Below are 144,179 nucleotides of genomic sequence, written 5' to 3' on the forward strand. Positions count from 1 at the left end.
TCTCAGAGGTGAAGATCCCAGATTCTTGGTGTTTTCAGCAAAAAACTGAATGAAGACACACTCACAAATGTTTTCAGCTTTCTAGGGTTTAGAGAGTGTGGGAGTGATAATGGGCTTATCTCAGGGAAAGGAGGGATCATGAGCTGTCAGATTTTTGGAAAGGATCTGCGAATGTCCAAGGTTATCGTAGTACTTGTTTTACATATGAGATGCAACATATGCGCATGAAGCCCTTGCTGCTGTGCAAGGGTTAGACTAAGGACACAAAAGGATTTCACTATGCAGATGCCTCAGTTTGCTTAGAAGTGGCCCTGAGGTTTTCTACTCATAGGGTGAAGTCCTAACCACAAACTGATCACATTTGACACCAAAGGAGGAGTGGTCATGGAGGTACTAGGGAAAAGATAGGACTGCTGGGTGTCTCCTAGGGAATGACTAGGTGAGGGGGTTGGTTTCAGCATTCTCTTCCTCTAACTAGCCTGCCTCAGCACCATCTTACTTAAGTGGCAGGCCCTACCCCAGTCATGTCATCTATAAAGTGTATCAGTGTACAAGCTTTCCCCTCCCTCCTCTACCCCTGACCTCTGCCCCAAGATTATTATAACTATGAGAACCAATTAGCAGATACTAGATAAAAGGGTGATACGCTGGTATGGTAAATACCACTAGTATTTTCATGAGTACATCAGGAGAAACCATGCAAAACGGGAAAAGACATGACAAGCGCTTCTTGTAATGAGCTTAAAAGCTGCATGCCATGATCCTATATTTCCTACATTGCATTACATGATCCTACATTTCAACATTACCCACTGTGTAGACAAGGCTGGGCATAGGTGGCTCATCCTGTAATTCTAGTAATCCTGAGATCTGAGGATTGTGGTTGGAAGCCAGGAAGAAAAGTTTGGAAGACTCCATCTTCAAAATAACTAGCAAAGTGCTGGACTGAAAGTGTGGCTCAAGTGGCATACCACCAGCCAAGCCAAGAGCAAGAGTGAAAGGCCCTGAATTCAAACCCTCATATCCATTCCTGCTCTCCCCTAAATACTATTATAGTTGGGAATCAAATAACTTCTGTAATAGATGTTAATCCATTCTGGAGCATGTAGCTTCGGTACCATGTACATCTCCACCTCACTTCTAAAAAAGTCATTAATTAAAAGAATCATTACATATTACAGTGATAAATATCAAGTGTTGCTTCACCTAAACAAAACTAAAACTGCTTTTTTTTTCAGAGCAGTGCTTCATTTTCTGTGTTTTGTCTAGTATTATGGTATAGTCACCACCTCTCACCCTTTCTTCCCTCCTCCCTTTTAAAAAACAAGGGCATCAGCTTTTCAGATATAGATGAAAATTTATTCATACATAAACAATCATACTCCAGGAATTCTTTTGTAAAAAAAATTCTATATGTGACATTTCAAATGAACATTGAGCTATTGTGATCCTTTGCTAGGACTATTCTAGATATATACTAATTATTACAAATGAGGGAAACCATGAGCCTATGTTTTTTGGGTTTGGCTTACTTCATTTAATATGATTTTTTCCAAGTCTTTCCATTTCCTTATGTAAAATGATGGTAACTGAAATGAACGCCAAGATATGGAAACAAGAGGGTTTTTTTTTTAAAGTATACTATTTGCAGTTATTTCTTTTTTCTTTTGGTTTATTCCAGTTATGATTTCAGTACCTTTTGTCTTGTATGTTTATCTGATTTGGCAAAGGGAAGTGGAATTACAGAAACATGGGACAAAGGATAAACCAATGCAAAAGCAATACTTACTAGACACTATGTTGGAACTGAATGTGATAGCTTGGGGAGGAGAGGAGTCAGGGGAGGGAGGGAAGGGAAGGAAAGTGGGAGAAAAGGAGGGAGGGGGGTAACACTGTTCAAAAAGAAATGCACTTGTTACTTTACTTATGTAACTGTGACCCCTTTACAATAAAGAGATATAGTAAAAAGAAAAAATAAATGAAATGAACAGATTAAAAGGACTTTCTAATTTTATATGACTGTCATAGTTAAACACTTCTTTCAGTGTAAGGATTGAACCCAGGGCTTTGTACATGCTAGGCAAGCATTTTATTTCTGAGCTATATCCTCAGTCCCAATTGAATAACTTTTTACCACTTGAGGCATAGATCTACTTCTGGCTTCTTTGGTGATTAACTGAGTTAAGAATTTCATGGACAGGGGCTGGGAAGGTGGCTCAGTGGTAGAGCGCTTGCCTTGCAAGTATGAGGCCCTGGGTTTGATTCCTCAGCACCCACATAAGCAAAAAGAAAAAAGACCGAAGTGGCACTGTGGCTCAAGTGATAGAGCGCTAGCCTTGAGCTGACTCAGAGCTGAGGGACAGCGCCCAGGCCCAGAGTTCAGGCCCCACAACTGGATCCCCCCCCCGCCCAAAAAAAAAGAATTTCATGGACTTTCCTGCCCAGGATGGCTGTGAACCATGTTCCTCTCAGTTCAATAGGAGGATAAAACAAATCAAAAGAAGAAGAAGAACAACAGCAACAAAACCCCATAGGCCCCTCTCCTACTGCAGCATTAGGTTTTATAACTTCAGACTGAAATCTCACAGTAGTAATAAAAGCTAACGTGAAAAAGTTTCATGTTACCTTCCCTTTTCCTCTACATGCCAAACCAACAACCCTGCTCACCAGCAATGTTTACTATTTGGAATATCTAAATCTATCTATGATGACAATTTAGACCAATTAGACAAATGATAAAATTCCAGGTACAGTGAGCTGAAATGTCACCTTTAATGGTATGGTGGAAAAGTTTCTGCTCTGCTTTATGAATTTCAAAGTGGGGAAGGAGTATTATGATCTTAAAACAACTTGCCAAGAAATGTAGGAAATCAAAAAGTTCTTATTAGAAATGTCAACATATGGCCAGCAGACATGGTTCAAGTAGGCCTTCTGCAGCTAAGGAGGGGAGGAAGGAGGAAAGAGAGAGGAAGTCTACCTCTCCAGTCTATGTACAAACAAAGCTACTTTATTCTTTTACTGTCAATACTGGGTTTGGGTTAGTCCTCCACAGGACTGAAACCTCTGGAAGCAGTTTCATACTCTGTTGAAATGTCCTGAGGATGACAAGAAAGAATATGAGCTCTAGGGTTCCAGTAAAGAAATGGCTCCTGAAAATCTTTAAGATCACAGTCATGTTAAAGACCAGAGGAAATACAGTAGACAGAATAGCACAGAAATATTCTTTTCCCCTTCACATGAAAAGGTAAAGCAACATTCAGTAACCAACTATGACATTTTTACTTAAAAATCACCTAATTTTATAACATATTAGAAAGTTTCATAAGGATAAAGAACTAGAATAGAACATATTCTTTCCTTTCATAGGGGAAATAAAATCACAAAGTTAAATGAATGGATGGGGTTTGAACTCAGGGCCTCAGGCTTGTGAGTAAGTTCTCTACCAGTTGAGCCATGCTTCTAGTCCATTCAGGTTTTAGTTTGTTTTTGGGGTACAGCTTCAGAATAACCTAGCCTCTAACCTTAATCTTCCTGTCTCAGCTTCTCAAGTAGCTAGATTACAGATGTGAGGCACCTGTAAATCCTGTGTTTGGAATGGATACACTGATAAAACATTTTCTGTTCATAAATTATTAACCATTAAAAATGACGCCCACAGTCAAAAGGTAGGTCTGTTCAATTCTGCTTAGAAAAGCTTTTACAATTTGCTTAGGAGAATAATGTGTGTGTGTGTGTGTGTGTGTGTGTGTGTGTGTATACACACACACACACACACACACACACACACACACATGCATGAATGTGCTGGTACCACTGGGCTTCAAGCTCACTTAGCTTTTTTGCTAAGTGGCAATCTACCACTTGAGACAAGGTTCCAATGTGGCATTTTGCTGGCTAACTGAAGACATAATCTCTTTAAGACTTCTCTGCCTGAGCTGGCTTAGAAGTGCAATCCTCTAGGTCTCAGCCTCTTGGGTCATTAGGATGATAGGTATGATCTGCCGATGTCTAATTCATGCTTTTTAACAGCAACATTCCTTTAGCAGGCATTGTTTACACTGATATGGTTTATATGTATGTGTATGTACAATACTTTTAGCATTAAAAGGATTAAAAGGAGCATAATCTGTATCATAATTTCAACAGTTTATTCAATTTTTATAAAGTGGTACTCAGAATCTTTTTGTTAAAACATTGTACTTTGTCAAACTAGAACACAAAACTAGCAGAACAAGTAGGATTAATCAGCAGAAACTATAATTTACAGAGTTTACATTTAGAGTTGATTTAACTACTAAGAAGTTTCTGTTGAACATTTTAAGAGCAATGCTTAAAGCATTGTGATAATAGATAGTCCATTTCCTTATTTAGTGACTATTAGTTTGTTGGATTTAAAAAAAAATCTATCCATGATGACATATGTAATTCCAATAAATTAGCTACAGACCTACAGACTTAAATATATCAGTGGGCAGAGTAAGATCATCTCAAAGTAAAGTTCTACATCCCAGATAACTTTGGTGCGATCATGAAGATTGAGTCTCAAACTTCATATCAAGAATACTGTAAACGGCCTGTCTGTCCCTCAGACTGCAATACCTACAAACACTTATCACTGTAATTGGACAAATCAAAATACTTTTCTTAGCAGGGTGCCGGTGGCTACTCAGGAGGCTGAGATCTGAGGATCGTGGTTCAAAGCCAGCACAGGCAGGAAAGTCCGTGAGACTCTATCTCCAATAAACCACCAGAAAACCAGAAATGGTGCTGTGGCTCAAGTGGTAGAGTGCTAGCCTTAAGCTGAAGAGCTGAGGGGCAGCACCCAGGCCCAGAGTTCAAGCCCCATGACCAACAAAACAACAACAACAACAAAAAACTTTTCTCTTAGCATATGAGATGACCTAAAGAGTCCTCTTTCTAACTTAAAAACAAACAAAACTCCAGACAAAAATACAAAGCCCCTGAGTATCAAAGCATGCAAGTTTGGTGACAGAAAGTGGACAAAACTCTATACTCTCTATACTTTGGAGGGGGAAAAATACAAATAATTTAAAACTCACAGGACCTACTGCAAGATCTGACACACTCACTCACTTTGGGACACATTAGGTACATTTGATGCAAAGATCTAGGCTAACATACTGGTGGATAGCCTCCAGATCTCTAAGAGAGAGGAAGAGGGTGAGAAAGAGAGAGAGGGAGAGAGGGAGGGAAAATGCAGGGGAGGTGAAGAACTCTCAATTGTATGAAGAAATGTCTGTGTTTTCTCAGAGGCCAAGGCACATAAAGATATTGACTTTGTTTCACATAACCCTAAAAGATACAAAGGTAAATTTGTCTGTGCATTTGTATTTGTTTTTAAAAAGGTTATTCTCTAATATTAAGATACATAGAACAAAAGTATAAAAGTGGGTAGAAAGAATAGTCTTCAACTTGTCCTCATTGCACAGATAAATTCCTCTCAGGTAAGAATAAGAGAATTCAATATTTACAATTTTTCCTATAAAGGTTTGAAAACAAATTAGTAGGATAGAAGAAACTGGAGTTGCTGAAAAAAGGAAATATAGGCACCTACATTAATTTGAATGTCATAGCCCACTATGTTTTGACAATTTATTTGATAAATTAACATTTAAATATTAAATAAACAAATCGTTTATATAAATTATATTATCAAGATGGTTATAATACCAGGAGGACAGACTAGTATTAAGTATTTCAATGTGAGAATTGATATACCCATGCTAAAAACTGGGTGTTTTAAGCTAGCCTTGGTGGTTTATACCTGTAATACCAACCTTCAGCTAGTAGAGGCAAGAGTATTGCTTGAGGACAGCCCAGGGCTACATAGTAAGAATCTTTCTTCAAACATGGTCTCAAAGGGCTGGGAAGGTGGCTTAGTGGTATTGTGCTTGCCTAGCATGCATGTAGTCCTGGGTTCAGTTCCTCAATACCACATAAAAAAATGGTAGAGTGCTAACCTTGAGCAAGAGAAGCTCAGGGACAGTACCCAGGCCCTGAGTTCAAGCCCCAGGACTGGCAAAAAAAAAAAAAAAATCACAATCTCAAAACATTTGAAGTGATACTGATGTTGTATATGTAGAAATGTTAATAAATATTTCAGAAATGTCCATAGCACAGACTCAAAAATAAAAAGAATAGGCGAATTCAGTAAGTTGGAAAACACTTCTAGCTTTATGTTTTCTTTTAAAAATCACATATAAATACTGATTTAGGTTTCATATAGTTACAAACTATAAGGATTTGAAGAAGAAACCATGGCTCTTGGGTAATTCCTTATCACAAATTCTTGTTGGATTGAGCTATGGATGATGGGTATAATGGTTTCAACTAAACTTATAGCAGGCCTTTCAAAGCAAGAGACATTTTCCAATTACGATCTTGTTCAACATGAAACTTAATAGCTAGCCTCCAATTTTCATTGTTGACTCATGCTTCATGGCACTCTGCATTGACCTTTCTCTTTAGATTTTGTTTTTTGGGGCTGGTTGTTGGGCTTGAACTCAGGGCATAGGCACTGTGCCTGAGCTTTTTGTTCCTCAAAGCTGGAGCTCTATCATTAGAGCCATAGCTCCATTTCCGCTCTTTTGGTAGTTAGAGAGAAGAGTCTGACAAATGTTCTTGCCCAGGCTGGCTTCCAACCACAATCCTTAGAGCTCAGCCTCCTGAACAGCTATGATATGATTATACGTGTGAGCCACCAGTGCCTGGCATCTTTAGCATTTTTAACAACTCCTTCACACGTTATTATGAAGGTAAGATTATTTTTCAAGGAACTCACATTTTCAATCCAATAAGGCTGACTTTTCAACAATCACAACTTACTTCTAAAGAAAATAAGATTTAATTTACTTTATTATAAAAGGAAATACATTTTAGCACATAATTATTGTAGACAACAGGATATTCAGAAAGGTTTAAATTGATAAGTAAGAACATGTACTTCACTGAAATATACTTACTTATAAAAACATATTGCCTTTGCCATGTGAAAACCTGCTGTTTAGTTCTCTAGATTTCTTTATTAGGGCTTTTTTCTGAGCTTCATCAAACCGATTGACCTTAAGATCCTTATCCCGGTCAAATGGTATTCTCTCTTGGGGCTTGTTTTTATCTTCAGCAGCCTTATTTTTTAATTTTTTATGATGAAGGTCCATAAGAGATTCTGATCTTTTGGATTCCTAGAGGTAGGAGAGCAGGGAAAAAAAATAAATAAAAAAATAAATACCTTAGCTTGTATACATTATGTAGAGAACATGATCACAAAGTAGAGCAATTATACGGCAGCAGTGTTCACTAAGGAGGGCTGTTTACAAACCCAACAGGTTTTCCCAAACCCCAAAAGGTATCTAGCAGAGACAAATTTACTTCCACAGAAATGGAAGGTATTTATTATCTACATGTCATGCAGTAAAATTAGAGTAAGATGGAGGGGGAACAAATTAATTATGTATTTAAATATTAACAAAGAGGATAAACCAAAACATGGTTATGAAAGGATTCCACTAACTTCCTGAATGCTGGTCCCTGAAGTGTACATGGGTAGATAGGGATCTCAAACAAAAGTACTTGAAGATCCCTGGTCTCTATCTCTGAGCTGCTGAAAGAACTTCAGATTCCTGAGTTCCTCCACAGACTGGGAGAATTAACTTCCCCAGCATCTGGGACTCTCAGAAACTGGTGCTTTTATCAACAAGGTTCTAATGAGGTGATCCATCAGAGGGAATATGTACTGAGGAGGTCATGCTTTCTTGTAGTTTGTCTAAATGCAAAAAAGCTACACTATACAAACTTGGTGGCTTATCATCAAATTTCCACATGCTAATGAGGTAACTCCTTAATGAAGTTGTTATAAGGAGGTAAATTTACCGAAGGATATTATATATGTGCATGGAAATATCACAATGAAACCCCTCTGTACAATTAATATATGCTAATCAAAATAAGACAGAAGGCCTTAACTCAACTAAAGAGGTAATTATTAATAAGGAAGAATGACAAGCTAAAAAGATGAAAGGAGAGGGCATGTAGATGTTAGAAAGAACTAAAGAAAATAAAGAAGAAAGTCTGTTAATACTGGTATGGACACATGAGAAAGGATGGAGTGGTAAGGACCCCATTTACCTAAAGTAAAGTAGGGGAAATGGGGAAATGATTTATATTGATGAGCAAAACTGTATAAAATGGAACAAAATACAAATAAAATGAAGAAAAATAAGAGTTATGTACTGATTTGTTTGATGTACTGATTCCTTATAATAATAAGATAAACAATAGAGACAAATGAACACACAAAACTACAATTGAAACAATTCAACTCATAAATGTACACAGCTTGATCATTCTGGGCAAGTGTTTTACCACTGAACTATACTCCCAGACCATAAATTTTTATTTTTTAATCAGTTGTTAAAGGTATATAGTTGGCCTGGTTTTGATGTGATTTTTCAGTGTGACACACAGAACCAAACTAGTGCTCAACTATTAAAAAATTACTTTAAAAACATAGAAAAACTGCTGTACTATTCACAATAGCAAAGTTGTGGAAACAGCCCACATGTCCTACAACAAATGAATGGATCCAAAAAAATGTGGTACCTATACAAAATGGAATTTTACACAGCCATTAGAAAGAATAGTATTTTTCCATTTGCAGGGAAATGGATGGACCTGGAACAAATCATGTTAAGTGAGGTAAGCCAAGCTCAGAGAGACAAATGGCACATATGTGGAAGCTAGATCTAAAGTACATGGGAACATAATAATTTTATACAGGTCTCTAGACAGTCACACAGTGAGACCAAAGGGGGATAATGCTTAGGAGAGGAACAGAAAGGCAGAATGCCTATATGTGTCTGATTATACAAAATAATATTTATTGAAATGAACAGGAAATGGAAATAAGAGGTGTTTTTTTTTTTGCTATTTTTGTTTCCTTTTCTTTTTGTTCTGTTTGTTTATATGTCTTTAGGAGGGTAAATGGAGGGACAAAGAGTGAAAAATATGCAGCAATGGTACTTACTGGATACTATTTTGAAAATGAGCTATATAACTTGTAGGTGGGGATGTTAGGGAAAGACTGGGAGAGAGAGAGGGAAGGGCTGACATTTTCCAAAAAGAAATGTACTCTAGGGCTGGGAAGTTGGCTCAGTGGTAGAGTGCTTGCCTCACATGCATGAGGCCCTGGGTTCGATTCCTTAGCACCACATAAAGCAGAAAAAAGCCAGAAGTAGTGCTGCGGCCCAAGTGGTAGAGTGCTAGCCTTGAGCTGAAGAGCTGAGGGACAGTGTCCAGGCCTAGAGTTCAGCCCCCACGACCGACAAAAAAAAAGAAAAAAGAAATGTACTCCACCTGATTTATATAACCATAACCCCTCTGTGTATCACCTTTATAAGATCAATTTTTAAAAAAAAACTAGAAAAACAGTACTCTGAAAATCCTCAGTACAAGTTGAAAGTCAATTAATGTAGAGATAACTTTGCTTTAAAAAAAATCTAGCTGATTTTTCACAGTTAATCATTTAACAACGATGAGGGCTGACATAGCTGAGTAGGGCATGTGATTAGCATATATGGGTTCAATCTCGAGTACCAAAAACAAAACCAGAAAAAGTTTGTGCTTTCTAACCATTTATAGAATGTTGAAGGGGCTGGGAAGGTAGCTCAGTGGTAGAGTGCTTGCCTTGCATGCATGAGGCCCTGGGTTCGATTCCTTGGCATCCCATAAGAAAAAAGAAAAAAGCCAGAAGTGGCTTGAGTGGTAGAGTGCTAGCCTTGAGCTGAAGAGCTGAGGGACAGCGTCCAGGTCCAGAGTTCAGGCCCCACGACTGGACCAAAAAAAAAAAACCCAAAACGTCGAAGAGTTTATTTTGAATGGGATGGTTTTCTCAATAGCTCTTGTAAACTCATCATTCTGGATGATGCTTTTTGTTTTGTTTTCATGTTTTAAATTTCAGTTTATAAAAAGGTAGGACTATAAAGTATTCTAGTTTTAAGACTATAGTAATATTTTGAAAAGGTCGATTTCTTAATAAGTAACCAGAATATCAGCATGAGATTAAAACCTTAGTTTTTGGATGGATTTTAACCTAAACTGCAGGCCATTTCATGTCACCCTAAGTACTTCAAACACATTCACTAACTACTGTTCAAGTATTTGCTTCTACATTTTTTTCTAAGATAAACTTAAAATGTAATGAAACTTGCAAAAAATTAAGTACATATTGTTTTATAATTCAAAATCGAATCAAGATTTAGTATATTTCCATCACTCCAGAAAGTTCCCTACGCCACTTCCTAGTCAAATCCCATATTCCTACTCCAACAACCTCCATTATGTTATTTTATGCCTTGTATTATTCATTCTGCATATTATAGAGCTTCAGATAAACAGAATCACGAACATGTGTTTGTCTGTGTAAGACTAATCACTCAGCATAATGACTTTGATTCATCCACATTTGGCATTTATTTTAATTTGTTGTATTTTACAGCTCGATTTTTCTTTTGTCAATGGATCCTGGACTGTAGTAACAGCTATTATGAATAAGCTTCTGTGAACATTTTTGTGTCTTTTTTAAGACTACTATGAATAAAGCATTGTGTCTTTTTGAGACTAATATGAATAAGGCATTCGTTGAGTGGATATATTTTCATTCATCTTAAGTAAATACCCCGGGGTACATTTACTTAGAGTAAATACTATAGAGTCATAGTGTAGATGTGTTTGTTTTTTTAAGAAAGTCAGGTTGGAAAATGAGCTAGCTTGTTAATTTTAAGCCATTCTTCTAACATAACTCATTATTGTTTTATAAACTGTGGCTCGAGGTACTACTATATATTGCATATGATAGGATTTGAGATGTAATTTTGTTTTCATTCAGGTCTAGGTATTTTCTAACTTTCATTACCATTTCTTCTTTGACACAAAGCTTAAAATTTCCCATTATATACAGCTTTAAAAATTATCCCGGGGCTGGGAAGGTGGCTCAGTGGTAGAGTGCTTGCCTTGCAAGTATGAGGCCCTGGGTTCGATTCCTCAGCACCATATAAGCAAAAAGAAAAAAGCTGGAAGTGGCGCTGTGGCTCAAGTGATAGAGCGCTAGCCTTGAGCTGAAGAGCTGAGGGACAGCACCCAGGCCCAGAGTTCAGGCCCCACTACCGGACCCCCCCCCCCGCAAAAAAAAAAAAAAAAAAAAGAAGGGAAGGCAATTGCCAGGTTGATTTTGTAGCATAGTCTTCACACATTTTGTGGTTCAACCAGTTGTCTTTCACACTAAATTATCCTGAATGTTAAAATCTTTATGGCCAATGACCCCAACAGTGATGTGTTCAGTTGTGCTAAAACTTCAATCACTTAGGGGTTGGGAAGGTGGCTCAGTGGTAGACTGCTTGCCTTGCATGCACAAGGCCCTGGGTTCAACTCCTCAGCATCACATAAGCAGAAAAAGCCAGGAGTGGTGCTGTGGCTCAAGTGGTGGAGTGCTAGCCTTGAGCTGAGGAGCCCAGGCCAAGTTCAGGCCCCACAATGGACAAAAATACAAAACAAAACTTCAATCACTGGGCTGACAGTTTTCATAAAAGTCCCTGGAGGGTTGATTTTTTTGGTCAGTTTCCAAAAATGCTTTATATATGATTGATTGTTCACAATTCAGGCTAATATATACCCAACAAATCAATTTTTATATAACTTTTGATTTACATTTATTATTTGAGCTGGAACACTTGTTAAGTTTTGTTTTGTTTTGTTTTTGCCAGTCATGGGGCCTGAACTCTGGGCCTGGGCACTGTCCCTCAGCTCTTCAGCTCAAGGCTAGCGCTCTACCACTGGAGCCACAGCACCACTTCCAGCTTTTTCTGCTTATATGGTGCTGAAGAATCGAACCCAGGGCCTCATGCATGCAAGGCAAGCACTCTACCACTAAGCCACCTTCCCAGCCCAGTTTTTTAAGAGTAAGATGGATTATAACTTAAAAAAAAAAAAAGTGAGCCAGGTGCTAGTGGCTCACACCTGTAAACCTAGCTACTCAGGAGGCTGAGATCTGAGGATTAAGGTTTGAAGCCAGTCTAGGCAGGAAAGTCTGTGAAATTCTTATCTCCAATTAACTACTGGAAAACTGGAAGTGGCACTAAGCCTCAAAGTAGTAGAGCGCTGCTTGAGTGAAAAAGTTCAGGACAGTGCTTAGGCCCTGAGTTTAAGCCTCCATGACTGACAAAAAAAAAAAGGTAAGTGCCAAGTGAATACTGACCTTAGTTCGCCATACATTTATTTTTTAAACTCAAAGTCTCGTATTTATTATAAGAAAGAGTAATATAGTTGGGCATTAGTGGCTCAAACCTATACAGTAATCCTAGCTATTCAGGAGGCTGAAATCTGAGGCTCACTATTCTTTTTTTTTTTTGTCGGTCGTGGAGCTTGAACTCTGGGCCTGGGCACTGTCCCTCAGCTCTTCAGCTCAAGGCGAGCGCTCTACCACTTGAGCTACAGCGCCACTTCCGGTTTTCTGGTGGTTTATTGGAGATAGGAGTCTCACAGTCTCTCCTGCCCGGGCTGGCTTTGAACCGCGATCCTCAGATCTCAGCCTCCTGAGTAGCTAGGATTACAGGCGTGAGCCACCAGCGCCCGGCTGAGGCTCACTATTCTAAGCCAGCTCAGGGAAGGAAAGTCTGTGAGACTCTTATCTCCAATTAACCACCAAGAAGTCAGAAGTGAAGTTGTGGCTCAAATGGCAGAGCACTAGCCTTAAGCTAAAAAGCCCAGGGACAATGCCCAGGCCCTAAGTTTAAGCGCCTAAAGACCAGCACCAAAAAAAAAAAAAAAAAAGGGAACAGTAATACAGGGGCAAAAACAATCAGAGTACATTATACATATCTACTGAAATATCACAATAAAATGCCTTTGTGAAATTAATTTATGTCAATTTACAAAATGGGAATCTGTAGAGACAGACAAGAAAGATCGGTTGTTGCTTATGGCTGGAAGGAGATGCTGTGTGACAGAGGGCTGTGATGAGGGTACACTGTTTCTTTTTGAGGTGCAAAAAACGTCCTAAAATTGACTATGGTAAGAAAACCAATGAATTGTATGTACTATAAGAGTGAATTAGATCTTAATAAAGGTGTTTTAAAAAGTTCTTACATTGTACGAAGACACTTGCTCAGCCAACCTCTTATCTCTTGCTGATGGTATGTGGTCTTCATCCTTCTTACCCAATGACTTCCTTGATTCTTGTGTTTCCTGAAGAACAAACACAGATAATGTATTACCCAAGATAAAAAGAAATCTTATAACCTCATCTAGGCTAGTAAATTCCTTCCAGTTAGAGATTTTTACATATTTGAAGAGGCCAATTCATGAGTAGCCTATTTTGCAAACAAAATTTCTAATCAACCAACTAACTGGAAGAAATTACCTATTTACTAATCTAGAGTGAGTTTTGACTAAAAATAACAAGATGTAGGAAAATGAGGCTTAAAAAAAATCTATCATCTGTTTTCTTTCTCTTTTTGTCAGCTTTGGGGCTTGAACTCTGGGCCTAGATGCTGTCCCAGAGCTCTTCAGCTCAAGGCCAGCACTCTACTACTTGAGCCACAGTGCCACTTCCAGTTTTCTTGTAGTTAATTAGAGATAAGAGTTTCATGGACTTTCCTGCCCAGGCTGGCTTTGAAGCACAATCCTCAGATCTCCACCTCCTAGTAGCTAGGATTACAGGTGTGAGCCACCAGCATCCAGCTATTGATCATCTGTTTTCAAAAACAGTAAAAAGAGCTGGGGCAGGTGGCTTATGTCTATAATCCTAGCTATTTTGAGGTAGAAATTGGGAGGATCTTGGTTTGAAGCTAGCCTGGGCAAAAAGTTCATGAGACCTCGTCTCAACTAATAAAAAAAGCTGGCTATAGTGGTACATACCTGTCGCGTAATTATATAAGAGGCTAAGATAAAAAGGATAGTTAGTGGTAGAGGCAAAAAAAGGAGACCCTATTTCAAACATTGCCAGAGCAAAAGGGGCAAGAAGTATCATTGAAGCTATAGAGAGAGCTGGTATGGTGGCACATTTCTAAAATCCCATCTACTCAGGAGGAAGAGACAGAAACATCTTCATTTAAGGCCAGCTGGGTTAAAACTAGCAAGATCCGATCTCACAAACAAGTCTTGTATGGTGCATGCCTGTAATCCCAGGGAAGTTGAGACAAGAGAATCATAGTCTGAGGAAGGCTGGGCAAAAGTACAAGGTGCTATCTGAAAACAAATGGAAAGCAAAGGAAATGGCTCCAACTGTACAGCACTTTCCTAGCAAGTATGAGGCTCTGAGTTCAGTCTCAAAAAAATCAGCTAAGAAATGCTTCTAATAGTAACCTTTTAATGTGTGTGGCTCATGTATACATTTTATCTCCCCCATGTACATTCAATTACTGTTCTGAGACTTTTTTTGAATCTAAGGATCAAAGGGAATTTGTAATGTTGTCAAATGTACAAGCAAATGATAAAGTGTAGAGATTTCAATGAATCAGGGAACCTGTGATTTCAACCCCAGGATAACCACAAAAATACTAGCAACATAAAAATAACCCTCCCACTTCATAACCACCTCTTTACAAGAGAAAGCTCCTCAGAAAAGCTATTTCACCTTTCTACCATCACCAAACATGCCTGACACAAGTACTGATCTCATAATTACAGGAAGAGAATAATGATCCTGAGAATTCTAGGAGTAAGGATCACAGTAAATAGCAGATGAAGTAAGTATGGGACTATTTAGATCAAAATTAAGCATTTAAGTCTTACATGGGACATTTCATGGGAATTACACCCTTAGGTAGTGTCAATTTAAGGGGCAGTGCCAAGGACACTTGAGTTTTTTATTTTCATTTTTATAACAAACAGGAAGACTTCAGAAGAGGCAGAAAAAAACAATTTTTATACTGTAGCATTTTGATAAGGATGCTTCTTACCTATGTTGGCAGTCACATGGACTTTGGCACAACTGATTCCAGTCATTCTGGGAGATTCTCTAGGTTGGAATTTGCTAGTTAATCTGAAATTTTGGTTTTCTTTTCAAGATATTTTAAAAGATACATTTTCAGACAGACAGTATATGGAATATAAAAACTAGGAAGTTTGGATTTATTAAAGTCAAAAATGGGATTTTTGTGACAGCCCCAGAAAAAAAGTGCTTCTACTATAAGACAAGGTAAACTAACCCGTGACTTAGAGCTGAAGCTTTATGAGAGACTATTGATTGGAAAATGTAAGTAACAGTATGACTTTCCTGTCTCATAATTACTCTTTGGAGGAAAATGTGTATTTTTCCTTTAGAATCCTAACTCCCCAAAGGAGAATATTTTAATACTTTGGCCTTAGCAAAACTGAGCCGACACAGATAAAATTCATAAGTAGACCAATATACAAACAAATAAAATCTCCCACCTTAGCTTTCCTTTCCCTGTCTGCTGGAGTATCTGTCCAGATAGATCGATCTCCAGACTTGTCATCAGCTCTTCTCTTAAAAGTTCTTGGCCCAAGACCAAAATCTTTCATTTCTGGAGGAAGCTCAGTCATCCATGATTCTCTTGTAATTGGTTTAGATGAATCCTTTAACAGAAAGAAAGCACCATGGACAGTATATCTAGAGAATATTGTATAATTATGTTTTTCAAAATGAGATTTTAAATTTGCTTAAAAACTTCAATAGAATAGACTGTTTTTATGATATACATTTGCAGTATATATTAGGAAATACTTCACCCAATTTGTTCTTTTGTCTATCTTTTGCCATACAGAATATTTTTAGTAGACAATGTCACCAATTTTTCTCTTTGTAGTTTCTGTGGTATAAAGATCCTAAATTTCGGGGCTGGGAAGTTGGCTAAGTGGTAGAGCGCTTGCCTTGCATGCCTGAGGCCCTGGGTTCGATTCCCAGCACCACATAAGCAAAAAGAAAAAAGCCGGAAGTGGCGCTGTGGCTCAAGTGGTAGAGCACTAGCCTTGAGCTGAAGAGCTGAGGGACAGTGCCCAGGCCCAGAGTTCAGGCCCCACGACCGGACCCAAAAAAAAAAAAAAAAAAAAAAGATCCTAAATTTCGGGCTGGGAAGGTGGCTCAGTGGTAGAGCGCTTGCCTTGCATGCTCGAGGCCCTGGGTTCGATTCCTCAGCACCACATAAGCAAAAAGAAAAAAGCCGGAAGTGGTGCTGTGGCTCAAGCGGTAGAGCGCTAGCCTTGAGCTGAAGAGCTGAGGGACAGCGCCCAGGCCCAGAGTTCAGGCCCCACGACCGGACCCCAGAAAAAAAAAAAAAAAAAAAAGATCCTAAATTTCAACATGTATACATGTATAAAAAGACACAGACATACATATACATATAATATTAAGATTACAAGTGGTATATATTAGTTTTTAAAATTTAGAATTTTGATCTATGAAGTTTATTTCTTAAAAGTTTTTATAAACTTACATCATCTCCTTTCGTTAATTTTTCTTTCATTCTCTGGGCCCTTTTTTCAAATTCTGCTGTTACACTGTAGTTAACTGGTCCTTTTGCAGGCATTGGTCCAACAATATCTTCATTTTCATCTTCACTGCTCTCTGTGTCCTTTTAAAAGAGATCACCAGGTATAGAAATAGATCCTACATTACTCAAACTGAAGTGGATTACCCACAGACAACAGAACAAAAAGCCAAACAATTTATTGGCTCATCCCTAAACCATGATGAGCTTTTCCTTTTCAAGTGTATCGTGCAGAAATGACAAACCCATGGCAAGTAGGCTATTCTATCACCCCTCCTATTTATGGGAGACTCCATTCAATTATATTAACTTTCCTCTTGGTATTTACAGATACAGACTCAGAATTATCAAAAGTATTCCTTTTTATTTTTTAACCAATTATCAGTGATGACACAGGCAAAATCAAATTTTACTGCTGGTACATAAAGAGTGCTTTGGAAGATGTCAGCAAGCAAGGCATATTTTTCAGCCTTCATGAAACAGAAGTACTGTGTAATAACACAAAACACTGACCTACATCGAAGTGGTCCAGAGTACCTCACTTACCCCAAAGGTAAAATAGCATTGTTATCATGGAGTTCAGCTTGTTCTTATTAAATATGATAAGCATTTTCTCTTTGTGGGTCTGTTACATGCTATATACAGTAGGCTTGGGAGGCTCTCCTTGTCCTCCCAGAGATTTCTTGTGATGGATAACAATAATCTGATCATCCTTCACACTGTCAGATGATTTTTTTTTTCTTCTAACTAGTCAGATCAGGAGAGAGAGAGGGTGTGTGTGTGTGTGTGTGTGTGTGTGTGTGTGTGTGTGTGTGTGTGTGTGTGTGTGTGTGTGTGTGTGTGTGTGTGTGTGTGTGTGTGTGTGTGTGTGTGTGTGTGTGTGTGTGTGTGTGTGTGTGTGTGTGTGTGTGTGTGTGTGTGTGTGTGTGTGTGTGTGTCCTGGGGCAGATCAGGAGAGAGGGGTGTGTGTGTGTGTGTGTGTGTGTGTGTGTGTGTGTGTGTGTGTGTGTCCTGGGGCTTGAGCTCAGTGTGTGTGTGTGTGTGTGTGTGTGTGTGTGTGTGTCCTGGGGCTTGAGGCTTGAGCTCAGGGTGTGTGTGTGTGTGTGTCCTGGGGCTTGAGGCTTGAGCTCAGGACTGCTCATTGTCCCTGAGCTTATTTGCTCAAAGCTAGTGACTTGAGCCACCATACCACTTCTGGTTTTTTAGAGGTTAACTGGAGATAATAGTCTGATGGAACTTTCCTGCCCTGGCTAGCTTCAAGTTGAGATTCTCAGATTTCAGACTCCTAAGTAGCTAGGATTCTAGGAGTGAGCCACTGGTGCCCAGCATATTGCTTTCATTCCCCACAAATCACCCAAGTGTAGTTTACTTTCAATGAGTTTTCTTCTCTCTGAACCTTGATTGTTTTTACAACAACAATTCAGCAATTATTTATTCTCTAAATCCTCCCCACACATTTAGTATGTATGAACTTTGGCATTAAAATGCCATACTTATTCCTTAGAAAACTTTTTGAGTAAACCTAAGCTTAAATAAGCATATGAAGAAAAGATACACAACTTGCCTGAAGTTAGAATCTAAGAATTAATATTCCATGACTAAAGGCAGGACTTTTTTTTTTTTTTTTTTTTTTTTTTTTTGCCAGTCCTGGAGCTTGAACAAGGCCTATGCACTATCCCTGAGCTTCTTTTACTCAAGGCTAGCACTCTACCACTTGAACCACAGTGCCACTTCTGGATTTTTCTGGTTATATGGTACTGAGGAATGGAACCCAGGGCTTCATACATGCTAGGCAAGCACTCTACCACTAAGCCACATTCCCAGTCCAGGATTCTTTACTGAGTGGCAGCAGTTCCTCTGTTCTTTTCTTAAACTATTAGTGATTTAACTTTAAGTGTTTATAGCTTAGCTCTACTATAGGAAATTTCTTGATATCACAGACATTATCTTTATTTTTAATTCCACACATACCTGAGGAAATAAAGTGGGCAACTATAAAAGATGTAATGGATATATTATTGTTTAAGATGGTGGGATAAGCTAATAGTATGATTACTTCTATCTGATAAAAGACAGCTTTATGAAAGTTCATGTCTTGATAGAAACTTTCAGAAATAAAGAGAAACATAAATTAAATGGAAGAATGGAGATGCAATAGGAAAAATGGACATAATACAGAAAACTCAAGTCCAAATCTACACTAATCTAATTCAGAAAAACAAGATATTATGCATCCTTCTAGGACATAAAGGACTGTAAATTTAGACTTAAAGACCTCATTTGTAATTATTAACATTATAATTAACTAATACAATGGTATTAGCCCTGTAATTGCAGACATGTTAGCTAACCTTTTTGTTTTTTTGGTACTAAGGTTTGAACTCATGGTCTCCTAACTTGCTAGGCTGGTGCTCTATTACTTAAGCCATGCTTTTTGCTTATTGTTTTTTTGCTTTTTGTTGGTCATGGGGCTTGAACTCTGAGCCTGGGCTTTGTCCCTCAGCTCAAGTGGTAGGCTAGAGCTTTACCACTTGATCCACAGTGCCTTTTCTGATTTTTTAGTGGTTTATTGGAAATAAGAGTCTCATGGACTTTCCTGCCCCGGCTGGCTTTGAATCACTATCCTCAGATCTCCACCTCCTGAGTGGCTAGGATTATAGGCATGAGATGAACCACTGGCGCCTGGCATGCTTATTGTTTTTGAAATAGGGTCTAGTAAACTTTTTTTGCCTGGGTGGATCTTCAATCTTGAACCTTCCCTACTCCAGAGAATGCTCTGGAGTGTCTAGGATTATATGATGAACCATGTGTGCCCTGCTAAACATTTAAAAAAAAAAAAATCACAGTGGAAACTGAACTCAGTGTCTCACATTTACAAGGCAGGCACTCTACCATTTCAGCCATGCCTTCAGCCCCCTATTTAACCTCTCTAAACCTTGGTTTTCATGGTTTCAGATGGGGCTGATAATAAATACTCCCCACCAACAACTTAAGAGAATCTAGCATTTTGTTCTTCCTCTTTTGTAACTCCTGGGAAAAATGTTGATAATTCTGTCGATCACTCTGGTCTCAGTCTTACTGCCCATCTAACTAGCTTGGGCATGGACATAAAATTTTGGTCAAACAAATGTGAATGAAGATCTGTAGAAAACCTTCTTGTAATTTGATGACAGATTAATTTTTGTGAGTATGTGTCTGGCACCTTGCTGGTTTCTTAGAAACTTCTCAGAGGAAATAACTCTGAAGTTCAGTCTTTATAACTGCACCTTATTTCCATTCACAATCTCATTTTAACTGTTAACTCTTCAGCGGAGATGAGCGGGAATTCACTTGTAGGAAGAGGTGTTTGCTAAATAAAAATTGGCTTTGATAAATAGACACTGTGTAAACCTGGGTAAGTTACCCACTATTTTTAGTCTTTCACTTATTATCTGTAAGCTACAGATAGTATCTATTTCATGAGTCTGGGGCAGAGGTTAAGATCCACACGTGGAGAAAAAACATTACAAATGATACACATTTCAGCTAGGAGAAAACGAGCCTTCATATATTACTATAAAAATCATTTATTTTATTAAAAAAATCACTTCTTCACAAGTTTATTTGTTATCTGTAGGTAACAGATCTGGTTAGAGAGAGCTAACTTCAAGCTGAAGAACAAACTCCATAGTTTTCTCTCCTCCAGGTCAAATCACAATGATTCCTTAAATTTTTCATCATGTTCTACTTTCCTAATGCTTTAAAACTCTCTTTTCCAAGATAAATAGCACCAACAGAACCTCAGATTTGTGGATAGCTTTTGAGTTCACCTACCTATGTTATGATCTTAAACCAATCTGAATATAATTGAGTCTTACATTACTCAATCTAATCCTGAGGTTCTGAGTTATTTATCTCTTATTTGTTAAATGAAAATGTTCCAAACCTTGGAATTGAAATATGTTGATGCTTGTCCTTGGTCCTCTCTGCCTTTGTCACTTTTCTGAGTAGATTTAATGAAACCAGGTGGCAATGCAGGACCTATTATAGGCCTGAAAAATAAAATGGACCTTTGTCATTCTCCCTGACGAAAAAGCTGTTTTCAGAATAACAGTTCACAAAAATAATAAAGTTAGATAATAACCCATGTTCAAAATAAGCATTTTAATTAATACATTATTTTTACTATGTGTTTATAAAACTTACTGCAATCTTTTGATACTGGTGTATGCATGCTTTCTAAAAGCATTATACTCGGTAAAAAAGAAGGATAATATTATTTCATAATGGCTTTATAATGTACTTTTAACTAGTAGAGGTCTTTTTCTGTTTCGTACCTTGGCTCTTTTTTTAGTTTTGATGTTCATGTCCACTAAAAAGTACCTTAAGAGCATTATAATTACAGTCAGAACTACTTAAGTTTAAACTGGATTTTTCTGAGGACACACAAGAGCATGTGCACACAACAGATGCCAGTAATCTGTGCCAGGACAGGATACAGATCTACACCCTGGCCTCACTAATAATCCAGCAACAGCATGGAAGTATAGAAGAATTTAACTCCCTACTTCACTGAGTTCTATGGATAGAAAAAAAGATGCTGTGCTAATCACATTTCAATCAGGCCCTTTTCTATTTCCTAAACACAGCCCAGGTCAGTATAACACACTCCACTTTGGGAAAATTTTATACACACAAACTATAAGTGACTGAGCTGGAGCTTGAGTCCTGGCCTCCTAGTCTTTCGATCTGCTCACTGCCACATGCTGAAGAGACTGTTATCAGGTCAAAAGAGAGAATGTCTGAATTCTGGACCTTACTATATGTAGTGAAAAAATAAAAGAGAAAACATATTTTCTATTCTCTTTTATACTTTTTAGCTTCTTCATCCTTGCTTTTATGACAATATTTTTCCTACAGTTGTCACTGGGTGTATGTCACCAGTCCAGATGACAAGTCCCAAGCCAAGTTTTCCAGGTTCTCATATGTTCAAGTTAGAGAATCATCAGAAATTCTGGTTTCTGTTTTGGTTCATGAATTCTCTCTAAGCTTAACAATTTTGCATATGAAAGACAGGGAAGTTTGGTGTTGTTAGAAAGGTTCAATTAACTAAAGGAAGCATACTTGTTTTATACATTTTTATTTCTGAGTACAATTTTCTAGTTCTTTGGAGGTTTTGAGGTTTGAACTCAGGGCCTCATACTTGCTAGGCAAATCCTCTACTGCTAAGCCATGCCTCTACTCTATCTTTGAGATAGGGTCTTGCTTCCTTCCCAGGTTGTGCCTGTATTGCAATCTGCTTATGTTTCATTTGGTAGCTAGGATGACAGGTGCATGCCAGCATGTCCAGCTTCTTCCACTGACACTGTCTCATAGACTTTTCTGCCCAGGGCTGGCATGAAATTGTGATCTCCCTGATCTCAGCCTGTACAAAGCTAGGATGACAGGTACACACCACTGCATCCAACTCTGGGCTGAAAAGAAGTCTCTTGAGTTTTTCTGTTGGGGTCAGTCTCAAACAATAATCCTTCCATTTTTAGCCTCCCAAGTAGCTAGGGTTACTGACATGAGCCACCAGGACCCTGCTCTTAGTACATTTTTCATAACAGCTACACATACAATTATAGTTTATTTTTCTGGCCTGAGGGAATCTGTGGAGATAAAACTAACAGTATACAAAAATCTTAAAATATAGTAAACATAACTACAGCATGATTATGACTATATTAGAGGCTTCTGACCCTCAATATATGCAGCTGGTTATTTATTTCACATATAGATTTTTATCATTTTGTTAAAATGTAATTCTTAAGAAACTGCTTTAAATCTAAATATAGTTAAATATCCTTTATTAAAAATGTTGGGAAACAGAAGTGTTCCACATTTCAGATTTTGGAATATATACATATAAATGAGATATCTCAGGATCCAGGTCTAACCTTAAAACCCATGTTTCATACACATCGTATACATATAGCCTAAAAGTACAATACTAAACATTTTTTTATGTATGAAACAAGGTTTGAATACACTGAGCCATCAGACCTGTGGTATCAAGTTGGTACTCAAATGTGCTGGATTTTGTAGAATTTTGGATTTTAGACTTTTAGATGAAAGATTCTACACCTATAATGTCTGTACATGCTTGCCTGTATTACTTTATCTTTTTGAAAGGGAGGAAGGGTGCTGTCCCATCCAGCCTCCCACCACTTTTGTGAGAGTGAAACTAAGAGATATGGAAGTTTTCTATAATCTATGTCATAAATGTGCAAATAATCATCACTTTTATTATTATTAAAAAAACAACTACTTTCCCCTATGAACGACTTTTCAATGCTATGGAAATATGTATATTAAAAAAACAATTTGACAACTCTTTCATGAATTAATAGACACTGGTGGCAATATTTTAAAAACACTGGCCTGAAACATCATACATTAATTATCACCTTGGTGGAGAATCATCCTGCCTTTTAAATCCAGGAGGAAGGGCTGGTCCAAAAAATCCTTCCTCATCATCATCGTCATCATCATCCTGGTTTCTCCTTTGTTTTCTGGAAACATAACAGTGTAACTTTATGTTGAGAAACTTTTCTCAAAGAGAGAGAGAGAGAGAGAGAGAGAGAAGTTTGACCTTAAGGCCTCAAACTTGTTCTACTTGCTTGCTTGGCTGGTATTCTACCACACTACCCATGCTACTTTTGGATGGCTATTTTGGAGATAATGTGTCATAGACTATTCTGCCCTGGCAGGCCTCAAATTATGATCTTTCAGATCTCAACCTCCTGAGTAGTTAGGATTAAAGGTGAGCCACTGATTCCTGGTGGAAATTTTTAATTTCTAAAGAAATAAATAACTAATAAATTGCACATCTAGTATTTAAATAGAAAAGCCTCTTAAAAAGAGTCTACGGCTGGAATGTTTAGAATATTTACTCATTTGAATAATACCTTAAGGAAACAACTCCAGGAATGTAATATAAGAATGTAATATAAGAATTTTGCTAGGATGAGGATATAACTAAGAGATTACTTTCCTACCATGTATAATCCTCACCATCATAAAAAATTACTGAATTTCTAGATATCTCGACAGCTATATATCACTACAATAAACTCCTCTGTTTATGATCAAATTATATATGAGATTATTTTTTCCCATGTTGTAGAAATCCAAATCCATATTCCTTTACAAGCTATGTGTTCTAGCCAACTTATATTTTTGATTTATCATATAACTTAAAAGACTTACTTTGCAGTTGGCCCACTGTCGTCGTCTTCAGATTCTTGATTTCTTTCTTCAGATAAAGAACTGCTGTCCTCATCACTGTCTGATGAATCTGAACTACTGCTTTTATAATTAGGGGGCAGAGCTGGTCCTGCAACTGAAGATTTGTTGCATGTAACATAAGCAGCCACAACTGTTTCACTGAACCCTCCTCACTAAGTTTTCATTTTCTTTTCTGAAAGTCACAGCTGGCTATGGATAGTTTTTTATGGACTTTCATAAGATTTGGTCCTGTTTCATGCACAGTGGTTTTATCCTTTCCAACTCCAGGAATGTAATCACTTTATCTTATAATCCTCTCCCCCTTTTTGTACTGATACTAGGGCCTGGTTCTACCCCTTAGGTATTTTACTAAGGCTGGTGCTCTATCACTTGAGCCATAGCTCTACTTCTAGCCTTTTGGTGATTAGTTGATAAGAGTCTCAAGGACTAACTTGCCTGGGCTGAGTTTGAACAGAGATCCTTAGATCTCAACCTTCTGAGTAGCTAGGATTACAAGTGTGAGCCACCAGCACCTGGCGTTATACCATCTTTTTAATAAAATTTTTAAAAAACTTCGTTAATGCCCACACTTAAAACCATAAAAAAATATAATTTCTCTGGTAACATCAAATTATTGTACCTATCAAAATTGTACCACCAATATTAAGCAAAATATAGACCAAACAACTACAGTTCTTATACATACTAAGAACTTGGCTAAATAGACAGGACTTCAAACCCTGGGGTATCTAACATAAAACATGTATTATAATGCAAAGAATCATTATTATTATTATTTTTTGCCAGTCCTGGGGCTTGAACTCTGGGCCTGGGCACTGTCCCCAAGCCTCTCTGTGTTCAAGGATAGCACTCTACCATTTGAGCCACAGCACCACTTCTGACTTTTTCTGAGTTGTTTATTGGAGACAATAGTCTCATGGACTTTTCTGCATGGGTTGGCTTCAAACTATGATCCTCAGATCTCAGCTACCTGAATAGCTAGGATTACAGGCATGAGCCACACATCCAAAAATAGAAACTACTAAAATGCCGGTCAACAGTAAAATGAGTAAATGAATTGCAGAATTGGTCACCCAATGGAATTTACCCACACTTTTCTTCAACCTTAAGTTGAATAGAAATTTCTTTGCTAAAATAAAAAGAAGACCTTTTAAAATGGCTCTATCAGAAATGAAAGCTGGAAGGAAACCTGTAGTAAAAACACCATATCGAGGTAAAAAAGCAATATTGGATTCATAAATGTTTGGGATCTCCCCTTGGGATCCTCCCTCCCCCCATACAGTCCTGGGGCTTGAACTCAGGGCATGGACTCTAGCCCTGAATATTTTTTTGCTCAAGGCTAGCGCTTTACCATTTGAGGCACAGTTCTACCTCTGGCTTTTGGGTAGTTAAGTGGAGATAAGAGTCTCATGGACTTTCCTGCCCAAGCTGGCTTTGTAATCTTGATCCTCAGATCTCAGGCTCTGAAGTAGCTAGGACTACAGGTGAGAGTCACTGGCACGCAGTGGGATATTCTTTTCTTTCTTTTTTTTTGGTCGGTCATTGTGGGGCTGAACTCTGGGCCTGGGCATTGTCTCTCAGCTCTTCAGCTCAAGGCTAGGGCCCTACAACTTGAACCACAGCGCCACTTCTGGTTTTTTGTAGTGCTGAGGAATCAAACCCCAGGGCCTCATGCAAGAGAGGCAAGCGCTCTACCACTGAGCCAACTTAATGTCACTCCTAGTATAAAAGTGAGAACAAACTTGCTGGAAGCACCCGAGAGTGCCCGTTATACTTCAAGAAACAAGACCATAAGGAAATAGTGAAGATGCAAACATCAACAAATTATTTAGATACAGTGGATTACAGAGAGAAAAACGCTGAGGATAAAGAGGAAGGCACAAAAACGTTTGGGAGAGTTTAGAATGGTGACATTAAGTTTCAGGATTGGTTGGAGTTTGTAGATTGGTTTACCTAAGAATCCAATCAGAGACCAAAGGGAGCTTAGCGTTGGTGAAGTGTGCGGACACTTTTGCTTTGGTGCTAGGCGGTGCGTCAGGCTAGGAAGGCAGGCCTAGGGCTGGAGGACATGGGGTTTTCTGCACTGATCTAGTAGGCGAGAGGCAACCTGGGACAGAGAAGAGGGAAATGGCTTCGTTCTATTTTGAGCTTCACCAATAAGGGTGTGATCTGTGACTCTTCCCCAGCTTCAAGGTCCCAATTTGTATCATGAGGATAACACCGTTTTCCTTATAAAGTTGCTTGGGAGGATTAGATGACTGAATACGTTTTGATCAATTAGCAGGGTATCCAGCTTCTGTTCAGTGCTGTGGTGTTGCTGTTGTTGTTTTTCCCTCAAGCTGAAGCAGTTCCCGAGGAGCCTCTCCCCCCGCCCCCCCCCCCCCCGCCCGCTACGGCCAGGGAAGGAGAGTTGGCTCCGGTCGGGGTGCACTGGAACCCCACTCCGCCGCCCTCGGATGCCCAGACTGCCTCCAGGCACAGGGTCGGGCTGAACACGCGGCCGCTTACCGGGGCTCGGGTCTCGCTCCTCGTCCTCCGAGGTCCCGCTGGCCTTGAAGCCAGGGGGCAGCGCTGGTCCGATCAGGTCCCTCGCCATCCGCGGCGGCGGACAAGCTTCGGGCACACAAGTTTAGCCGCGCACGTCAAATCCTGCTAAAAGGCAGTCCGCTAACGCTGCGAATGTCGGAAGTTTTTCCGGCGCCGACCGATGACGCTGCAGCCTGTGGTTGGTGGAGACGGTGTAATTAGCATAGCGGAGGTGACGTTTCAAGTCTGTTCCACCGCCGCACGCTGGGATCCCAGGCTCGGGGGTGGCATGGCCGAGCCTGCTAGCGGTTTCGTGCCGTCAACCGGGTGGCTTCCAGCCCCGGAGATGAACCCTACCGTGGGGCCGCTGAGAAACACCGCCTCGCCACAGGGCAGCTGGGCGCTCTGGGCGATGCTGCCGCCACCGCCACCTCCCTTGTCGCCACCCGTGGACGGGTCGAAGCCTTCCTCGGAGGAGGCGCAGCTCGCCGGGGAGATGCAGCCTCTCTCCGGGGCGCCGCCCCCCTTTGACGCCCACATTCTTCCCGGGGCTCAGCCTCCCTTCGACGCCAAGTACCCCCTGGACTCTCAGCCTCAACTCAGCGGCCAGCCTTCCTGGGATTTCCGGGCTTCGACATCCTGGTACTGGAGACAGTCTCCCGATGGTTTTCCCTGGCATCAGAACGCACACAACTTTCCAGGTAGGCCGGTATCCCTCTGATCGTTCTTCCCTTTACCTTTTCTCTCTTTTCTCTCTCTCCCCTGCCTCTCAACTCTGTGCTTTATTCTTGATGTTTGGTAATGTCTTAAAATATGTCCGACTGGAGTTCATTCCGTTTGGCTATTATTTTTAAATTTCAGCTATGTTCCGGAAACGTCAAATAAAATGCTTTTTTAAAAAAAAATGCCAGTCTTGGGGCTTCAACTCAAGGCCTGGGCGCTGTCCCTTAGCTTCTTTTGCTTAAGGCCGCTGCCTTGCCACTTGAGCCACAGCTCCACATCGCGCTTTTTCTTTTAGGTTGGTTAATTGGCTGGTTTGCAACCTCGATCCTCAGCCTCTGAAGCTAGGATTGCAGGCGTGAACCTTATCCTTGTGAATAATCCTTATCTTTATGGAACTTAACATCTTCCGAGAGTGGGAAGACAATTAGGCAAATAAAAGTATGTGTTTGAAGGTGCATGTTGGACATAGTAGGGCATGTAATCCTAGCTGTACTTCTTGCACACTCTAGGCTGAGACAGGAGTTCAACGGCATTGTAGGGGTACATAGGAAGATCCTGCCTTAGAACAAAACGAAAAAAAAAAAACAAGACCAAAAAAGGATGGTAATGAATTCTGTGAAGAGATAAAGGAAAAACGAGTGCAATTTTGAATATTATTGTCACTTACAAGGAAAGTGACATTTGAGTATAGACTTCAAGAGGTGAGAGATTAGAACTGTAAGCAGGGAAACAGGCCAAAAGAAGTTCCAGTGAAAAGGCTGTAAGTCAGAATAGAAATTAGAGTGGCTAGATCAATACTGGCCCTGGGGTCCAGCGCAGAAGATTGAGTGAGAGGACAGATTGGTAGGTAGTTCCTTGTAGATGATGGGACTTTGATTTGTATTGTGATTTGCGTAGTCCAGGGGAGTTCTACCCATTTGATTCATGTTTTTAGTAGGGGTGGAAAACCTTTTAATTCCTCACCCCTCTCAGGCCCACGAAATCACTTGATATGTGAAGGGGCAGGCACATTTCCTTGTAGATGACTGCCAGAGAGCTGTCTGCCTGTATTGATCATTTAGTATGGCTTGTAATGATGTAAATATTCAAGTGGATTTGGGCAGCAAAAAGGCTTTCCCACCCCTGTAAAAAGATTACTCTGGCAGCTGATGGAACTTGAAGGAAAGTGGGACCAGTTAGGATGCTATTGGAATTGTTAGTGAGAGATACTAGTGACTTAAAATCAAGAGTGTATGTGTAGGGTGACACAGTCAAAAAGCCTGGGATGTGAGGTGTGAGATAAAGAGGAGACATGGGTAACAAAGGTTGTTTTTTGTTGTTGTTGTTGTTGTTAGTTTTTTGAAGGATAGAGTTGTAGATAGGGAAGAATGTGAATGGAGCAGATTTGGAAGACCAAGATTGAGTTTGGAATATGTTTAGATCAAGTAGAGATTCTGAATAGCCTGTTAGCCATTTGTTAGCTATACTTTCAGATGGAAATTTGTTAGTAGAGTTGTAAATTTGGGTCTGCAGGCATTTAGATTGTACTTTAAGCCATGAAACTTTTGGGATATATATTTATCCAACTATATGAGATCCAGTTTCCATTCAGTTGAATCCACACAACTAGTACTTACTGCTGGATGTTAGGAATGCTAATTTGACTAAATCAGATGAGATAGATTCTCTAAGTCATAGTACAGTGTGATGGATAATAAAGGCATTTCAAAAGCAATTTAGAGTTTAGAGGAGGTTGGCAAAAGATTTTGAAGGTAGTGTCTTAAGAGTAGTGTAGAATTTGAGAAGGGATACTTACATAGCTAGAGATAAGTTTTGGAGACTGCAGAGTTCTAGTGTGACTGAAGCAATGTATGTGGAAGATGTGGGGGAAAGGCGGGGTAAGCTAGAGATAAGTTTTGGAGACTGCAGAGTTCTAGTGTGACTGAAGCAATGTATGTGGAAGATGTGGGGGAAAGGCGGGGTAAGAACTGAAATGTCGTAAGAGAACTCTAGGAGCCATTTGTAGATACTGGCTCTGGGCTATGACAGGACTGCAGAATTATTTTTGTGGTGTAGGTATGCAGGATCTGTTGGAAGGGTTTAGGGATTCAAGACAATTCAGGAGAGTGGCACGGGAATGTAAGATGAAAGATTAGGGTTTCTGAGCAGGATAATAGCTATAACAATAGAAAGACGCGGTGGGATTTGAGATGTATTTTACTTGGTTCTCTTTTCCTAGTATGAAAGGAAGGATCGGGATTAGAGGATTTACTGATAACATTCCTACCAGTTGAAATAGCTGAAATAATCTAATTAGGTTATATTGTTCATTCTTTTACGTAAGCATCAGTGGTCACAAAGTCTCACTTGTATTACTTTATTTGAAAAATGCTTAATGTAGTAATTGATGCTAGGTTTTTTGTTTTGTTTTTGTTGGTCATGGGGCTTGAACTCAGACCTGGGCACTGCCCATGAACTCTTGCTCAAGGCTAGTGCTCTACCACTTGAATCATAGCACTACTTCTGGTTCTCCAGTAGTTAATTGGTAATGAGAGTCTCGTGGACTTTTCTGCCCAGGCTGACTTCAAACAACGAACTATGGTCAGCACTCAGATCTCAGCCTCCTGAGTAGGTAGGATCATGGGTGTGAATCACCAGTGCTAGTTTGTTTGTTTGTTTGTTTTTTAACCATTCTTCCTAAAGGGGGTAGTGTACCAATGCGTTTACTCCAGTATCTATGCTATGTCAGAGTAAATACAATTTTATATTATTGTAAATTGCAACCTTTAATGGATTTCTCTTTGTTTTCTAGTTAAAAATTCTTATTTTCCACGAAAATATGGTACCAAATTTACGGACTTCAATTTTCCTCCTAATAAAAAACAGAAAAAAAAGGTATTTGTAAACTATTGTTAAACATGAACTTTGGTTCTCATATTATTGTGTCATATTTTTTAAGTGTCTTTGTTAGTGAGATATTGGAACTCTACTATAGTTGGATTTAAAATAAATTTTTTGTTATTATAAAGGTGATATACAGCGGAGTTACAGTTACATCAGTATAATAAGATTTTTTAAGGGTCTTAGCTAGAAAAGAAAAACTTAAGGACTGGGAAGGTGGCTCAGTGGTAGAGCGCTTGCCTTGCATACATGAGGCCCTGGGTTCGATTCCTCAGCACCACATAAGCAAAAAGAAAAAAGCCGGAAGTGGCATTGTGGCTCAAGTGGTAGAGCACTAGCCTTGAGCTGAAGAGCTGAGGGACAGTGCCTAGGCCTAGAGTTCAGGCCCCATGACCAGACTCAAAAAAAAAAAGAAAGAAAAACTTAAAATCATTTTGAGCAATTGGAAAAAAGAAAACATTAGCTGTTTCAATAAGAATCAGGAATAAAAATAGTTGAGAACTATGATTACAAATAAATATAAATCTTATTAAATTCTGATAAGTTTTTTTAAATCAGTGGCACATTGGGAGGTGAGGGATGAGATTCTGGAAGGTAGAAGTCTAAGTTTTTTCTTAATACAGCATGGACTTAGATCAAACTATAATTACACAGACCATTTATTTTCCATTATTGTTTTTTGCTTTTTAACATAGAAGGGTCTTATAGGAACATAGATCTCTGTAGCAAAAAACAAAAAGCAATTTTTCTGTTTCTTTTTTTGTATTAAATTCAGGTAAAATTAAATGTAGTGTTTCTACTTGAAATAGTTTATATTTAGTCTTATTGTGCACAAAAAGTGAAATTCAGACTTTTTTGTATTACTGTTATGTTTGTTGTTTATCTTAATTGATTGCTATCAGTACTTTTTTAATAGAATTTGTCATGTTTGTGAAAATTTTTGTTCGTTTGTTTTTGTGTGTGTTGTTCCTGGGGCTTGAACTCAGGGCTTTGGCACTATCCTTGATCTTTTTTGCTCTGGGTTAGTGCACTACCTCCTGAACCCAGGGTTCTACTACTTCTTTTTTATTGGTTAATTGGAGATAAGAGTCTGATGGCCTACGCAGGCTTTAAACCTCAGTGCTCAGATCTCAACTTCTTGAATAGCTAGGATTACAGGCATGAGCCACTGGGGCCTGGCATGAAAGTTTTTTGTTTTTGTTTTTGTTTGTTTTTAATGTTGAATACTCTTGATTATGCTTCACAAATCTAAAACTGTTTAAATAGACTGCCTTTATTCAAGTTTCGCTTATATACCTAATCTTTCAAATTTGAAGTGTACAGTAAACATAATATTATTAGTTTAGAATTAGTTGAATGCATAGAGTTGATGTTCTTCATTTTGACATGAAAAGTTGAATAGCTTGAAAAACAATTTATATTAATGATTGGTATATATGTAGCTTATTAACAATCTTTATATTAAAAAGTAAGAAACCACTTTTTATATAGTATGTAGTCTAGTAATAATTTGTTTTATGTTTATGAAAATAGCAAATTGTGAATTTTTAAGAAAATAACTTTATTTATACCTGGTTTATGTTGTTACTTTGCCAAAAATAAACAGAATCCATCTTTTAAAAAAACAGAACCAGTTATTTATTCCAAAGATCCTAATACACTGGGGGTTGGATTAAAAAAAAAAATATATATTGTTGTAAAGGTGATATGCAGAGGATTACCATTACATAAGTCAGGTAATGTTTGTATTTCGCTTTGAACTATGTCATCCTTTCCCTCTCTCTCTCCATTTTTGCCTCCCATCCCCACCCACAAGTTGTATCGTTCATTTTCCACATAGTGTCTAGTGAGTACCACTATTGTATTCACTCTTTGTCCCATCTTTTCTGTGCCTCCCCTTAACTTCCCAAGGAAAAATAAACAAGCAAACAAAAGGAAAAGACAACAAAAACAGCAGCAGCAACAAAAATCTTGGAAATATAATTAGATTTTTCTTCTACATATAAGGGGTATATGAAAATAAAATGTGTTTCTAGAAGGAGAGTTATGTTTTTATTGTTGACCAAAGTTTTTACCAAGAGTCTAATCCTTGTTTGTTTTTCTTAGCAGAAAAGAAAGGAACCAGTTTTTCACTTTTTTTGTGATACTTGTGATCGTGGTTTTAAAAATCAAGAAAAGTATGATACCCACATGTCTGAACATACAAAAGTAGGTATTCTTGCTTCTCTTGAAATTCTCAGCTTTTCCTTACAGGTTTATAGTTTTCATAGAAATATTTGATTGACCAATGGGAACAAGCCTGGGATTTGGATTTTGAGGGTGGGGACCCACTGCTCTTGGGAAAAGTAAGATGGCAGCAAAAAAGAACAGTCTGGCAGCTCTTTGTATGTGTGCACCTCTGCTGCTTGGTAAGAGTGTTACCTCTCTTCTCATACTCTCTGCCTCTTTGTGAGTTTATTCCCTGTAAGGCTTCCTTGACTATACCCATTCTGTAATTAGCTCATCCCTCTTAAGGATGATACAAATTTTAAATATTGGAGTACTCATATAATCCTAGCACTCAGGAAGCTGAGTTGGAGGCTCATGAGTTGACCTTGAGGTCAACCTGGGCTACTTAGCAAGACCCTGTTTTATGAAAAATGTTAAAGTTAAAAAAAACTGAAAACATTTTACATGGTGCTGATCTGTGCTTTCATTCCAATGGAGAAACAAATGAGGTGTATTACTGTGCTGTTGACAGTGAAAATATCTTACCTTTCTAAATATGGCTCTGTTTTGGAGCAATCTTTGTTATCAAGTGATGATACCATAAAGATGGAAAAACTGTGTACATGACAACTTACCTTTGTATGAACAGTAGGCAAATTTAATGTGGGAAACCTTAAATTGTCTTTTTTAAAAAAAAACTCTTGCAGTGTCCTGAGGCAGATTGCTCTTTTACTGCACATGAGAAGATTGTACAGTTCCACTGGAGAAATGTAAGTTTTTATGTTTTTTTTTAAAACTTTTTTTGATACATGCTCTTCTTATTTTATTGATGTATTACCTTCACAGTTCTTCATTTGTGCAGACTAATAGCACTAATGGAGTACTTTGTAAGGGAGTTTCACATCTTACTCAATCTTATCCTTATAAAGAACTATGCCAGGTATGTCAATAGCTCCATTTAATAGGTTAAAAACAAATGATTTGTCTAAGGTATCAAGATTGATTCTTTCACTGGAGTTTCTTGACTCTAAATTCTGTGTTACGCTACTGGAAATTGTCATGTCTACTCACTGCTTTAACTTTCACCCTCAAATTTGGCTGTAAGTCACTCATTTCAGTATTCACTGTAAGTCAGAAAAAATAATTTAGTCATTTCCTATATCTAAAATTAGGTTACTCCTATTCCCTTATCAGTAGCATTAAGCTAAATACATGAGAAATCACTCCTTTTCCTTTAAAGGAATAATCATAATATGCTTGGAAAATACGGGCGTCTTAGTCTAAAATTCTTTTTCTGCTTGTAAACTTCTTGTTGGCTTCAAAGTCATCCACATAATCTAGAGCATACACTATACTTCCTGATGTTCAGTAGGCTTTTTCCCCTAGATGCATGCTCCTGGGATGAAGAAGATCAAGTTAGACACACCAGAGGAGATTGCAAGGTGGAGAGAAGAAAGAAGAAAGTGAGTAAAGAGCTGAGAGACAGTAACTTTCTTTGACTGTGGCAAATAATGACAGTCTCATCCTAATGTAAAATACCAAAAGGGAAATTTGAAATTGATCTTTTATAATGTTGTGATCATTCAACTGGAAATTATTGGCGCTGATTTTTTTTTTTGTTCTTCAGAATTGGTACATAATGACATTTAGAAAATTGCTACTTGATTATTTAAAAATACAATTTTATTATTATTATTGTTGTTATTAAGTAGTTGTACAAAGTGGTTACAATTCCATAAGTCAAGTTATAAGTACAGTGCATCATGGTCAGTGTCAACCCTTTCACTACTCTCCCTCATTTTCTTCCTCCTGTCCCTACCATCAAATTACGTAGTTCATTCTTCACATAATGTACATTGAATATGACTACATTTGCTCACTCTTCCTTTCTCCACTCCTGTGAACCCCCCTTTTCCCAACACCCCAAAAACATGTTTCTACTTCCTATTATTTGTTTTGATAAACAATACCTTTCAAGAATAACCACCGTTAGTCAGTTTGTGTGTAAATACATTGAGCCCTGTATATGTTACCATGCATTAAAAATACAATTTTTATTGGAGGAAGTTCTATGGTACTATGGCACAGGACTGTAAGCTGCATGGCGGGGAGCATTGAGTGTAGCTTTAGGGAGAGTTAATAGAACTCTTATTTAAATGACATCTATTGTAATGTTATTATATTTTATTTTTTGAGGGGAGCTAGTATATGCTGCTCACTTGATGTTTAGTGACTGACACAGTAATGGGTTAGGTAATGTTATTTACAAATGTATTGTTTACCTAGGTGCTGGTGGCTCATGTCTATAATCCTAGCTACTCAGGAAGCTGAGATCTGAGTATCATGGTTGTAAGCTAGCTGGGTAGAAAAATCCATGAGACTTTATCTCCAGTTAACCAGTAAGGAAAAAAACAAACTGGAATTGGAGTTGTGGCTCAAGTGGAAGAGTACTAGCCTTGAACACAAAAGCTCAGGGACCAGTGCCCAGGCCCAGAGATCAAGTACCGGGATGGGCCAGAAAGTATAATTGTTTACTGTTTATTCATTCATTTTATTTTTGACACAAAATTGTCAAATGACTGTTATATGCTGGTCATATAACAAATTCTGTTCCCTATAGAGCAGTGAACAAGATTGTAGCAGTCACCTGGCTTATTACTATCTTCTTATTCTTCATTTCTCCTATTACAGCCTTACCAGAGTACCTGTCTGTAACAAAAAGAACTTGTACCTTTCTTCACTGAGAAAATCTTGCTAAGAAAAGAAAATGTCAACTGAACTAACTGTTGTTAGCGATAATTGGTTTAAACTCTGGTTCAAGTATGTAGATTATCTGCCAGTCCCTGAATCAAATTTAACCTTTTTTAATGCAACCTCAGCATTTTTCATATACGGTAATTGGCATAGATTTAGATGTCTGTGGTTCTGCTGAATTTTGTATGGTATTTAAAATTTACCATATGAATATATATATATATATTTATATATATAAATATAAATATATATATATATATATTTGTCGATTGAATTACTGTTAAAGAGTGAATTATGTGAAAAGAAGACTCAGCCTGGACAATGATAAGGATGGCTGTAGGTTCCAACTTAGAAGGCAAAGTTTGGACCACAAAATAGTTTAGTGGAAAATTTTCATTCATTGGATACAAAGCTCCTTACTTTCCATGATGCTTCTTTACAGGTCCCTTTTTTTCCTCTGAAATCACTACTCCCCAACTATCTTGTTTTTTTTTTTTTTGCCAATCATGGGACCTGAACTCTGGGCCTGTGCACTGTCCCTCAGCACTTCAGTTCAAGGCTAGTGCTCTACCACTTGAGCCACTTCTGGCTTTTTCTGCTTATGTGGTGCTGAGGAATCGAACCCAAGGCCTCATGCATGCAAGGCAAGCACTCTACTACTGAGCCACCTTCCCAGCCCCTCCCCAACTATCTTATTTGTTGTTTTGCTTTGCTTGCTTTTCGTTTTGTTTTTATCTATTTTTCTATCTTTTTCTTCCTATTTTGCACAGAGGAATAAACACAGAAGAAGAGTTTTAAAAAACTGTCAGTGATGGTATTGAAGATTGTATCTTAGATGGGATGGAAATGTTCTGTTTACACTATTTTTTCTCTGCTACTTAGCTCTGACTTTGGTCAGTTAGAGGCTGTTGTGGTTCAGTGGTACTAATCCCTTTTTTAACTTTAATTCTTCCTAGAGCACTGACAGTGGTCAGTAGTTAACAAATTCTGCATAATAACTAAGTTGTATAAATAAATTTAATTCTTGTGAATCTCCCAAATTTCTAGTTCTCTTAAAGCAATAAGAAAGGTCGGAAATGAGTTTCATTTGCCAGTTGGATTTCTTATCTCTAGTGGGTATGGAAATTAAATAATTACATAAATGGGGAAATAAGACCAGTGTTGAATTAGTGTCTATGTTGCTATTGTGCTTTCCCAGACTCTTCCTCCCTTTCTCTTAGCCTATAAGAGGAAGAGGACCTCATCTAGGCTGGAAAGTTAGGGTTTCCTATGACAAAGGAGGATGAGGTAACAAAAGCCAGGAACAGAGGACAGACATTGGCATATTCAAGGAACTGTGAGTGTAGGTTAAGACAAGATAAAAGTGTCATAAAGTGGCACTTGGAATGGAGATAACCTGGAAGAACACAGAATGTACTTGGTGGCTGATGCTTGTGAGGCTAAAGAAGAAAGGGATTTTTGAGGAGACTTCCAAGTTTCTTTCTAAGCCCTTCAGTGAAAGGTGGTACCTGAGATAGGGAACTCTGGAGGAAACAGGATTGTGAGGTGCTGATTTTGGACACTTGAGTATGACAAGATCCTGAAACATCTATTAAAGACTGGCCTGCGTGTAGATTTTTTTTTTTAACATCACAATAACTACAAATGTGGCAAAGAGTGAAAGGAGATGCAATGCTGAGCATTGAGTCTATGCTCCTTTAACTCTATTGAAAGGCCTACTAGAGCGTAAAAAGCAACAATGTGGCTAGGGGGGAGCCAGAAAGGAGGAAGAAATGGGACTTTGGTGTATCATAGAAGCTACTGAAGAGGAAGGAAGAAGGTTGGCAGTGTGGATTGCTATGGATCGGTCAAATAAAACAAGACCAAAAAGACTGGCTTTGTGAAATACGTAGTGCTTCTTGATGTGGATTCCAGGTGATTCCTTAGCCTTTGTCCTCAAGTTTTTTGTTTTTTTTTTTCCATATCTCTCTATTGCTTTCAATCAGTCTGTGGCACATTAGATGCTGCAGTGGAAGTATGTGTACTTTGAATCTGTTGAGTACCTTTTTAACCTTCCCTTTTCCAGAGTCCCTCACTATGCAGTTTTAGCCTTTTAATTTCCTGGCTATCACTCTAGATTGTCAACTTGGACATAAGTTCTCATCCATCTATCCAGCTCTCACTGTCACTTCCAACTGGTCTGGACCAGTTAAGGCTTACCATTCCTTAACTCTTTAACTTCTGTGATGTCAGCCACCTCTGTCACTCTCCCTGACTTGGCTCACTTCAGCCACTCTTGTCAGTATCTCAGCTCCCTCACTCATTGCCCTTCGTCTTACCCACTTGGCCAAGTCTTAGTTCTGGCTCAGTTGCTAGGTCCTGTTCCAGAAAACCACACCATTGATAAGTACCCTGCAAGTGAATATTCAGCAGTGTGATTTGACCTCAGGAATTGACTTGGCTAATGAGAAGCTTAGGCTTATTCTTTGTATTCATTGTTTTGTGGTAGAAAATCGAGTGTTCAGTCTGTGCTTACTTGTTATATAGATGAGTGTGTAGTGTAAAATTTAAAAATAAATTTAAGCTGATTTTCTCTTAGCTAGCCAAAATGCTAATTAAAACAAAGGTCTTTAAAACTGGTAATATTCAGTAGTGGGAGCTAAACTTTTGCTATAACACACAAGATACTGTAACAGAGTATATGCTCTTAAACGTTCAACATCTTTTTACTTCCAGATTTCTGGTGTTTTTCACCTCAGTGCAGGGTCAGCCTCTAACTTTCAAGGCCATCCATGACAGTGGTTATTTCAGCATGTTTTACTTATGGGAGCTTTTGGTCCTTGCCAGACTTGTTATTTATGATAACTCATATACTTCTAGAAAATCTTAACATTTTTCATCTTCAAATTCTACTCCTTCTTCTTTGCCCAGCAGAAATCTTGCTGTTTTGGGGGATGCATTTCTTCATCTCCCTAGAAGAATGTCTCCCATATTTTTGAATACTGTATCTCTCCTCTGCTTAGCATAGATGTCTTTTATTGGTCTATCATTTTTTTCATTTGTTTTTATTCTGGAATAAATTGTCAGCCTTGAAGGTAATAAGCCCATCTTTTACATGGTTGCTTATATACTGTTGTGTCATAGATATGTGGGAGGCTTATAAATGTTAATATATGTAAATAGTTGAATTATTATTATTTTTTTATTTTTGCTGCTCCTCGGGCTTGAATTCAGGTGCTGGGTGCTGTCCCTGAGCCTCTTTGTGCTTCAGTCTAGCACTCTACCACTTGAGCCACAGAGCTACTTCTGGCTTTTTCTGAGTAGTTTATTGAGATAAGACCCTCACGGACTCCTCATGCTGGTTTCAAATCATGATCCTCAGATCTCAGCTTCCTGAGTAGCTAGGATTACAGGCCTGAGCCATTGGTACTCAGTAACTACTGTGATTTTTCTTTTTAACATCAAAAGTCTCCTGATATAGAACAGATTACTGAGACAAACCAAATTGATGTCTATTTGAAAGCATTGTTTTCTGAAGTTGAAGGTGAACTCTGCTTTCCATGGTTCTGTGCAACAAGTAATTAAAAGGAAATATTTCTACTAGCTTAAGAAATTTAAGCAGTATTATTACTGTGTATGTTTATATAAAACCTCCTGATAGAAGATACATTTGATTTTCTGTTAGTAAGAAATATCAACTTTTGGGATGGGAAGGGGAAACAAAGGAGGAGGCTACAATGCTTGATAAGAAATGTACTCATTATCTTGCCCATGTAATTGTAACCCCTCTGTACAGTATTTTCACAATAAAAAAAGAAATATCAACTTTTGAATGTATATTAGTAAAAATTATGATATCCTTAATAATTTTTTGGTGTTAATTTAGCTTGAAAATTGGAAGCAAATGTTTTGTATTTTTAAAAGCAAACTTTTGCTGTCTATGGCTAAAGTCATGAAAACTAGACAAGAATAGATTTGGAAGGTAGAAGCAGAAGCCAGTGGCCAGACAAAAGTTAGCAAGATCTACCCAATTAAAACAAAATTCCCGGGCTGGGAAGGTGGCTCATTGCTTGCATGAAGCCCTGGGTTCTATTCCTCAGCACCATATAAGCAGAAAAAGCCAGAAGTGGTGCTGTGGCTCCAGTGGTAAAGTGCTCTAGCCTTGAGCTGAAGAGCTCAGGGACAGTGCCCAGGCCGAGTTCAGGCCCCATGACCAACCAAAGAAAAAGCAACAAAATTCCCCCAGCCTTCGCAAACTGTAAAACTTTCTTTTAACAACCGGCCAAAAACAAAACAAGTGGGAGGTACAAATGCTATATTGGCATTGAGGAAAATGTAGTAGAGGTTGGTTTCTATAGACTGGCTTTCAGAAAGTAGACCATACTTCACAGTATGACCACTAGGCGGCATGATTTTGTAATATTTTTCAGTATTCACTTTAGCTCAGGAAATCCATTTGATTTGTATCCCAAATTCATTCAAACTAAAGAACAGAGGCTACCTCCTCTTTAATAATGCAACATCTTTTTGAAGTTCAGAAAGACTTGAAAAATAATGGCATAGCTGTGTTGAAGCAGTTGTGTTTTGGTGAGAATAAAAAGGATTTGTAGTTACAGAAGATTGGCCTAGAAGAAAAGTCAATGAATGGATAATCATTTGAGAATGAGGAGCAAATCACAGTAGGATGGAATATGTGGAGATAATGGTTGGCACAGTTTTGTTGTACTTAAGGGTAGTCACTTAAGGCATCGTTAGCTAGAGGGGATAAGAAATGAAGAAGAGAAAAAGGTTTGGTGTCAGGACTTATCCCTCATGATAGAGGAAAGATAGAAGTATGGGGAGGAAAGTGATGTTAGATCAAAATGCAGAGAATCATGCTGTGAAATATCCCCTGTTAGAAGTCTTAACATCCATTCTCTAACAGGAAATATTGAGGTAAGTTACATCTGTACATAATTATGCAATATAAGATATAACTTAAAGTTTTTCTCTAGTAGTCTTATTATTTCAAAGAGTATTTTATTAACCTGAACTATATGTTTTTTATTCTTCCTCACTCATTATTTTAGTTTTTTAGTTGCAAACCTTAACTATATAAGGAGGGATTTCACTATGATATTCCTAGGCAGGTATACAATGTATAACTCCTGCTATAGTCTTCCCCCCTTCCTAATACAGTTTCAACAGATTTCATTGTTTCATTTTTATACATACTGACAATCTATTTTGACCATATTCATACTCTTTCACCCAAAGATAAAGTGTTTGTTTTGTATGTGCCAGTACTGTGGCTTGAACTTGGTCTCACAATCTCTCTTGGCTTTCTTGCTCGCTGTTGGCTTTCTGCCACTCAAGGCGCTTCTCCTTTTCCTTACTCTTATACCTCAGTTTTATGTGTGAAGAGGGGCTCCTGATTATAGGTGTGTATATAAATAGGTCTGGTATTTCTGATTCCCTTTCTGAAGCAGAATTTTGTTTTCTAGTATATTTATTTTTCTCTATTTTTTAGTCTCCAGGTTCTGTATAAATGATAATAATATAAATTTTGGAAGAGGATTTGACTGATTTCAAAGCTGAAACTTAAAATCTTGCAATTTTGGAAGGAAAATTAAGAGATTTCTTACCTGCAGGAGCATGATCATTTAATCTACCAGAAAGAGAACATTTGCTATTTTTTTTTTTTTAAAAAAGACTTCTTCCAAAGGAGTTTCTCCAAGACTTTGTTGTGTTATTTAGAAAATCCCTATAAAATGTTTAAATCCTTTATATTGAAAAGCACATATGTAATATCTGCCTACATATATATGATAAAGTCAAACATTGTGAAATATCAAATCATATTGTTTAATCTGTGGTTCACCATGTTAATAGATTGCAAGATTCAGAACAATAATAGTAAAAAGAACTGTTAGGATGGACATGTAAGCTTGAGATTGTGAAGGAACCTGAGTGCCTCTTTACGTTCCATGCCCACCGCTGTGGGGCTGGCTAAAATGATTACTTCTTTTGTCATCATTTCTACTTCCACATGTTCTGTCTTTAGACTGAGAACAGCTGGCTACCATCTTTTCTTTAAGACTTATTTTATTGTCACTTCTCATCCTCTTTAAGAGGCTGCAAATAGTTCTTTCATCTTTATTCAGAGGTTTTATTTTTCAACCTTTTAATCATCTTTGAGACTCTTCTGACTCCCTTCCAAGTATTTTCCTTGTCATTTCATTTCCATCACATTGACACAGTGCTCTGAGAATATCTGGCCACTTTGAGTATCACAAAGCTTTTGACGCTTGTACTAGAGTCAGAGTCCACTTCATACAACCTTAGATTATATTTGTTTTTAGAAGCATAGCTGTATGTTATTGGCCAGCTATCAGATTTTTTTTTTAATCTTGTATGACCTTGATCCTTTCCTTTTAGGTTTATTTGTAGCTTGAACATTCATCATCTTTTGTTTATAGAGGTGGTTTTTCTTGGCTGGGTATATTGCCTTTCACTGTCCTTATTGAAATTCATTGCCTTTTTCCTGATTACTTCACCACTACCCAATGTCATTTCCTTTTTTCTCTTCCAGCTTGGCTAAACTCATGGGCTTCATATTGTCTGTGCTATTCAAGCTAGTGATGTAGTTTATTGTTTTTGTTTTAGAGGTGAATCTGGAGAAGTGTCCTAGAAACAGTGGCAGAACACAGTTTGTTAATGTTTCTCAAACTTTCCTCTGATGACTAGTCAAGCTGAATAATGAGACTGGTGTTCTCTCCTTTCATGTTTTACCTCCAGAGGTTGATCTCTCTTATCAGAGTTTAGGGCCTGCATCTCCTTACATCTGTGCTACAAAACAAAGAAAGCAATTTATATTGCATTACCATCAGATTTAATCTTCTTTTTTTTGCCTGTCATGGGGCTTGAATTCAGGGCCTGGGCACTGTATATGAGCTTCTTTTGGCTCAAGGCTAGTGCTCTACCACTTGAGCCATAATGCTCTTTAAGACTTTTTCTTTTTTCTGTTTATGTGGTACTGAGGAATCGTCCCGAGGCTTCATGCATGCTAGGTAAGCTCTATCCTTAGCCACATTCCCAGCCCCAGATTTAATCTTAATCACAGTCTTGTACATGTCTCTCTGCTTATAACTTTTTATGGCTTCTCTTTACCTGCTGAATTATATACAAACTTTCTCATCTGAGAAAGTATCTCACAAGGCACATTTTGGCCAGAACCTCTCTTTCTGTGCCATCGTGTATAAATGTATTGTATTTCATACATAATTACAAATATGTGCGAATATCACACTTTCTGTGGTCTTGGTTTGTTTGCATTATTTTTTCTATTTAGATCACTGAAGCTTGTTTTCTATATTAAGAAGTCAATTTAAGACCAATGTCCTTCATGTTTCTTTCTTTCTGGATTTTTCCATTTTGATAATCTTTCTTTTCTACCCACCCCAACTCTATACTCTTGGGTATTTATATTGTTAATATTTTTGTTCTAGTTATAGCTGTTTCTCTGCTTTTCTTGCCCTTCCTGGTGTATCATATTTTGAGAACTATCTCGGTGACTTTGAGTAAATCCAGCATGCATTTGCAAAAGTTACTCAATAGACTTGTTATTTCTTCAAGTGTGTTAGGGTACTTGCCAACTAGATTCTATCAGTTTGAACATATTATATGACATATTTTGTTTCAATTCTAACATAATCTGATCTGGTAAAGCTTATCTGTTGTAAACTAGTAGCACTTTATAATGAGGTAATATTAGTTTTTTAACAAAAATTGCTAAATTTAGTTACTAGAGTGTTAGCAACTATTAGTTGCTAGGTAGCTTAAAGCTTTACACAAAAAACCCTTTTATAATTAACTTCCATTATTTTCTAGAAACTACCCAACTCTGTCCAATATTGAAAGGAAGAAAAAGCTAAAACTTGAGAAGGAGAAGAGAGGAGAAGTATTAACGACAACACAGTATGGGTAAGTTTTATAAAACTTCACTCTCAAGGTGTGATGTAATTGACAATACTTTTATGAGTAAGTAAAGGAACAGAAACCATGAACTTAAAGTTTCTTTTTTCTTTTTCTTTTGTGTTAGTCCTGGGGCTTGAACTCAGGGCCTGGGCACTGTCCCTGACCTTCTTTTCTCAAGGCTGGCACTTTACCACTTGAGCCACAGCACCACTTCTAGCTTTTTCTGTTTATGTGGTAATGAGCAATAGAACCCAGGGCTTTATGCATGCTAGGCAAACACTACCACTAAGCCACATTCCCAGCCCTTACCATTTCTTCATTCTCAGTTCTGAATCCTTTGCATCTGTAACATTTTCACTTTAAAGAAAGTTTAATTGTAGCTTAAAATTTTCACTTTAAAGAAAGTTTAATTGTAGCTTAAAATGAGTATTATCTTGTATTCATAGGAGTTCTTTTTTTTTTTAAGATAAAGTTCCTTGAACCTTTGTCTCTCAGCTGAATTGTCTCCTCCTTCCAGAGGTTTTCAGTCTCCATAGCACATGGCTGAGTCTTTTTCCCCTCATTTTCTGACACTATTCTGCATCTTGCTTTCTTCAACACTGAAAATTTGACTTGGTGATTGCCCCATATTGTAATCTACAATAATCCCCATGTTTTACAGATGTGTAAGAAACTAAACTGACTGTGGTATTTTTGTTTTCTTTTTCAACCAGTTTCCCACACAGACATTTAAGTTCTTACCAGCCTTTTACTGGTATCAAGTTGCTATTACATAATATATTTCATAAAAGAGTCCTGAGGATTCCTAGAAGTAGATCTGCTGAGGTTAAATATTATGTTTTTCCTTCCTTCCTTCCTTCCTTCTTTCCTTCCTTCCATCCTTCCTTCCTTCCTTCCTTCCTTTTTTCCTTCCTTCCTTTTTTCCTTCCTGTCTTGTCCTGTCTGTCTGTCTGTCTGTCTGTCTGTCTGTCTTTTTTGGCCAGTCTTGGGGCTTGGACTCCTGAGCTTTTGCTCAAGGCTAGCACTCTACCACTTGAGCCACAGCGCCACTTCCAGCCACTAAACCACATTCCCAGCCCAGTTAAATGCACAGCGTGAAATTTTATATGTGTGTATGTGAGTGTGTGTTATATATATATATATACATACATATATATATGTATATATATATATATATATATATATATCATATGCACACACACATTCCTTTATACATTGCATGGCCTCCATATCATTTATAGTGTTTTTACCTCACCAAGTTCTCTTAAGCCATCTCCTGATCAGTGTCTAACCATGAAGTTCTTTTTCTAATTTCTATCATCACAGATATATAATGCATGTTCTTAGAATTATACTAATTATGATTTACAGTGATTTCAATGGCTCAAAATTATTTCTGTGTTTATCTGTTATATGTAGCTGTTAATAGTTTCATTTTTACTGTTGTATAGAAGTCAATTATGAGAATATATATCTTTTTCTCTAGATAGACATCTAGGTTCTTTCCAGTTTGGACAATTATGAATAAAACTGCTATGAATATTGGTGTATGTACATGTGCCAAGGCTTGAACTCAGAGCCTCACTCTCTTGCTTAGCCTCTTGTTCATGGCTGGTGCTCTATCAGTTGCACCATTTCTTTAGTCCAGTTAGCTCTTTTGCTGCTTAACTAGAGAGTTTCAGAGTTTTCTTCTCCAGCTGGCTTCAAACTATGATCATCAGATCTGAGTCTCTTAGCTAATATTGCAGATGTGAGCCATTGATGTTCAGCTTATGAACACTGTCTTTTGTGGGAATTAGTACTCATTTTCATTGATACATATAGAGAGTAGATCATAGGTTATCCATCTTTAGCTTTAATAGGTTTAACAATTAAACCATTTACATTTACCAAAAGTAGTTTGAACCAATTGATGCTTCTTGCTTTGTCTGTGTCTTGGTCATTGTTTGGTATTGTTATACTGCTCTCCCATGTTACATTATTTTCCTTCTGACTATTGATGTTGAACATCTTGTCATATGGATATTCTCTTGTGAAGTATCAGTTTAAGCCTTTGACTATTATTTTGTGTTGTGTTGTCTTGTATTTTGCAGTACTGGGGTTTGAGGTTAAGGCCTCATGCTTGCTAAGCATGTACTCTTATCCCTGAGCTATACCGCCACTTTGAGTCTTTGCCTAGTTTTTAATTGAGGTTGCTTTTTCTTGACTTGTAGGAGCTGTTTATTAGATACACTTTTCTCTTTGGAGTATATGTATTACTGATACAACAGTCTTTGTCTTGCCTTTCTACTCTCTTAATGAATGTCCTTTGTTTTCATACAAGAGTGAGTAATTTTTCAGACACATCTGTGTTAGGTACATCTGTGGTTCTTGATAAGGCTCGGTGCTATTGGGGACTGGTTGGCTGATAGGCTAGGATAGATAGGCAGGTCCAATTTAGTGCTCTCTATTCTTTTGTGTAGAAAATTGGGAGTGTATACATATTTTGTGTATATAGCAGTATATGTGTGCATATATATATATATATATACACATATTTTTGTATGTTTGTATAAATATATGAATATATGATTCTTTTGGCATCAAATTCTTTAAAAATTATAGCAAGCCCTTGCATTGTAGATTTAAACTGATCGTGTCAATTTAACTAATTATTACGAAAACAAGATAATACCTTTCACTTACTAAGGGCTCAGTCTCAGAGTTATTGTACCCTAAATGCAAAGTATTTTTTTGTGTGTGTGTCAGGTCTGGGCTGATGCTCTAGCACTTGAACCATAGCTCCACTCCCAAAAGCACTTCATTTTATTTAATTCTTTCTGTCCGCATGATTCTCATTCTACAGACAGGAGTAACAATAAAAGATATTAATATTGTCTAAGAGGGATGGTGAGTAAGGAGCAAAATTGAAATTTAGGCTCAGATTTCTAATTCTTTGTACTTCCACTATTAAAGAATTTTGCCTGATAAAAGGCAAATAGTTTTTCTTTGAGTAAATTTAGTCCCTCTAAAAAGATACTTTGTATTGTTTCCTGAGAAATCCTTCATAAATGCTTTTTGAAAAATACCATGTTTTTCTTAAACATAAAGTTAGAAGATGCTCACATAAATATTTGTTTTCTTTCTAAATGAAGTTGATGCAGTTGCCAGAAGCACACTGCACCTGAGCTGGCTGTGGGGCTGGGCAGAGAGCAGTCCCTGTCTAATCTACTTGAAAGTTCAGCAGGAAGCTCAAATAAAGTGGCATATTTTTAAAAATTATCTTTAGATCATTGTGCAAAAGGAAAGGTAACGTATTTTTAAATGCTGAAGAAAGTTTAAGACTCCTTTAAAATGAGTAGACAAAACCATGTAAACTCCAAGGTATATTTTTATATTCCTAAATGTAAGTTAAATTGATCGAATGATTGCACAACAGAGCCAAATGTCAGAGTGGTAAACATAAGAATGGGAGTGTGTAGCTGAGCATGAGTAAGATAAATTATGTAGTATTGGTAGATTGGTAGATTGTGTGGTATTTGTTCATTTAACGGACTACTGTAAACTTCTCTGTCTTTGGGAGACAGTTTCTTTTATTTTGGTTGATTTAGTTTAGTAAGCTACACTTGATCACTTTAACATCTAGTTTCTTTTACACTCAGTACTCCTTTTCAATTATTATTTTTTTTTTTGCAGAAGTCACTGCATTTTTTACTGAACTGTATTTTTTTTTCTTTCCCCAGCAAGATGAAAGGAATGTCCAGACATTCACAAATGGTAAAGATTAGAAGTCCTGGCAAACACAAGAAGTGTAACAATGGCAATGCTACCCATGGAGCAGTCACTTCATCAGGGAGTCACTGCTGTGGTTCAAAGCCTGAAGGTCCAGCAGAGGCAAATGAAGATCCTCTTGGTGTGTTAATAAACAGTGATTCTGGTAAGCCAATAGGAAAGCAGTATGTACATAAGTATGTGGACAGTGATGCTTAAATTGATTATCCATAGCCTTGTTTGTGGAGATATAATGGCAAATACATACAAATGAAGTGATTATTTCATTTTTATATTTGCAGTTCTGCAGTTTTACCTCAGGGCCTTGTGCTTACCTGGTAAACACTCTACTGCTAAACTGCACCTTTACGCCTTTTTGTACTGATTATTTTTTACATAAAGTCTTGCATATTGCCTGGCTGAATATTTGGACCAAGTTTCTGGGATGACAAGTGTATGCCACTACCATACCCAGCTGCTTCTGTTGAGATAGAATCTTATGGGGTTTTTCTGCCTGGGCTGGGTTGGAACCATGATTCTTCTAATCTCATCTTCCCACATAGCTAGAATTATAGGACTGAATGACTAGTGCCTGACAGGTTTTTGTGGGAAGAGGGGGGGTGGGGGGTAGGGTAGTATGCTTGAACTCAAGGCCTGAGCACTATGCCTGGGATTTTTTGCTTAAGGCTACAACTGTACCACTTGAGCCACAACTCTATTCCTGGACTTTTGCTGGTTAATTGGAAATAAGAGTCTCATGCATTTTCTTGCTCAGGCTGGCTTTGAATTGTGATCCTCAGATCTCAGCCTTTAATGAAGAGCTAGAATTACGGGTGTGAGCTAACAGCACCCAGCTTAATTTTTGTTTTTATGAGGAATATCTTATCAAAAACCTCATTTCAGAAATTCTTTCTGCATCTTGGTGTAGGTACATGGGACAAGCAAGTTATAGTGAAAGATACTATTTGTTGGTTAATTTCCAAAGTATGATATAGTATTGGGGATTTTATTTAAGGTTATTTCTCATTACTGTCTGTACAAATTTGCTCGATTATGTCATTTTTCTCCTTCATTCCACCTATAAAGCATTAATGCTTTGGAAGCCAGTGTTATTTGTGTTCCAAAGCACAGGCATACTCTCCTTGGAAAAGTAGCCCTATTTATTTTATTTGTGTAATTATATTCTTCAGAACTTAAAAGTATACTTATATGTATCCATAGTTTATTCAAATGTTCTCTTTAAGACTTAAGAAAAAGGTTGAAAGCACTAAAATACTGCTATCATGTACAGCTTCTGAGACTCCAGTTTTCCTTCAGAGAAATGGAAATGTATGTAACATTGTGCTTTAATTATATATGCTTTCTACTACAGAAGAGAAAAATTATTAGTGAGTGAACTGCTGTTTATCATAGATTTGATTCTAGTCTCTGTTCAGCTTGGATGACAGTTTCTATGACAACCACATGGTAAAAGTTATTAGAGATGGCAAGAAATGAGGGAAACCTTCCCTGACTGGATTAGGATGCAGAAGGATCTTGGCACAAGGAAATGTTGGGTTTAGTAGGGATGGTAATAATAAAAGTTTAACACCAGTTAACAGTTATTGAGTAAGGTTATTTCTTAAGCTCTATGTGCTTTATGAATATTAACTCTTCCATATGATGACCATCTACATAGGTACTATTACAACTTCTGCTTTGGAAATGAGGAACACAGATAATCTACCTTAGCCATACTGTTGATTAGTAGCAGAGCCTGAATTTGACTTCAGTAATCTGATTCCACTAGTATCCTGCATGTCCTCCATAGGTGAAGTTCGAAGTTTTCTCAGAAATACTGCGATCCTACGATAGTGGAGATGTGAGAACAAGTTTAAGGAAAGGCATACAATACTTTAGCCAGTGCTGAGTTTACTTTTGGACAGTGATTTTTTTTTCTTCATTTTAGTTTTAGAGACATCTTCAGATTTGCAATGTGTGATTTTGGTGACAAAATGTCATCTGTAGCCCAAATATAAGTTCCATGTTAAAAATTTTACATATTCTTGGTTATTAGCCTACTTAAGAGTTTGTTGTTGTTTAAATCTCTTTTTGATATTCGTCAGTTAAGACTGAGGTGTTTTTTTTTACAGTTTAAATATATATACAATAACCTGTAGCCCAAATATAAGTTCCATGTTAAAAATTTTACATATTCTTGGTTATTAGCCTACTTAAGAGTTTGTTGTTGTTTAAATCTCTTTTTGATATTCGTCAGTTAAGACTGAGGTGTTTTTTTTTACAGTTTAAATATATATACAATAACCTGGTGGTATAATCTGTAATGGCAGCATTCAGGATGCTAAAGCAGGAGGATTGTGGGCTATACAAGTTCGTACCTAGGATACATAGTGAAACTCACAGTCCAGGATGGCTAGCAGCTCTTTGGTAGTTTTGGAACAAAAGCCAGTAAATAAAAATGCAAGAAGTTCTTTAACTTTTCTTAAAAATTTAAGTCTCCTATCTGAGTTAGAATAAAAGCAGCTACTCAGTAAGGTAGCCACAACCTTCTTCAACTGTAGAACCTCACCATCCATAAAACAATGACAATCTAACTCATTAGTCACTTGTTATAAATATAGCTCTTGTCATAGAGCATTAGAACATCTGTTGGCTTTACTGGTTAAACAGTAGATGGTAAAAATAACCATAGCTAGCAAAAAATGCTCCATCCTTAAATGTCTTTGATTGTATTATGATACCAGGAATCAAACCCAGGTTCTAAATAGTGCTAAGCAAGCACTGTCTGAACCACACCCCAGCCCTGAGTGTCTTAAGAGTTAAGAGACTATAGAAGACTGAATCCAGAACTTTGTGTATGTTAGGCAAACACTCTGCCACTGAGCTCCATTCCCAACCTTTGCATTTTCTTTAGTAGACTTAATTATAGATCTTCTTGTGGGCTAAAGAGTGTAATTGTTTTCTCCTATAGGCAAAACCAAGTAATGGCAGTCAGCAATGTATAAAGAAATAAGTTATAGAAAGAAATTGGATGGGAAGCTGGTGTGTAGAGTTGGATAAGACATTGATATTGATAATTTCTATACATATATATGCACACATATGCATACATGGTTGATTTGGTTATTCTTTTTTCTTATTTTTGTTTTTGAGGAGATTTATGAGGTTCAACATTTTGCTTGCTCAGCATTGTAATTCAGAGAAATGCTGTAGACTTAAAGAGTCATCCCTGATTTCAGTCTAGGATGGCTGGCAGCCCTTAGATACTTTCTGAATGGGGACTGGTCACTGGAAAGGGCAGTGCTAGATTAGAAGATTAGGTCTTTCATCTCTACCTTCCAACTTCCAGGGAGAGAAGAAAGGCTGAAGGTTAAGTTGATTTTCAGTGGCCTACAATTTAGCCAGCCATGCCTATATAGTGGAAGCTGTATAAAAGTACAAAAGGAGAGTTTGTAGCGCTTCCACAGAGCTGAGCATATGAGAGGTCCTAGTGGGAAGGCAGCCCGGGAAGTTCTATTCCTGTCTCTACTTCAACCAGCACCTCTCTTCAACTGTACAGTATTTGTGAGTTGTTCTATGTAATATATTGAGAAATGGGAAAAAGAAAGAGATCTAGCCTTGAGGTGATTGTTCATTATTAATTACTGTATTTTCTTTTGTGTGTGAACATAGCATGTGCACGCCTGTGCGCACACACACATAAGAGTATATTTTGGTTTATTATATAGTAACTCTCAAGTCTACTTCTATCATCTTGATTGCTACTGTCTTTATACTGTTATTTTTAGAGAAGTGTTTTAGCTGCTCTTTAAAGAAGAGGGAGGAGGGAGTTTTTTGAGTATCTTTTTGTTAGCCAGTACAATGTCTTTGAATGCCTTTGACCGTCCTTCTAGGATGGGTGCTAAAAATGCTGTTAGAAATGCATGGGACTTTGGGGGAATCCCCTCCCCCCTTGATGATGGCATTGTAGAAGATGATTTGATAGTGCCAAAGCACACAGTGCCTCTTTCAAAGTTTTAATTGTGATAGGTTTTTATTTTATATTCTATTTTGTATTTAAATGTAAAATGAAGAGCCTCAATTACTCTTATTCTTAGATGTTATAGGCTTTTGAAGGCTATTGTTTGAATAATGGATAGACAGTCTTCACATTAACATACAAGTTTTCTGCTTAATTTACATAGTTTCCTTTCCCTTCATTAATCCAGAGGAAAAGGTAAATTGATAAGGAGCAATTTTTGTGTGGATAGTAGAAGATAGGGGATGTCTTCATTCCACTGGAGATGCATGGCCAACATTCTCATACAGTGGTATTTCCATTTCCTGTAGAATGTTTGCTTTCCCTTTCCCAGTTTTGAACATTAAATACTCCATCTTGAAACATTTCATATTGGTTGTGGGTCAGATTGGTTTATTAAAGAGACAAGTTACTTATTGTCTTCAATCCAGCTTGATTTTTATGGGTTGTCTAGAATAGAGTTAATGCGTTTTTAGAGCTGCCAAAAATAAATGTAATAGGTGGTGTCCCACGGCTCTGGTGGAACTTGCTGGGCTCTGATCAAACACTTTCCCTTTGGCAGGCTCTTTAGTGCTTGTGAAACTCTCATGGTTGGCTTGTTGACTTAAGTTCTTAGAAGTTCTGAATAATAAAAAGGTTGAGACAGGCATTTCAGTAAAACTCTAAGCCCATAGAATGGCTTAAATCTTACTTGATTCTGGAAAACCAGTCCTAAACCCACAATATTTTATTCGTAAATCAACAATAAAAACAGCACTATTTTATTCCTCAGTCTGATTTTCAGAGTTAATGATCCTTATCCAGTAAAGTTAAGTAAATTTTTTACTTTTGCCCTACATGTAAATTAATAGCAAAGACTGTGTAATTAAGTTAATTTAGGGATGGCTCAAATTCCATCACCTGTGAAGCATGGTAAGTTAACTGAGCTATGTGTAGTTTCCATTTGTTCCTGTCCCTGCCCTGGAGCAAATAACTTCTTTGCTTAAGATTTAAACCAACCAGAAATTTGTCAAGCCTTCTAGAATTCATTTTTTGGGAAGATCAAGGAAATGATAACAAGTTACTTTTATTAACAGATGAAAGAGTAGACGCCAGCTTTCTTGTGGTGGTGGGAGCTGTTTGGGGGTATGCTGTTTAAATCCTGTTTTTTCCCCATCTGTTCAGAATCTGATAAGGAAGAGAAACCACCACAGACAGTCATTCCTAAGGAGGTGACTCCAGCCTTGTGTTCACTGATGAGCAGCTATGGCAGTCTCTCAGGATCAGAGAGTGAGCCTGAAGGTAAGTCAAGGCTTCTCTTGGTATGAGGTGTCTTTTTGCCTTTGGTTCAGTGTGTGTTAATAGCACTAGGATGAGTAGTCTTTATTTGATCTTTAAATTCCTTTATTCTTGGCTCTCAAGGATCCTTGTCATAATATTAGTTTATAACACCTAATGTTTATAGGGGCATTGCTCTTTATGGAGAACATTTACATAAATTATCTCACTTGGCAAATACATCCCTATATTTGTGGTTGAAATAGACTGGATACAAGAAATGGAATACTTTGAGAATCTTTCTGAGAGGCCAGTGGTGCTTGGATGATTACAGTGAAATTTGTTATGACAAGTGAGTTTAATGGACAGCAGCTTTTTTTTTTTTTTTGGAGGGAGGATACGTACAAGTACTGTGAATAGACTGTTGATATGATGCCAGGTGATGTTTTGTTTTGGATTTTGGTGGTACTAGAGTTGTTGAACTCAGGACCTTGTGCTTGTTATGCAGGTGCTGTACCACTTGAGCTACACTGTCACTGCCTTTTTGCTTTGGCTGTTTTATGCCTGAGCTAGCATGGACCTCATTTCTATTTGTGCTGTCTGTGTTGCTGAGATCACAGGTGTGGGCCACCATACCTAACTTTATTGGTTGATAATGGGGTCTTGCACACTTTATGTTCAAGCTGGCCTCAAACCACAATCTTCCTGATTTGTACCCCATGGGCATTGAGAATTATAAGTGTGAGAACTATGCCTAGCTAGAAAGAAAAGTTTTAACCCAAGGTTTGTATTGATAATTCTACATATATTTGGTGAGTAAACCTATGTCCTGTTATGGATACTCGGTATGGTAATTTTATTTAAGCTTCTCCAACTATGAGAGAACTTATGCATATGTGTCTCAGGAGAAATGTAGTCAAAATACAGTAGCTTTAGTACAGTCAATGTAGGACTGTGCTAAAGGTAAGAATACAGTCTTAGCCTTTATTTAGAATGAAGATTTGAAAGTAGTTTCATGAAAATAACAGCTCATTTAGTATTGATTAGGCTAGAGATAACTAATGTTTGGATAGTTGGAGGATGTTGAGTAAGAAGAGCTAGGCTTCAGTATGAAATATGAATATAACATGGGAAGTTTTAAATTAATAGCCTGTGGTGTGTTTTGTCCAAAAACAACTTGAAATTTGAAGTATAAACTAATTTATCAGAGTCCTCCTTAACAGATAGTGGCCTATTATATCAATTTTGGGAAAACAACTTATTTCTTACTCTTGTTTCAAATATACTGATTTGAACCTGGAGTCTTTCTCTGAACACATATTACATTTCTAGGGAAGCAAACTATTATCAGATTACTGAATCCCATAAAGACAAGCTGAATTAATTCTTTCTTCTCTTTCTTAAGATAAAAATACTGTTACAGGGCTGGAAAGGTGGCTCAGTGGTAGAGTGCTTGCTTTGCATGCATGAGGCCCTGGGTTCTATTCCTAAGTACCACATAAGCAAGAAAGGCTGGAAGTGGTGCTGCGGCTCAAGTGGTAGAGCACTAGCCTTGAGTTGAGGAGCTGAGGGACAGTGTCCAGGCCCAGAGTTCAGGCCCCACGACCAGCAAAAAAAAACCATAAATAAATAAAAATACTATTACACTCATATCTTTACTTTATAGGTCATATAGCATTAAGTATGCTATGTTAGTTGTGGCAGAACAGATATAAAAACAAGGTGCAGACTTAAAAGCCATAGAGGCCAATTATATTGCTTTCCCTTAACGCCTTTGTATGTCATTTGTTGTCTTCCTGAACAGTAATATGAAATCTTGTAGGTAGCAAAGGACACTTTGTGATAAAATAAATGTTTGATTTTTTGGGGGGGAGGAGGGTCTGGTCGTGGGGCCTGAACTCTGGGCCTGGGCGCTGTCCCTCAGCTCTTCATCTCAAGGCTAGCACTCTATCAAAGGCTAGCACTCTATCACTTGAGCCACAGCGCCACTTCCGGCTTTTTTTTCTTTTTGCTTATGTGATGCTGGGGAATCGAACCCAGGGCCCCATGCATGCAAGGCAAGCGCTCTACCACTGAGCCACCTTCCCAGCCCCTAATTTTGTATAAATTAATTTTGACTAATTATTTAAAATTCCTTGCTTTAGAAGAGAAAGCCCTTGTTTCATATTCCTAAGTCTTGATGTTTATTTTTTATATATCAAGTGAGTGCAAGGCCCCAATACCAGCACAAAAGGAAAAAGGTTATAGCCAATATACTTAATATTTGGTCCTCTTTTCCTTTGTGCTACTGTTACCATAGAATTTATTTCTACAGATATTATAAATCCTACTCACTATTTTAAAATACTTTAGTCAATTATGTTTAATTTTTTTCAAATAAGAGGAAATATGTTTTGTGTTTATCACATATTTCTGTTTCCTGTCTTAATATTTATTTTATAGATCAAGTGTCTTTGGGTATTATTTCCTAATTTGTGGTAGTCTCCTCAATTCTTGGCAGTTACAGCTTTAAATTTGAAAAAAAAAATTGGAATGCATTACAAATGCTTTGCAAAATCTCTCCTAGTCTTCAGTTAACTAAGTAGCCAATATGATGGCTAGGAGGATTTTTGTGGCTCTTTTGGTCATCTTTGAAAGTTCTACCTGTTTTCTGTGTGTTGTTTAACTTTTGTGTTTGTTTTTCATAAAACTTAGAAACTCCCATCAAGACAGAAGCAGACATTGTGGCAGAGAATCAGGCTCTGCAGAGCACTGCTCCCAAGAGTCCAAGTAAAAATGCTGTAGCAACTGTTCAGAACTCCTCAGGAGCCCAGTGTGGAAGTACAAAGAAAAGCTGTAGAAATACAAACCCCAAGAAGAAAAAAAATATTCGCAACTATCAAACATTATTTGAACCAAGAACACATCATCCCTATCTCCTGGAAATGGTAAGTGATTGCTCTTCACACTGATGTTTATATATGTCAGAAAGGTAGGGCAGAACCTTAGGGTCCTTGAACACTTGTCTATATATCTTAATTTTGAAGTTGAAGCTGGGATATAGCTGCTGTTCAGTAAGTGAAATGATCCCAGTTTTCAGGACTGCTTAAAATCAGACATTAGTTTAAGGAAATTTATAATGAGGTGAAATTGTCCATTGAAAATACAGATGAAGTTGGTGGCTCACAGCTATAATCCTAGCTGCCCAGAAGGCTGAGATCTGAGGATTGAAGTTCAAAACCAGCCCATGCAGGAGAGCCCATGAGACTTAAAAAAATAAAAAGCCTGGAAATGGAGCTGTGGCTCACATGGTAGAGCGCTAGCCTTGAGCACAAAAAATCAGGGACAGTGCGCAGGCCCTGAGTTCATCCATCAGGACTGGCACAAAACAAAACAACAAAAATTCCAGATTACTACAGCAGCAGGCTTTTAAGAAATCCTTAATAGGATTTGTTGTTATTTAAATAGAAATGCTTATTGAAAACCATAAAGCAATGGAAAGAAACTGAAGTTTCTAATTTCCTGCCTTTAAGAGTAATAGAAATGGGCTGGAAAGGTGGCTCAGTGGTAGAGTGCTTGCCTTGCATGCATGAGGCCCTGGGTTCGATTCCTCAGCACCACATAAGCAAAAAGGAAAAAAAAAGCCAGAAGTGGCGCTGTGGCTCAAGTGGTAGAGCGCTAGCCTTGAGCTGAAGAGCTGAGGGACAGTGCCCAGGCCCAGAGTTCAGGCCCCACGACCGGACCCAAAAAAAAAAAAAAGTAATAGAAATATTCCACTGTGATCTGGGAGCTATGGCTTATGAACGGCTACTCAGGCCGAGATCTAAGATTGTGGTTCAAAGCCTGCCTGGACAGGAAAGTTTGTGAGACTCTTTATCTCCAGTTAACCACCAGAAATCTGGAAGTAGAGCTATGTCTTAGAGAAATAGAGTGCTAGCCTTAAGCAAAAGAGGTCAGGGCAGCTGGGCACTGGTGGCTCACACCTGTAATCCTAACTACTCAGGAGGCTGAGGTCTGAGGATAGAGGTTCAAAGCCAGCCCAGGCAGGAAAGTCTATGAGACTTCTATCTCCAATTAACCACTAGAAAACTGGAGGTAATGCTGTGACTCAAGTGGTAGAGCACTCGCCTTGAACTGAAGAGCTCAAGGACAGTGTCTAAGCTCTGAGTTCAAGCTCCACAACCAACCAAAAAAAAAAGAAATATTCCTCAGTGCAGTGGCAAAACAGCTGGCATTCCCTGAAAAGTCTTTTTTACTTAAGTATATATGCCGTAGTTTAATTATTCTATGAATACTGGACCTGAATCATAATACTCTTGTTTTGAAAATATCACTGCTATAGTATACTATACAGTTTATACTAAACTGTAATAGTAATGTCAGAAAATAAACTGAGAAGAAAATAAATTATTTTTAACAAATATACTTTGATTTTTGTTTGTTTGTTTGTTTGTTTTGGTCCGGTCGTGGGGCGTGAACTCTGGGCCTGGGCGCTGTCCCTCAGCTCTTCAGCTCAAGGCTAGCACTCTACCACCTGAGCCACAGCGCCACTTCCGGCTTTTTTTTCCTGCTTATGTGGTGCTGAGGAATGGAACCCAGGGCCTCATGCATGCAAGGCAAGCGCTCTACCACTGAGCCAACTTCCCAGCCCAACAAATATACTTTGAATTTCTATACTATGTATAATTTTGATTTGAGGGAATTCTCTTATTATTATTATTATTATTATCTATTTTTAAGAAATGGTCTTGCTATGTTGCCCAGGTTGGCCCTGAACACTGGGCTCATGTGTTTCTCCCACCTCCCAAGTAGCTGAGGCTACAACAGTTAGGAGCCACTGTGCTCGACTGGGGGAGTAACATAGGTTTTATAGTAAAGAATTACAGGCTGGGAATATGGCTTAGTGGTAGAGTGCTTGCCTAACATGCATGAAGCCCTGGGTTCAATTCCTCAGTACCACATAAAAACAGAAAAAGCCGGAAGTGGTGCTATGGCTCAAGTGGTAGAGCACTAGCCTTTAGCAAAAAAAGCTCAGGGACAGTGCCCAGGCTCTAAGTTCAAGCCCATGACTGGCAAACAGAAAAGGTTTTCATATTTTAGCCAGGCACCAGTAGCTCACGCCTGTAATCCTAGCTGCTTAGGAGGCTGAGATCTGAGGATTGCTGTTCAAGCCAGCCTGGGCAAGAAAAGCCGTGAAACTCTTACCTTCAGTAAACTACTGGAAACCGGAAGTGGCCGGTAGAGTGCTTGCCTTGAGCTGGAGAGCTGAGGGACAGCACCCAGGCCCAGAGTTCAAGCCCCATAAACAACAACAACAACAACAAAAAAAGAATGATAGACTTAAATTTGCTATCTTGTCTTTTGTTAGATAATTTCTAGAGAGGAGTACAAATGTGAATGTTTTTGCTGTTTAAAAAGCTTATCCAGGTACTCTTGGTATAAGTTAAAAGGCAAAGGAAAGGGTTTTGCATTACATTTTACTGATTTAGCAATTAGTAAATATATAATATAACACATTAGTAAATATGTAACACATTGTTCTGTATTCTTTATATGAGTTAGGCATATGATATTTTAGATTGCCTTTTGTGGACATACATAATTTTTAACCAGCTAATATTTTTGTTTTGTTTTTTAGCTTCTAGCTCCAGACATTCGACATGAAAGAAATGTGATTTTACAGTGTGTTCGGTACATTATCAAAAAAGACTTTTTTGGACTCAATATTAATTCTGAGAAAACTAAAGATGTATAAGTGTCAAATGTTCAACATTCATAAGTAAAGTATATAAAATACTGTCAACCTCAAATCAGGAAAAACAAAAAACATTAAAAAAACTGGATTATGTAATGAAATTGTAAGTCTCATAAGATATGATGTTGGATTTTCAAGTCTTAACTTTGATTCTGGCAAATAAACACAGAGCTGATTTTTTTTTTTTTTAAGACTTTGCTTGCATTGTTGGTATTTGGGAGAATTTTTCTCTTTGTGTTGAATTTTACATATTATCCTCATATGAGGAACATTGTGGTTGGGCTAGTTAAGAATTGAAGTTCCTGGTCAGATGTGGTGGTTCTTGCCCATTATCACAGCCACACAGGAGCCATAGTAGATAGCCGTGGTGCAGGCCAACCCTGTGCAAAATTTTGGGACCCTATGAAAAATAATTTAAAAAGCTGGAGATATGGCTCAAGAGATAGAGCCCTTGCCTAACAAGCACAAGGCCCTGAGGTCAAAACCTGGGACTGTCCCCACCTTCCCCACCCAAAAAAAGAAAAGACCAGTAAAAGATAAACTAGTACAATATAGCAAAACCCTTAGTTGAACTCAGCAAAATTAGGCAAAGAAATAAGTTTTGTTTTTAATGTAGAAGAGGAAGAATTGTTCTTTTAACTCTAGCAAGGATTTAAAAAAATAAACTAATACTCAATGAACACATACATCAGAAAGTCTCAATTTAAGTTTTACTTGTTTATACTGGCTCCACTTACATAGCTTAAATATTGAATGTTTGAAATATTAATATAGATAGGATCTCTGTTTAGCTTTAATTAGCGCTTTTTCTCAAAATATGGTTTTTAAATCAGATCTTTTTACCTACTCTAAGAAAATATGTGTAGTATTTGCTGAGGTTCATCTTATATTTCTTATGGCAGTGTGACTAGTCAATTCCATTTTAAGATTTAATTAAAATTTGTTCTGTGAAGATAGTGATTGAATCCTCTTAAACATTTTAAGTAAATGAAAAGTACCCAGATCTTGCCTCCTGTGACAACAGGGGATTTGGTCTTAAATTGTAGTCTTGTGTTCCTTTTTTGCTGTACAGCTCAAAGGGACTACGTTTGTTTGTTAACTAGGATGTTGCTATAATTGAAAAATTAATTTTATCTAACATTGAAGTTCATGAATCTTGCCTTCAAGGAAAAGGTAAGACAGCTGTCATCAGTGTTCAAGAAAGCTTTAATTCTCCCTACAACCCTGGAACATCTTCCATGTACACCAGTGACTTCATAGTCCTAAGGGGAAGATTCATGTTTAGCCGTTGTTTCCCAAGTTCGTAACCACCTTACAGGCCTTTCTGCTCTGTGTCACCCTAATTCTCCAGTGAGTTCCATATTTTTCCCACTTCTTAAAAATTGTTATTATAAAGGTGATATACAGAGTGGTTATAGCTACATAAGTCAGGTAAAGAGTACATTTCTTTTCTTTTTTTCTTTTCTTTACTTTTTTTTTTGGGGGGGGGGTCATTTTGGGGCTTAAAATCAGGCCTGGACACTGTCCCTGAGTTTTTTTTTGCTCACTTTACCACTTTGAGTCACAGAGCCACTTCTGTTTTCTGGTGGTTAATTGGAGATAAGCGTCTCATGGATTTTCCTGCCAGGGCTGGCGTTGAACCACAGTCCTCAAATCTCATCCTCCTGAGTAGTTAGGATTACAGGCATGAGCCACAGGTGCCCAGCTGAGTACATTTCTTTTTGGACAATGTCATCCCTTCCCTTGCCCTCTCCTAGTTTTTCCCTCCTGTACCCACTACTCAGAAGTTGAATTTTCAACATAGTATCCTTATATCCATCTAGTTTGAAATCCATCATTTCAAAGGACTTGGGGCCAAAGGAGAAATGTAGTCAACTGTTTTAAGGTACTCAAGACTGTTGAACTGAATCTCCTCATTTGTAATTCAATTTTTTGAGCAAGCATCTTTGTATTAAGTCTTCTTTTTATAACTTATTGGAAATTTTCAGACATATGAAATCATAGAAAGTAATAACACCTTCCCAAACAACATGTGGCTTCAACAGTTGTGTCACAACATGGTCAATCTTGTTTTTATTTACATGTAGCCCACCACTGCAATACTGGAGCAAATGCCCAAGTATCAAACTTTGTTTTTTTGTTTTAACTTGGATTTTAACTTGGTATCTGATGCTTTTGCTCATTGACTGGTGCTCTACCACCTGAGCCATGCCTCAGACCCCTCGAACTATTTTTTAACACCCTATCTCTCAGTTTGCTGGTATAGCTTTGGGATGCTAAGCCAGGAGAATCCCAAGTTTAAGGCCAGGCTAGGGTACAGAAACTGTCTTTTTTTTCTGGCCAGTCCTGGGGCTCAAACTCTGGGCTGGGGTGTTGTCCCTGAGCTCACAATGAGCTAATACTCTACCACTTGAGCCACAGTGTCACTTCCAGCTTTTTCTGTGATTAATTGGAGATAAGAGTTTCAGACATTCCTGCCCTGGCTGGCTTCAAACCTTGATCCTCAGATCTCAGCTTCCTGATTAGCTAGGGTTTCAGATCAGATGTGAGCCACTGATGCCCACCAGACTGTCTTAATTTTTTTTTAATTTTTTCAAAGGCTATCTTTTAAGAATTAATTACATTAATTTCTAATTGCTTAATCATTCAACTATCAAATTAAGTTCTTGGCACTCTTAACTGAGATCATACTATAATATTTTATTTACACCTTGTTTTAGATACCATAAAAACAAGACCATATACTATATTTTGAACATATTTCCAAAAGCACTGCTCTTTACTGCATCTACTGGTAAAAGTCACTCCTGGGTGCTGGTGGCTTATGCCTGTAATCCTAGTTACTGAGAAGGCTGAGATCTGAGAATCATGGTTCAAAGAGCCAGCCTGAGTAGGAAAATCTGAGAGACTCATTTCCAAATAACTGCCCAAAAGCCAGAAGTAGAGCTGTGGTGCAAATAATAGAGCACTAGCCTTGAGGAATAAAAGCTCAGGAATAGCACCTAGGCCCTGATTTCAAGCCCAGGACCAACTTGCCTGTGTGTGTGTGTGTGTGTGTGTGCGTGCGTGCGCGCGCGTGCACACACACACACACAAGGAAAGGAAGAGAAAACTTCTGACCTGGAGATGAGAAGCTGGCAACCTTTCAATGTGAAAGTGATGGCACCGGGTACTAGAGTTCACCTCTCTCGCTGCCAAGTCCATCAAGTCCTGGGTGGGAGGGAGCAGAGCTGAGGGAGCTGTCAGGGCAGCTTGACCCTCCACATCCATCAGCCTTTGAAAGTTACCTTGCTTATCATCCATCATTTCATCCCTGATAAGCAAGAATAAAACAACACTCCATGGCTCAGTTGTAGAGCAAGGCTGGGATAGAGAGAATGGTCACTGGAAGAGGCCACAGCTGCTTTGGGGGTGAGGGAGGCAGTGAGGGAGTTACTCCAAAACAGTGGCCTTTAGTATAGTTCTTGCCTCGTTGGGAGTGGAATGGAACAAGAGATTATTGCTTCTTCGAAGTTGTGAAAGAAGAGAATTGGTGAGGGTGAATAAATAGGATAATAAGGAAGATGGACATTCAGCATATAGAGGACCTCAGGAAGGAAAAGTTCCAATTACTGTCAACTACCCTGAGGACGGTGTGTGCTGTACAGCAATGACAGCAGATGTTGGATCAATTTCTGGGTCTTCTCAGCAGGACACAAAGCTCCTATTGATCTGCATCCATCCGGTCAACTCAAATCAGTCTCTGTACATATTCAGGGGAGATGGATGTCTTCAGTCACTTTTGTAGCTATTTCAGGGTCTGCCAGTTCTCTGCTTATTAGCAGGTACCACCATTTCCTGTGTCACAACATATTGCAGTTTAGTGTTTGTTTTCCTGATTTATTTACTTTTTAAGCTGAATGATAGGCTTTATTTCCATTTCCTTGGTTTTCCATGGATGTTTTATTTTGTTTTTCAGTACTGGGGTTTGAACTCAGGGCCCTGCACTTGCTAGGTTGGTGCTCTACCACTATGCTGTGCCCCCAGCCCCATGAGTTGTTTTGATTATTCAATCTGGTTTACATTTAGTTCATATGTCTCTTATACTTTGTTTTAAGTTTAGATTTTTTTAAACTAGTCCCTTACTACTTGAACCATACCTCCAGTTGTGCTTTTTTTTTGCTGGTTAGTTTGGAAATAATTGTCTAGCAGGCTTTTTTGCCTGGGCTGGCCTTGAATTATGATCCTCCAGCTCTGTCACCTGAGTAGCTAGGATTACAGGTATGCACCACCACTCCTGACTTAACTTTCTTGATCTGCACATTCTGTATGTTTTTGACTTTTTAAAAAATCATTTTCTGACAAGTACATAAAGATTTCTTTTACCCATTCTCTTAACAGTGTATTACAAATATTTCCTTAGTTTAGTTGAGGCTTACCATTCAAGTGCTTTAGAATGATGTGCAACTGGGAGAAGGATCAAGCAGTGTTCCTTTCCACAAGTTGCCCTGAAGGTTTGGGGGTATGTTTTCCTTCTACGCAGTACAGCTGTGCAGGACCTCCAGGCTCACAGCGGTGAAACTGTCCAGTGTAACATTATAGTGAGAGGAATTTGTTGAGGGATGTCATGTGCTACAACAGCAAATAATGTCACTCTGTCAAGTAGGAGAATGGCTTTTTAAAATTACATTTTCCTGAGACCAGGGAGGCTATGAATTTTTTCTCCACTCCTCCCCCTCTTCTATTATTATTATTATTATTATTATTATTATTATTATTATATTATGCTACTGTTGAATTGTCTGTTCTACTCAGTTTTCTATTTTCCTGATGGATTGCTTGCCTTTTTGATCCACACAACCACTTTACTATATATACATCTTGATCTTTCATTGACTATTTAAAGCTCTTGCTAGTATTTTAGCTTTTGATGAGATCAGATCTATTTCTATTTCTTTGGTGCTTTTGTGGCATTACCAAATGGATACTTTTTCTTCTAATATTTTTCTTCTATTACATTTCAATCTTTAATCTATTTTGCATATGGCATGATATAAGGAGTCTGACACCTTTTATTTCTTATACCCTATTTATAGAAAGAGAAGAGGGCTGTGGATATTTCTCCCTCCCTTCACCCCCCTCTCCCGCACTAATCCTCTTATTTTTAAGGGTACTGCCTTCTAGGTTTCGTGCTCTTTAGAAGGATTCTGATTTGTCTTTGTTTCTTCGAAGATCCTGATATTCTACCACAGGAAACAATCCATTATTATGATTATGCAGCTTTATGGTTAGTGATTTCTGCTTGATATCCTCCAGGGCAAAGTAATTTAATCAGGGGTACCTTTTCTTCTTGCCTATCTTCGTTTCCATTTTCTTAAAACAACTGAAATCATTTCCTTATTTTATCAGAGAGGTATCAGCAGCTACTTGGCAAATTCCTATTTTACATAAAGCTTGTTAGCTCTAACCACTAAATTGTCCAAAAACATCCTAACCAGGTTTTGCACCTTCATACATACACACCACACACACGTTAAAATGACCACTCTTCTTATATCCTGGCAGAAGTAAGTTATGTTGTCTTATTTTGCTTAAGAACTTAAATTAACAATGAGGCCAAGCAATATTATTGGCAGGTGAGATGCACAAATCCAAGAATATCAGAAAACCTCATAGTGATAAAATTCTTTAAAATACCCTTGTATAGAAATGCCAACATCTTTTTTATTTTGGCTCTGGAAGTTTTAGTTTGTTTTTAAACATAATGTTTTCTTAATTCCATCTATAATTATTTTTATGTATATTTAAAACTGAGACAGGAGTGAAAAACCAGTTGTGTTGCCACAGAGGCTATAGAATGTCATAAAGTGACAAAGTGACCTAAGGATTAATGACAGGCTTTGTTCCAGCAAGAGGGCAGAGATGGGTTGATGTGCCATCTTCACGGCTTGTCTGTGCCACATGCTCTCTTTCTTGGCTGTATTTCTTTTCTAATAAACTTTCCTATCATCTTATGTTCTTACCTTGCCTGAATTTTTCTCTTGCCAGACATAAGAACCTGAGATCAATTTAGCTGTCCTAAATTTCTGTTAACAAACTTGCTGAATCACTATGATAGAAAACCTACTTCCTCTCAGCAGCAGGAAAAAGAAAATGAATTGTTTTCATATTTATGTTTTAAGGCTGGATACATTTCCTTTTTTTTAAACTTGATCCAATGAGGTCAACATTATTCTCTTCACGTAGGCAAACAAGTGGGGAAACTAAGGCTCAGGGAAGTATATTTTCCAAGGGCATATAGCAAACCAGAGGTGGAGTCTTGATTCCCAGTTTAAGTGTACAAAATGTAGTTTTTGTTTGTTTGGGGTTTTTTTGATACATTTTGATACATTTCCTTTTAATATTTTGCCTGGGGTGTTTTCAAGAATAGATTGTTTTAAGTTGGAGATATAAGAAGACTTAAATTTTGGTAAGCACTAAGTATGATACAGTGGGCAATGACTGATGAAACAAGAGACTGGCAATAAATGTCAAAATAGGAAATCTCTGAAAGATACTGTTTTCAAATCAAAGAGCTAAGAAGATGGAAGCTGTCAATCAAATTATATACTGAATCTGCTTATAGAGCCTGAGGTACTTGTTACACTTAATTTCCTGATAGAGACAAATAACATTTGGAAATTAATTACCATGTCAGACAATGGATTACTTTGCTATAGACCAGGTTCTAAACCTGGGCTGATTGTCTTGAAGATGGCCTCCTCAGTCCTGCACAGATTCTCATGTGTGTGGACTTTGGTGCTAACCAGGGAATACCTGCTTCCCCAATGGTGAGGACAGTCAGGTAAGTTTGGGAATTGCCTTGTGTATACAGTTTCCTATGGGGCTCTTACTGAAATAGAGCTTGCTGGGCCCCACCTGCTAAATTCCCAATTCATGGATTTTAAGTGGGGCCTGAGAATGTGCATGCCTAATCAGTTCCTAGGATGGCCTGAGGATCACCCTTTGAGTCCTTCTTGCATAGACCATCCTCTAGACACCTGCACCTGGACGCACTTCACTAAGAAACAACCAACAGAATTCTACAGGAAGGTCTTTTTTTAAATCACTTAAGCTTTTGCATTTTGCTTTTTTGTTGTTATTGTTTTAGTGGTCGTGTGTGTTTGATACTTGGGACTGAACTCAGGGTTTTGCACCTGTTAGAAAGTGTACAACCATTTCTGTCCCTATGTATGGTCCCCACTTACAACTAAGGACCAACCAGAGGAAGCTGAGCATGTACCTCAAACCAATCCCATAGAATATTCCAAGTGTCCACTGCCAGCTTACTCATGCCACTAGTCCCAGCCAACAAGCTGAAAGCCTTCCCTGCTTCTTACACTAATGTTCACTCATTTGCTACTTTTGAACCCCAAACCCAAGTGACATTGGTTTACTACCTGCACAGCAAACTCCAAATGAGCAGTCATTGCCTCTCTCACATTGCTCATCTTCAGGTACATTGTTGCTGCTGCTCTGATCCACCGCTTGGCTGCTTCCCTCTGGCATCTCTGCTGAGCATAGTCTGACTTAGGCTGGGCATTTTACCCAGAGAAATAGTGGGGAAAGATGGATGAACAGTAATGCAGATGGGCATCTATTTTTGAAGATTACTAGGAAATGCTGTGGGTTGTTTCCTGTAAGTAAAGCAGGAAGAACATGAGCTCCAATAGAACAGGCAATGGGAGACTAATGCAGTCTGAAGAGTATGCGGTTGTTTTCAAACTGCTAAGAGAATATGCAGCTCCTGTGGGACCAGTAATCAGTAGTTGACATCTTAAATTCATTTGAACATTCCAGTCTTCTTTTAAAGTTATTACCCAAGAACAGCTCCATGGTATATATATATTGTTCCACAGCTTCCAGAGGTAGGGAATGTGTGTGTGTGTGTGTGTGTGTGTGTGTGTGTGTGTGTGTGTGTGTGTGTGTGTGTGTGTGTGTGTGTGTGTGTATGCACATGCACGCATGCATGTATACGCAATGCATGTGTTGGCATATGGGACTTGAACTCAGGGCCTGGACACTGTCCCTGAGTTGTCTCACTCAATGCTAGCATTTTACCACTTGAGCTACAGCTCTACTTAGTATGGTAGAGATTTACTGCTTATCAGCCGCTTGGAAGTTAACTGGAAGTTCTAGTAAATGTCCCTCATCCCAAATCACATTTACTTAAGGGTTCAGGACAAAGTTAGCTTCTTTCCAGCCAAATTCTTTCCTTCCTTCCTTCCTTCCTTCCTTCCTCCCTTCCTCCCTCCCTCCCTCCCTCCCTCCCTTCCTTCCTTCCTTCCTTCCATGCCTCCTTTCTTTTTCTTTCTTTCTTTCTTTCTTTCTTTCTTTCTTTCTTTCTTTCTTTCTTTCTTTCTTTCTTTCTTTCTTTCTTTCCTTCTTTCCTTCTTTCCTTCTTTCTTTCTTTCTCTTTCTTTCTTTCTTTCTTTCTTTCTTTCTTTCTTTCTTTCTTTCTTTCTTTCTTTCTTTCTTTCTTTCTTTCTTTCTTTCTTTTCTTCCTTTCTTCCTTTCTTTCCAGTCTTAGGGCTTGAACACAGCTTGGGCACTGTCCCTGAGCTTTTCACTCAAGGCTAATGTTCTACCACTTTGAGCCATAGCGCCACTTCTGTTTTTTCTGGGGTTACTTGGAGATAAGAGTCTCATAGACTTTCCTAACTAGAGGCTGCCTTCTTGCCGTAATCCTAAAATCTTAGCCTCCTGAGTAGGATTGCAGGTGTGAGCCACCAGCATCCAGATTCTTTAAATATATATATATATATATATATATATATATATATATATATATATATATATATATATATATATATATATTTCAAAGCTCAGAGTTCAAACCCAACAGTGCTTTCCCAAATTCCTCTACTGGTACATACTAATTGTACAAAATGAGAGGTTTCATTGTGATATTTCTGTACATATTTGCAATGCATTTTTGTCATATTCAACACTCCTATTACTCTTTATATTCCCTTACCTGTCCTCCCATTTTTAAACTTTCTTACAAAAATTTAAATAGACTGGGCACTGGTGGCTCATGTGTGTAATCCTAGCTACTTAAGAAGCTGAGATTTAAGGGTCCTGGTTTACAGGCAGCCTAGGCAGAAAAGTCTTAGCCACTGAAAAGCTGGAAGTGGAGTTGTTCAAGTAGAGCACCAGCCTTGAACAAAAAGCCATAAAAGGCCCTCATTAGAGCACAGATTCCTGAGTTAAAGCTCCAGTACACAAGTGCAAGTGCAAATGCATGCACGTGCACACACACATTCAAATGGATCACAGAACCAGACTTTGCCATTAGGGAATGTATGATCTACCATAGACAGAAGCAGGGAAACAGGGCCAGCCCAACAGTGGATGGCATGGGCCACAGAACAAGCACCTAACCCAGTGTGAGAGGTTCAAGGATGTTCGTCCTGAGTCAACAGATATGTAGAATGTCACTAGATTTGGAGAGGTGAGGAGCAGTTATATGATCCAAGCAAGCTCTTGAGGAAGCATGTCATAACAATGGCCTTTGGAGATCACATCCAATTTTAGAAACTGAACCCAGTGTTAGGCCATGAAGATGAACTCCCCTGCTTGGAAGGCAGAGGCAGGTGCTATTACTCAAAAGAGCTCTGAGGGTAACTTTGTGCCTCAGGCTGAGCATTGGTGCTGACCAGAACTTTCCTTGGGAGAATAGAGTTTAACCTGTATTTATTTTTGTGCCATTATAAAGGATGAGTCTTGGTCCATTGAAATGGAAACTAACCTTGCTCCTAAATAACTGGCCTGAATTACACCAGCATCATGTTGGCTAATGTAGATGTCTGGCAAGTGCAATATGTTTGGGGCTTTTTTCCAATATCAAATGGTGGATAAAATGGGAGAGCTGCCCAGAGAGAATCAGTGCCTTATATGCATGGGAACAGGAATAAATGTTCCTTGTGTCAACAAGAAGGCTTTTTTTGTGTGTGTGTTTAGAGTTAAAGAAATGTAGCAGCTCACTTACTGGTTTGGCTAAACTTCAAAAATGTGTGTGTGTGTGTGTGTGTGTGTGTGTGTGTTCCCCACTTCTCCCAGGAGCATTTTGTTCATGCTGGTGGTTAAAAGGTGGCAGCTTTCACATAGCAATACAACAGGAAGTATTTAAGTTAGAGAAAAGGAAAGACTGGATGGCAGAATGATTGAGTTCTGGACTAGGTTCCCAGGGAGATTATGGGATCTGATTTTTATTCATGGGCCGTCCTATAAAAGTAGTTTAATCAAGAAGGTGACAATCCACATCATGTTTGAAAGACCTGTGCTTTGGCTACTCAGAGGAAATGGGGGGTGTCTTATAATGGAGGAAGACAGGAGGTGGTTTCATGGGGAGAGCTGGCCTTGGAGTTGTGGGTCACAAGTGGAGAGAAGAGCCTGGCAGAGGAGCATGTGGGAGTCTGCACTGTGGGCTCCCTGCAGATGGGCTTGGAGGATAATATTAACAGGCTATGCCAGGGTCAAAGTATGGATGCTGGAAAAGCTTGGCCAGGAAATTTAGACAACTAGAAGCCATTTTTTTTCAGGCCCGTCAGCAGGAAAGGGAAATGATAGAAATAGATCAGAGAGTCTGGGCTTTGGGGATCATGAGCTTTTGCAGATTGAAGTTACAATCTTATAGTTTGGTGGTGTTTATCCAATATCCAGTGGCATGTATGAGAGCATGCTCACAAAGATTCACATTTCTAGGCCTTGCTCCCTGAAGGTGACTTTTGGAAATCCCTGTGGGTGGGGCTGGAAAGTGAAATATAGAGAGCCAGTGGTGATTCCAGTTTCACTGATTTAGGCCAAACACTGCAACCAGGGGTGAAGCAGGGTTGCCTCTAAAGAACTCACCAAGTACAATGAGAGTGTATATGCTTGTATACTACATCCTAGCTACTCAGGAGGTGAGATCTGAGGATCGAGGATCAAGGCTATCCTAAGCAGGAAAGTTCATGAGACTCTTATATCCAATTAACTACCACCAAAAAGCTGGAAGTGGCAGTGTGGCTAAAGTGATACTGTACCAGTCTTAAGGGAAAAGGCTAAGGGATAGCATCCAGGCCCCGAGTTCAAGCCCCATACTAGCTTGCATGCGTGCGTGCACGCACATGCATGCGCGTGCACTCACACACACACACACACACACACACACACACACACACTCATAGTGTAAAGGCCCAGAAGTTCCTAGGGAAGTCCTGGTATGATATTTAACCAGCATATCATTTTAAACAGCTCACCAACTCTGTATGCTTTATAGTGTTATAAGAATGCTTTATAGCATTTCTTGATTACTATGGTATAAATGCTCTCAGATTGGTCATCTCAAGCTACTAATGTGATGTCACTGAACACAGAAAAGTCCAGAATAGACACTTGTGATCCAGTGTGAGCTACACACACAGAAAAACATTCAGACACAGTGAACCATTGCTTCTACCCTGAAATCATGCCCAAGCAGGAAATGTGGAAGATGAGGTAAAGGTGGGAGAATCACCTAGAATAAAGACTGAGTTACTGAGTAATGTCCTTAACTGCTTTCTATACCATTACTTGAAGTTTATTATTTACAGTTTTCTGTTCCTGTTCAAGTTTCCATTCAGTGCATAAGAGAAAAATGGACTTAATTTCAGTTTAGGGAGAATGAGGCTGAAATATACTTGCATTTTGTTTATATCTTTAGGATGGTTTCAAACCATAGGTTTTTTTTTTCTTTTCATTTTTCAAATACTAGGGCTTATACTCTAGGTCTTTGTGCTCTTGCTTAGCTTTTTTGTTCGAGTGTGAGCCTCTCCCACTTGAGCCACACCTCCAGTTCTGGTTTTGTTGTTATTTGGAAATAACAAATTGTGGATTTGTCTGCCCTGACTGGCTTTGAATCAGGTTCCTTCAGATCTCAGCTTCCTGAGTAGGTGGGGTTACAAGTATGAACCACCAGTGTCCATTCCATAGGTAGTTTTTTTTTTTTTTTTTTTTTTTGTCAGTTGTGGGGCTTGAACTCTGGGCCTGAGCACGTTCCTCAGCTCTTCAGCTCAGGTGAGTGCCCTACTGCTTGAGCTACAGCGCCACTTCCGGTTTTTTAGTGGTTCATTGGAGATAAGAGTCTCACAGAGTTTCCTGCCTGGGTTGGGTTTGAACTGTGATCCTCAGATCTCAGCCTTCTGAGTAGCTAGGATTACAGGCATGAGCCACTGGTACCCAGCTTCCATAGGTGCTTTTATAGCTCAATAGCTATGTACATATGACCATATAAAATGCTAATTGAAATGAACTCCAAGATATGGAAACGAGGGTTTTTTTTAATGTACTCTGTGAAGTTATTTCTTTTTTCCCCCCTTTGGTTTATCCCCTGTTGTCATTGTTTTTTATTTTGGCGCCCTGTGACACTTGTAAATGTTTATCTGATTTGGGGAAGGGAAGAGGCATAACAAAATGGTGAGACAAAGGACAAAGGGTGAATCAATGCAACTGCGTGGGATACTTACAGGACACTGGAAATGAACTTTACAACTTGGGGGGAAAAGGGATGGGGAAAGGGAGAAAACAGGGGAGAGGACAACACTGTTCAACAGAAACCTTACGTATGTGACTGTAACCCCTCTGTACCTCACCTTACAATAAAATAAATACTATTAAAATATCATTATCAACATGAGGGCCTATAAAATTGCAAAGGACACATGAAATCTCTGGCCTCCCCAAACTAACAAGTGTTGAGGCAAGGACTTCTGGAGATAAGGTTGGTTTGCTAGATGTTCTTTGTTGTTCCAAAGCAGGTGCTTTCAGAAGGGAAGCAGCTGTGTCACTGATTAAAAAACAAAACAAATGAGACTGCTCAAAGACAGTAGAGAGAAGACTGGGTGCTTGGCTCAGGTGGTAGACTGTATGCACAATAAGCACCAGGCCTGGCGTTCAAACCCCAATAACACCCAGAAAAAGTATCAAAAGAAGCATCTGAAGTGACTACAAGACCTACCTCATAGCTATACCATTAGTATTAAACGCATCTGATATGCATAGTAGGCTTGCAGTCAGTTTTCCCTTGTAATTCTGTTGGATTATATACACTCTGTGGCCATCATGAATGCAGTTAACTTGGGGCTCTCAGCACCCCTTCCTTGCTGATGAGTGTCACAACTGAAGCCTTCGCCACAGTCAGAGGGACCTTTTAAGTCCCCATCAGAGTCAGGAGAGGTGCCAGGAGAGATTTGAGTTTTTCAATAGGCGAAGTGTCTGCTGCAGGCATAGCCAACCGCTCAGCTCAAGCTGGAGCCTCAGCAACCCCACACTGGCCACCCCCAACAACTGGCTCTTTGTGCTGCCCTTGTCCAAACGCGACGCTGGGCTAAGGCACCTCCTGCTGCCGGGGAGCTGCTCGCTGCCTCGCGTGGAAGGGCTTTGCGCCCCGCCTGGGACCCTCACCCGTCGCCAGTGAATGTGTGCAGTGAGGATCGCGCTCAGTGCTGGGTGTTGGTTTTTTTTTTTTTTTTAACTCTATTGACAGACCACCCCAGCCTGCTTTCAGTGACACGAGTCCAGCCTTCAGCCGTTGAGTCAACAGAATCTGGAATGTTCCAGGCCCGTCTTCATTCCGGTTTCTGTTTCTTTACAGAGACCTGGGAGGTGTGTGCGTGGCCAGCCTCGATCCTGAGTGTGGAGGGGACAGAGGAGGGAGAGGAGAGGCGGGGGTGAGGGAGGAGGGCGGGAGGGAGGGTGGGGGGCGGGGGAGGAGTGGGAAGGAGGGGAGGGTGGGAGGGCGGCGGGGAGGGCGCCCCTCGCGCAGGCTGGGTGGGTGGCACCCGCCGGTCACTTTGGCTTCCCTGGCCGAGGCTTTAGGGCTTCTCCAGCGCGTTCCTGCTTCAGAACCCTCTTAACTCCACACACCGGGTCTTCGATGCTCTGCAGGAGTTCGAGGTGGGAAGCACCAGCAGTGGTCCACCCAACCTAGCGTCCACGTGGTCCGTACCGCCGACTGGCCAATAAAGAACACAAAAGGCGAGGGTGTAGGCCGGAGGAGAGTTCAAGGGGCTCGGTACCGGCGGAGGGAACTGAGCATGGAGCGGAAAGGGTTAAGCCCCAGAGGACGCGCACGCGCAGGAGGAGGTTTCGAGCTGGCGGTGGGCGGGACTAGACCAGGTTGGACGAGCGGAAGCTGGCGATAGAGACTCAATTTGCCTAAGCGTCTCTGTGAGCTCGTCGTCTCCCACATGGTCTAGCGGTTAGGATTCCTGGTTTTCACCCAGGCGGCCCGGGTTCGACTCCCGGTGTGGGAACGCCACTTTTTTAACACTTAGCTTTCCTTTAACGGCAAAAGACGAATTTTTAGAAAAAGTTACAATGCTTTCCAAGAGCGGCCAGACGCCCGCGGCAGATGCGCCGGGGAGCGCGCTCCGGCCTCCGCCTGGTGCAGCAGGCACGGCCGACCCGGCCGTGAAGTCCAGGCGGAGGGGGCTGGAATCCCAGCAGGTGAAAGCGAGCCGTTTCTTGCTCACGGCCCTTCACCTGCTACTGGGAACGTGGAGCCAGTGTCCGAAGGTGCTCCTGTTTAAAAGTGAGCGGTGCGACTTGGGGACGCGTGCAGGCCGAGCCACTGCTGCTGAGCCTTGGCCCGGAAGGGAGCAGGGTTTTCCGGAAAGGCCCGACGGGCCTGCGGTGCGCTGATCTCCACGCGGCCCTCGCCGTTCCGGCGGCTGGAGGAAGAGGAAGAGAATGGGGTTGTTACAGATATCCCCGCTTCCCCTCCCCAAACCCCGGGTTTCCAGAATTCATGTGCTAGAACCACAGTCTTCTCTGTGGCAGTTGCTCGGGGTCCCCCCAATGAGTGCTTTGTGGGCTCCAGCCCTTTATGGTGCCGCCTCTCCAGACTGGCGAAGAGCCTCTGGAGGCCTGGTGTCCTTTCTCAGGACGCTACCCCGCTCTGAACACCGAAAAGCGCCTCTGACAAGGACACTGGCGTCGGTGTGGCTTCGAAGTTTGCTCTGTCAAAGGCTCTGAGTGTCAAGGACACAAAGGCCATCTTCATGAAGAAGGTGTGAGGCAAGCTCCATGTGATTCACAAGTCCTGATGCAGAGCCAGGAGGGGAAGTTGGCTAACCATCAGGTGTTCTGTCTGTATTGAACCAAGCAGGGAAGAATTGATTAGAAAATATAAAAGAAATCCTTAAACATAATAGGCATTATTTATTTCAGCTTTTAGGAATGAGGCTAAGCATTTTATACACCTTTTTCAATGTAGCCCTTATTTTATTGTTAGGTAACATCATCACCCCTGTAACAGGACCTGGTAGGAGCCTGATGACACACTAGTAGCAGAGTGCTCAATAAAAAGAATTTTAAGGGTTTTTTTTAGAGTGTAGGAGAGCAAGGGGAAACAGCCCTCAGGGCTCTGGGGCAGCAAAGGTCGCTCGCCACCATGATAGTCAGAACTGCGAGTCAGGAACTGTGTGGTTTTTGTTTTAAAACTTGCTACTTTCAAATGGTGGGGGCAATTCCATTCAAATGAAATCTATCACATCTACCCATCATTCATTTTCACAAAATACATTTTTGGTCTCTTGGATTTTTCAAAGCTCTTCTTTAAATGCTTGTAATATTCAAGGGGCTCAAGCTCCTAAAGTATTTAATGCATTCAGAGTTTTCACTTTGTGGAGAGGTGGTTATTTAAGTTCATTTTTTATTTGTTTGCTTTTTGTGCCAGTACTGGGGTTTGAACTCAAGACCTGGATGCTGTTCCTGAGCTTTTTTGCTCAAGTCTAGCATTCTACCACTTGAGCCATAGCTCCACTTCCAGATTTTTTTTTTTTTTTTGAGTTAATTGAAGAATCTCACAGACTTTCCTTCCCTGACTGGCTTCAAACCATGATCCTCAGATTTAGCCTCTTGTGTGTCTATGATTACAGGTGTGAGCCACTGGCACCCACCCAGTGATTTAAGTTCTATTTGGCATTTTTGTGACCTTTCATTTTTTTGCAGAATCTTTTGCCATAATTTTCATTAATCATCATAATTTTCATTAATTATCTTCATCATCATTTCTCTAGAGTATTGGAATTTTTGAGCTGTAAAGGCTCTTGGCATTATTTAACTGAACCTTTATTTTGCCCATGAAAAGTCTACTTTTTTCTGCTCTGATTGTCTCAGGTTGCACTTTAGATTTGCTATAACAAATGAAGAAAAAAGTTCAAAAATGTGCAGCAGCTTCATTGATTTGATCTTTAGCAAAGTCTGAATGGCTGTCTTGCCAGCACAGTGTCAAAGAGATGCAAGACCCTCATGACAAAAGAATAGGATACACAGGTCCTTCCTGTAAATGTCCCTCTTCTTCTAAAGCTGTATATCCTAGAGCTCTACCCTGATGACTTTCTCTAAAACTGATCACTCCCGAAGCCAAACATCTACACAAGGTGGTCCTGTTAATAGCGGGGATTATGTAACACATGAATCCTTGGGGGACACCTCAAACTACAGCAGATTATATACTAAAAATATTGAATTTCTGCATATTTGACTACAGAGATGATGAGGGGTTTTTGTTTTGTTTTTTGCTGGTCCCAGGGCTTGACCTCTGGGCCTGGGCACTATCCCTAAGGTTTTGTGCTGACTGATAATGTTCCTCAAGTGGTGTGTGTGTGTGTGTGTGTGTGTGTGTGTGTGTGTGTGTGTGTGTGTGTGTGTGTGTGTGTGTGTGTGTGTGTGTGTGTGTGTGTGTGTGTGTGTGTGTGTGTGTGTGTGTTTAATTGGAGATAAGAGTCTCATGGACTTTGCCCAGGTTGGCTTCAAACTATGATCCACAGATCTCAGTCTCCTGAGTAGCCAGGATTATAGGTGTGAGCCACCAGTGCCCAGCCAGAGATGAGTTTTAAAGTCTGTTGTATTTTACTTTGGATCAGTGTTCACAGTATAGCTATTGTACACAGAAGTACTCTTCCTGTTTGAGAGAGATTTTTTTTTTTCAGTTCACCACATAAACATTTCTAGTGAGTGGAGAACTAAATTGATTTGGGGTATTTGAACTAACCATATGTCTCCATGCCTTGTTCTGCACACAGCTATAAACTCTACGCTATAAACTCTGTGTGAAGATTGCTTTTAACCCTTCAGCAAGCAGACTACACTCATATACATTCCTGCGTATGTGCTCTCAGAGCATGTCGAATGTTGCATATGAACATCCTAAATAATTGTAACATGGAAATTTCATATTATTCCAGGGAAGGGAAGGCAGGTATGATTTGTAGCTTACCCACTTTCTAAATCTGAATAGTTTGGAAAAACACTGAATACTTGGAAAATCACTGGAACAAATGATCCCCAAATCAATTTGCAAACATCTAGAAGACCACAGAGCACTGGATAATTATCCATTACTTGGTGAAAAAGCTGATCTGATGAATCTAATTTCCTTTTGTCAGAATGACAGGTATGGAGGATGGGTGAGCAGTTAGGATGGTTTATACTGGGATTTTTCAACCTTGTTCTGTACTCCTTAGAAAAATGTAGGTAAGAGGATTCCTGTGGCCAGGGACACATTTGAGGAAGAGTGGGAGGTTTAGCTCCACACTATTGTATGACTTAAAATCAATATGCACAAAGGGGACCTCTTCTTCCTTCCAAGACTCCACTGCCCTATTCCTTTATTAATATTTTTTCGGGGGGGGGACCCTGGGGCTTGAACTCAGGGCCTGGGCACTGTCCCTGAGTCTCTTTTATGCTCAAGACTAGCACTCTACCACTTGAACCACAGCACCACTTCTGGCTTTTTCTGTTTATGTGGTACTGAGGAATGGAACCCAGGGCTTCATGTATGCTACACAAGCACTCTACCACTAAGCCACCTTCCCAGACCATTGTTTTTTGTTTTTTTTTAATTTTAAACTTACTTTTATTTTATTTAGATGACCTGCAGGCCCTCTACTACTTCAGTCATTCTACAAACCGTATTTGTGTTGGTTATTGTTAGAGATAGGGTCTTACTTTATGCCCTAGCAAACCAGGTCTTCCCCTATTTGGGTTTCCCTTGCACAGGCTGACTGCCAACTTCTAGCCTCTGATTTCTGCCTATCCCATAGCTTGGATGACAGGCTCGAGCCACCAGGCCCAACTACATTCCTCATTTTCTTTTCTTTAAAATTGTTATAAAAGTGATATACAGAGCAGTTATGTTTACATGTCAGGCAAACAGTACACTTCTTTTGGGACATTTCTTTTTTCCACTCTCAGTTTTCCCCTCCCATCTCATCCACAAGTTGTATAGTTCATTTTCAACATATCGTCTAGTGAGTACCACTGCTTTATTTTTTCACCCTCTATCCCTCCATTTTTGTCCCGCTTACCCTCTCAAAGACAGTTTAAGGAACAAACAAGACAAAAAGAAAAAAGAAGACAGCAACAAAGAACAAAACCTCTTGTCAGTCCTCATTTTTAAAGTATTACCCAGGCTCTTCTGGTACAAGTTACTGGCATCCCTCACCCCACCACCTAGCCTTTCTAGCTCACATTCCACTGCCTGTCACACTACAGGGCTGACCTGCGTTGCTCTTTTCCATCACTTTTGGCTTGCTGAGGGATTTAGACCTGTTCTCCCAGTGTACTTTCTCCCTCTTTCCTCTACATTAATGAAATCATCCTAGATGTAATTTCTTTTTTCTTTTTTTTTTGTCTGTCGTGGGGGCTGAACTCTGGGCCTGGGCGCTGTCCCTCAGCTCTTCAGCTCAAGGCTAGCACCTTACCACTTGAGCCACAGCACCACTTCTGGCTTTTTTCTGCTTATGTGGTGCTGAGGAATCGAACCCAGGGCTTCATGCATGCGAGGCAAGCACTCTACCACTGAGCCAACTTCCCTGCCCTCCTAGATGTAATTTCATACTTTTTTTTTTTTTGGTTCCAGTGGTGGGGCCTGAACTCTGGGCCTGGGCGCTGTCCCTCAGCTCTTCAGCTCAAGGCTAGCACTCTACCACTTGAGCCACAGCGCCACTTTCCGGCTTTTTTCTTTTTTCTTATGTGGTGCTGAGGAATCGAACCCAGGGCCTCAGGCATGCAAGGCAAGCGCTCTACCACTGAGCCACCTTCCCAGCTCTACTTTTTTTTTTTTTTTTTTTTTAATTTGCGGTGTTTGCTCATTTTTCCTGCACCAGAAACACTCATGTGCTTCTGCTATCTGTATCATATTCATCTTTGAAGTCTCAATTTAATCATCACATCCTTCAGGAAGCTTCTTTTAGGGCAGGATAGGTTTGTTTTGTTTTGTTTTATTTGTTTTGCAGTATGGGGTTTGGAATCAAGGCCTAGTGCTTACTGGGGGCGAGGGTGGGAGTGGGGAGCAGGGCTGTGATTTACCACTTAGGCCATGCCACCATCACCCATTGTATGCTTAGGTTTTCTTCAGGTAGGATCTCATGTTTTGGCTTGATAGGTATGGGTCTAACTAACTTTTTGCCTAGACTGGCCTCGAACAATAATCCTCACAATCTCTGTCTCCTGAGTCATTGGAATTATAAGCATGAATCATCAAACTTTCCCTAAGATCATGTTCTTTATATTTTCTTGTTTCCCTCCCTCCCTACCTTCCCTCCCTCCTTCCCTCTCTCCCTCCTTTCTCTCTCTCTCTCTTTCTTTCTTTCTTTCTTTCCTTCTTTCTTTTTCTTTCTCTCTCCTTCCTTCCTTCCTTCCTTCCTTCCTTCCTTCCTTCCTTCCTTCCTTCCTTGCTTCCTTCCTTTCATTTTCTACTCATTGCACATGGAGGAGAGAGAATTGGTGATGGCCACAAGCTATGTGTCAATAGGCAAGTACTCAGGGCATCCGCTCAAGCAAAGCCTGAGACCTACTGTCTATAGTGGCTATAGTTGTCACTCTGACCTAGGAGCAAGAGGCAGTGCCAGAAAGAGGGGTGAGGAGGAATTTGAGGGAATAGGTCTTCTCTGAGGCCTAAAGCACGTGTGGCTAGCTGTCACAACATATTCTGAATCTTAAAATGGAGACAGTGATCCTTAGGGATTTCTGTCGCTAAGAATTATAGGTAAGATTGAGCGATCACACCTGTTAGGAATTCCCTTGGGAACTCAAAAGCAAATTCGTGGAATTGGAAGGATGCTGTGGGTGGTTAATGGGGACTTGTCAGCATGCTGCCTTGTGGAATTGACAGCAGACCTGAGGAGCTCACCATGTTATCAGAGGATCTCCTTGGTGGATGGGGTTTTGGCTACATTGGCCCATCTGCATCCAGTAACATCACCCTGTGTCCTGGCTTTCCTCTTTCCACATGTTCAGCAAGTCTATGTGGCAAAAGCAGCTGAGCCCAGCATTCACTTCTGCCTGCTTCTCCATCCAGGGATATTTTCTCTTCTAAACTCTATTAGGGGGACTTGAGGTGGGGTGGAACAGGGCAGGAGATTTTTGTAAGCCTCGAATATGCTCATTGAATCCAAGGAAGGAACAGTGAACTTGACAGTGATCAGAAGCTGGAGTAATTTTCCATAACCTGTGTTCATTGATGTCCTGATTGGGGTTAATGGATTCAAGGGGAGGTGGAGAGTGCGACACACTGAGGGAAGTGAAGGAGGAATAATCAGAATTTGGCAACAGCTTGGTGGTGGGGCGTGAAGGGAAGGGATGATTTGTTGACAAGCCCAAAGATGATAAGCATCCCCAGAGAGACAGAGAAGTGGGGCAGAGAGAATGAGATTTGTCTCTTCTGACAAATTTGAGTCACTGCAGGGCTATCTAAATGGAGCAACTAAGAGGACAGGAAATCCAGGCTGGAACACCTGTGAAAGCAGACACCAATGGGGAGGTTGTAATTGCTAGGCAAAAGAGGAGGCTCAGGTGTTTTCCGGCTGAACAGTTCTGGCTGTGGCAAGTAGAATGGAGACTGAGCTGAGTGTGTGCACAGGCAGGTGTGAGAGGGTGCTTTGTGAATCTGGCCTGTGGGGGACCACTACTCTACAGGACTATCTCTTGTTCATGACCTCCACACCCACAGTAGCGGGAGTTGCAGAGAAGAGAACTCAGTGCCACACATGGCTTCAAAGGCGTCCTTTCTCATCACGCTCATTGTAGATTCAGTCATTGTTCTGGTTGTTTTTGTCAGATGGCAGGGAAACGTCTTCAGGAAGGTGTGAGCTTTTCTAATTTGTGCAAAAGTGCTATATGAGCCAGCAGGGATTCAGGGCTGCTTGTTAAAGCTATTAAAAATAAATAAATCTTGGTCAATTAAGACTAAAAATTTCCAGTCTTTTCTGATCTTGTTACATTGAATGAAGAATCTATCAAAGACCTGGACTCCTCAAAGACCCAGTGGTAATTTTACCCACTGGATATTTTGATGTTGGTACATGGGTTTTCGTGTAGTCTTCCTGGATTCTAGAAGGTACTGGGAGGAAGAATTGGTACAAGTTTGTCACACCAAGAACCATACCCACATTTGTTGTTTTCATCTGGTAATTCCATTTCCTTCATAAGAAGGGCAAAGATATAGATAGCTTTATAAACAGGACTTTATAGCATTATTTTAATTAAGATATTCATAAAAGCTTGGAGCCTATAATACTAGTTCCTTTTGAGGCTGAAGTCTGAGGGTTGAATGAGATTCAAAGTGAGTCCAGGCAGTTAATTCTGAGACTCTTACCTCCAATTAACCAGCAAAAATCTGGAAGTGGAGGTGTAGCTCAAGTGGTAGAGTGCCAGCCTTGAGTAAGAAAGAAGACTGCGAGGCCCCAAGTTTAAGCCCCATCACTGGCACCAAAAAAATTTACATATTAGATATATTCAAAATGATAAAAGAACTCAAGCAAGAGAATAAATGACAAATGCTATCTGTATGACAGTGTTTTATAGCTACTATTAATTACAGCTAAGATAATAACAAAGGAGCAAAAAAAAAACCCCAATCCCCAAACCATATGTATAGATTCCTACTTTGTATTACCTACTGATATGCATCTATCAAAGAAAGTGTATGTGAGCATCAAAATAGAAGGGAAATACACCAAAGTGTCAACAGTGGCTATTTCCAAATGGTAGTAGTACTATCTCCTTATACTCATTTTAATTTTCTAAGTTTGGGGGCATGAATCTATAATGGTCTTTGTAATATTGTTTTAGAGTAATCTGAGGACAATTATTTTCAATTGAATACACGAGAGACAAATTGTTGAACTGATCCAACTGCTTCATGAGGACTACTGAGTCTGGGATTGGGAAGGAGCTTCTCAGGCTGCTAGCCCAGCCATCTCTATGAGTTGATCAGAGAAAATGCTAGAATGGAAAAGACTTCAGTGCAAAGGGCTTTATGTTTAAATCCTAACCATACTAGAGTCTCTATGAGAAGATTTCAGTTGTCTAGGTCAGGGCGTCAGGGCCATGGAAGAGAGCAGCCATATTCTTGAACCTCTAGGGTCCAGGAAAGAAGAAAGATCTTTCCTAGTGTGCTTATGTTGTGGAAGCCATCACCAAGCAGCAGAAAGAAAGGACAAAAGCAGATGCTTCATTTGTGGCTGTTTGAGGTTTGTTTTGTTTTGTTTTTGGTCATGGGGCTTGAACTTTGGGCTTGGGCGCTGTCCCTCTTCAGCTCAAGGTAAGCGCTCTACCACATAAGCCACAGTGCCACTCCTGGTTTTCTGGTGGCTAATTGGAGATAAGAGACTCACAGACTTTACTGCCTGGCTGACTTTGAACTGTGATCATCAGATCTCAGAGTAGTTAGGATTATAGGCATGAGCCAGCAGTTCCCAGCTTGTTTGAGGTTTTTATCTGCTTTCTGTGTCTGGATTCCACATACTTAGTCATTTAAGTTTCTAGGAATTTCCAACACTTAGTTTGAAAATCCAGCTCAAGAATGGAAAAAAGGTGTGTGTGTACAGGGAACTAGGAGAATGGCTGAAGTAGCAGAGCACCTGCCTAACAAATGTGAAGCTAAGTTCAAATTCCAGTAATTCCAAGAAAGTAAATTGGGATAGGACTAGGGGGAGGGGAGAAAGAAAAGGTAAAAAGTATTCCCAGTGCCCTATGGGAAGCAAGCTCAGCATATACATTAGCTTATTTAATCACCTTCACATTGACTTTATTAGTTAGGCATTTCATTTTCTACTGATTTCCTTCTTTTTCTTTTCAAGGTGAAGAAACTAGGATTTGAGGAAAATACAGAATTTCTCCCAAAGGCAAATTTTGATGAAGTCATTTCAAGAAATATGTCAAAGCTAGCCGGGCATCGGTGGCTCACGCCTATAATCCTAGCTACTCAGGAGGCTGAGATCTGAGGATCACAGTTCAAAGCCAGCCCAGGAAGGAAAGTCCCTGAGACTCTTATCTCCAATAAACCACTAGAAAACCGGAAGTGGCTCTGTGGCTCAAGCGATAGAGCACTTGCCTTGAACTGAAGAGCTGAGGGGCAGCGCCCAGGCCCAGAGTTCAAGCCCCATGACCAGAAAAAAAAAAAAAGAGAGAGAGAGAGAAATATGTCAAAGCTGAACCTGTTCCCAGCTATCTTGAGCCCCCTCCTCAATTACTTCTCTACTAGTCTAGTAGTTGTTTTCTTATGAATAACAATCCTGGTAACACAAAGAAAGGTAATGGGCTCCATTACTTTGACAAGAAATTGGAAATATCTGGGGCCTACTAATATTTAAAGGCTCTAAGTTGAAGCATTCACTTAGGCTTTGGAGTCAGATTTATTCCCTATTCTCAGCAATGCTCCACCCTGTATAGTGGTACCTCTTGTTATTAATGGGTGCTCTTTGGTTTGCATCCTGGTGCCTGGAGATGGTTTGGGTGCTCTAATTTTTTTTTAACCACTACAGAGAGAACTTCGTAGAATTACTAGGAAATGGAGCCAGCTCTCTCTGTACAGGGAAATTTCCACAGTGTCATTGCCAGAAAGGGAGTGTGAGCTCAGGTTGCTCAAATGAAAAAGATTTGCAAAGGGCTCCATTCAGAGTCCTGTGCTGGGCAACCACTTACAATGAGACCCAGCTTTTGTAAAAGACAAGAAAAAAAAAAAAAGGAAAAAAAATCCAAATGAAAGTAGCCAAGGATCTCTGTCCAGACCTGCTGGCTTTTTATAATTTTTCAGCTGGTTGGGCATCTTGCCGGAGAAGTTGGATTTAGTTGAAGTGGCCAAAGTGACCAGAGTCAAAGAAGTCACAATGCCCTGAGTGCTGGGCCTTCTGGTTGGCATCTGGTCACTGGGTTCCTTTTTCTCCAGCCAGTGGACTAGGGCCCAAGCAGAAGCTGGAGAATGAGTCTAAGACATGAACTTAAAAAAGAAAAGGACCTTGCACTGGCTGCACACTTGATCCCTCAGAACATCCCCCAAGGTTGTCAAACTTGTTTGACCCAACTTAGCCTCAGAAGAAAGAAAAGACTCTGAAGTGAGGAAAAGAGCAGAGGGCCCAGTTGTCTACACTGAGATCTGCTTGTGAGGTGCACAACTACACCTGGGCATTGAAAACTGAACAACCACAGAGAGACAACTGTTGCTCCTTTCTGCTGATGGAGCTGTGGAACTTTTCCAGGCCTCTGAGCATCTTCATCACTCCTGGCACCCCTCCCAAGTCATTCATCAGCAACCTAATGTTAGCTTTGGTCATGCACTGAAATATGTTGGCAAATTTTGTAATTGCTATATTGAATCTATATAGAGTCTATAGGCTAATTTTGAGCATTTTCACTTAACTTTTTCCTACTTTTCTCTTTTGAAATAATTATAGACTCCCAAGTAGTTGTGAAACACTTACATTTTACTAGTAATTTACCCGAGGGAAAAGCTGGGGACTTGATGTGTTTCTTCTTGTAGGTCTGTTTGAGTTATAGGAGACATGACTTGAAAAAAAGAGAAATTGAATAAGGGATAAGGCATTTATGAGCTGTTGAGTTCTGATTTGTTTGGAAAGAGAATGATTGTATATGTGTAGGTTTATATTTGTCTTTTGTCCTGAAATGTTTCCAAAGTCGGAAGCTCTCTTTAAATATCCAAGCTTTTCATTGTATTTTCATTATTGCTGAGCCAATATGGAATGAACTTCATTTCCCCTTTTTTATTATTTTATTTGTCTTATCTGACACTAGTCTCTTTACAGGATGTGAAAGTACCAATTATTTCTGCTAACCCTTACAAAAGAACAGGAATTACTGTGATTCTTTATATAGATTTACTTTTGTCAATCTTCCTAATGTCTTCCACAAATGGCTAAGGAGGAACAGGTTAAAACTCCACCTTATGGAGCTGGGAAGGTGGCTCAGTGGTAGAGTGCTTGCCTTGCATGCATTAGGCCCTGAGTTCAATTCTTCAGCACCACATAAGCAGAAAAAGCCAGAAGTGTCTCTGTGGCTCAAGTGGTAGAGCACTAGCCTTGAGCTGAAGAGCTGAGGGACAGTGCCTAGGCCCAGAGTTCTGGCCCCATGATGGACAAAAACAAAAAACAAAACAAAAAACTCCACCTTACCAGCTTAAACAACAACAACAAAACCATCTTGATTTTTTTAATTTTTATTTATTTTTTATTGTGAAAATACTGTACAGAGGGCTACAATTACATGGGCAAGATAATGAGTACATTTCTTATCAAGCATTGTAGCCTCCTCCTTTGTTTACCCTTCCCATCCCTTCCCATCCTCCCCACCCCCCCTACCCCCCTACCCAATCCTCCCCCCCACCAAAGTTGTAAAGTTCGTTTTCGACATGACAACTTGTACTTCTCATTGTTGCAACGGGTCCACCTGTATCCTTATTTAAACGACTTGTTTTTCCCCTTCCCCTCCACAAATTATACCGACATGAAATACAGTGAAAGCAGGGGTTATATTGTGGGGGAGGGACATACAAAGCAACAAAGAATCTTATAAATGTGTTAGAAACAATCCCATAAAAGAAAAAAACATTTGAATACATATCTTAGCGTTCATTTCCCTAACATCACCTTATCTGACCTTTTCTGCTTGACTCAGACATATACTAGATATTGCAAATAAGGGAAACCATGGGACCTATGTTTCTTTGGGCTTGGCTTACTTCACTTAATATAATTTTTTCCAAGTCTTTCCATTTCCTAACAAATGGGGCAATGTCATTCTTTCTGATGGAGGCATAGAATTCCATTGTGTATATATACCACATTTTCTTGATCCATTCATCTACTGAGGGGCATCTGGGTTGGATCCATATCTTAGCTATAGTAAATAATGCTGCAATAAACATAGTTGTGCTGGTAGCTTTAGTGTGGTCTTGTTTGTGAACATTTGGGTAAATGCCCAAAAGTGGGATTGCTGGGTCATAGGGGAGCTCTATGTGGAGTCTTTTGAGGAACCTCCATACTACTTTCCAAAGTGGTTGAACAAGTTTACACTCCCACCAACAATGCAGTAAGGTTCCCTTCTGTCCACATCCCCTCCAGCATCTGTTGTTATTAGAGTTCTTGATTTTTGCCATTCTAACTGGGGTGAGGTGGTATCTTAATGTTGTTTTGATTTGCATTTCTTTTAAACCATCTTGATTTTTGTTTGCAAAAGAACCATGAGAAAAGCATTCTGACAAGAAAAGATTTACCCAGATGAAAAAGATCACTTGGGATCCAGGCTGGGCACTAAAAAAAATTTCATATTTAGAGAATGAAGTGGTAGAAAACAAGTGGTTGGCAGTATTGGTTCAGTAAAAGAATGTCACACCTCAATGTCACCTATGGCAGACCCAGAACATCAAGCTGTGTTTCAGACTGAGAAAATGTACCACTTACTTCCCCCGATGAGGGAAAGAAAGAGGAACTGTTAAGTATAAAGGGATAGAAAATACTGTGTATAACCCATGGCAAACAACATGTGGCCTATCATGGCTCTTCTTGTTTCTATAGTGCCTTAAGCTCCTGTTCAAAAAGGGAACTTCTTGCCGAGTGTCGGTGGCTCAGGCCTGTAATCCTAGCTACTCAGGAGTCTGAGATCTGAGGACTGCAGTTGAAAGCCAACCTGGGCAAGAAAGTTCGTGAGACTCTTATCTCCAATAAAACCACCAGAAAACCAGAAGTGGCAGTGTGGCTCAAGTGGTAGAGTGCTCGCCTTGAGCTGAAGAGCTCAGGGACAGAGTGTAGGCCCAGAGTTCAAGCCCCATGACTCTCTCTCTCTCTCTCTCTCTCTCTCTCTCTCTCACACACACACACACACACAGAAAGTGGTTCTTCCCATAATGCCCTAAATTCCCACTCAAAATCTTACCTTGGCAATGAGGTAATGCCTTGAGCATGAATAGGCGTAACCAATCAAACCCATTAGTATGACTAATGGGGCTTACTTTGGTACTCTTGTCCAGTGGCAGAGGCCAATGAGGACTCCTGTGGTAGAGAGAGAGAGAATAGAACGTAAAAGCCACTCTGGGACTTTGCAGGACTCCCAGCTCTGGGACCCCTCTCCACAGAGTCTGTCCTCTCCTTTCTCTGTCAATAAACTTGCTGCTTTGCCACACTTCACTACTCATCTGCCTCCTAATTCTTTACCTGGGGGAGGACGAGACCCCTACCCTAGAGGGTGTCAGTGGGTTGGGGGAAGGGATGTGGTGCAAATGGCCTTCAGGCTTATTACTGCACTGTTAGCCCTACTCACAGAAGGCCAGTCCTGACCAGCTAGGTCTAACTGTGAGCAACAACTAAAGTCCAACAAGAAGCTGACCTTTTTGAGACATCTTTGTGCCTGGGGATAGCTGAGAACGCATGCTACGACCTTTCCTATCACTCAGATACCCATGCTGTGCGTTTATTAAGGTGTGTTTTTGGTGTGGTCTTGAGGATTAATTATGGCATTAAGCATACGGAATATAGGCTCTTACCACTGATTAGGGTTATTTTAGAAAATAAAAAGTTTGAATTAGGCTGGTATGGTGGTTAATGTCTGTAATCCCAGCTACTTGGGAGGTGGAGGTTGAGAGGATTGTGATTTGAGGCCAACATGGGCAACCAGTAGGCTTGGTGGTATGACGTGCTTCTCTAGTCCCAGTATAGACAGGATGAGCTTACTTCTGCTTCGCTTGGGGATCACTGTGTCACTACCTAGAAAACAAAGCAAAGAATAGCTCAGTGGTAGAGTGCCTGTCAAATGCAAAGCTCTGAGTTCAAACCCAAGTGCTGCCAAAAAGCAAACAGGAAAATGTTGGATCAGCTGGATAATTTGTCTCTCAGATGCATTCGGTGGAAGAGTTTGTCCGTAAAACCTCTTAAAAATAAAAACATCCTACTTGTTAACAGGCAAGCGTTCTGATATATGCAGTAAAAGTAAAATGAAGACACTTTCTAAATCAATTGTATTACATACATTTGGCTAAATAGAAGTACAGCACATGAGATGAGCTGGTGAAAGCTGTATGTGCTGTGTCCTGCCTGTGTCAGAAGGCTGAGAGGTACTTGCTGTGCATAGATAAACCTTGACTTGGGTTTTTGTGTTGACAGAGTTTATAGTGACATATGAAAACAACTGATGGAATGAGGCACCTGGTGCAAGAAGGGAGAAGGGAGAAAACCACCAAACACTTGGATGTGAACTCTGTCCAGGTAGCTCGTGCTCCAGCATGAAGGCCAATCTCTGGACTGCTTCAGAGGGCAGGGCTCCCAGCTAGAGCCATGCAGGGAAAGTCAGGACCTTGGGGCTCCAGTGGTCCCTACATGACTTCTAGTCCAACATGTCTGACAGTGTGGACTACCATTTTGTGCAGGACCATCCCAGGCTTGGGTGAAAGTACATTCCTTACCCCCAGGGCTGGAAAAAGGACTTCTGTCCCTTTTTGTGGCTCTGATTATACATGCTAGACCTGCAGGGTGAGGACAGCCTGGTGTCTGGCCCGAGCTGTGAGGTGGAATGTACAGTAGAGCTTTCAAGATTTTAGTCATCAATAAACTGGGTGACTATGCTGTGTCTGGGTCTCTCTTTTCTGCTGGGCGGCTTGTGGTTGCCTTGGCTATGGCTTTGTCTTTGGAGGCCTATAACCAAGTAGGATTTGAGTAAATTTTGATGGGTCGACATTTCCATAAAATCTAGGGGGGTGGGCTATGAAGGGAGTGGAAAGGAGGGAGGAAGGGAGGGAGGGAGAGGGGTAAATGGCATACTTTCTTAAATAACTCCAGGGAAACAGTCCCCACATAATGACCAAAGCAACAACAAAAATCTCAAGCTTTCATTACCAGAGCCTCAAAGGGACACACATCTTAAATAATCGCTCTATATTAGAAAGATGAAGTTTATTAACAGGTCTGGTTCCAGTAAGAGAAATTGGTATTCCCCCCCTCCCATTGAAGTGTTTTGGATAATATAAAGTTACAATTTTTGCTCTTCCTGTCAGTATTAATTTTTCTCACTGGTAAGATGTGTCCTATTCCAGCTTGTAAACAAACCTGTGATTCAAGCAAACACTAGTTATTTCTATCGGACATGGGATATTTGGTGACATTTGGTAGTGCCTATGAAGATGGGTGGATGGAATTATGAAGGCTAAAAAATAGGAAAGAAAAAAAAGAGATAGTGATGGTAAGCGAACGGGTCCTGTATCTTTGTTTGAGGACACACACACTCTTCAGGACTCCTTTTAAGTCACTACAAAGAAAGATTCTGTCACTTGGTAAAGCAAAGGTCAGAGGCTGCGAGCTAGGAGGCAGCCACAGCCCCATGGCCCCATCATGCTTTGGATGTTTGCACATGGGCTGCATCCTTTCTGATGGGATGCCCTTTGACAAGTCTTCCTTCACGTTTCTAAGGATCAGGCTGCCTTGGGCAGGGAAGAGAGTTGTTGATGTGGGATGAGGACCCCACCCGAGGTGTGCTGCGTCTTGACTTGTGGCCTGGAATTGGCTGCTTCCATAGTGGTCAAACGACCAGTGCTATGCGGCTGCTTTTCTCCTCACCTCAATGCCCAAGCCAGCTGCTATGCATTGCTCTCGCTTGCTTTATGTGTTGCTAATTCCAAGGAAGCAGTTGCATCTGAACTGCAACCATCTAAAATCTCTTTAACCGACTTGGGAAGGAAGTGATGCTAATTTCCTTTAGCTTGCGTGAATCTTCCCATGATTGTACTTCAATACCGGATGAATCCTCAGCTTCACCTATGTTGTCATCTGGCAAGCATTGGAATTTTCCAGGTGGAGAATTGGGACACTCTTGCTTTCACTCCAAACACTCTCATGTAAAACCCTCTTTGCAGCTAGGAAGAGAGTGGGTGGTGCCAGTGCTGGTTCCTTGTCACCAAGATCAAGGGATGGAGAGCAGCTCATGTTTGCTGCCTCCCAGGCCAGATGGAAAGGGACACCACAGACTGCCTGGGAGGCAGAGTCATACCCAAGAGGGAGACAATGAACAGATAGGACAGCCAGTGAAGCTGAAGGGAACCAGACTTTGATTTGACTAGGGGGCTGTTGTGGTGTAGGGCTGGGAACACTAAGAAAACTTTGGTGTGTCATGATGGATCTCTAGACTGATAATGGCTGAAGCTCTGAACCTACATCAGACGCCCCAAAGGGAACTCTGACTCTCATGGTTTCCATAGTATTCCTCGGGAGTATACCACCAAAAGGAAAAGATGGATCTTTGCTTGATAGAGACAACTTTAATCTGGATTAAGAGGAACATTGTATTTTTCCAAGTTGGTGAAATGGAAGTCTGAGATTTGGGGTTGAGGATGGATTCTGACAGCTCCCAGGGAGGTGGTGAAGCTTGCAATGACATTGGGTCTGCACCATTACAGAGAATCCCAGCAAGGAAGAGGCACTGAAAGGGAGCTGGGTGGCAGCAGGGAAAGCCATTATAGCTGGGCTTTAAATGAACATAAAAGAAGAAGAAGAAAAAAAAAAAAGAAGGAAGGAGGGACACGTAATGAAGGGTGTCACAAAAGAATAGCAGGAATCTGTATATTAGTGTCAGGCAAAGCTGAAGTCCAGAATATGCTAAGACTTGTGAAAGAGCAGCTGACATGAGAATAAAGCACCCTAGTCTGCAAAGCATTTTCATGTAAATGATCACATGGATCCTTACAATAACCCTGTGAGTGGGGATGGCAGCGATTATCCTCAGAGTGGGGTGTGGGGGGGGTGTGGGGTGGGACTTCTCTGAGGAAAGCTGGGATGGAAGCCCAGATCATCTCAGGCCGAATGCTGGGCTCTTCCCACCACCCCATATCACGTGCTGGGTTACAGTGCTCAGAAAGACATTTTGATTCTGTTTGGAATGAGAAAGATGAGGGAAGCCACACCCAGGGAGGTGATAGAAAGCCAAACTAATTGCTCCCATTTTTTTTTCTTAATGTTCATCAGGAAGCATGACAATCTTCAAAGAATGGAATGGATTTCTCAGGGTAGGAGAAAGGAGAGTTGAGCTCTCCAGGCCTAGTGCTCTACTAGCCAAACTTCATGAATAAAGGGAGCATTGGCCCATAAATAAAATCAGGGTTATGTATACCAAGAGCACCTGCCACTGCTGCAAAATGATGGAGAAGGGGAGGCATGTCCTAGTGACAGGCAAGTGTTAATCACGATTTACAACAACACAGACAAGGAAGATTCTAGAATATCCAATCACCAAATGGCTGGTGGTCAAGTCTCTGGGATATTTGTTTCCAAGGCAACTCTGAGGTCCAAAGACATAGAGCTCCATGAGCCCAGCCTACCCATGCCAGAGACTTGATTGGAGTTCTTGCGTTTCTCAAAGTTGAGACCAAACCTTCTGAGTGGTGAGTTCATAAATTCAGGGAAAGGGGGCTTCAAGGCATCATTTTCCTTTTTTCCAGACACTTAGCCCTGCTTTCAAGATGAGTTGTTCCATTAAACTTCCAGACTTAGTAAAAGAAGTTCCTCACTCCACATGTCTAGAAGTGTGTATTTTGGACAAATTGGATTAGGGCTTACTTAACATGGAAGCTTAGCTGTGCTGTCCACTTCCACCAGCGACACTACCTCACAAACACACTGAAGGCAGAGTGCTCTGAAGGACATTTCTATGATGGAGGGATTCAGGTTTCTAGAGACTTCTTCAATTCCTCTTTTCTTATTGAGAAGAATTCCAAAGATCCTCTTTTCCTGACTTCACCAACTCCATGTATAGACACACACATACACACACACACACACACACACACACACACACACAGAGAGAGAGAGAGGAGAGAGAGAGAATGTGTATGTGTATGTGTATGTGTATGTGTATGTGTATGTGTATGTGTATGTGTATGTGTATGTGTATGTGCATGCATGTGGATGCCAGTACTGGAACTTTAACTCACAGCCCTTTGCTCTGACTTGGCTTTTTCATTCACTGCTGATGCTCTGTCTCTTGAGACACACCTCCAGTTCAGGCTTTATGCTGGTTAACTGGAGATAAGAATCTGGTGGATTTATCTTCCCCAGGCTGTCTTTAAACCACAATCCTCAGATCTCAAACTCCTGAGTAGCAAGGATTATAGGCATGAGTCACTGGTTCCTGGCTCCTTGTGGACTTTTGAGGAGATTGAATGAGGATAGGCTGAACCCACTTTAATGCCACTATAGTATCTCCTCTGCCCCTCAACACACCCAGTATATTGGTATCTGCTGCTCCCATCCCCAGACCCTCATTCCCAGGACTGGCTTTGTTCTTCCTCTCATTTTTTTCCCCCTTTCTTCCTTCTGTTCCTCCCCCTGCCCCATGTCTGTCTCCTTCTAGCTAAAATGAGTTCATTGATATGAACTCCCCATGTCTGAGAGAATATCCGAGCAGGTGCTAAATGTTCCTTGCATGAGTAAGTAGACTGACCCCAACTGTTCTCGCTGCTTCTATTCAGGCCACCTAGGGACAATTTGATTATCTGTTTTCAACAAGTAGTGAATGGGAGGAGGTAAGCGGAGGCCACTTGAAAGCCTTTGATATCACTAAAGAGTATTAATGTTTGACTGGTCTCTAATAACCCAAAAACAACCATGGTGAAAAGCTCAGATCACACATTCTGGGAGTCTTCTTGAAGGCTGGGCCAAAAGAGCTGTGTGTTTCTGTCTTGGTACATGAAACCTCAGGGAAACCTGAGAAAAATAATTGTGGGTAAATTCTACCTGGGAATGCAAAAAGCAATGGAGATAAGCCTGCTCAGAGCCTCTCAAAATATCCATTATTCAGATTATGTTTGTATACCCAATCACTGCCCAAGGGCAAGATCAAGACTGGACGGGTCAAGCCAAGAGCAGGTCACTGATGAGAAGCTTGGGTGGTAAACAACCCTAGGAGTACTGGCTCTACCTCCACTATTCCTTTTGATCTTATTGAACAATGTGGGCACAACACTTCTTTGAAGACCTTGGTTTGGAAAATGGAGATGGCTAGTGCTGTAAGAAAAGTAGAAAACAAAGACTATTCCTGACCTCTCAGGGCTGCATGGCAGCTGTGATTTTGACCTGTCATCTTGTATCTCACTGTTCTTCTGCCATCTTGGACCTCCCCTCCCCCCATCTCCATGGTGGGCATCATGATATCCATAGTTAAGCCAGAAGAGGAAAAGAGAAAGACACTCATCTTTTAGGCGCACTACTGGGAAATTGCATATATATTTTCTGTTGACATCCTGTGGTCCAGAACTTTATCTCCTGGACATACCTAAGAACAGAGTCTGGAAAATATGGGTCCTCATATGGATGGATGTTCACAGCTATGGGAGAAAAGAAAACAGGTCACTAGAAGATGACCTCTCCACCACAGGTGACTGAAGGCAATTATGGTTAAACGGTAAGTCCCGTCGTCTATCACAACTGGCCCAGGGGAACAAACAACAGTGAGAGTGGGAAGGCTACCTGTCAGGTTTCTTCAAGAACTGGATGGGTGAGCAGACCAATGGAAATTTATTCCTAGAGAGTATAAAGGCCTAGTGATGATAAATGAGGTATATTAGGGGAGCCATTTTCAAATCTTCCCCCAAACACAGCCCCCACCAGGTCGTTTAATCAATCAGAATTCTGCTTCCTGCTTCTACTATCAAACCCTTTAGGATCATCTCTAAAGTGAGCCCGCTATAGAGTGTAAATCTAGAAATACTTGAACAGAAGCAGTGTGGATATTAAATTTGTGGCAGGCACTTATTCATCCATTGCATGATTAGTAGACACTATCCAATATATAATGCTATTCCAGGGGGTGCGGGGTAGATCTGCTCTTGAGATTGAAAGATGGACTCCCAGAGTTAAAAAACAAAACATGGATGAGTTAGCACACTCATTATTGAATTTTTATTTTTGAACTCTTGGGGTTGGGATATATTGATGAACAAACTGACCGAAGTTTCTGTCCTCCTGTAGGTAGAAAGGAAATTGAGCTCTGACATCTGGGTACAGTGCTGGGGCAGGAAGGTACTGAGTTATGTGGAAAGGAAGGCAGGATCACACTGAGAGGGCAGGTCTCAGAGAGTTCTAGAAGGAGACAAAGCAGGTGAGGCTTGAGGTTGAGAGATGAACCTGAGAGGAAATATTTTAACCAGGGGTGAACTCTGGAAGACTTGAGCTCTCTCCTATTTCTCTCTCTCCTATTTCTCTCTCTCCTATTTCTCTCTCTCTCTCTCTCTCTCTCTCTCTCTCTCTCTCTCTCTCTCTCTCTCTCTCTCTCTCTCTCTCTCTCTCTCTCTCTCTCGTGTGTGTGTGTGTGTGTGTGTGTGTGTGTGTGTTCAGGTCCAGGATAGTGGGTAGAAAGGTTAGTAAGTAGTAAGAGTAGGCTGGATGGAAAAGGAGACTGGGAAAACTTCTAGAAAGTCTGAAAGTCCAAGGAGCTCAAATTCTCAAAGATAATGTGTGGCCATTTGAGCAGGAGCGAAGCATGATCAAAGTGTGGTTTTAAAGAGATTTGCTCCATGCTAATGCTGAGCCTCTTGACCTTGGCACTGTTTCTGCTTGGGCTGTGTATTTCTTTGTTGTGAAGGATAATTCTGGGCGCTGTAGGGTGCTGAGCACTCTTCCTGTCTCTAGCTGCCAGCATCATGTATCCGGTCATGGTAACAGAGTCATAATCACCCAGGGCGGTCACTGGATTTGGGGAAAGGGAGCCCAGAAGGAAGGCACATTTCTCCACTGAACAGATTTGTGCCCTGGGTTGAGGACAAACTTAAGGATTGTTCTAAGACTTTTAAGTTTCCTAAATTTAAATTAGTTTGGTGCAAACTTTGAACTTGAATGGGACATCCCAAAGTAAAACACAGCTTTTCACTGCTTCCCTTCTCTCCACAAAAGTAATGGGAAAGAATATGAAGAAATCCAGAGAAACTGTGTGTGTGTGTGTGTGTGTGTTGCATGTGTGTGTGTGTGTGTGTGTGTGTGTGTGTGTGTGTGTGTGTGTGTGTGTGTGTGTGTGTGTGTTGCATGTGTGCCAGTACTGGGGCTTGAATTCAGGTTCTGGGAACTGCCCTTTAGCTGCTGCTCTACCACTTGAGCTACAGCTCTCTCTCTCTCTCTCTCTCTCTCTCTCTCTCTCTCTCTCTCTCTCTCTCTCTCTCTCTCTCTCTCTCTCTGATTAATTGAAGATAAGAATCTCATGGACTTTCCTCCCTGGGATGGCCTCAAACTGATCCTCAGATCTCAGCCTCCTAAGTAGCTAGGATTACAGGTATAAGTCATTGGAGCTTGGCTTAGAAAATGTTTTTTTTAAAAATCTCTCTTCCTATGTTTTTCCATATCATGGACCAGGTTGTTGAATGGTGTCCCCCTCTCTACCCCCAAGTTCATGGCTACTTGGAACCTCAGCTTTGGAATGTAATTTATGCAGATGTAGTTCAGATGTGATCATATGAATTAAAGTAGGTTCCATACCCTATGACTGATATCCTTATAAGGAGGTGAAAACATGCAGAGACACACCAAGAGGACAGCCATATGAAGACACAGAGGGCAAACCAGATGACAGCCAGGACTGTCAGAAGCCACCCAAAGCAAAGACACACAGAGAGCTTCTCTCTAAGGGACTTCTGACAGGGCCAGCACCTTGATTTGGGGCTGTTAGCTTTTATAACTGGGATAGAATAAATTCCTGTTGTTTTATGTCAGGTTCTGATATTATAGAAATTGAAGCCCCAAGACACAAATACAAATAGTAATATTATCATTGCTTTTAGACATGGTGTTTGTAGGAAAGTGTACATGTTCGTATGTGCTGATATTGGGGCTTGAATTTAGGACCTCATGCTCTCTCCCTTGGCTTTTTTTGCTCAGGGCTGATGCTCTGTCACTTGAGCCATATCTCCAGCCTGACTTTTTGCTGGTTATTTTGGAAATCAAGAGTCTCTTGGACTTTTCTGTCTGAGCTGGCTTTACATCTTAATCCTCAGATCTCTGCCTTTTGAGTAGCTAAGATGAGTTACCAGATTGCATTTGGTTTCTACGACACTTGGGTTTGGCATTTCCTACTCAGACTCCCTGCTTTTGAGAGCTGGTCTTAACTTCCAGCAAAGGCCAGTCTTTGCCCCATGCTTCACCACCACAGGGTAGTCTTTAAACACAACCACTTAAAGCTCTGTTCCCAAGCACCAAAGAGTCGTAGCCAAGAGCTCTGGGTAAGAAGTGGGTTTCCTAACCAAAAGCCCTCACCAGGCAGTCATGCCAGCCCAGGGCTAGAAAGTCCAGTCCTCTGTGGTGGGTGGTGGTGAGGAATAAGTCCATTTCCTACAGAATAGTGATCTTTAGATGTCACAACCTCAAAATCAAAGAACAAGGCAGAGACTTGGTTAGGTCCCAGAGAATGCTGGGACTAACTGGATAATGGGTGTGGGAATGGGAGGGAGCAGTAGAAGGGGGGACAGGGAATGGAACAGGGGAGGAGGAGACAAAGGAACCAGACACCTGAATCCTTTCAAGAGGGCATGGAAATGATCTTAATTTACCATCAGCTGAAACAAGAAAGTAGGCTTATGCAACATTTTTAATGACAGTGTTGCTGTCACTCACCCTAATAATAGTAATTATGTCTATTATGCAGATATGGTGGTGGAGGTCCTGTCCTGTGAGCTATGTCCTCTCCAGGGGGGAATGACAGGGAGCCTGGAAAGCCTGGACGTTTGTATTTATGATTCTCCCAGCACACAGTTTCTTTGTAAATGTGCTCCTCAAATTGACTGCAAGAGGTAGACATTTTCTCCTTCCCTATACCATCTTCTGCTGTCGGAGGGAGCCAGACATATTGCCTTGCTTAGTTGTTAGCTGAAAACAAAACCAAAACAACAACAAGATTTGCCCATATGATTTTGGAGGGGGAAGTGAATATATTGCTTGTCAAGAGGGCACTCTAGAATTGCATCTAGATTTTAGATGGGAAATGAAGGGATAGGATGGGAGAGCATTGAGCAGGAATAAATGATTTCCAGGGCTTCCAGAGAGTAAACTGCCTTCTATTGGTAATGGAAGCTTTTGCCTTATCAAAAAACTTTTATTCATCATCTACTGTATGTCAGGCATTGGTATAGGGATATGGAGATAATTTTTATGAAGGATTTATGCTTTAGTAGAAAGATGGAAGATTAATTCATCTGGTTATTTGCTCACTCATTTATTCATCTATCCAATATTACCTTCTATGTGCTAGGGAAGATTTAGGGGACAATGAAGAAGAAAGCAGAAGGCCCTCACATGTCTGGATTAGTAGAGGAGGAATGAGTGGGTGGATAAGCATCCTCATTCTGCCTAGAGAGACAATGAAGTTGTCTTAACACAAACAAAAATTTTGGGAGATACTGAGGGGTAACTGTTGCCTGATCAGTGTGTGTGCACTGGGCATTTTTGCTCAAAGCTGGTGCTCTACCACTTTAGCCACACCTCCCAGGTTTCCCTGGGCTGGTTTCAAGTCTTGATTCTCTACTGAGCAGTCAGGATTACAGGCAGTGTGTGGCATGCCTGTTTAGTTAACTTTGACCTTAAAGTTTTTGCAAACTTTGTATGTGGCAGTAATTGTAAATGTTGCACCCTCCCCCAAACCCGAAAGCAACCTGGCACAGGTGACAGCATCTCAATGAAAATATAAAATGGTCTGTTATCCCTGTCAGCCACATACTCTTCATACATGAACTCATCCACCCTCAAAGTTTCCACTCCCTTCTGCAATGATCCAAGGTGCTTTACCTGCTGTCAGGATGTCCTAGACACCTGGCCAAGCCTGGAGCCATACGACATGCTTCTCATCATACATCCCAACACTCTCTTTTCCCCACTGCTAGGGCTGTCTCACTATCAACATGGCTAGGGTGCAGAATGTCCTTACCAAGCTTTGCAATTATACTTATCCAGGACTTGAGATGCCAAGGAGAAAACTGGTTCCCAGCATGCCCTTGGCCATATTCCTGCATGAAGTCTGTAGAGGGAACAGGAGGGGAAGCCATATGGAGTGGCAGGAAGGGAAAGACTCCTTTTCCTGGCCACTCCCAGGGGTTTTCTTCTTACTCTGCAGCTGCAAAGCTGAGCTGAGTTTCTAGTTTGAAGGTGTGAGATCCATGAGAAGCACCTCTGATGATTCAAGACAGAAAAACAATTTAGCAGCATCTACGCTAGGGAGGACATTTGTTCCACGCTTCTCCCTGGCCTCTGGGGCTCCTGGCTGCTTCCAGGGGACAGGCCACTCTGTCACCTCCACAAAGTTGCCCTTCTTGCTGTTTTCTGCCAGACCCACAAGGCTAGGGGTTGGACTTCCTGGGCTCTGGTACTCTGAGAGCATAGAGTCTCCACTTCTGTTCAGTGAAACACGTTCACCTAATACTTGATGGTAGGCTGCTACACCATGGTTACACCCAAAAGCCAGGGGATGAAGGACTTCCCTCCCATTGGGCTCTCTGGCTTCTCACCTCCCCTCCTGTCAGCTCTGCAAGGTAGACATCCTGGGCCATCACTAATTCACTAGGTGTCTTGCTTCAGGAGGGCATGCATTTTTAATCAACATTTATATCAAGACTCAGGTGACACAGCTCTGCCTGTTTCTCTGTCCTCATGGAACACAGCCCAAGTCAGAGGCGAGTTGTTATTTCAGCCACCTCTGTGTGAAGCAGCACCTGCTACTTATTTAAAACCTGTTCTAAATATTGCAAAGCCCTTTTAAAATGGTCATGGAATGAATTCTACACTTGGTGGCTGCATCAAATTGCTGAGAGTTCTTCTAGATGAACAAGTCCAGGCCCTCGGTTTTACAAAAGAGATTCGGAGATGTTCAATTATATCCCCAAGGTCACACAGCAAGTCTGTAGCAGGGCCAAATGGAAAGCCCAGGTGTTCTGCATCTCAGGAAAGCTCTCCTGGTGTCCTATGATGCCTTCAAATGGATCAGCTTATACGTATTTTCAATCACTGCACACAACTAATCTTTGAAATGGCCAGCTCTCTAAGAGCAACAGTGAGGCATAGTCACTCAGCTGAGGGCAGGCATTGCTACAATTATTGAAGTTAGATTCCCTTCGAGTTGTCTCCTGTAGAGATAAAGGTATTAAACTCTCAAAATAGACACCACAGAGTACAGATGGGAGAAGAGAAAATATCAAATAAGATTTCAAAAGAAGGGGAAGCCAGAACTGATATTGTAAGTCACAGGAGTGTGAGTGGGAATTCCACTAGAAGTAGAAATTCAGGAAGATCTCCTGTGCATTGGGGAGAGGGCTTTGAGGTTGACTGACACTGATTTCTTTCCTACCTCTGGCTTGCCTGCCTGCTTTCCTTCCTTCTTTCCTTCCTTCCTTCCTTCCTTCCTTCCTTCCTTCCTTCCTTCCTTCCTTCCTTCCTTCCTTCCCTCCCTCCTTCCTTCCTTCCTTCCTTCTTTCCTTCCTTCCTTCTTTCCTTCCTTCCTTCCTTCCTTCCTTCCTTCCTTCCTTCCTTCCTTCCTTCCTTCCTTCCTTTCTTTTTTGGTGCTAGTCCTGGGGCTTGAACTCAGAGCCGGGTGGCTGTCCCTGGGCTTCTTTTGCTGAAGGGTAGCACTGTACCACTTGAACCATGGCACTACTTCTGGCCTTTTCTGTGTATGTGGAACTGAGGAATCAATACTTGGGCTTCCTGCATGCTAGGCGAGCACTCTACCACTAAGCCACATTCCCAGCCCTAGCTCTGGCATTTCTTAACTGTGATTTAGGGGTAGTTGCTTAATTTCTGAGTACTTTAGGTTTCTATCTTTACAAAATAACATCTGGATAGAGTGTTGATGTGATGGAGGACATGCCTATAAACATGGGGATGTGTTTGTGTCTGTGTGTGTGACTTGCATGCAGGTGGTACTCAATAATTGCTAAGGCTTTAGTTACTATGGAGACCAGGCCCTAGTGAGAGGACTAGGAACAGGATTGGGAGATTTCTATTCTGCCAGAAATCCTGCCCAGGACTCCAGCATTGCAGACCATGGATTGCTGAGGACCTGGCTGGGCTCACTAACTAGTGTGTACATTTAGAACATCTCCTTTCTACCTTCTGCAATGTTTTTTAAATGTAGGATGATTGTTCCACCAGAGGACATTTGGCTATATCTGGAAACATTTTATTTTGGTTTGACTGCTGGGATTGGAGGTGGCAGTGGTATTAGTATCTAGTGTATAGATATGCCAACAGCCTACAATGTACAAGATAGACCTCCCCAGCCCCAAACTTCCCAATCCCTAATGTCAACATGGTGATGGCAAGAATCCATGTTCTATATCTTAAACTGTGACTTCTTCTTTCTAAACCAACTTTTCCAACTATGGATACAAGACTGGGTTTTCTGAACAGCAGGCGGAAGAAGGTTGATTGCTTCTGTTCTTGCTCTGTATTCTATGATGACTTTCATATCATTGTTTTAGACAGGGTCTCACTATTTAGCCTAGGCTGGCCACAAACTTTCACAATCCTCCTGCCTTAGGCTTCCAAGGTCTGGGATCACCGTGCTAGCCTGGGCACTCAGCATATGGAGACGCTAAACCTCCTGTTCCACCTGTAGGGCCCCAGGACAAGCTGTTGATTTGATCTTTGACATTCACAGAGCTTGTTTCTTCCTCCTTATCCCCCCTTCCTGATTTTCTTTGAAATTGTCCTGCATTCATTGCCCTTCTATGTGGGTGGAGTTGACCTCAGGGTGGAAAGTGTCCCACTGAACTGGTGGCAGGTTCAGCAATCGGCACATAGAACTAGATGAGATGCCCTCCTGGGATATCTAGGTCCTGCTGGGAGAAAGAACTTCTCTTTTCTCGGTAGTAGTGAGAGGAAAGGACACCATGTTTGAAGATGCAGTCAGGTGTCTGGACACCATAAGCAGGGATCATCATGAGGCTGGGGCCTTCTGAAGAAGCAGAGCAGAAAGATGAGGGAAAGCGGCCTCAGAGACATTTGGGCCTTGAACACAGATATGCATGTACCTTTTGTTTGTTTGAGCCAACACTACATTCCTTTTATTTTATTATTTTTATTTTTATTGAGAAAATACTGTACAGAGGGGTTACAATTACATGGGCAAGATAATGAGTACATTTCTTATCAAGCATTGTAGCCTCTTCCTTTGTTTCCCCTTCCCATCCCTTCCCATCCTCCCCCCATCCCCCACATTCCTTTTATTTTTTATTTTATTTATTTATTTATTTTTTGGGTCCAGTTGTGGGGCCTGAACTCTGGGCCTGGGCACTGTCCCTCAGCTCCTCAGCTCAAGGCTAGCACTCTACCACTTGAGCCACAGCGCCACTTCCGGCTTTTGTCTTTTTGCTTATGTGGTGCGGAGGAATCGAACCCAGGGCCTCAGGCATGCAAGGCAAGTGCTCTACCACTGAGCCACCTTCCCAGCCCCCCTTTTATTTTTTAAAAACAAAAAATAATTTTAAGTTTCTGTCACTTGTAACTTAAAGAGTCCTTTCTTAGAGACTGAGCATATGAGCTAGAGAAAGAAAGGAAGGAAGAAAGAAAGAAAGAAAGAAAGAAAAAAAGAAAGGAAGGAAAAGGAAAGGAAAGGAAAGGAAAGGAAAGGAAAGGAAAGGAAAGGAAAGGAAAGGAAAGGAAAGGAAAGGAAAGGAAAGGAAAGGAAAGGAAAGGAAAGAGCTAGGCGCTGGTGGCTCACGCCTATAATCCTAGCTACTCAGAAGGCTGAGATCTGAGGATGGCGGTTTAAAGCCAGCCAGGGCAGGAAAGTCTGTGAGACTCTATCTCCACTAAACCACTAGAAAACCGGAAGTGGCGCTGTGGCTCAAGTGGTAGAGTGCTCACCTTGAGCTGAAGAGCTGAGGGACAGCACCCAGGCCCAGAGCTCAAGACCCATGACCAACAAACAGGAAGAAAGAAAGAAGGAAAGAAAGAAAGAAAGAAAGAAAGAAAGAAAGAAAGAAAGAAAGAAAGAAAGAAAGAAAGAAGGAAGGAAGGAAGGAAGGAAGGAAGGAAGGAAGGGAGAAAGGAGAGAAAAAGAAAAAATGGAAAGGAGAGAAAAAGACAAAAATGGAAAGGAGAAAAAGGGAGAAAGGAAGGAGGGAGAGAGGGAAGGAAGAAAACAAAAGAGACAAGGCTGGTACAGAACTTGTTCTGAAAGCAGCGACAATCAGGTGATCATGGTGACCCGTGGTATTGTGGCACAAACTGGTGATGTTACTGGTCTGTATCCTCTCATGCCTACAGTATGATCTCTCCAAGTGGTTCCTGTGGTTTATTTCTAGACCATGAGTCTAGCTGCTTAACTTCTTCCTGCCTTCTTCCTGCCTGTTTCCTCAGGTTGTTTCTCTAGGCTTCTCTTTAACTCTATGGGCTTGCAATATCATTGCAAGAAATCTTTTCCTGCTTGAATTAGCCACTCACTTCCTGCATTGAGAATCATGGTTAATTGCATAAGAGTCTCATGGACTTTCCTGCCCAGACTGGTTTTGAATTGAGACCCTCAGATGATAACTTCCTAAGTAGCTATTATTAAGGCATGAACCACTGGTACCCATCTTCATTTTTTTGTTTCTTTAAGAGCCTATGGGCTTATGGAAATGTTCTTTATCTTATTTTACAGTTTGAATATTTCATTTTATACAAGTTCTAACCAATAGATTTGGGGCAATGGATGAAAAGATGTCCATGCAGTGACATCTCAAGTATTAAATAATAGTCTAATTGCTACCATGGGGTGAGGAATGAGTTTAACAGATAGATATGGTTAAGCTGCAGCTGTTTTTTTTTTCTCCAACCTCCACTTTATACATTCAAATTATCCCAGGGCAAACTTAAAGGCACTACCAGGGGCACATCCTCAGGGGTAGATGGCAACAAAACCAGGAGGCACTTAGGCAGTTTCAATAGGGATCCAGGAATTTCTTCCCCAAGATAAGTAGATACAGAGACTCTATCTTTTAACCAGAATGAATGTAAAAGGTCAAACACTCCTAATCCCATGTCTTTAGACACAGAATAAAAACCCATTCAATCAGGTTTTTCCACTAATATCATTCACATGTCAAGCACACTGTCAATTCTCCTGTAGCCAGTCAACATCCCCTCAGAGCGCTAGGCTTCCTGAGATCTTATCCTTCCACTTACCTATTAGAAAGTTTGGTTCTGCCACTGTCTATAAAGATGGAGGGCAATTTGCTTAACCTTTCTAAATTAGCTTTTCCATTTTGGTGAATTGTGAATAATTTCTTCTTTGAAGAGTTGTTACTTACAGACATTCATTAGAATTGTGTATGGGGAAAAAAAGTATTCTGCAAGGCATTTGGCTCTTAACAGAAGACTATGCGTAGCATTTTTCTTAGTATGACAAAATGTGAAACTAACAGGGTTTTTTTTTTCTATTTTGTGTTTTTCCTCAAGACAAAAATTTTCTAAAAACAGGGTCTTTCTTTGACTGGAGTGACAATGTTTCATTTGTGACAGTAGATTTATTTGTCACTGGAGAGATGATAATGTCACAGAAGATTAGAACTTCAGGTGAGAGGTAAACTGGAACCATCCATCATTTTATTTATTTATTAAATTTATTTATTACCTTTAAACAATTGTACAAAGGGGTTTCAATTCAACGTGTCAGGTTATGAGTACAATGCATCTTGATCAGTGTCAGCCCTTTCATCAAGCTCTCCCATTCCCTCACATGAATCACTTTGAAGTTGCTCTTGTATTATGGTGGTTATTAGTTTGCATGTTTGTTTTTTGTTTGTTGATGTTATTGCTCCTTCTCCTGTCATTCTGAAGTGACAGTCTTAAAGAAAGAGGGTGGTTTGCAGGTTTCTTAAACAAGACTCTAAGCTCTGAGTCTGCCCCACCAATGTGTCATAATGATTGTTGATTAGAATGTTAGCATGTTGGGTTGGGAATGGCTCAGTGGTAGAGCGCTTGCCTTGTATGCATGAGGCCATGAGTTCGGTTCCTCAGCACCACATAAGCAAAAAAAGCCAGAAGTGGTGCTATGGCTCAAGTGGTAGAGCGCTAGCCTTGAGCTAGAGCTGAGGGACAGTGCCCAGGCCCAGAGTTCAGGCCCCACGACTGACCAGAAAAAATAGAATATTAGTATGTGTATTATAGAAATGCCAGACTAAATGTTGCACAGTTATAATCATCCATTTGTGTCCACCCTGAGAGCCAGGTGATTTAGTACTTTTGCAACACTATTCAAGTTTCATGTGTAATGCAGCATCGGGCAAAGTACTCTAGGCTTATAGATGAACTCAGCTTGGGAGGACACCTTGGCAAGGACCCAATGTCTGGGTTATTGGTTCAGATCTGAGTTCTGCCATTGTCCAGCTATGTGCATGGACATTGTTTGGAGAATTTCTAAATCTTTTTTTTTTTTTTTTTGGGTCCAGTCGTGGGGCCTGAACTCTGGGCCTGGGCGCTATCCCTCCGCTCTTCAGCTCAAGGCTAGCGCTCTACCACTTGAGCCACAGCACCACTTCCGGCTTTTTTCTTTTTGCTTATGTGGTGCGGAGGAATCGAACCCAGGGCCTCGAGCATGCAAGGCAAGCCTCTACCACTGAGCCACCTTCCGAACCCCGACTTTCTAAATCTTTGTTACTCTCTTATATAATGAAGGGCTAGACTTGACTCGCATCAACCCCATCATCCCAGAGGTCTCTCTCAACCCAGAATTCTATGATGCTATGGCTGCTTTTCAGCTCTCACCAAAGCTGGTTTGTTTTGGCCTTTGCTTGGTTAAGAGCTCTACTTATTAACTTTGGAAGCCTTGATTCAAACTTTGGAATAAAAACAGTCCTGTGAGAACACATTGTGCAAAGGAACAACAGGGATTAGTGAGAAGAAAACAGATCATTTCCCTACAAGCAGTACATTCATGCTCAGAGAGCATATAGAAGTGCTTAGCTGACAGAACAGCAGAAGACTCAGTTGAACGCATTTTGATCCAGTGAGTTCTCATGCTAGGGGATCTGATGACAAGCCCCTGCCTGTACCCCTGCCCCTGGGTAGCATAATCCAGTTACGAAAACCAGATTTGGACACATACACATTGGGGCACACACACACTTAGACACAGACACACATAGAGAAAGGGGGGGGGAGAGAGAGAGAGAGAGAGAGACTGGTTTCATTCTATCACAAGCATTGTCTTAATGTAAGATACTAACCAATGGAAGAATGAAGGGAAAGGTGATACTGTCCAAAAAGAAATGTACTCATCACCTGACTAATATAACTCTAATCCCTCTGTACATCAATAATAATAATAATAGTAATATCAATAAAAACAATAAAATATAAAAGTTTAAAAAAATACAAAAGTAAAATAAAATACAAAATAAAAAGATACTAGCCAGGCCATTTAAGAAGTACTAGGGTGAAAAATGTTCCCATCCTTTAGAAACGGAGATGTCATTGATTGTTAAAGTGATTTTAGACATAGAGGGGTAGGGGTAGGGTAAGGGAATTGGAAATTACAAGTAAAACTTACATAATATTTTACTAATCCCTTTACAGTTCACATGCTCTTTACTGAGTGAACATTCTTCCTGGTTTTCTTCTTTTTTGTGTAGTTGATCCAGGCTTGAACTTAGGACATTATACTTTTGCTTGGCCTTTTTGCTCACAGCTAGTACTCTACCACTTGAGCCACACCTCCACTCTAACATTTTTACTGGTTAACTGGTAGCTAAGAGTCTCTCAGAAATTTTTGCCCAGTCTGGTTCAAAATCACAATTGTCAGGTCTCAGCCTTCTGAGTAGCTAGGACCACAGGTATGAGCCATGATTGACTAGCTTCCTTCTAATTTCATCTTTCTCTTCAGATCCCTCTATGGGCCTCTTTGCTTGAGCTTGGCCTTTAGATATAGGATGTCTACAGTTTACCCAGAAGTCATTCCTAGGTGACCGCAGACTTTAGCCATCACTTTTTTGCTGATGACTCTGGCAGAAATAACAACTCTAGGAACTCACAAAACTTGCCCATTATGTTGATCTCCAACACTGAACCACATGTCTCACCCAGATTAGGCTTAAAAAATTATACTTACTTCTGACTGTGTAGCTTTAGTTCACATTTCCTATCTTAGAAAACCAATTGGCCCTTTCCATATCTATTTGCACATCCTTGGAGGCATCTCATACTCAATATGTCTAGCTAGACTGAGTGTTGGTGGCTGAGGATCTATAGTCCTAGCAACTCAGGATCTAAGGATTGTAGTTCAAAACCAACCTAGGCAGGAAAGTCTATGAGACTCTTATCTCCAATTAACCAGAAAAAAAGCAGAAATTGAGCTGTGTCTCAAGTGGTAGAGGGTGGGTGCACACAAACATGTGTATGTATGTATACATGCGCACACACATACACATGCACACACACACACCTGTCTAGAAAGAATTACTTTTCCTAAGTTATCCCCCCACACTCACTCTATATTCTGATGTCCCTTCCTAACAGGTCATATCTCTACCTGCCTCAGTCACCTAAGCCAGAGCATGGGAACTCTGGCACTTTATTACAACCTATCCCCCAACCTGGCCCATATTTTTCACATTTGGTCGGTCCACAAATCAGCTTATTGCCTTTCTCTCCCTCGCCTGAATTATTTCAACAGATGTATAGCTGGTCTCTCTCTTTTCTCTTAAGTGTTCAGGATATCTCAATATGAACTGTGGTGCTAACCCCACTGTAGATTTTTTTTTTCATTTTTTTCTATGGTTGTTTTTGCTTGGTTCTACTTTCCTCAGTTAAAAAAATATTGCTTAAATGTTACTGCACAATCTGTGTATATTTTTATAAATAGCCCCAATTGCTATCTAGTAAGATGGTACATAATGCATAACACTAGAGTTTTTAAATTACCATCAAATATGCATATACTAAAAGAAGACTATTGGCTCATGTGCTTATGTGGTATAAGAATGATTTTTGATTGTAGACACAGCCACACAAACCAAAGACATAGGAAAAGCAGCATGAGGTGACTTGTGTCTTCTGAGCTGGGCACAAGAACGCCTATTCTGTGTCCTTCTTTTAGGAGACATGGCCCCTTGAGAGGCAGAGTTTATGTTCCTTTCTGTTACATCCCGGTGAGTACGTGAACAGTAATACATTCCATGAGTCTAAGTTGTAAAATATGAAATGACTTTTGCCTTTTCCTCTTGGGATGCTCAGAGAAGAAACCTGCCACCATGCCATGAGGAAGCCAGGCGTGCTGTGGAGAAGCGGGTGGAGTGGACCCCAGTCTTAGGCTGGGCTGAGCTCTCAGGCAACATCAGTCTTAAGACAGATGAATGAACGGAGGCATCAGGGGATTCCAGTCCCAGTCATCAAATCACTTCCACTTTTTTGAGTTCTTCCAGTAGAGGTCCCCGATACTATGGGGCAAAGACAGCGGGAGCCTGCTGTGTCCTGTCTGGATTCCTGCCCATAAAGAACCCTAGAGAGCCAAACCAGGCTCTCAAACTGACTTTCTCAAGGGAGCCATGTCTTAACATATCTATGGAGTTTACCATAGGCAATCATGAACCAGGGACATAGATTAGTACTTTTCCTCTTTACATGTTGCTAGCTATTTATCAATTTGTCAGTTATCATGACAATACATACACCCAATATCAAATGAGGCTCCTGAGCAGCCATGAGAACTTAGTTAACCTTAACAGGGAAAACAATGTTTGAGAAGGCAAATTGTCCCTATGTCCCAATGAAATGGCTCTTCTGTTGCCCCCATTTCGAGGCAATGCTACATTTTATACCCTAGGCTGCTTAGTAGAGGGAAGCAACCTTCCTGCAGGGTCCTCTGGGGAAAAGGAGAGCTTAGTGTTAGATCGAGATCTTTGGGACAGTGGTAAAAGATGGGGAAAAGATCATTTTAACATTCTCAAGAGTTTTTTTTTGTTTTGCTTTTTGTCATGCCAGAGGTAGAGGCTGTTGCAATGGAAACTGTTGTTTTTGAAGGGAAATCTGCTGTAAGCAGTTAATTGCTGCTCCATAAAAATCACTGGAAGGCTGTCTTTGAGGTAGGCAAAGACATACCCCTGCAGCCAAGATTTCCTTTGGGAAATGACTATTTTTCCCCTCTGTGGATTCCTGCCGTGCCTCATCCACACTCCCTGCTGGGGTCCTGTGGAGTGTGTGCATTAGGTCAGACTTTGATGCTTGCCGGGTGTGCGGAACTGAGACCCCAAGACTGCAGGAAGATGATACTGGCATCACCTTGGCCTTATGCCTGGGAAGGGGCTATGCTGAAGACCTGATAAGTTGAATAAACTGTATCTCTTTAGGATGGAGTAACCTAGACGTTGAGACCTATGAAAAGTGGAAATATGGGGCTAGGGACATAGTACAGTGGTATACTACTTGCCGAGCACCCTCAAATCCCTGGGATGTTGATATGTACAGCCAACATGGGAGGAAGTATAACTTACATGTATACGTGTACTGTATCAATAAAACACTTTTTAAAACTGAACAGGGACAGTCATTACCCATTCTTTTGGTAATTTAGGAAGTTGAGGTCCACTTCTCTTCTCTCTCCCTTTGCTGACGATTGTATGAAGAAAACTTAGCTGATATAGCCTTTGGCTTGCAGGGTGTGTGTGTATGGGGGCGGGGTAGGGTGTAGAGTCTGAATTCCAGTGGGTGAACTTTTTCACTGTTATCACCTGAGAAAGGGTCCTTCTGGAGCTGGAAGGAGAAACTTGCTAAACAGGCCAGGAAAATCTTTCTGTTTTTTTCACTAACATATTTTGACAATGTAAATTGGTGGCTTTAATCTCATACAGAGGAATACTTTCCCGCCCCTCCCCCTTTTTTATTTTGGGAGTGGTGTAGCTTAACTTCAGGGCCTGGGCTCTGTCCCTGAACTCTTTTGCTTAAGGCTAGTGCTCTACCACTTTCAGCCATAGCCCCATTTCTGGTTTTCTGGTGGTTAATTAGAGATAAGAGTCTCATGGACTTTCCTGCCTGGAACCATGATCCTCAGATCTCAGCCTCCTGAGTAGCTAGGATTACAGGTGTGAGCCACTGGCACATGGATAAGCTCCTCCCCCTTTTTTCTGAAAAACCTGTTTATTTGAGAATCATGAAATATAAAATAAAAACATATAAAATGAAATAATAAAATATAAAGATTTCTCTCATCCTCTCAAATGAGAGGAACAGTCTGAATGGATACCAGAGACAGGAAGGGGGTGAGGAAGAAGCTGGCTTAGCTACAGGGCTGTTTGGAGTGGACCCCTGCAAGATCTATCTAACAAGAAGACGTTGGTGTGTTCTCCCACCCTTAATCTTGTAATCATCTATTCTGCCACAAGGCTTATAGACATCAGCTACTATGTTTTGGGCTTTGGTCCAATACTTAGTCTTAAGAAGAAGCCAGGGTATATGTATATATATATATATATATATATATAAATATATAAATATGAATATATGTATATAACATATAAATATGCATATATATGTGTATCTATCTATCTATCTATCTATGCCTGAGCCTCTGGGTTCACTTTTTGGGTTGTGTGTCCTTTGTTTTGTGTTTTTTTTTTGGGTCTGGTCGTGGGGCCTGAACTCTGGGCCTAGGCACTGTCCCTCAGTTCTTCAGCTCAAGGCTAGCACTCTACCACTTAAGCCACAGCGCCACCACTGTTTTTTTTCTTTTTTGCTTATGTGGTGCTGAGGAATCGAACCCAGGGCCTCGAGCATGCAAGGCAAGTGCTCTACCACTGAGCCACCTTCCCAGCCCGGTTGTGGGTCCTTCTAAGTGGCTTTCCCTTCCAGGCTTAGCTCTGTATTCTCAAGGCTGGTATGTTGCCTGGCACAAGTTGAGGGCTAATAAAGACAATAATGAACTGAATGAACAAAAAAGTTTGGAGTCTCAAGTGCTTGAAAAGCAAAGCAATAAGAGACTGTTTCATGTCCAATGTGAGGTCCATCACTGGTGAAGGGGCTGTTTTCATAAGCTGCCAGAGCAACTATCAGCCTGGGGGTGAAGCACAGTGTCTCAATGAACAGGATTAGTGGGGCAAGGATCCCAGAGCTCTTTTAGGATGGGTTCATTTCCCTCCTGTCAGAACTGACTCCTGACTGGGCCCTGGCATCCTGGAGAGAAGATGGAAAGATGTGAGGCTAATTTTATTGCCTGATGTTTATTTCTGTTTCAGGCCATTTTGCTGCTGCCACATTTTCTATTTGCTCACAAGGAAGTGTTAAAATAGAAGCTGTTGATGTACTGAAGGGTTTATAGCCCTCTTAGAGCATCCTACTACATTAAATTCCACCCCGCCCCCACCCCCAGAGTAGTATGATGTTTCTAGAGGCACCAAGTTGGGCAGCATAGGCTTCATGACACCCTCTGTGCATTGAGAGTTTATTGGGTACCAGAAAACATTACACTCACTGGTATGATGTCTTGCTTTCCCATTTTGCAGATGAAGACAACGAGGCTCGTTTAATGTCGCAATAAGTCAAAAAGCCAGTAGGCAGCAGACCTGAGGCTTCCTCCCTGGCCCTAGCTGTTGTTGCCTGCCTTTCCAGGAGAGGGATTGGGATTTTGTTAGGTTCCACAGTGATGGAGGGCATGGATGCTGTTTCAGGGCGTAGGTTGTTTCCAGAGGGATTTTGAAATTCCATTTGCTGCCCATTGTGGCATGTGCTTTTTATCACTTGGGGTTCTCTAGGGGAAATCTGCATCTTTCATGCTGGGAAGCTGCCATTGAGACACACCGTCTTCCAAGTCCTAATGTGGAGTTGATGACATTGGCTGCCATCTTGTCCTTCCAACTCTTCTCATGGACAGGACCTCAGATCCTCCATCCTCAGCTACCTCTTGTCCCAGGAGCATATGGGCACCTGTCTTCTCCACACAGGTAGGACCATGCTTTGCCTATTTGCATGCTGGTCATCTTTTATCACACCCTACCCACCCCTAAAACTCCTACAGTTGCCTCCTCTAGAGCTAGCTGGTGTCTCTGTGCATGTAGGTTAGAAGTGTATTTAAAGTTAATGCCCTTGGAGTGAATCTGTAACCTGCCAGAGCTGATGGGGAGTTCTTCCCTTCTCCATCTTTCCATGGGTAGACTTTAGATGTCATTCACACACTCCCTCTGTGAGGACAGGGAATCTATCTGTAGTTTCTTGCAGAGTACCTGATCTTAAGTGAACACTAAATGAACATACTTTGAGCAAGTATCCAAAGAGGTACATCTCTTGTACTTAGTAATGGAAGGCAGTCCTATAACTGGCCTCCCTGGATTGATTTTCCTCCTATTCTGCTTCTTTCTTTTCTCCCCTCCTGTGTGTCAGGGAATATATTGTCTAACTCAGTGAAAGCATCCCAGCCCTCTGTCCTCAGGTGCACTTTCTGGGGAATCCAGGCTAAGCACATGGGGAGGGGCTCAGAATAATCTTATCCCTGTTCGTTGTCTTCTGAGATAGCCTACTAGCCTCATACCAACAGGTGCTCTCTGTATTCACTAAGGGCAAGACACACTGAGATGGGTTGAAAGGTGCAAGCCTGGAGTCCAGAGGCCAATCTTCCTTCAAACAAGTTTCTATCTAATTTCAATGGGTTCACTTTTCTCTCCTCACTTATAGTTTCTATTTAGGTGGCCTTTCTGTGCAATTAATAAATATAAGGACAGGGTAGCTTTGGTGTGTAAGAATAAGCCCGGTGTGTAAGAATAAGCCCAGCCTATTTGGTTTCTTTTGGGGCACTTTTTCCGACTGTCACCTGGATGAAACGATTTTATCCCAGGGTGTACCAGGAGCCCCTTACTCTCTGCATAGGGAGTCAGACTCTAGCAATGTTGCCCATAGTGCCCGGAGAACACGAGGAAGGAAAGGAGGGAGGCCCAGGCAAAGTGTGGAGTTGGAGGGGGGGGTCACAGATTTTTTTTTCCACCTTGGCCTGAGTAGGTGGCCATGGGGCTGAAGAGGAGGAGTCTGATGTCATTCAGCAATCAGTTGGCCCCTGGAGACATTGGGTCCTTTGTCACTGTCCGGGGAGGAGCTGTACTTTTCCAGCAGTGTGTGTACTGTTGCTAGGGCTGCTCAAGAGTCTTTGTAAATCCCTGTCTAAAAATGAGGCCAACTGACAGCAGCCTGACACTTACTGAGAGGTTAAAAATCCAGAGACACCAGTAACCTATTAGTCAATGCAGCTGAAAGCCATTCACACGCTTACACACACAGCAGCTGTGACAGAAATGGAAATGAAGTTAACAGGGTGAACTGCTACATAAATGCATTTCATAGCCAGAGAGATTCAGTCCTCTGTCTGCAAGCTGAGCAAGAGCCTGACCAGACCACTACTGCAGTTCTTCATCATGGCCACTCAGTGTCGTTGTTGGAGACAAGTCCTGCATGCTTTGGGCCTTCATTAGGACGGTCCCATTGGTTCAGAGCCTGCCCAAGCTGCAGTAGACATGTAAGAGGTAACAGGCTTGTTAAGTGTTGGACTTGGCCAAGATATACCACATAGACCTCTTAATTTTTTGTTGTGCACATCATTTTCAGGGGATGATGATTTCCCTTTAAGATGACTAGCCCTCTCGGCTAACGTTTAAGTATCCCTTTGTCTCTGCCTCAAAAGGTCCTATAGTTATCCTAAGGAGAATCACACTAACTGGAAAGGTAGACACAACCTCTTATTGAAATTACACCTAGTAGTACAGCAAAATTTTATTCATTATTATCCATATCAAACATTTAAAATCATTTTGATAAAAGTAACAAAATGCCTATTCAGGACTACTTTCTCTGTTGTTTTCAAAGAGTCCCTAGCCAGTATAATGAGAAGTTCACCATATTGGAATTCTTAAAAATGTTCAGGAGAAATGAAGATGTCCCTCCGTGTCAGGGAGAGTCTGAGGTCTGAAATCTTATTTCTTCCATTCTAGATCATCTCATTTGGCTGTTTATTTTGAGTTATTTATTCCTCAACACTGGCAATGTTAAAGGGAACATTTTGGAGTTGGTGACATTTGTGTGGACTGAGACTTTTTAAAAATAATTATTCTTAAGGCTATATTGAAGACTCCAATGTTGAGGGGATCTGAGGATGTGCATTCTGGTCCTTGTTAGATTCCCGGCTAATATACATGCTTGTTCAGGACTTAAAACTGTCCCATGTAAACCAAGAGACTCTATTTTGTGCTTGTGTTTAAGCCTGGCAGTTATAAAACCTTGAATTGAACTGGAGGGGTATTGATTTCTTTCAAGGTCCTCTTCTGGGCCCCAGTGTGTGAAAAAACAAAAACAAAAATAAAAAACAATACCCCCCCCCCCCACACACATACACAACATTTCCCCCAGCCAGTGGGAGAAAACCGAGCACCAGTCTTGAATTGATTATGTGCATCTGGATGTTTCAGGGCTGGCTTCTCTAGTAAAATACCTGCCCCCAGCTGGGCTGCAGATGTGGATAAAAAAGAGGCCTTTCATAAAATACCCAATTCAAGATGTGGACCTCTTGAAATCTCTTGGGCCATTTAAAAGGGTAAGTATTGTCAAAGGTTGCCTAAAAGGAGAGACAGGTAAATATAAGTTAATCAGAAAGGGCTGGAAGAACATTCTCTAACCACACAGATGTGAAAGACAAAGCCAGGATTGTGGGAGGTCAGGTCCCTCACCCCTGCCTCTGACTAACCCCACCCCAGAACAATCTGAATGGAACAATAGGTTGGGGACTGGGATAGACCTTACTCTGAGTTACTTGCCCATGCTCTGAGATTTTGAACACTAGCCCTGGTTCTTATTAGTCTTCCCTATCCCAACCATGAACCACACACCAATTCATTCTAAGGTCTTAACTTTGGTCAGTTTGCTTTACGTCTGCCATTTTCTTTTTCTCTTGTGCTGGCACTCAGGGCCTGGGTGCTGTCCCTTAGCTTTTTCTTTTAAGGCTGGTGTTCTACTCCTTGAACCACATCTCCTCTTGTAGCTTTTTAGTGGTTAGTTGGAGTCTCACTGACTTTCCTGCCCAGCGTGCCTCCAAACTGCAACCCTCAGATCTTAGCCCCCTGAGTTTAGGATTACAGGTGTGAGGCACCAGCACCCAGCTGCTCCTCTGTATTTGCCCAGGTCCACCTCTCAGCAAGAAGCAGGCCAGCTGGGTTATGAGTTACAAGGTGGTTTGCCACTTGCTTTAAATTCATCTCACCAGACATTTGCCAAGCACCAACCAGTGTATCTGATGCTACGTTATGTAGTAGAGCGGCTGAAGCTAAGGCACAGTTGGAAAGAAACAGAACAAATGGCCACAAAAGCCACAGCTGAGTCACCACAAATGGAATGTGAAGCCAATACTTACATGTGACATTCAAACACCACTAACTGGAATTCTGGATGTTCTCTTTAAATACCTCTCTTTTCTCTTCTTCACTGCCTTCATTCCTCAAAATTGTCCCATTGATGTCCCAAGTTCTCTCCAAAAATCTCCTTCCAGGACCTGTCTTCAGGCCTCCTGTGCTTCCCTCCTGCCTTTGGTCCCAATGCTTTATCACAGAGACCAGGGAGGATGGCAAGGAAGAACACAGTCAGTCTTTGGTGGAGAGAGAATAGCAAGGCCTGATGTCTTGGCTGCCAGGAAGGGAGAGCAGTGTGAGATATTGAAGTTCTGTCATCCCCCAAATTAGGTCTAGCTCCTCTTCCAAAGAAGATCACCCTTTAACTGGGGATATCAGCACTGATCACAGCTCACTGTGAACCTGCCTTACAACGTGAGCTGCTATAGGATCCTGGTGTGCTCTAACAAAGGCTTTGAAAGATGGCTCTGTCTTGTAACTCTGTCTCTGCTGCTTTCTACCTAGGTGAGTTTGGGATAGGTCACTTGATTTGTCTATGCCACACATTCCTCGTCACTAACATGAAAATACCATATTATGTGACTGTCAAAAAGGTCCAATGATTTAGAGTAAGACCCTAAGAATGGGGCTCAACAGGGCTCTGTAGATGTGCAATTCATGCATCGTACATTGGATAATAAGCGCAGGTCTGAAGTGTAACAGAGCAGCTTTGTTCTCATTGTCTGGTGTATCTGGATGAAGTCTTGGAACTTTCTAGGTCACCTACGGTGTTGAATTTTCTTCCAGTCTGGCCTGGAGGCCTGTCTTAGAGCTCAGCATTATGCTCTAGCCCTGCCCTGTTGAAGCTCCAGGGGCGGGTTGTCAAAGTGTGTGTGTGTGTGTGTGTGTGTGTGTGTGTGTGTGTGTGTGTGTGTGTGTGTGTGTGTGTGTGTGGAGAGAGAGAGAGAGATAGTGAGCAATAAGTTTGTCATGAGATCCTTCTTTATTCCAAAGACAGCTTCAAGTCTAAATATCTGACACAAAACCAGATGACTTCCTCACAGAAAACTAGTTTGTACTAATAGACAAAACCAAGATGGAGTCTCTGGGAGACTCTTGACCAGGAAGTGAGGGTTGAGTATGATGGTGTGTGTGGGGGGGGAGGGGAGACACAGAGGAGGAAGCACAATGAACACTGTTCTACACAGGATCCAAGGAGAAGAGGGCAACACACCTTACTGCAGGGACAAGGGGCTGAAGATGGGAGTCATGGGGGATGTGTGCTCAACCAACAACTGGATAACAAGAGAGAGAATTGTGGTCGAGACCTTTGTTGAAGTCCAGGGAAGAACCCAGGAGGCCTCTGTAGGGAGTGCTAATGGGCGGGCAAGTTGGAGTTTTGTGGAGTCATCTGTTCATCACTGTACAGGCTATCTGCGCACTGTCTGTGGAGCATGGGGCAGTGGGGGCTGGCCAAGCAAGTTGTACCTGCTGTCCCATGGGGATGATGCTTATCAGAATGTCCTTGCATGAGGCAATAATCTGGATGGACCACATTAAGGTCCTTGGGAAGAGGCAGAAAACTGGAAACTAAAGGAGGACTGAGCCTGGATTCTGGTATGACAATGTTGTGTCCATATTCACATGGAGGCTGAGCAACACAGAGTTCTAAGAGCTCACCACAGAGGAAATGGAAACTTAAATAGTTGTGTTTGTGTTCAGAAAACAGAAGGCTCATGCTCATATGCTGGTCAATGCTTGGATCCACCCTCTGTTCAAGGCAGCTGGCTGTGAGCAGGAATTCTGCACATGTGCAGGGAGGGAGGGGTCCACACTACAATTTTTCTTTTTTGCTCACCTCCCCCCACACTCATGGGCTGGTGTTCCCACTTCTTTGGGTCTGGGGTGTGGAGAAGAAGAGATGGAGAAGTAGAAAAGTTCTTACGATATGCATCTATAATCATCACAAACCAGCTCTGGACTCTCTGGGTTGGCACATAGCACATCTGCCTTGCTCCTCTTGAAAACTTTTGAAGACTCTTCCGGAATCTGCCTCCTATTCACGTATGTAGCCCTCAAACTTCTTTCCTGCAGTTCACTCTAGACTACACTTCCTAGAGCCTGAGGGTCTAGCAGCCTACCTCCAGCCCTTGGTGGACAGTAGCTAATGAGCCACCCAGATGCTCTTGCTCATCCTGTGGCCCCAGAGACCTTTTCCCGGCTTACCTTACTCACCCGGGGGAGAGTGACCTTTCCCTCCCAGGGATTGACAGAGCCCAGCCATCAATTCCTCACTCTTAGACACACACAGCCTGCTCCATCTCTGTCCCCAGACTGCAAAGCATTCACATTAATCTCCAAAGGATCTTCTTAAACCTTTGCTCTTTTGATTTGAAGTAAAGGGGGACCCAGCTCCTCTATTCTCTCTCCCATCTTCCTTTTACCCTCCCTCCTTCCCTTCCTGTCTGTTTCTTATATATAGCACAGGCTGTCTCAGACTTGTGATGCTCCTTAGTACTGGGTTACAGGCATGCACCACCATGTCTGGCTTCTGTTCTTTCTCTCTAAGGAGGGCAGGGACTTCAGAAACAAGCATCTCTTCAAGAGTTCTCAGACCCCCTGTTTCCATAGCCCTCCCATAATCTCCACATGGGGCAAGCATTGCAGTCTCCTGACAGTTCTGGGCTGTTCTCCCCTTGCCGAGGCTCCAGGCTAGTTTGTCACACAGCATCATAATGTCTATGACCTGTTGTCTCCATGTTTCAGCTGAAATTTCCATTTAACCTCATCTATACTTGGCAGACTATAAGTGCATAGTTGCTGGGGGTGGTAGGTGTTGATGAGATGGGGGATTCCTTGTCTAGATGGATTAAGACTGTCACTCTTGGGCTGGGAAGGTGGCTCAGTGGTAGAGTGCTTGCCTTGTATGCATGAGGCCCTGGGTTTGATTCCTCAGCACCACATAAGCTGAAAAACCTGGAAGTGGCTCTGTGGCTCAAGTGGTAGAGCGCTGGCCTTGAGTTGAAGAGCTGAGGGATAGAGCTGTCACTCTTGTGTTATCAAGTTCAGCCTTGGTGGTAAAAAGAGGCTCAGAGGGAAGGTAGAGCTATAGTTTGAGTAATAGCGCAATAGCCTTGAGGAAAAAAAAATAGCTCAGGAACAGCTCCCAGCCTCAGGGCAACGTTTCAACCTCCCTCCCTCCCTCCCTCCCTCTTTCCCTCCCTCCCTTCCTCCCTCCCTCTCTCCTTCCCTCCCTCCCTCCCTCCTTCCTTCCTTCCTTCCTTTCTTCCTTCCTTCCTTTTGTGGCACTACTCTGGGCCTGCATGCTAGCCTTCAGCTTTTTTTTTTTGCTCAAGATTAGTGTTCTACCACTTGATACACAGCTCCAGTTCTGGGTTTTTAGTGATTAATTGGAGATAAGATCTCACAGACCTTGCCATCTGGGTTGGTTTTGAACCATCATCCACAGATCTCAGATTCCTGGGTAGATAGGAATATAAGTGTGAACCACCAGTGCCTGGCTTTCTCAGCTGTTTCTTGGTTTCTATTTTTACAGATAAGGACACAGGTTCTGTGTTAGACAATTGCCCAGGTCACAGAGGTGGATGGTAACTGATTCCAATAGAGTTAGCTGACTTGGGTGTGCTCTTTTCCTTACATTGTACTATCTGGAGTTAGGGGCAGACTTGAACAGGGTGTTGTGCTTTAAAGAAGAAAGCTGCGAGAGCCACCTGGCTGGCCAAGCTTCTGTGCTTGCAGCAGTGGATGTTCTGTTCTCAACACCTATCTGCCAGACGGAACTGGCTGTACTGGGCAAACACTGGCTGCAACTTCACTGTCTATGCTAACGCCCTTGATGTCTCATAGACATAACCAGTACTGCCCAAGGTCTAGGCCTCTCTGTTCTGTGGTCAAGTCCCCTGGGTCATTCAGATCTTGGTAAAAAATAGCCACTGTGTCCAGCCAAGGGCCCTGGAGGAACCAGGGCAGGGCAGGGTCTGTCCATTTCTGTGGCCACGCTCATGTTTTGGTTATTGGTATCCCTGAGTTCACCCTCAAGTTCTTTTCTCTCCCTTCAAAACAGTAGGAGAGAATTTAGAATGTTGTTCTCCCTAGTAATAGACCTACACAATATTTTGCTCTTAGGAAGAAAAACCAAAAATGTATATGGAAACAAGTTTTATAAATTATTCATGAGGCTGATACTTTCAGATTCTAATATTGGTGTGTGTGTGTGTGTGTGTGTGTGTGTGTGTGTGTGTGTGTGTGTGTGTGTGTGTGTGTGGTATATATAGCATGAAAGTTTGGAGCAAAATTAGAATGACATATATATATACATATATATATATATATATATATATTTCTCTTTTTTCCCCTCCTTCCCTCCCTTTCCTTTTTTCATGTGCTGGTACTAGTGCTTGAATTTTGGACCTTGGGGTCTTTCTTAGCGTTTATGTTCAAGGCTGGTACTTTACCATTTCAACCAGACCTCTACTTCAGATTGTAGACTTTCAAACAGTGCTGTGCAACACAGTGCATGTTGTTCTGGAAAGACAACTGACAGAATCCACTTGTGAGGGACTAAAGAACAGGCAACCCCCTTGTTTCTTCTGGAGACTTCCTTGGGGATACCCTAAGTATCCCAGTTTGAAGAAACTGACACTACAGGGGCTCGTAAATCTTAAAAATCTTTCTCTTAATCATAAAGTTAAAGGGATATAACTCAGTGATAAAGCATTTGTGAGGCCCTGAGTTTGATTCTCAACACTGAAAAAAATTAAAAGCAAAGAAAAAGGCTAGAAATTAAGTAATTTTTGAAATAGTTCACACATAAGCCCATTCTTGGAACACTCTCCGTTTCCTCTAAACTTTAGTATGAACCTAATGTTGGAATTATGGAAGTTAATTAGGTCACCTTAAGGCAGAGAGATTATCCTGGATTTTCCAGGTGGACTCAATATACACAAGGTCCTTAGGTGACCCAGAATGTCTTCGTGTTGTTACAAATGTCCCTTAGCTCATCATGCTTTATGATCACTTGTTTTCAATTAACTAGAACTTACTCCCGTCCTGTTTCCATCATCGCCTTTCCCTTATTCCCTACTTTTGGTAGGGAATTTATCATACACAGAAAAGACAGTGGTTTGTTACTATAATAACAAACTCATGTTTCAGAAAACTGTCAATGTGAGCAAGCAACTACCTGCTTTTCTCACATGTCCAGCTGGAAGAATCTGAGTGTATTCAGGTCTTCTTATCTAAAGCTCAAGAGAGACTCAAGACAGACCCTCCCCCAAAGCCCCAAAGTTCTTTGGAGACAGATACTTACTGTATTTTTTTTCTCGATACTGTTTTGGTCCTGGGAAAAGAACATCAAAATGATGGAGAGGAACAGAAAAAGAAGAAGACCTCAGGACTTCTAATCTTGGCCTGACCAGTGAGACCTGAGTGGGAAAAGAAGACTATGAAGCCCCTTCCTGGACTCTGGGTGTCTGGAATCCACTCCTGGAAATATTCCTTCCCTGCTAAGGGATGGAACATGCCTACCCCTATAGCGGTTATCAGTACAACTGAAAACTGTATCCTCAAAGCTTGACAGATGGCATAAGGACCGTGACCATTATTGTATAAGTAGGAAACTGTTGGGGTTCGGAAGGTAGTATCATGGATACAAGTTCATATTTGAGCATTTAAAGGCTGTCTTGGATCAAATCTCTAATCCTACTAAGTAGGTAAGCACTCCAAATTCAGAACAAAGGAGTTCTACCCTGAAATCTCCAACTCTGACTGAGCCCAGGTATGGGTTCTCTGTGGATAGGCATTTGTTTAGTAAGAGTAGGATACATGTCATCCATTTCAGCCTGTTACAGCACCCTATTCCCATGAAAAAAAGAGATGTATATTGCATAAGAAGGCAGATGGTAAAGCCAGGGCCAATCAGAATCCTTCTGAGCGTTTGTTCATTTACACTCCAGGAAAGACATTCTTTTCCCAGTAGGATTTCTAAGCCAGAGTATATATTGTGGAAAAGCCAATAGCCGTTTTCTCTAGTGGCTAAAGGAAGCTTACCGAAGCCAGAAAGAACAGTAATAAAAAAAATCCTGAGGAAATATTTCCAAGGAATGGAGATCCTGAGTGTTAAAAAGTCCTGACAACCTTGTTTTGGCATGTAGATCTAGGCTTGCCTAAAGTCCAGACCCATTCATAAATATCCAGACACATAAGGCAACACACAGCTATTTTGTTCAAGCAGTTTGACTTGGCTTTCTTTCACTTCTAAAGAGTCTTGACTAACCCAGTCACTTATCCTGTCCTTCAGAAAGCCAGTCTTCTGCCATACTTCGCCTGATGATCCAAGTTGCCTTCTGAATCACATCTTTTCTCTTAATGTGAGGCTTCATTGAGTCATGTAAGGTTTTTCTGGTTACATGTCTATTGTCTCTAGAGTTCTGGGAACTACTACTAAATATAAAAGCAATTGAAAACCATGCTATTCTAAGGAAAAAATAATCAAGGAGGAAACGACAGGAAATTCCAACTAGGGTGGAACATTTGTAGACTTAAAAGTGAGGTCTCATTTATAATTGCTGTCTTGGATATTCTTATATTTTCAATTTCTTTCAAAGCAAGTTTGTAAATAGCTCCCAAATACATATAGATACAACAAAATTAAAGAGGTAAGAAACAAAGATGACAGGTTGAAGTGAACCTCTGCCCTCTATCCCTATTGAAAATATCTGTGCTGGGGTTGTGTGGCCTCTGTTTTCTCTTCTGTTCAGATGTCAGGTGCTATTGGACAACTGGGTGAGGAGTTACCAGAAAAACCAGAGGGCCATGGGATATGCTGTACCAAGATTTCATCTGTATCCATATCTGTTGTTAAGACCTAATCAGGAAAATTGACAAGAAATAGGCATAAAGGCAAACCTTCCCACCTGTGGCATATCAAGGGGGAAAATAATAACTAGCAATTAATACTAGAAGTTAACATTGATAATTCATATATCAATATTGTAAATAGCATTTAATATTAATGGTTGATGATAATAATGATTAATCACTTCACCTTGGGGAGGGAAGGGAGTGAGAGAGGAAAAGGGAGCACGGATACCCTTTTTCTTTGGACTACAATCAGTGAAGCGAAAGTAGAGACCATGAACTTTAGATTCCCAAGCCTGTGTGTTCTCAGGATGTTTGAGAAATGAAACCTCTACATAATAACACACCTGAAGACCAATGGAATAGAACTGAAGACCCAGAAATGAATCCGAAGATCTATAGCCACCTACTCTTCAATAAGGGACTGAAAAAATAGAATGGAAGAAAGACAGCCTCTTCAGTAAATGGTGTTGGCAAAATTGGTTAAACACCTGTAGAAAACTAAAGCTAGATCCCCACATATCTCCCTGCACCAAAATCAACTCCAAATGGAGTCAAAGCAGACACCCTGAAAACATTACAGGACAGAATAGAAGAAACCCTGGGTCTCCTTGGCACAGGCTGAAATTTTCTTAATAAACACTCAGAAACACAACAAATCAAAGAAAGGTTGGACAAATGGGACTGCATGAAATTTCAGAATTTCTGCAAGCCAAAGGATAGCTAGCAAGATCAATAGAAAGCTCACAGACTGGGAGAAGATCTTCACTAGTCATACATTGGATATACCTAATATATATATATATATATATATGTATATATAAGGTATATATATATATATTAGGTATATATATATATATATATATATAAAAAACACATTGGTCTTATATCTAAAATATACTTAGAACTCAAAAAACTTAATCCCCCAACAACAAATCCTCAAAGAAACAACTGCCCGATGAATAAGTGGGCTAAAGATGTAAAGAGAAACTTCTGTGAAGAGGACAGAAGGATGGCCAATAGACACATGAAGAAATGCTCCACTTCTCTAGCCATAAAAGAAATGCACATCAAAACAACATTGAGATACCACCTCACCCCAGTTAGAATGGCTATAATCAAGAACTCCAATAACAACAGATGCTGGAGGGGATGTAGACAGAAGGGAACCTTACTGCATTGTTGGTGGGAGTGTAAACTTGTTCAACCACTTTGGAAAGTAGTATGGAGGTTCCTCAAAAGACTCCACATAGAGCTCCCCTATGACCCAGCAATCCCACTGTTGGGCTTTTACAAACAAGGCCATACTAAAGCTACCAGCACAACTATGTTTATTGCAGCATTATTTACTATAGCTAAGATATGGAACCAACCCAGATGCCCCTCAGTAGATGAATGGATCAAGAAATGTGGTATATATACATAGTGGAATTCTATGCCTCCATCAGAAAGAATGACACCACCCCATTTGTTAGGAAATAAAAAGACTTAGAAAAATTATATTAAGTGAAGTAAGCCAGGCTCAAAGAAACATAGGTCTCATGGTTTCCCTTATTTGCAATAACTCGCATAAGTCGAGGACAAGCAGAAAAGACTTTTTTGTTTCTCTTGTATGTTCCTCCCCCACGGTATAACCCCTGTTTTCACTGTATTTGATGTCAGTGCCCTGCATCTTGTATATACATTTTTCTAATTTGGGGAGGGGAAGAGAAATAACAAAATGCCAAAACAAGGATACAGGATGACCCATTGTAACAGCGAGATGTACAAGACACTATGTTGAAAATGAACTTTACAACTTGGGGGGAGGGAGGGGGGAGTTGGGGAGGTGGGAGGGAAGGGATGGTAGGGGAAAAGCGAAGGAGGAGGTAACAATGCTTGAAATGTACTCATTACCTTACTCATGTAACTGTAACCCCTCTGTACACTATTTTTACAATTAAAAAACATAAAAAAATAGGCAAACAAGTAAAAAACAAAATAAATTAAACCTTGGAGAAATGAAGCCTCTAGAACCTCAGTGTTCATGTGTGGTGACAAAACTCTGAGAACTTTGCATTTACCTCACCTCAGCTTTACTGCTGGGGCTGGCCTGTGAACAGTGGCTGTCCAGATTTCCACAGACAAGGTAACTAGGATTACAGGCCTAAGCCACCTCATCTGACCCCACAGCCTGTACTTGATGAGAGTCAGGCTTATTATTTTATAGAAATATCTCCAAACATAAAAACAAGACTTACAGGCTGGGAATGTAGCTTAGTGGTAGAGTGCTTGCCTAGCATGCATGAAATTCTGGGTTCAATTCCTCAGTACTATATAAGCAGAAAAAGCCAGAGGTGGTACTGTGGCTCAAGTGGTAGAGTGCTAGCCTTGAGCACAGGCAGGCTCAGGAACAGTGCCTAGGCTCTGAGTTCAAGCTCCAGGACTGGCAAAAACAAAAGCAGAAAAACAAAACAAAAAAAGCTCAAGACTTACCTCTCAGATACAGATTTCCAGATGAGGTCCCAGATATCCTGGAAACCCATGCTATCTCTACAGCACCAGCTGAGCTCACTCTGGCTGTGAGAACATCTGTTCTGGGTGGGGTTGGTGTTTGTATACCCTGTGCCACTGTCTTCTTCCTCCTTCGTCTTTCCATCTTAGCCCCTCCCCCCTCTTTCTCTCCATCCTGTTAAAAGTTTTTAAAATGTAGCGGCATTTTTTAGAGGGTTTTTTTTGGGGGGGGGTCCGGTTGTGGGGCCTGAACTCTGGGTCTGGGCGCTGTCCCTCAGCTCTTCAGCTCAAGGCTAGCACTCTACCACTTGAGCCACAATGCCACTTCCGGCTTTTTTCTTTTTGCTTATGTGGTGCTGAGGAATCGAACCCAGGGCCTCAGGAATGCAAGGCAAGCACTCTACCACTGAGCCACCTTTGCAGCCCCTTTTAGAGGGATTTAACAGCAAATAATAAATGTGTGGAGAAGGTAGGTAGGTAGAAAGAGTTGGTCAGAATTTCTTGGTGAGAGTTCTGCTTAAGAAGGGAAGGCAATTGTCAGGTTGATTTTGCAGCATGGTCTTCACACATTTTGTGGCTTAACCAGTTGTCTTCCACACTAAAAGGAATTTTTTTACAGGCAAATCCCTAACCAGTGGCTTGCACATAAAATCCTAGATACTCAAGGGGATGAGACCTAGAGGATGGAGGTTAGAGGCTACCTTGGGCAGAAAAGTCCAAGAGACTCCATCTTTAATTAACGAGCAAAATGTCAGACTGGAGGCATGACTCAAGTGGTATGGTGGTGAGCAAGAAAGCCAAGAGAGAGCATGAAGCTCTGAATTCAAGCCTCAGCACTTTCTCTTCCTCTCTCTCCTTCTCTCCCTGCTTCTCTCTCTCTCTCTCTCTCTCTCTCTCTCTCTCTCTCTCTCTCTCTCTCTCTCTCTCTCTCTCTCTCTCTCTCTCTCACACACACACACACACACATATACATGTAAACCCTTACAAATTACTCTTACCTATGATATACACATGTTCCTAAGTATATAGAGAGGAGTCTATGTGGCCATAGCATGCTGAGCTCACCTCACTGAGGAAGAAATGCTTGCTGGCCTTGAGTAGGGCAAGCCTCTGTGTTAGCACAATAGAAAATGCTAAGAAGAATAGAAATAACTGTCCTTCAATATCTTTGGGGACTGAGTCAAGGAACTCCCTTGGACACCAAGTCCTGGTTGCTTAGATAAAAGTGCATGGTGTTAGGCCTACAGCCAGCTGATATTCGACAAAGGAGCCATAGACATACAATGGAAGAAACACAGCCTCTTCAACCGCTGGTGCTGGGAAAACTGGGCAGCCACATGCAGAAAACTAAAAGTGGACCCCAGCCTATCACCATGCACCAACATCAACTCAAAATGGATTAAAGACCTTAACATTAAACCTGAATCTCTGAAACTACTGCAGGACAGAGTAGGAGAGACACTTGAACTAATAGGCACAGGAAGGAACTTCCTGAACAGAGTCCCAGGGTCACAACAAGTTGGAGAGAGACTCGACAAATGGGACTACCTTAAAATAAAAAGCTTCTGCACAGATAAAGCTATCGCAACCAAGCTAGAAAGACAACCAACTAATTGGGAAAAAATATTTACCAGCAATATATCAGACAAGGGGTTAACATCCTGTATATACAGGGAACTCAAGAAACTAATCCCTCCCAAACCTAACAAACCAATTACTAAATGGGCAAGGGAACTAAAGAGGGACTTCTCAAATGAAGAAATAAAAATGGCAAAGAAACACATGAGGAAATGTTCATCATCCCTGGTGGCGAAGGAAATGCAAATAAAGACAACCCTGAGATACCACCTTACCCCAGTCAGAATGTCCCACATCCACAAATCAGCCAACGACAAATGCTGGAGGGGATGTGGAGAACGAGGAACGCTATTACACTGCTGGTGGGAATGTACACTCATACAACCACTTTGGAAAGCAGTCTGGAGGGTCCTTAGAAAGCTAAAGATTGACCTCCCTTACGACCCAGTCATACCACTTCTAGGCATCTACCCTGAACAACAGGAACCAATATACAAGGACACGTGCACCTCCATGTTTATTGCAGCACTGTTCACAATAGCTAGGATATGGAAACAACCTAGATGCCCTACCACAGATGAATGGATCCAAAAATTGTGGTATCTATACACAATGGAATATTATGCAGCCATTAGAAATGACAAAATAATGGCATTTGCAGGGAAATGGATGGAGCTAGAAGGAATCATGTTGAGCGAGGTAAGCCAAGAACGAAGAGACAAACAGTACATGGTCTCCCTGATAAGTGGATGATAAATCCAAAATGTTAGGTGATATGACAAAACTAACAGGACTTAAGAAACAAAGAACTCCCACTCATCTGGTTGAACCACTACCAAATATCCCCATGCTGCTGATCACATATATGGTATATAACATATGAGCACCGTTATATATTACAGACTGTGATAGACAATTTGCTCCAGGAAAGTTAGAATGAACTTGTGACTTTAAATGAGCATCATTATTCCACAATACTGTGAATTTCCGGAAATTAAGTAATCACTTAATCACAATAAAAAAAAAAAAAAGAACCTTGGGGAAGGGAGGGAGGGAGGGGATGGTAGGGGGAAAACAATGGAGGGGGTAACAATGTTCAAGAGGAAGTGTACTCATTACCCCACTCATGTAACTGTAACCCTCTGTATAGTATCTGTACAATAAAAAAATTAAAAAAAAAGTGCATGGTGTTTATCTGTATGCTTCAGTCATTTCTACATCATGTATTATCCTGATGTGGTAGAAATACGGTCTAAGTAGCTATTATACTGTATTGTTGGAGGGATAATGAGAAAAAAGTCTGTACATGTCCAGTGAAGATTCATCCCCCCCACCAAATATTTGCCATGTGTGGTTGGTTGAATCCAGGCACCGAGAACTAGTAGAGGTAGAGGGTGTGGGGTGTGTAGATCTGAGGATCTCCAGAAAACCCACGAGACCTGTATTACCAGTGAACTACCAAAAGAGCTAAAAGTGGAGCTGTGGCTCAGGGGGTAGAGCGCTAGCCTGGAACCAAACCCAAAGCTCAGGGGCAGTGCTTAGGCCTGTGTTCAAGCATCAGAACCCTGGAGGCCTCGTCCTTGCGTCGGCAGTGCCTTTAGCCACCTGCTAGGGGAACCTGGTCAGTCTGCTTATTGCAGGACAACTATACTCCTTCAGAGGGTGAAATCACAGTCAGACATCATAAATGTAATTAGAAGTAAAACTACTTACTAGAGAAGATTGGGAAAGTTTATGAATTGTCAAATGACAGAACAGTGAAGGCTTCTATCTATCTATCACTGAATCCAACTTTTCATTGCTTCATTGAGGAAATAGGCTCAGAGAGGTTCAATTATCCGTTCAAAGTCACACAGCAAGTCAGTAGTAGAATAGCCATCAGTAACTGAGCCTCCAGGCTTTCAGGTCCTCTCCTACCTTGCCACACAGAATGCAGTTCGTGAGGAACATCAAACACAATGATTCTAGAAAGATAAGGTTAAATAATGAAACTGTGGGAGATGATTAGCTGAGTTTATATTTAGACTGAGCTTTATAAACACGCACAGTGCTATGAATAAAAAGGCAGAGGAGCTCTGTTCTCTCCACAGTAGCTTATGAGTGTCATTAGCTGATCCTAAATGGCTCAGGGACAGCTGTCCAGTACTGCGACACCAGCTCGGAACACTTAATCCTCATTAAGGAGGGGCTGAGGGAAGAGGCAGGTTCTATCACCTCTCTTTTCTTTGCAGGATTGGTAGGGAGAAAGAATTGGAGGACCCTGGGGAAGGGAGGGAGGGAGGGCGAGGGAGAGAGGGGGAGAGAGAGAGAGAGAGAGAGAGAGAGAGAGAGAGAGAGAGAGAGAGAGAGAGAGAGAGAGAGAGAGAGAGAGAGAGAGAGAGAGAGAGAGGAAAAATATATCAGACAGGGAGAATGTTGAAAGGTCAAGCTGAGGGCTGGACACAAATGTCAATGTTTGGGACATTATAAAGGCTCTTTAAATAGACCTTACGCAGGTAAATACAGTGACAGAGAAAAGTCACCCTGTGCACCAGGGCAGTAAGTAAATAATCACAGACGTCAAATGCTCAGGCAAGCTCAGGACTGGTGAATGGGGTGGGGGCGGACCCAGAGCTTAGCAGAAAGTAGGAGAAAGTCTATGGTTTCAATGGCCAAGTCCTGTAGTGTTAGGTGGCACTCGTGGAATAGCTCCTGTTTCAGGAAATAGTTCCTGCTTGAGGACCCTTTGGGGGAAAATAGGAAGATCCAGCCTCTACTCCCTGTCCTGCCCTCATTAGTCTATGTGGAGCTGAGACTTTCTTTAAAAAAGAAAAAAGTCCTTGGATCCCTCATCGTGCTTATCAGCAGGTGCTTCATCCATGTTCCCTAATAAAGGAAAGTCAGTGATTATTGCTAAGTAATTGGAGTATTAATCCTACATAAAACAACTCAGACCCATGGACAAAGGCAGCACAAGCTGGCATCTTTCCAAACTGCTGAGCAGAAAGCAAGAGCAAAGCACATAGCTGGCTTCTGATCAGACACTGAGCCTTAGACGGTTGCTGAACTTCCTGACTTCGTGACTCAGGATGGCTTGGAAAGCAGGGCCAACCAGACAAGCTGAGAGAGCAAGGGGAGAGCTGGTGTTTTCAGCATGCTGAGAGATTGCTTCCGGGTTAATGTTTGATTTCCAGTTGTAACTATTCTATGCCTTGATTTTCTCACATAGTAATGACACAGAAGTATGTAATGACAATGTAGTACTGACAATGGCAGAAGGTTACACTTGATCATAAACATGAGCAGTTAGATATAAAATGCTAGTCGGGCACTGGTGGCTCATGCCTTTAATCCTAGTTACTCAGGAGGCTGAGATCTGAGGATTGAGGTTCGAAGCCAGCCAAGCAGGAAAGTCCGTGAGACTCTTATCTCCAGTTAACCACCTAAAAACTGGAAGTGGAGTTGTGGCTCAAAGTGGTAGAACACTAGCCTAAGGCAAAAAAAAAAATTCAGGGACAGTACCCAGACCCTGAGTTCAAGCCCCACCATTGACCAAAACTAAATAAATAATGCTTTCTTTTGGAAGGGAAGGTAAAATGGTAAAAAATACAAACAAAAACTTAAAGGTTTAGAGCAGATGGTCCAATAATATAAAATACTAGTACAGGTCATACATGGAGTAATAGCCACAGTAAAAGAAAAAGAAGTTACAAATAAACAGGTGAAACCAGGTGCCAATAGCTTATTGACGTATTCATAATTACTCAGGAGGCTGAGATCTAGAGGACAACAGTTCAAAGCCAGCTAGGGCAGAAAAGTTCAATACACCCCTGCTCCAGAATAACTCCCAAGGGAGAAGAGGATGCGGGAAGACTCCAGTGGACGTTGCTCAGGAGCACAGTGGTTGTCTCTGTATCAGACAGGCCGAAGTGTGGAGGCGCCTTGGTGAAGCTGGGCCTCATCCATAGACAACAGCTGCTGGTGCTCATGCTCAGTGAGATGATATGTGGAACAGGTAGGCTTTAAATGGGTATGCAGCTATTTGTTTAAAAATAACTGCATGTAAGACAGGCACTGGTGACTCACACCTAGAAACTCAGAAAGCTGAGTTCTGAGAATCATGGTTCAAAGTCAGCCTGGGCAGGCTCCAATTTTTTAAATTGAAGTGGAGCAGTGGCTCAAGTGGTAGAACACTTGTCATAACTCCAGCCTTGAGCAAGCAAGCTATGGGACCGCACCCAGGCCCTGAGTTAAGCCCCAGGACTGGCACACATGCACATGCACTTGTGTGCATGGGCGTGTACACACACATATGCGTGCATGCACACACATAACTGCATGTGTAAAAATTATATTTTAATCCAGGTGGGCTTTTGAGCTAATGGGTCTCAGGTAAAGTGGAGGCAACATACACACACACACACACACACACACACACACACACACACACACACACACACACACACAATGGAGGGACCAATAAACCATTTTGTTTATTAGCAGAAAGTACAAGAATGCCTGTGGTTTTAATCAATTAATTGATAATCAACTGGTTTATTGATCCATTTGTATGGCATTCTAGCCAAATATGTTACCATATTGAGCCACACCTCCATTTTCACTTTTGTTGACTAATTGGAAATAAGAGTTTCATGGATTTTTTGTGCCTTGGCTAGCTTTCAACAATGATCTTCAGCTCTCAGCCTCCTCAGTAGCTCGGATACCAGGTGTGAGCCAGTAGCATCTGGGTCCACTTCCTCTTATGGTCACCAGCTAGACAGTATTTCTTTCTGAAAGGAGAAAGGTCTACTTAAATATAAGTGAGTTTAAAATTTTTTTTAATTTTAACTGTATTTTTTTTGTCTTTTCTTTTTTTTGGTACTGGGGATCGAACCCAGGACGTTGCTAGGCAAGCGCTTTGCCACTGAGCTACATCCCAGCCCTAAAATTTTTTATCCTAAAACTTGTCAAAATTGCAAAAATAAATCATGCTGGTGGTATGGTGAATTTTTTGGCTCCAAAGTCTTCTTTATTTGACTGTCCTGGAACACTGTATTCTCGGATTGTAAAACCATGTCTATTTGGTTGTAACTTTTCTGTTCTTTCAGATCTGAGTTTAGTTGGAGAGTTATCTGAGTAAGTCTCAGCGAGTTTGGGGGTGAACATTGCCATCTCCATTTACTTGAATAGTCAAGAAAGTCTTCATAAATCTTTATGGATTACATTTTAACACAAGCAGATGTTCCCTATAATGGAGAGAAGAAACTAGGAAGAGGAGCCTGTAGCTAGACCAAGTTCAGCTAAGATACACACACAAGATCCTTTTTCTGGTAGCACCATCACCCTACCAGGAGCTGGAGCCTCAGTTGTCAGATGTTTAGTTCTGTTCCAAGCAGGCTTTGGAGCTACTGGAGCAACACAGGAAGTGGCAAGGGTCGGTTTACTGGCCCTCAACTTCGCTCAGGGTTTCTGATTAGCATGTGCCTCTTGGATGGAATTCATAAGCACCTTGAATAATTTATCCCTCTTGTCATTCCAGAAATTCCTTAGTGAGGTATTTTCAAAAGTTTCTTTCTTTTAAATCCACATGACCCACGCAACTAGACCACCTTTCTTAGTTCATGATTTCCCAGGCAACTGATGGAAGACTCTATTCAAGTCCATGTACAATAATTGTAATGAAAATGAGGTAGTCTTGCTTAAAACCGGGCCTGCTTTCCAGAGTGGAGTTAGCTTTGCTCCTTTCTGGTGACTGTCCCCTAAAGTCTCCTTCTATAGCATAACGTTTACACATTTGACTGGGTATAGCCTGAGTGCCAGCTGTGTTCGAAAGTGTCCAGGCCAAGGCTTTCCACCTCCGCACTACCATCATTTGACATTGGACTATTCTTTACATGGCGCTGCTCCGGGCATTGTAGGATGTAGAACTCACCCAGGGCCTGTAGCATCTTCCTACTCAAGTTGGAACCACCCTAAGTGTCTTTAGACATTGATAAATGTTCTTTGGGGTGTAGGCAGGGAATATGCTCCAGGCTGATCGAAAGGCACAAAGTGAGGGGTTCTGTAAACTTGTCCAACTTCACCTTTGGCTGTAACTTTTCAGAGGACTTTGTGGCCCTGTTTTGTTTTGTATTTTTCAGATCTGAGGTTAATTGGAAAATTATCTGAGTAAGTCTTGGTGAGTTTGGGATGAAAGTTGCCATCTCCATCCACTTGAACAGGCAAGAAAGTCTTTGTACATCCAGTCTTTGCTGACTCCTTCCAGATGCTGGATAGCCTCCTCTTTGGTGATAGAACACCGGGCCCATGTCACCACAGTGACCGACCGCAGCAGTCTGTGGAACTCATTGTTTAAAAATGGCTGCTGTCCTCTTAACAGCACCTGCAAATGTACCGATAGCACCTGGCATCCGTGGCTTATACCTGTCATCCTAGCTGCGTACAGGGTTGAGATCTGAGGATTGCAATTCCAAGTCAACAATTAAGCACAAAAAGCTAGAAGTGAAGTGAAGGCTCAAGAGTGGTAGCCTTGAGTGAAGAAGCTATTAGGACAGCATTCACGCCTTCAGTTCAAGCTGCAGTACTAAAGTGCTTGCACGCATGTGTGTGTACACACACATACACACACAATCGAATTGGTCGTACCTAGGGGTTCTGGTCATAACCACTGTATTGGACCTAGTGGAAGCGTTTCCAGGACCCTGGAGCAATATTCCCAACTTACTTGCTTTGGTACCTGGTTCAGCTTTGTCTGGATCTCACCACCGACCTAAATATCCCTCTGTGGTTGGTCTTCCCCAAAATGAACCTTCCTAGGACAGGACCCTGTTCATCAGAGCCATTTAGGCACAAGGAAGCACCCATCACAGTAAAGTCTGTCTTAGAGACTTGCTGGCTGTCTCATTGACAAGGGCAGGATGAGAGTCTAACTAGAGTATCATATGCTTAAGTGTTCAAACATCATAAAGCAAAGCTTACGAGCTGTTAGGTACTCAGTGTTCTGTTCTCTCACCTTGACAAACATACCTGTCAGGCAAAGACCACTGGAACACAGCTGTGGCAGAACAAAGGTAAGTGGACTATTTGCAAGGAGAGAGGCCATGCCCCCTGAGGGCCGTAGGCATCTCTATTAGAGGAAGTTATAGACTTGAGGATTTCGGCTGACATGGGATGCGGGTGGGGGTGGGGGTTCAGGAGGCCTGTCAGAGCTCTGAGTTTCAGGGTTGTTGTCAGGAAGTGGAGGCAGGTCTATGAATGGGTGTCTTCACAAAGCAGGGCTTCCACTGTGATTGGGAAAGCAGTGGTTACTCATATTAGCCAGGAAAGGGGATGTGGTCATTGTTGTGGTGTGCATAATGTTCTTGTTTAGGTCTGTGTTCAGTCATGATTACAGAGTAGCCTTGTTTTCCTCTTGTTCCATCCTGGTCACAGAGTAGCCTTGTCTGCTTCTGAAGCTCTGTCAGAGAGCTCATGTTTGACTGAGGGACTCCATAGCCCAACTGGAGGTCAGGGACCAGCTCCTTGTGACACCAAGCCAGGACCGTGGCGCCATGGTATTAGGACAGTCATTTAGCACATGCACAAGATTCAGGAGATAGGTCAGACCCACAAGACATGTGAAAACTATTCAATGCCATTTCTAATCCTTCCAACCTTTTAAAAGAACCATAAAAGTACACCAAAAGTTGCTTTCAATACATGGCCCTGTTGGTGGCCAAACTTTGTAGGAGTGAAAACATACGATAATGTGTCAACATTAATTGCTAACCACATTTCTTGAGGAGTTGTACTCATTAGCTTACTAATAATTACCTTATTCTTTAAAGTATTTTGGCTTTTAGATCAACAACAGAGTTAACATTTTCAAAATTAACACTCATACTGGATTTTGCTTCACAGCTAGGATTATTTGGGGTTCTGCATTCATTCTTATTTTGTACTTAGTTAGTTTTGTGCCAGTACTGAGGTTTGCACTCAAGGCCTGGTGCTGTTCTTAAGCTTGTTTGCTTATGGCTGATGCTTTACCACTTCTGACTTTTTGATGGTTAACTGGAAATAAGAATCTAATGGCTGTTTTTGAACTTCGATCATCAGATCTCAGCCTACAGAGTAGCTAGAATTATAGGCATGAGCCACTGGCAATTCTTATTTATTTACTTTTAAGAGAAAAGTTTTATCCTAGAAAGTAAGGAATATGGCCTCTGTTTTGATTTGTCTGTTTCTTTTCTGAAAGAATCCTCCTTTAAGCTGGGTGTGGTGGTATATGCCTGTAATCCCAGCACTTTGGGAGGGTGACACAGGCAGAACATATGTTTGGGATCAGTCTAGGCTAGTAGGTTTTTTTTTTTTGTTTTGTTTTGTTTTTTTGGGTCTGGTCATGGGCCTTAACTCTGGGCCTGGGTGCTGTCCCTCAGCTCTTCAGCTCAAGGCTAGCGCTCTACCACTTGAGCCACAGCGCCACTTCCGGCTTTTTTATTTTGCTTATGTGGTGCTGAGGAATCGACCCCAGTGCCTCATGCATGTAAGGCAAGTGCTCTACTACTGAGCCACCTTCCCAGCCCTGTCTAGGCTAGTAGTGACACTTTGACTCAAAGAGAGAAAAAAGAAGAAAGATGTGGAAGTTAAAGGATTTTAAAGGCAGAGGTGGAACAATGATTAGTATGGGGGTGAATGTACAGCTGACCCCTTTATAAAGGGCATCCGTTTCCTCATGTCTTTGGCCTGGAAAGCATACCATGTTTCTTATCTGTTGGGACTATCTTTCCTTTTGTGCCAGTACTGAGCTTGAATTCAGGGCCTTATGCTTTTCCTTGTTTTTGTTTTTTGTTTTTTGTTTTTTGTTTTTTTTCTGCTCATGCTGTCATACTACCACTTGAACCACACCTCTGCTTCTGGCTTTTTGCTGGTTAATTGGAGATTAGACTCACACAGGTTTCTGTCTGAACTTGTTTCTAGCCTTGAGTGTCAAGACTTCAGTCTCCTGGGTAGCTAGGATTACAGGCATGAGCCCCAGCTACCAGTGGAATTAAAATTTTCCTTACTGAGGGAAAAGAAGACTTTTTTTGGGGGGGTCCGGTAGTGAGGCCTGAACTCTGGGCCTGGGCACTGTTCCTCAGCTCTTCAGCTAAGGCTAGCGCTCTACCACTTGAGCCACAGCGCCACTTCTGGCTTTTTTCCTTTTTGCTTATGTGGTGCTGAGGAATCCAACCCAGGGCCTCAGGCATGCAAGGCAAACACTCTACCACTGAGCCACCTTCCCAGCCCAAAAGGAGACTTTTTATATCCCTTAGTTTTATGCAAAATAATAGTTGGTTCTCGGGGTTAGAGGTGTGATTCAGTTAGTTGGTTGAGCACTAGCCAATGAGCAAAATCATCAGGTGCTGAGTTTGAGTCCTGGTCTCAGACAAAAAAAAACAAAAACAAAAACAAAAGACCCAGCAACTTAGTAAAGAGTAATTGTTCCTCCTTATGTGTGCTATTTATGAACACTTCCACCTTGCTGTAGATCGCTGAGTGGGAAGCTGTGGAGAACCATCTGTATGGGCTCTTTTCCCCTCTCCCTGGCTTGTCCTTCACGGGAGTTTGATGAATGAAGAATAGAGATTCCAGACTACCACTTACTAGGCCAGGTGATTGTGTATCTCAGCTTTGCTCCCCGAAAGAGGTGGATTAAAAGCTACTCTAGCATTCTAAGGACTAAATGGCGAGTGCTTAGTCTGGTTGGTAGCTGGCTATCGTCATAGCTTGGTAAACGCACCTATTGAGTGCCCTCTGTGGACAGGACACTGTGCTGGAGACTGAAGGCATAGTATTGAACAAGATCTATTCTTGTTGTCTCAAACTTCGAGGTGGAAACACAATGGGAGTTGAGATTGTCAGAGGAAAAACCAAAATTCAGGTCAGCAACTGGCTTTCCCCCTCCATCTTCCATTCTCTCTGAGTTAGTCTCGATTTCTCAGGAGTCTCAAGTCAACTCCAGAATGAAGAACAATGCCATTCTGTACATGAGGGCTAACAGGACACTTCATTCATAGCAACTCCTTCAGCTCTAGTTTACTCTCTACCTGGAACACGGCCCTTAGCCATTCACAGTCTGAGTCTTCTTCATAATTCCTTCCCTGAGCTTTAATGTCCTCGGAAATATTTATTTTACTTTCTTTTACCATTTTAGACCTAATCTGTTGTTTTTAAAGTCTATTTCCTCTCATTTTACAAAGCCTTGGAATTTTTTTTTTTTACTCCACTTTTTCCTGTTTTCTTAGTGCCTTCAAGTGATGGTCACTTACGTGCTTCACCAACTCATTTTATTCTTTCATCTTATCAGTAACAAAGGCCTTCAAATTTGTTAAATCTTCAAAAGACTCTATGTACTATAGTCTTTTCTTCCCCGCCGACCTTCATCCTTGCTATGTGATACTTTTACTAGCATTCAGCCCATTTTTAAAATACACTTGGCCAAGACATCTAAATTGGCATTACAATAAAAAATGTGCTTTTAAATCACATGCTTTTGAATCACAGGCTTGCTGAAGCCTAAGTAAATAATTTCTATTGGCAACTTCAATGGAGTCCAAGGTACTCTGATACCTAAATCAACAATCAAGATTTGCCCAGAGGTCTTCTGACTATCTCAAAACACTGTATCTTAGAAAATCATCCCTTTAATCTGGGTTTGATGTCCCACCTTTTAGGCTTTCCAATGATAACACCAGACTTAACAGATTTTGCATACCTGCTGTGTGCTAGACACTCTTTTCACACAGTTTAGAGAGAGTTCACCACAGTGCCCAGTATCACACACTAATAGTTAACTTAGTTGGAATGTGATCTCTTCAAAGGCCTGTATTGTTTGGTATTATTATGCTCTGTGGCCAGGTGGTCTTGATGCACTGAAGAAACAACTGAAGGGAAACAGGAGATACCAATGAACAATGAAGTTGGAGTGCAAATTCCAATGGTGCAGAACAGGCCGTGCCCCCTCACAGACTCTGGGTTTGTGAGGCTGAGCCACAGTTCACTCCTTTCTGCTGACTGCATCTCCAGGTCTGCAGTTAACTTTTTCTTTCATAGGATAACAGGTTTGTGCTATGATTCTTAACAGGCGTCTTTTCACTTTTAAGAGATTTCTAGTGAGTGATGTGATGTGGACACTATGGAAGTCAGTATGGAGGTTCCCCATAAAGTAAAAAGAAATTTTATTCCTGGGTATATACCTGAAGGCTTCAGTATAAAAGAGATACCTGGGCCCATTATGAACTATTTCATTTGCCAAGGTACTGAATCAGACTAGATGCTTGCCAATGGATAAATGGCTAAAGAAAGGATCACACATTTGCATGCACACACATGCACATAAACACTTTGGAGTATTATTCAGCCACAAAGAAAAAAAATGTGCTTTTCTGTCAGAGCCCTTTTCTCTCAGACCCAGAAAATGGGTGAAACTTCAGAGTATTTTGGTAAGCAAAATAAAGAAGACTGGGAAAATCAAACATTTTCTTTCCTAAGTAGAATGTAGGGAAATTCATTCCTCCTCCCCTCCTTCACAATCTCTTGTTAAGTTAGCCAAACTCCTTTGCTACTTAGATTCAGAAGAAAAGGTGATAAAATGCAAAGAAAAGAAGGCTTTGAGCTCCACAGCTCTGTTGGAATCTTTGCCTTATCACATAATAGCTGGGTGGCCTTGAGAAATTACTCAACTCCTCTGAACCTTTATCTTTCCTTTATAAAACTGGCAATTAGCTGTGCATGCATCACCTGGGCTATGTGGAGCTAAAAATCAGAGTAACAGGGCAATAATCTGCTTATACAGAACTGCAGAATGCAGAACCTATCAGCTCTTTTCTCCTAGGCAGCTGTAGCAGGGTCTTACCTTGAATGCCTGTGGGGAGAGCGCACTGGGCCAAGGAGGGAGCTCCAGACCGGCATGGGAGGCCATTCCACACAGCTCCTCAGTGCAAGCCTGCCACGCATGCTGCATGTGCTGATTTTTTTCCCCACTTCTGCTTAACTTGGATATTTAAGTCTAGGGATAGTTTTTGGTATTAAAATATTTAAAACGCATACATAGTTTCTAGGAAAATCCCCCCAAGGCATTAAGATTTTGCTTAAAGACAGAGTCTTGAATACTGATGAGGAAATGCTTAGATACTGCACAGTCTAACCAGCAGTTGTTAAACAACACTGGCAGGACCCCAAGGGATGTATATATATATATATATCTGCCCTGGGGCTGGGAATGTAGCTTAGTGGTAGAGTGCTTGTCTTGAGCAAAAGAAGCTCAGGGACAGCGCCCAAGACTTGTGTTCAAGCCCAGGTCTGGCCAATAAATAAATAAATAAATAAATTGTGCTGGTGATTTAATAAAGTGATCTTTTGACTGGACACTAGCAAATTTCCATATTGAGTTAAAAAAATAATGTCTTTAAAAAAATCTTTCCGGGGCCTGGATTTCTAGTTCTCCATTCCATCCTAAAGTTCACCCAGCTGAATCAGAGAGGGGAGAGAGTAGTACTACTCCAGTCCCTAGCTGAGTTGGGTCTATGAGGTTGACCCCTCTGGATAAAGCCACAAGTGTCGGGCACTCTGCTTCTTTCTCAGGAACATGGAACCCTGAGTCCTCCAGCCTCAAAGTATCCCCTCCTTCTTAGCGGACTGAGTGGCCCTCCCCCACTCTGCGCGTGGGAGCAACCCCCCCCCCACTGTTTCCCTGCCCCTTCCCCTTCTGTTTGTTATTGGGCTTGATACTCAGAATTTAGGTATGGGTCCAAGAGTTTTGCTCCTTAAAACCTCAGGTCCCAGGATTCCCAGAGAGGAGAGGGTGCTACATTTTCCATCATTCATACGCTGGAGGCTTGAACCCATTTTTCCTTTACATATTAAAGAGAAAATGGGACATCGGCAGACTTAGCCACGGATTAAAAACAACCACCACCACCACCAAAAACTAAACGAAATGAATTATTTGCTCTAGTGCTCCTGAGCCGTTTACTAGAGGGCCAATATCCGACAGCGACCTCCCACACACACAGTCAGAGCCCTGTGTCCTTGTTTCTCTCTCAGACCCAGAAGGGCTTATGAATTATTCCAGCCTGAGCCTGTGATCAAATTCCCCCCCAAGTCACATGATGATTTCATTAGCTGTAACCCTGAGAAAAGATCTCAAGAGATTCAACGGCTCTGTTTTCCTTGGGGCCCTGGCACAGTACAAGGAGAGGAGCATTAATGATGTTTTTTATTTTTAAAGTTTAAATCATATGTCTATCCAGCATATGCAAGTTTGTAGACGATGAAGTTTATACTTCTTCAAGAAAAAGAACAAAGAATGATGAATGTCAGGTTAGTTATGAGTTGATTATTCATTCGAGGAAGGCCAGGAAAGAAGTGAGGATATCTGAATGTCAAGCTTCATTAGCTTCAAATAGAATCAGCCCTTTGTATCACTGCTCTAAGTGTGCATAATGCCATTAACATGGTATGTATTAACACAGAATTCACATCCCACACAAGTCACCTGTGTGAAGTGTATAACTTAATGATTTTTTTTGGTGAGGGGTCAGTTGTGGAGCCTAGGCACTGTCCATGAGCTTTTTTCCACTCTAGGCCAGTCCTGGTGGCTAGGTGGCTAGTGGTTAACTGGAGATAAGAGTCTCACGGATTTTTCTGCCTGGGCTAGCTTTGAATTGAGATCCTCAGATCTCGGCCTCTTGAGTAGCTAGGATTATAGGTGTGACCCACCAGTGCCCAGATCATTTAATGATTTTTAACATATTCTCAAAATACTGTTGCCAAAGAAGAACAAATTATAGTTTAAAGAACAAAGTACTGGGCTGGGATGTAGCTCAGTGGCAAAGCACTTGCCTAGCAAGTGCAACGTCCTGGGTTCGATCCCAGTACCAAAAAAGAAAAGACAAAAAAAAAAAAAAAGAACTAAGTGCTTTGAAAAGACAGAGGCAGGAAGCAGTAGGAGGCAGTAGGGCAAGTGGTTAATGGTTTGGCTTTTAAGCCAAGTGGACAACCATCATGATAATCTATGGCAGAACATTTTTATCATCCTCATACTAGTAGCCACACAATTCACCCAGCTCTAGGAACCCACCAATTCATTTATGCCTCTATAGATCTGTTTGGCACATTTGATATCAGTAGAATCTGTAATACTTGGTCTTTTGTGACTGGCTTCTTTGACTTAATACTTTCAGAGTTATCCATTTTGTGGCATGCAGCAGTTATTCATTGCATTGCAGAGTAAAGCAATGATGGGTTAATAATGGTTTTCTCAGTAGGACAAAGCTAAGTGACTCTCAAGATCATTGGACAGCTTGTGGGCCATATCATTCCCCAGACCCAATCAGAGGCTCCACGTAGTCTTCACGAGCCTCTGAGTGCCCATTCCAACACACACCCCTGAGGAACATTTAGCCTGATGCTCACCTGCAAGTGTTCTGGGGGCAATGGGCCATGGCTCCAAGTCATGTTGATGTGGTGTCTAGAGGCCTGCATGTGGGCCTGCTCAAGATCATGGTGATGGATACAGAACCTCAACAGAAGGGGCCTTTTGTCTAGGCAGGGAGAGGACTGATGGAGTTGAGAGGCTGGGTGAGGGAGTGATCTCCAATGACTGGGCTGTCATCATTGGTGTTGGGATTTAATAAAGGGAAAGAGGGAAGAACGGACATTGTGTGAGGACAGTGAAAAGCTGTGGGATGAACTGATTTGGAACTTAATGTAGATGCTAAAATATAGTTTGTTTTGAAGACTGAAGGCAAGCTGTGTGTCAGCAAAGCATGGTCTAGGAGTCCCACCATTTGGTGTTCAGCTCAGACACTTAAGAGAGGCTTAACTGCATCTAATTTCTTCATCTGTAAACCAAGGTTCCCATCTTTTGCTTGCAGGGTTATGTGTGGGTCATTCAGAAGACACCTAGACATCCAGACAGCTAGAGGCTGTACTTACCATGGGGGATGTGTCCTTTCCAGGCTGGATAAGACTGCTACTTCTAAAACAACACCCCTGTGCCACCCCTGCCTGCAGTAAATGCCCTCTAAATGATTATTAACATCATTTAACCACAGAATATGGTTTAATATGGATAATTATTTGTTAATTGGCTCATTAATCCACGCGCCAAAGAGGGTGATGAATGAGAAGTTAGTATGACAATTGAAAGAAGATTCAAGGAGAAAGGACCTGTTGGTTGCTATGCCTACAAAACTGACGGATAGTTTTCTCCTCGAATCATCTTCTAATTCTTTTCCTAGGGTTAGTGGAAAATTTATTTTGCTGGGACACCGTAATATAAGGATGAGTTGAAGATACTTTCTAGAATGAGTTGATGGGAGCTGTGAACTCCATTTACCCCTCTAGAAATGGCCACTGGGTATAATATGGCCTAGTGGTTCTCAGCTGGAAATGGTTTACCTTCTAATTCCACAGGTGACATTTGCCTTATCTGGAGATAAGATTGTCACCCTTAAGACAATTGGGGAAGAGGGCAAGGATGTTGTTAAATATCCTACGACGTACAGGACATTCCTTCCCCCCCATCATTTTCCATCCTCAAATATCAACAGTGTCAATCAACAGTGCTCAGATTGAGAAATCCTAGGCTACAACAATCACTTTAAAATAAAATGAGAAGGATATGGGTTTATACAAAATGCTGTTGCCAAATAAGAACAAATTATAGTTTAAAGAGCAAAGTGCATTGAAAGGACAAAGGCAGGAAACAGTCCTCTCTTATGAAGGTAGTAGGGCAAATGGTTAACAGCTTGGCTTTTAAGCCACGTGGACAGGAACTGGAGTCCAGGGAGTATATTGAGTTGCTCGGTGGCCTTGGGCAGATTATTTGACTTCTCTAAATATCTGTTCTTTGATTTGTAATACTGATGCCTGTCTTGCTGAGTTGTACTGATTGCATGAGTAGAGCATACAATGCATTCAGTACCGAGCACAACATACAATAAGTGCTAAATAAGTGGAAACAAGATGGAGTAATAACTGGAGCAGTAGGGAAGAATAAGGGTCCAGGAGGCAACGGTAGAGGGTAACAACACAGCCAGGGAGCAATGCATCCTCAAACAATTTAGTATTTGGCTAGAGTTCTCTCAGAGAGGACTTGGGACTTTCTCACAGCCTCTTCCTACCACCCAGAATGTCACCATCTCCTTTCGTTCAGGTTTTGGTTTTCATTCCTCTAAATGCATTAGTTGAATGTAAATAAACAATCCTGGTGGAGGCCTGTGCAGACCTTCACACAAATGTAAGCGTCCTCCACAGGAGCTGGAGCTGGGACAGGGAGGCCTGGGAGCTTTCTCCTGCCCAGTTTCCCCAGGTAATGCTGTGGGTCAAACCTCAGGAAGATGGCCTGTGCAAACACAGCAGCTCAAGACAAATAAACCCAGCTCTTTTTGGTCCAATATGCAAGGACTGAGGCCTCAGGAGGAGAATGAGTTCTCACAGGCTGGGAGGTCTCCTGGATGAGAGAGGATGAAGGCTAGCAGAGGGAGAGAAGGTGGGGGAGGAGGATACAGGACAGGGAAGGGAGGATAGAGACAATGCGTAAACGCTATAGTTGAGTCTGAAATGTCCCACAAAGGCCATGTGATAAAGACTTGGTCTCTAGGGTGGTGCTGTTGGGAGACAGTCGATCCTTCTAAAGAGTGAGAGGCTAGTGTGACTTTTTGGGGATAGTGGGACCCTGATTGGTCTCTGCATCTTCTTCCTCTCTATGCTACCTGGCCATGAAATAAGTGGTGCCTTACAACCACCATATCTAGCCACACGCCTGAAAGCAAAGGTTCCACCTGATGGTGGCCTAGAGCCTGTGAAACTGTGAGCCAGAGTAAGCCGTGGCTCTTGGTAAATTGCATATTTTAAGTTCTAATGGTAAAAAGCTGATGACCACAGTGAACAGGAAGGAACTAGTCTTTTATGACCTAAGCTTGGAAGTGACATTCCATCTGTTCCATTTGATCCATCACAGGCTGGTTCTCAGGAGCAGCCTGTGCTCAAGGGAGGGTTCTGCCCATGTGCAGGAATTCTGGAAGTGGAAGCATCTCAAAAGCCGCCATGAGGCGCTGGGAAGGTGGCTCAGTGGTAGAGCGCTTGCCTTGCATGCATGAGGCCCTGGGTTCGATTCCTCAGCACCACATAAGCAAAAAATAAAAAGCCAGAAGTGGTGCTGTGGCTCAAGTGGTAGAGCGCTAGCCTTGAGCTGAAGAGCTGAGGGACAGCACCCAGGCCCAGAGTTCAGGCCCCATCACTGGACCCCCCCCCCCCAAAAAAAAGAGCTGCCATGATAGGAGCTGTGCTTGCTACCCACACTTTGCGTGGGCCCCAGTGGCAAGATGGGAGTTAGCTAGGCATAGTCCTTGCCTGCACATTCCTTGCAACCCTGGTCTCCGGGAGCTTCGTGGGGAGGGAGAGCAAGCTGCATTTTCAGAGGACTGGACTACTTCTGGTCTATAGGTCCTGGAAAGGATGCAGTGGCCAGTCACTGTTATGTATTCATTTGGTCTATTTGATGCACGCTACTCATTTTCTATTACAGCTGTAACAAATGACCATAAACGTAGTGGCTTAACACAACATAAAATGTTGGAGGCAGGCCAGTTTCAATAGGCTGGCAAGGCTGGGTCCTTTGAAAGTACAGAGAAGAATTCTTCACTTGACATTTCTGTGCCTGTACTCCCTAGATTGTGGCGTCTCCTTCCATCTTTAAAGCACATTATTATAAACTGTGCTTCTATTTTTATTTCTATTTCATTTATTCTGATTTATTTATTCACTTATCAAGATGGACCTTGAATTCGTTATCATCATGAGTGAAAAGGTTGACATGGCTTATTTCCTTGTCCATGAACAGTTGATCCAATATATTTACAGCCTGACAAAGTCATGTGTGATAAGCTGCAGTGTTGACCAAGCAAGCACATGACTGATCAATTTTTTTTCCATGTATGTGGGTGGAGAAAGTGACCCATAGCAAAGAAACCTGACTCCATCACACACGTAAGAGAGTCTGGATGGAGCAGGCTACCTAACCCAGACCAGGATAGTACTGAGAAGAAACACAATGACCCAGCTGAGGATCCTTTCCTATCAGATATCCATGAGCAGGTTAAGCACTTCAGTAGAGCTTGAAGTCAATGCTTTTCTACATATTCAGCTGTCCAACATCAGTGCTAGAAACCTTCCCTGGTGACAATTCCCTAGTCCATCAAGAGGCAAACTACCTCAGCCTGTGTCACCTCCCTTGCTCACGTCAATGGCCAGAAAGTGTTTTACATAATTCCTGAAGGCATAGTCATTGCTGTCAATAGTTAATAGCAGGGCTACCAGGTGTAAGAGATTTCACTGAAACATCTGGAAATCGGTTGTGTGGTTCTGAGCTTTATTCACATCCTTCTTTAAGACTGGAGCTTTCAGAAGGTATCTCTGGTTTGTAGCCTACTCCAACCTGCCCTCCAAGAAACATCACACCTGAAGACTGAGAATACTCCATGGGAGGGAGCCTCCCTCCTCATATTTTTGCTTGTGGACTTGCTTTTGAGACACAGCAATTTGTGCTCATGATGGCTAGAAGTGTCTGGAGATAGGATGGATGTACAGTTGGAAGGTGGTGGTGCCAGCATAGTACTACTTTGACTTTCCCCTGTAAATCGTGTCACTGAAGGCCACTTCCTGTGATATCTTCGTGTGGCCACATGGTGGCAATATTTAGGAACAGTACTGTTACCTGCCAGGGGCTGTTTAGATTCTAGGTTAGAGACTAGCAGAAAAAAAAAAAAAAAAAAGGTTAAGACCTAGAGCTTTGTCCTTTCTCTCTTTTTTCCCCCTCATTTTTTCTCCCTTTTATTTATTTTTTTGATAGTGGTGACGATCAAATCCAAGGCCTTGCACAGGTCACACAAGTGCTTTCCTGCTGAGCTACATCCCTAGCTCATGTGTTTTCTGACGTGTTGTCTTTTAAAGCAGAATTTGGAAGGAGAATCAAAGGAAAGGGAAAGAGTGACACACGCAGTCCCCCCCTCCCCGGTGGTTCCACCTCATTATGCCCTGGGGATGTGGACAATCAGGTCTGGGTGGAACAGTGGCCAAAGAGTCAGGTTGCTAAGGTAGGAGTGGTTAAGGAAAAACAAGGGACTATGGAAAATATGGCCAGAAAAGAGGATTGACTGAATTTGGGACTTTAAAAATGTCGTTCATGGGACCTTTTCACTTTTCCTTTGCCTCCTAGTGACTTCCAAATTTGGATGTGAGAATGTCAAGCTGTGGTTGCTTGCTGACAGGTGATCGGCAGACACCCGGGCCTGTCTGACTGGCAAAGACCCAGGTGGTGACTCCAGGGGGTGACACTAGTTAGTGGCCCAGGGTGGCTGACCCTACTGCTCTGTGCCAGTGCCTCCAACTTTATTGTCTTCATCGTGCCATCACGGCTCAGGAGGCCCAGAGGAAGAAGCTCAGCTTGATGATTCAGAGAGCAGGAGGAGAGGAAAGGAGTTAGTATTAGCTGTGAGCAGGGGATGGGGGGGCAACAGACAGGGACCCTAGAGAGGATGCTCATGCGTCAGGGAACCTACAACACCTCAGAAAAGGTTCTAGGTACTGGTGTACTTTTCATACACAAATCCGAACAAACACCTCTCTTTTCCTTTGGTTGGCAGCATAGACATCCTTTAATGCAATGCAAGTTCAGCAAATTATTGGGAATCTTAGATGCCTTTTTTAATTCTAGTTAATCAGATTATAGTGACTGATTAAACAGGGTTTATAAATAACATTCATTTATAAGTAGTAGAGAACTTTATTAATAAGTCATTACATTGGGGACTTTAAATACCTGGCATTCTAAAGCAATTCTAAATGCTTTTAGATTGCAAACTTCTAGACGGTAAGAAAATAGCTTCTGCCTCCTGTATTGCATTCCTGTAATGCACTATAACTGCTTGCGAGAGCTCTGGCTGCTCCTTGGAGAAGAAAACAGAAGAGGCTCCTCTGCACAACACATGAACACATATATTAGGCGCAGCAAGCCCAAAGGACACCTTCAATTGTTTGCCTAATGTACCCCATATGCAGACAGGATGTGAGTGACAGCCTTGAGAGGGTAGAAATTGGAGCCAGAGGTTTCCACTCTGTCTTCCCTATGATGTTTCCAATTTACTCCCCAGTCAATATCCACTGGGGAGAGCATCAATAGTCTCTAGGTGTGGTGACTGAGCACCCAAATAGAAAGGAGCTGGAGTCCTGGGTTTTCCATATGTGGAACTTGGTCAAGCTAACTGCTCTGTGGCTCCATTTCCTTATCTGTCTTACCACCTGGTGTTTCAGGATGAAATGTGTTGTCACCTGACAACGTGGGCCTGATATGTGTTAGGAGCTCCACCAAGGCACCCAAGGTTCCTGGAGTGTGGTTCCTGTTGCAGATGTGGTGAGGCAGAGCAGCAACAGCACATTTACTGAGAGCTCCAGCCCTCGAAAGTGTGTCATGATTTGGCAGTTGGAGAAGCACATGGCCATGCAGGCTACAAAGAAATTAGGCACATAGGTGCAAGCCAATTGTTGAATACCCACATGCATCGAAACCCTAGGCAGTTGATGTTAGTACAAGAAGTGGAGGATAAAACAGATGAAGTGGCACACACCTGTAATCCCAGTATTCTGGAGCCTGAGGCAAGAAGACTGCCAGTTCAAGACCAGCTTATACTACTCCTTCAGAGAGGGGACCCTCTCTGAAGAAAGTAAAGACCAAACAGAAGAGGAAGCAGTTGGGGCTGGGAAGGTGGCTCAGTGGTAGAGCACTTGCCTTGCATGCTCGAGGCCCTGGGTTCGATTCTTCAGCACCACATAAGCAAAAAATAAAAAGCCAGAAGTGGTGCTGTGGCTCAAATGGTAGAGCGCTAGCCTTGAGCTGAAGAGCTGAGGGACAGCACCCAGGCCCAGAGTTCAGGCCCCACGACCGGACCCCCCACCAAAAAAAAAGAGGAAGTAGTTGAGGATATATAGGAAGCAGAGGAACCTGGTGGAGCCCCAGACAGGCAGAAGTGCGGTTCT

At 41.2% G+C, this 144,179-nt stretch overlaps 2 protein-coding genes and 1 non-coding gene across 5 annotated transcripts; 2 read left to right on the top strand and 1 right to left on the bottom strand.

Moving 5' to 3' along the window:
* Window positions 1–6,858: 6,858 nt before the first annotated feature.
* Window positions 6,859–26,460, bottom strand: Gpalpp1 (GPALPP motifs containing 1). 2 transcript variants are annotated; one of them, XM_070028442.1, is made up of 8 exons: window positions 26,301–26,460; window positions 23,754–23,886; window positions 22,952–23,056; window positions 20,449–20,554; window positions 16,470–16,607; window positions 15,448–15,612; window positions 13,159–13,257; window positions 6,859–7,202 (listed from the first exon to the last, which is right to left on the bottom strand). In XM_070028442.1, the coding sequence occupies exons 1-8, from the start codon at window positions 26,386–26,388 to the stop codon at window positions 6,984–6,986; spliced, it is 1,053 nt and encodes a 350-aa protein (XP_069884543.1). In that variant the 5' UTR covers window positions 26,389–26,460; the 3' UTR covers window positions 6,859–6,983. The 2 variants fall into 2 exon arrangements, with proteins under 2 accessions (XP_069884543.1, XP_069884544.1); XM_070028443.1 differs by lacking the exons at window positions 23,754–23,886; window positions 26,301–26,460 and having other exon boundaries at window positions 22,940–22,971.
* Window positions 26,461–26,588: 128 nt separating this feature from the next.
* Window positions 26,589–57,781, top strand: Nufip1 (nuclear FMR1 interacting protein 1). 2 transcript variants are annotated; one of them, XM_070028445.1, is made up of 10 exons: window positions 26,589–27,019; window positions 29,833–29,915; window positions 32,028–32,129; window positions 32,837–32,899; window positions 33,516–33,592; window positions 42,732–42,824; window positions 46,541–46,734; window positions 51,751–51,867; window positions 54,538–54,770; window positions 57,461–57,781. In XM_070028445.1, the coding sequence occupies exons 1-10, from the start codon at window positions 26,608–26,610 to the stop codon at window positions 57,575–57,577; spliced, it is 1,491 nt and encodes a 496-aa protein (XP_069884546.1). In that variant the 5' UTR covers window positions 26,589–26,607; the 3' UTR covers window positions 57,578–57,781. The 2 variants fall into 2 exon arrangements, with proteins under 2 accessions (XP_069884546.1, XP_069884547.1); XM_070028446.1 differs by having other exon boundaries at window positions 32,031–32,129.
* A 14,018-nt stretch (window positions 57,782–71,799) lies between these two features.
* Trnae-uuc (transfer RNA glutamic acid (anticodon UUC)) lies at window positions 71,800–71,871 on the top strand. Its single transcript has one exon. It is a non-coding gene; the product is annotated as a tRNA-Glu (tRNA).
* Window positions 71,872–144,179: the final 72,308 nt, after the last annotated feature.

Source organism: Dipodomys merriami, unplaced genomic scaffold (assembly GCF_024711535.1).
Source record: "Dipodomys merriami isolate MVZ:Mamm:240054 unplaced genomic scaffold, mDipMer1.0.p SCAF_192, whole genome shotgun sequence".
Taxonomy (NCBI): Eukaryota; Metazoa; Chordata; class Mammalia; order Rodentia; family Heteromyidae; genus Dipodomys; species Dipodomys merriami.

Coding starts and splice junctions, on each gene's coding strand:
- Nufip1 (XM_070028445.1), top strand. CDS start 26,608: ATGGCCGAGCCTGCTAGCGGTTTCGTGCCGTCAACCGGGTGGCTTCCA. Junction 32,130..32,836: donor ACATGTCTGAACATACAAAA/GTAGGTATTCTT, acceptor AAACTCTTGCAG/TGTCCTGAGGCAGATTGCTC. Junction 46,735..51,750: donor GTTAATAAACAGTGATTCTG/GTAAGCCAATAG, acceptor CCATCTGTTCAG/AATCTGATAAGGAAGAGAAA.
- Gpalpp1 (XM_070028442.1), bottom strand. CDS start 26,388: ATGGCGAGGGACCTGATCGGACCAGCGCTGCCCCCTGGCTTCAAGGCC. Junction 20,555..22,951: donor CAGGATGATTCTCCACCAAG/GTGATAATTAAT, acceptor TTTATTTTTCAG/GCCTATAATAGGTCCTGCAT. Junction 16,608..20,448: donor CAACATATTTCAATTCCAAG/GTTTGGAACATT, acceptor CTCTTTTAAAAG/GACACAGAGAGCAGTGAAGA.